Source organism: Ambystoma mexicanum, chromosome 1q (genome assembly GCF_040938575.1).
Source record: "Ambystoma mexicanum isolate Mex_15411 chromosome 1q, UKY_AmexF1_1, whole genome shotgun sequence".
Taxonomy (NCBI): Eukaryota; Metazoa; Chordata; class Amphibia; order Caudata; family Ambystomatidae; genus Ambystoma; species Ambystoma mexicanum.
Genome location: NC_090922.1, coordinates 1,477,862,055 through 1,478,006,233, shown reverse-complemented (window position 1 = coordinate 1,478,006,233; position 144,179 = coordinate 1,477,862,055). Strand labels below are relative to the sequence as shown.

Here is a 144,179-nt window from a genome sequence, read left to right as displayed (position 1 = left end):
ACGCTCACAGACATGCATCGTTGTTATTTTTCACATAGGCTAACTACTGCACCGCAGAAACGCAAGACGCCAGAAGAGCTGGTGTATATGCTTGCAGATGCTTTTTTGCTACTAAAACCATGAAGATGTCATCCTGTAGATGGACTAATGTAGAAGGACCCAAGTCGCCCCTCGCGACCCCCGTGTTATGGACTGTATACCGCCAACCATAGACTAGGCTAAGGTAGGCCGCAGACCAGAGCTCCCATGCCCGGAGCAGCTCAGACTGAGCTGCAATCATGCAGAACAAACCCTGACGGGAGCCCCACAGCCAAGGCCACGAAGTTGCAATCTACACACCGCGCTTCCAGTGCCAAGAATACACCTGCCACTGCTAAACACTCCTCGGAGCAGAAATATAAATCAAATCCCCGTAATTCTGCTTCAGCCACGGTCTCTCAACACATGACCAGGCCGACCTGATACGATGCCAAGCTCCAAAGACCCGAGAAGCTCTGGGGTCTCAAGTCTGGGAACCAGACTGCAACAACGAAGTTACAAGTTGGACACTGGCAGCGATGGGAAAGGGACACTCAACAGCCAGTAGTAAGACCTGTCCATTGTCCGCACATGACACATAGCATACATTGTTGCCAACACCAGGTACATCGCGAGCTGGGAACGGCGATGGTCCCAGGCTTGGGGGCTCGCGGATGAACCAATCAGAATACGAGGGGATAACCATTGACCACACTATAATTCAACCAATCACTAACTTTCCCCATGTAACTATTTTCATGTAGCTATTCTTAGAGACGACCCAAGCGTACCACCTGACCATTTCTCTACCAATAACATTTCCTTCTATACAGGTCTATACTGACCCTACCACTTGGGGAGCCAACCCGAGATAGCGTTAGGTTTAGGGTCTAGTTTTCCCAGGTGACGCCCGTAGTAGCGGCATCCAGTTAGAAAAAGGGCTTCAGAGCCTATCACTGTGAGATGTTCCTTGGGTACCTATGCTTCTAGATCCTGTCCCTGTCTGTTTTGTGCAATAAACAGCAGTAACTCTTTGCTCTTGTGTGTCCATTGGGACGCGGGAGAAGTTGGGGCCTCCCCAACCCCAGAGGTCCATGGACGGCCCTGCCGACCCCTGGGAAATCACCCCGACAAGTTGGAGGCAATGCTGAGATAAATGGTGAGAAAGACCACAGCGAGACTGCTTGTGTCAAGGTGGCCCGGCAACGCGGCCCCCTCTGCCGTTGCCCCCATTGGAAGACTACAGGACCATTGCGGAACTGCGAGTCGACAAGAAAGCGCAATCCGGAGATTGGCCGTTGGGAGCCGACTTCAGAAATTTCCCGCCCGCGGTTGGTGAGTGTCCAGACATGGTCCAGACGAGGGAAGGCGGCGAGCTGATTGGGAGGGGTACCCGCTGCCGAGCGCCACCGGCAGGCGAGAGCCTAATGTGAGTATGGCACACGCAACCAGCAGTGCACAGAGAACACTGGCACGTCCTCGACTAAAGAGGTCACGCTGAGCAGCGGTGCGATCAGTGGGAGGAGGAAGAGACAGGCATACACTGTGCAGGCAATGGGGACAGAAAAAAAGGAGGAGGGGTTAGGAGAATACCGCAGGCGCGCCGAGTAGCGGCCGTGCTGAGAAGGTGGGGCGGCTCAAAAGCACGACACGCCTGGTGCGAGGACGCAGGGGGCCTCGCATGCCACGGGTCGAAGGGGGCCCTAGCTCCGAAACGAGGGGTGTCAAGGGGGCGATAGCGTTGTGAAGAACAGGAGAGCGGTGGTGGCCAGCACGAAAGTACTGTAATAACAATATTGCTTTTCCTTGCAGCGGAAAGTCGGAAGTCCCCAAATTACGGGGCCAGGTAATGGTGGTATATACATCGATATATTTGAAAATGTCCTCGTATTACGGGTTAGGAGCCGATAATGGGTTCCACACATAAAGAACACCACTCCAGCACATCTGAGCAACACTACCACCTCACAGAGACAAAATAGTAAAATACAGTATTGAATGGACCAAAGGGACGGACGAGGAGATAAGGATGCCGTGGCCACCCAACGGTAGTTTTAGAATGGAAGCACAAAATTCACTGTTAGTGTACTACACAACACATACAAGTGGGAAGAAATTGCCAAGCCAAGCCACTTAGAGGTTTTTGACCTCTGGAGGATGTTTCAGGGGTATAGCCCGGGGATGATGAGCATGCAGGAGGTAAAGAAAGAAGAGGTGTGTGAAGGGGAAGGATCTAATGCGCCCACAGCTCCTCCTCTTCCTCCCAGTGACGCAGCACAGAGCACTGAGGAGAGCGAGGGGGAGGCAGAGGTGTCATACCCAATAAAGGAGGTAAAGAAAGAGACTGAGGGTTTGTACCCAATGAGAGAATTGAGAGAAGCAGCATGACCACAGTTAACAGCCGCTGAGGGATACTCAAACCCTGCATACAGCCCACCACCATACGCACCAGAAGACCACTACCAAAAGGGGCTGGGTATAGGGAGTACAGTAGACACCAAACAGACAGAGGTAAGCTCTGGTAGCATAAAAAATACCCAAATAGATTTGGCGAGCATAGGACCAGATGAATGGATAGCAGTACAGGTGTTATTGAAACTTCGGGGGACGGTAACAGGAGAAGAGGAGGAGGTGATAAAGAAGGTAGATAAGGAAGGGGTAGGACACACTCAGAATGAGAGCGAGGTAAGAACCAGGGAAGATGGAAATATGATGAAGGAAGAGGAAGTGGTGTTGGAGGTGAAACTAGCAGAGCTGAGGGAGGCGTGAAGCGTATTGATTAGACAGCTCAAGCAAAAAGAGCAGGAGAGGAAGGTGAAGACGCAAGAAGGAAAGGGATTGCGAGCGGGATTAAACCAGCAAGAGGAAGAGAGAAGGAAAAGGGAAGAGGACAGCATAAGGGGGATTGCAGAAAAAATAGCACGTATGGAGCAACGGGAGATCAGGAGGAATGAAGAGGAACGAGAAGAGAACGACAAGGAGTTGACACTATGGAAGAAGAAGATCATATCAGAGAGCGCATGGAAGTACGAGGAAGGGAGAATAATAGAGAGTATACTGGCAAAAGAGGGTGGTACATGGAACGACAAGGACAGAGACGCAAGGGTGCTAGGACAGGTAAGTGTTGCCATAAGTGACGTGATAATGAACGAACTTCGCAGGGTGAGAACAGTGTTAGAGAATGAAGCAGACCAACGAAGCAATCAAGGGCTAAGAGGAACAAGCCAAGCACCCAGAAGTAAGATAAATGCATGTAGTAGTAAAGAGGTAGCGATACCGCAAGTACTGGGAGACACAGAGGAGACAAGTGAGTACACAGATCTAGATTTGGAAACTGTAACAGTGGGAGGAGCAAGCCCACGCACAACATTTACATTCTCTGATGGCTTTTGTAGTGAGGAGGAGGAGGGATCCTGCGGAGGTCAGAGTGACGGGAGTGGAGAAGGGCTAAGTAAACTATATATCGCACGCTGCGGGTCGTCATGGGAATGTAGGACACAAGAAGGAGAAACAACAGGACGGGAGGGAAAACACTCACAAAGGGAGGGGACACTACGAACAATGACGCCACCAGCACAGCACACGCCATATTTCAACAGACTTAGAGACCTCCCAGGACGCAGAATGGAGGGATCAGCAACCACACACAACAAGGACCAAGCGGCTCAACGGAGAGGCCATAAGGGCATAGGGGACAACACCTTACTGAATTTATCAAAGAATTTTCTGACATGGAAGAAGAGAGTGAACACACATCACCACACAGACGTACGCCAGAGAAGATAACAGAATCGACACAGATGCCATTATTAGAGAGAGGGGGGGCAAGACCACAATACGTCCCATGGAAGCATGCAGACAAGGAGAATATTAAATGCAGACTACCATCTTTAAGCGGAGGGGCGGGAAAATGGATATATGAAATGGAGAAGCGAACTGCAGGGCACAAGTTAGCGGTTGGAGATGTAAAGTGGTTATTAATTTCAATATTGGGTGACGCAGCGGATGACATTTGGAAGAGGGCGGGATTCCCAAGGGTGACCATCAGTGACACTTCACATGATGGGGCATCATTCACAAATTGCAGACACGCATTATGGCAAGCACTGAGGGTACAATACCCAGATACCTCAGACATAGGGGCAATAACATCACGCAAAATGCGTGAGAATGAGGACCCTGTTAATTGCATCCAGGAAATTCAGGAGATGTGGCGCCTGGATACGCGGGAGCCATGGGAGCCATGGGACAAAACATTAGCAATTTTTTACCACATACTGATACAGGGGCTCCCAGAACCAGTCCAGAGGCAGTTAAAAAATCTGTAGGGCTGGAAGCAAAAGCATGGCCAGAAATACAGTTAACAATAGTACACCATTGGAGGTTGTTGCAAGAAAAGATAAAAGAGAAAGAGGAAGATAGGAAGGTAGATGAGGCAAAACTGGTCCAGACGAAACTGTCAAAATATGCCATGGAAGGTGCACTGATAACCAGCCCCACCCCACCGACACCAGCCGCTGCACAGCAGTCACAACCACCAGCAACACTGTCACAGCAAGTACCAATTACAACACAGCAATTGCCACCACCACCCCTATACACAGCACAACACATATACACACCACTGATGGGGGTGGATACACGCCAATGGGCAACGGCTACACCACCAACTACAGAGGGAGGGGTGGGATAACAAGAGGGAGGGGATAAGGTAAAATGGGACACATGCCAGTGGGAGGGTTCCGGGGGTATAACCAATACGGACAGCAGGGATATTTAGACAACACTGGAGGATACCCATGGCAAGCACGAGAGCTGCCAACGTGCTGGACTTGTGGAGTAGTAGGACACGTATCACGCACATGCAGGGCAAGGCCGACACAAGCAGGATGGGGAGAGCAGGGGCAACAGGGTTACAACGTGGGACAAAACTACTACCAACAACCACAGCTACAACAAATGGGCGAAACACACATGCAACAGCAAGAGGGACTGGAACAACAAGTGCCACAACAACCACAATAGCAAACATACGTGACGCCCACCACACAACAAATACTGCACCAACCATCCCAACACCAAGCACAACAACAAATGACGACGGCACAACAACAACACATCCAAACGGTGCAACAGCTCACATAAATACAAGACAATACACAACTACCTTCGGACACGCCAATACCACAGACGCAAATGGGGAAAGTGACGATACCGGGTCACAACCCATACACAGGGAACAGGCAATCACTATACCCCCAATAGGACAGCCCACAGATGTCCTTGTTGTGTCCCATCCTGTCGGTAACACCTAACCCTGCGGAGGAACCACGCATAAAGGTGGCGATAGGTGATAAAATATTTTCTTTCCTAGTTGACATAGGGGGCACTAGATCCTGTATTAGGGAAGGAAAGTTCAACTTGTCAGGCGATGCCATGCACACTCAAGGATTCTCTGGGGCTCGAGGGCTGGTTCCTTATACTGATAACATCTCCTTATCTGTCGGAGATCACGACCTATCCCTGCCACTGCTATACTCAAAACAATCACCAGTAAATATACTAGGGAGAGACATCATGAGCAGATTAAACATGACTATATCCTTCACTGACAAGGGAATAGTATGCTCAACACCAGGCATACACATGCTCACTGCATGACACATACTTCAGGCTTACTGTGGCAAGACAGTGGCAAGGGCAGAACCAGTGGATGGGGACATCTTCCAATACGGAACAGACATGGCAATAGCATGGCTACCGGGAGTTGAGGGCAAGGTGTGGAGGAGGCCGGCAGCATACCTTTTCAGACCGGAAACGCCCACTAATGAGAAAGAAGGAGCAATAATATCAGTGGACATCGAGAGTATTGTGGCAACCACATTGCAGTTCATGCTCAGGAAGGGGAAGGGAAAGCATGGAGGGCAGAAATAGAATTGGCTGAAGGATGCAGGCTGACGCAAGTGTCAGATGAGGAATTGTTCTCAGACAAAGTAGGAGATGAGGAGATGGTGTTCCAGATGAACGTCTATGTTTGGTTTAGAGTGACATACAAGGAAGTAGCACTGAAAATGGCAATGGCTCTAGAGGCGCCCGTCCCCACACAATCAGATTTGTACGAGGAAAACCTAGCAGCTGTGCCTGCATCACTATGGACTACTAGTCCCTATGATGTGAATGTATAAAAAGCATTGGAGGAGTACAAATAAAGCTAAAAAGGGAGAAAAGTGCCCTAGTGGAAAGAGGAGTATTGGTACCTTCAGAATCCCCGTGCAACGCTGCACTATACCCAGTGCACAAGTCAAAGGGAGGGTCTTGGCTTTTCATGCAAGATTTGAGACCTCTTAAACACATTGTGGAGGCAGAGTACCCGATAGCAGCTAATCCAGCCACAATACTGTGCGGAATACCAGCAGAGGCATCCCGGTTCACCGTGATCGACCTAAAAAATGCGTTCTTCTCAATACCACTGCACCCTGTCTCCTAAGACTTAACAAGTTTCACATACCGCAACACAAAATGGAAACACACTAGACTACCCCAAGGGTATTGCGAGTCACCATCCATCTTTAACAGAGTGATACAAATGGACCTAGGGAACATCGACCCGGAGAGCACGGTGCTGCAATATGTGGATGATATCATCATCTGCAGCACCACTGAGGAAAAGTGCAGGAGGGATTCTGTAAAAATGCTCACAGTGCTGGCTGAGAAAGGATACAAGGTTGACAAGGAGAAACTGCAGTACTGTCATGAGCAAGTACTATACATCGGGCAGATCCTTTCACAAAAGGGAAGGAACATTGCACCACAAAGGGCGCAACCAATAAAGAACACACCACAGCCAAAAACGATAAGGGAATTGCAACAATTTCTTGGCCTGTGCAACTATTGCAGAGCATGGGTTTTTGACTACAGAACATACATAGGACCCCTACTAGAGGCTCTCAAAGAGGCACAAAGGGGGCGAGAAAGTTGGGATGGACAAGAGAGATGACTGATGCATTTAATGAACTCAAAGAGGCCATTTCAACGGCACCAGTTCTAGGTACACCTAACTATGATAACGGGTTCCACATATTCTCACATTGAGATGGTGCAATAATGAAGGCAGTGCTAACACAAAAGACAAGCATGGGAAACAAACCAGTGGCATTTTACAGCGGCCATTTAAATCCTGTAATGATGGGACACTTTCCGTGCGAACAACACTTGGCTGAAGCAGCCTTTGCAGTAGAAAAATCATCATCCATTACTATGGGATGCCCCAGCACACTATACGTGAAACACGCCCTCTTCACGATATTAAACAAAGCAAAATCCACACTGACTACTCAGAGAGCAACAGGGTATCAGATTATTCTCTCTAGACCTGAAATGACAATAGTAAAGTGTAGCAATGTCAACCCAGCGCAGTTCATAGCAGAGGAAGTGGCCGAAGGAGAATATGTACATGACTGTACACATGCAATAGAATTTTTCTCATCCACTAGAAAGGTAGAAGAAAATGCCATAGAGGGGGGTGAGGTGTTATACATTGATGGGTCATCAACAATTGACCAAAGTGATGGTGTGAGGATAACTGGAGCTGCTGTAGTACGATTGAGGGAGGATTGGACATACGTTCCGGTCAAATGTGTTAGATTACCCCAACAATACTCAGCACAAGCAGCAGAGTTGGTGGCACTGATCGTAGCTTTAGAAGAAAGCAACGGGAAAAGAGTAACCATATACTCTGATAGCGCATATGTCACCTCAACAGTACATTAGGATTAATAAAGTGACAAAGAAGAGGATTCAGGAGAGCAGATGGTACTCCATTGCAACATGCTCTCCTCCTGGGTGAACTAATAGAAGTAATAACATACCCAGCAGAGGTAGCCCTGGTGAAGTGTCAGGCACACACAAATGGAGACGATCCAATATCAAGAGGTAATGAAACAGCAGGCGCACATGCAAAATATGCTGCGTACTTTGGCTAGACATGGGACCTCCAAGAAAAACAAAAAGATATGGGGAGGGTAAGACAGATGATAATGAAGGATGGGTACACACACATCCCAAAGACACAGATTATGGAACTGCAGGTGGCAGCCCGAATGGCAAAAAAGGACTGTGGGTTAAAACAGGATGCACCATGTCCCCCACAGATGCACTATGGCGACAGAATAATACAGGGAAAGTTGTGATGCCCCTGGCCCTACTAAAACAGCTCTGGCCCAACTACAACACCCAACTCATACAGGGAAAGAAGTAATTGCAGCACGAATAAAAGAATCATGGTTCTGCCCCAAGCTAAACTCACACCTTGCAAATTTCATTAGCAATTGCCTCACACATCAACAATTCACAGCCGGTCACACACTGCAAGTGATCCTAAAGGACCCTTTTTGCACCTACACATTGACTACGTTGACATGATGAACGTATGTCAAGGATACAGATACATGATTGTAGTAGTATGCCCATTTTCAAGGTGGCTTGACGCAGGCCCGTGTTCTCATGCAGATGCATTTAGAGCAGCTAATTTTTTAGTAAGGAAGGTCTTCCCGAGGTGGGGAGTTTGCAAAGTATTGAGGTCAGACAAAGTCCCCACTTTGCCAATGAATTATTTCAGCACGTAACTGCACTTCTGGGGATCAAGCATGAGTTTGCCTGTGCATACCACCCACAAGCCAATGGCATCTGTGAATGCCTCAATGACCTCCTGAAAGAAGCAATAGCAAAAACCCAACAAACAACCAAAAGAGCTATTGCCTTCCTCTGGCTTTGTTCGAATTGAGGAATAAACCGGGTTCGGACCACCACCTCACACCACATGAGGTGGTGACCGGACACCAGATGCACCTTCCCCTCACACCACCATCAAGGGCAATGAGTGACTGTCATGGAGCAAGTACTGTTTTTGGTGAAGAAATGCATGAGTATGTCTCTTCCCTGGTTACTAGAGCCACTTTTATCTCTCAACAGATTCAACGGATGCAGGGCGGATCAAAGAACAAGCAACAGAGGAAACCAGCAATGTTGAACAGATCCAGGGGGACCTCCAAAGGGGGGGGCATGGATAAATTCACCAAATCAGTTCCAAGGGGCGAAATGGGGCACGCATCGTCCCTGCAAGAGGAACCGGAGGCTGACCTGCACCCTAATGCAACGGCCCCTGACCTGACTACACTCATGGAATCTATGGCCAAAAACTTTGCCTCCTTTCACGAGAAGCTGGATGACATCAATGCCAATGTCGCCTCCCTAAAGACACTGGTGGATTAGGCAGGGACCAGAGTTACAGACGCTGAAAACAGGATATCAGCAAATGAGGATGAGATACATGTATTGCAGGACACTGTTGCCTCCTGTCGTGCAATATGAAGAGTGTGCGGGCAAAGTACGATGACCTCAAATCACGCTCCCGCAGAAATAACCTACGCATTATAGGGGTTCCTGAGAATGCCCTTAAGGGGCGCATGGAGGACGCGGTTGAAGCCTTACTTAAAGACTTGCTAGGCAATCCGGCGCTGTCACCGTACTTCACAGTTGAACGCGCTCACCGAGCTTTGTCACCTCGCCCCAAGCCAGGCGATATTCCAAGGCCCATCATAGCCCGGATCCTCAATTATCGGGACAGAGACCTCATCCTTCGCCTGTCGCGGGAGAAGGGAGACCTGCGACTCGAGTCCCACACCATCAGGATCTTCCCGGACTTTTCGATAGCGGTTCAGCAGGAGAGGCGCCAGTTTATTGGAGTCAAGAAGCTGCTTAGAGAACGCAATGTTCCGTACGCCATCCTATTCCCGGCACGCCTCAAAATCACTCACAATGGCAAACTATACTTCTTCACTGTTCCGGACGAGGCGGTAAAATTCATCGAGACACACATGATATGATATGATATGGCATTTGTAACGCGCCTATACACAGGTGTTTCAAGGCGCGAAACATACCACTTTATAATCCAGCGGGGGAGCTCGCCAACGATGATTGACCAAGAATGACATGGCCCGACGCTAACTAATCTATACAGTAAATCCGTGTTTTGGATTGTGTTAATGGCAATAATGTACTGCAACTTCAGCTAATCAGGCTCCCTCCACCATGGACCAGGCCATGGCTTGACCTAGGTGCGGGACACACTGATTCCCCTTGCACACCTGGGAGGTCGATCTGGCCATGAGCCCTAGGTATCTCCTTAGTGTCATCTCACTTGCAACGACCGGCTGGTTCTGGGGGCCTGCCATTGGGTCCGTTTTCCGCAGAACTTCTCTTTGACAAACTCACTGTCATACATGATACTTGAAGTGCCGCCCACACGGCAACAGCAGACCTCACTGCAATTGCAATGCTTATGTTATGTTTGATGTCACTGTTTGTCAGCCCCCGTTGGGCACTTACTGGGGCTTTTCCCTGTTGGGTTTGGCCCTCAGACCTCTCTACTTCAGGGAGTGTCGGTTCAATTGGTGACACCTGCATTGGGGGGGTGGGGGAAATCCACTGCAAGTTGGGGGTGGGCAGTGAGGGTGGAGGGGGGTAATGTTGGGGTTTTGGGACATGTTACAGTAAATGGCAGAGGTGGATTGGCAGACCGCATGACATCGGGGCGCCCGTATTGGAGAGGGCATTGCCCTACAGTTGGGCTACGGCAACAGGGGTGGGATGTACACTACATTTTTGTAATGACTACAACTGTTATACCCGGGTACGCTCTGGTATTGGGGGACTGGTTCAAGGCTCCGAGAATCATGGTGTATGTCAATGGACATGGATGCATAACATTGCTGGAGATGCTGCCCGCGGGCTCCATTGGGGGGAGGCCTCTGCCCTGGTCTCGCATTATGACACTGGTAGTGGGATGTTACTTAGATCATTGAAATGCCGGTGACGGCGATGTCTTGGAATGTGCGGGGCCTGAGCAATTACACCAAGGCTCGCAAAATCATGGCATACGCCAGCAGACATGGCTGTAAAATTCTGCTCCTGCAGGAGACACATTCAACGGGCCCTCTGTCCAAAAGTATAGCGCCAACATGGGGCTCGCACAGATATTTCACCTCATATTCCACATGCCGCCAGAGGGATGCTGACGCTGATTCATAAGTCGCTTAAATTTGTTTTACATAAGAGCTATGTGGACCCCAAGGGGAGATACATTGCGTTGTACTGCGCCATAGCCAACAGGGATTATTTACTGGTGAACACATATGGCCCTAATATTGATTCTCCCGAGTTTGTCAACCGGGTGGCATCCATATTACTAGGGTATGTGGGGGTACAGATCATTTGGGGTGGGGATATGAACTTCATACTTGACACAACGATGGATAGGTCTGGTACGGCCCCTAGGCCCCTGTCTGGCGCAGCGTGTAGACTACTGACCCACAGTGTGACACTTGACATTCACGATGTATGGAGGGCACTCCATCCGCAGATGCGGGAGTTCACTTACTACTCCTCAGTACATGACAGTTCCTCCAGGATCGACATTTTCCTGGTGTCCGGCTCTATGCTGGGTAGGATTGTGGAAATGCGGATACTAGTGCGCACTCTGTCCGATCATTCACCGATTCTGATGGCCCTGGAACTGGGAATACCTGCTCCTCCCATTAATATGTGGCGATTCAAATCGGCCGCTCTACGGGACATTGTGTTTAAGGCAGATATTCTTGCCGATATTCAGTCCTATTTTGAGCACAGTGGGTCGCAGTCCACCACCCTGGGGGCCCGTTGGATGCTTTTAAAGCTTTCATCAGTGGGTCTCCATTTCTAGAGAGTCCGGAGTCCTCAAAACTATAAGAGCCACTCTGTCCTGCACCGAAACTAAACTCCGGGATCTGGAGCGAACCCACCCGGAATCGGTTGACCCGGGTGTTCTCTCCCAGATCAGTGAGGAGCTGAAAATCTTTAACGAACAAGCCACTAGGGAGGTCCAGTTCTTCAGCCGTCCGCAGGCTGCACGGAAATACGGTGAGGGAGATAGGCCCGGCAAAACACTGCCCGTACTGGCGAGGGGCGAGTGGGGCCAATCCCAAATTAATTGTGTTAAGGACAATCAGGGGACAATACAGTGGTCCGACCAGTGTATCCTTGAGGTCTTCACATGCTTCTACTCCGAACTGTACACTCAACCCCCCGAGCACAGTGACTCTCAGATGCGGGAGTTCTTGGAGCAGATACCCACCACCATTATCTCCGATGTAACGAGAGACCAATTAGATTCCCCCATTACATTAGGTGAAATAGTAGAAGCTATATCTAGTCTCCCGACGGGCTCACGGCTGAATTTTATCAGGAGCATGTAGCTATATTCGCCCCCGAAATGCTTGGGGTTTGGAATGAGTCGCTCCAGGTAGGATCCCTTCCCCCAACATTGCACGAGGCCGTCATTACGGTCCTGCTCAAGCCTGGTAAGCCTAGCGACGACTGTGGATCATATCGGCCCCTCTTGCTTATGAACTTATATACTAAAATATTTGCCAAGGTGATCGCTAATCGCTTCTTACCTGTTATGCCATATATGGTGCACGATGACCAATCAGGCTTTGTGCCGGGAGATCCACATAATATTAAACGGCTCCACAACGTCATGTCACGAATCAATCAGGGTACGAGCGCAGTTGTGGTCACGCTGGATGCTCAGAAGGCCTTCGACATGGTGTCCTGGAGGTACATGTGGCTCGTCCTCGAGACTATGGGGGTTGGGCCTAGGATGATTGTATACATCAAGCTGCGGTACACCTCCCCAGTTGCCAGGGTCCGTGTCATTTCGCAAACGTCTGCTCTGTTCCCTCTCTTCAGAGGTACCCGCCAGGGATGTCCGTTCTCCCCAATCCTATTCACCCAGCTATCGAGCCCATGGCGGACTTCATAAGGGAGCACCACTCACACAAAGGGATACGTCTACAGGGTACCCCCGAAATTATCTCACTCTACGCAGACGATGTGCTGCTGTTCGTCAGAGACCCAAATGTCTACCATGACCCAATACTGCGGGACATCACCCGCATTGGCACATATTCTGGTTTCATCATTAATTATACCAAATCCGAACTCTTCCCTCTCACTAGCTCCACAGGACAACCTGCCACAGAATATCTGCTCCGCTGGTTCCCTGATGGGATTAGATACCTGGGCATCCAGGTGTCCCTGACCAAAGATGCCCTCCTAGCTGACAACTACTTGGCCGCGGCAGAACAAGCGGGCACCAAGATAGAGTGCTGGCGCTCTCTTCCGCTATCACTAGCGGGAAGATTATCACTGGTAAAAAATGATACTGCTCCCTAAACTGCTATACATATTTACGAACTTACATATATGGCCTGGCAGGAAGTACTTTGCAGATCTTCACAAGCTGTGCGCTCAGTTTCTGTGGCACTCGGGCGCAGTGCGCAAAAAATGGCTTGGAATGACACTCCCCATGATAAAGGTGGGTTCACTGCCCCTGACTTGATGAAGTACTGGATTGCAGCACAGGCACAGTTTGCCTCCTACTAGTACCACAGGCCCCCTGCTCGCCCCCATGTCAATCTGGAAACCCTTGCTGCATCTGGCACCAATATAATGTCTTTAGTATTACACCATCAATATGAGCCAGACTCCCCCATAGACCCTGTGCACACCACTCTGCTAGCCTGGGGGCGGGTGTTCGCTGCAGAGACCGAGGATCACCCATACTACAAGTGGCTTCCCGCTTGGCGGTTCCCCGGGCTAGAACCCACAAATGACGTGGCCCTGGCACAACACTGGCAGACCCTGGGATACCGAGCCCTAACTGACTTCTACCCAGACGGCCAATTCATAACACCGCAGACTTGGAAACTGGGCCACTCTGGTTCGCCACTAGAACTTTTACAATATTATAGACTTCGTGTGGCGCTTGGCCTGAGTTCCCCAATGAACCTCCTGACTCCCCTGGGATTTCCTATATCGCCAACTCGGGTGGGGCCCAGGGTTTGGTGTCTTCATTATACAAACTCCTCCTCACTGGTACTACATCACAGCCTTCTAGGGCTCGGGACGACTGGGCATCCGAACTGGAGTTAGAACTCACTGACCAACTGTGGGGGAAAATGTGCTCCCACACTAACTGAGTCTCCCTGAACTTCCGATATCGCACCATCCAGTATAAGTTGCTGAACATGTTATATTACACTCCGCGCAGGATCTCCAGGTTTGCCCGCTCTGATCCGCGGCCCTGTCCTCGCTGCGGTGAAGAGGATGCGGGTCATTTGCACATGTTTTGGGACTGCCCGGGGCTGGCTGCATTCTGGGGTGAGATCCTAAAAACACTGTCAGAAATCTGTGATACTACTATTGAACCTGACCCACTGGGAGTGCTGTTTGAGGAGTGGGGGGCTGAGGGAGCCAGAGGTGCAGCCAAATTCCTAAATGTGGGCTGTATAATTGCTAACAATGTGTACTGCAGAACTGGAAATGCTCTTCCCCTCCTACCTTCCGGAAATGGTTGAACTTACTAACTTGGTCACGGAAGTGCGAAGAGGAATACCTATGCACCCTCCCTATCCGCTCTCGTTCCAAAAACATCTGGACTGCCTTTAACAGCTATCTTAACGGGCTAGACGCCCCTTCATTGGCTGACAATTCACTGTGATCTTCTCTGTTGTGTTCCTTGGCTCTGAACGCCCGGTGTTGTCATACCCCCCACTCTGACTTTTTTTTCCGCTTACTATCTATGTGTTCCATTGTAATTTATCGATTGTGCATTGTGTCATTTTTGTTCGCTCTGATGTATATGTATGTCTCTTGCCTCTGCCAACAAAAATAAAAGTAAAAAAAAAAAAAAAGAACAACCAACAGAAAACAGCAACCAACAAGGAACAGGAGCTGACTGAACAGTGGACAGTGAAAGAAGGAGACGAGGTACTCCTTAAAAACTATCGGAGAAAGTGGAACGCCCCTAGATTTACAGGGCCCCACACAGTCCAGAAAGTGGCCACTAGGGCTGTCAAATTGTCCGATAAGGACGTTTGGACACACATCCACGACATCAAGCCCTACAAAGCACAGACCTGCCCCCATCTCTACAGTGACAGGGCCAACGCTTCAGCAACGACAACTAACAACAACAACACAGCATCGGATACCCCAAAAGACACAAACGACCAACCACCCATAGCCCACCCCATGGTTACGAGGTTGCAGACCAAGTATGTCCCCACACCAGAACAATACAATTATTATCGTTAGGAAACTACTGATAGAAACTGGAAACATTTGTTTGACTAAAAAGCACCTGCCAACAGCAAAAGAAGAACATTATCAGAAAGATCTGTAATATACACCACACTGTGTAAATACATGCATGCTCTTTTCTCTTTTATCTCGCACATGCAGGTATTGCGCATTGTTATTGCTATATGAAAATATCTGACAAAAAAACATACGCCACTGCCCAGGGGCAAATGCTACCCACGGACGATATCCCAGAAGCACTGTCACACCAATTTGTATACATTATAAAAAGGCTAAAGTACTTAAGAGAGAAAACACATATATTATAACGCATTTCTCATGCTAATAGTACGTTAGTTTCCACATCATCATGCAGCATTACCTGCCTTGAGAGATAGGACGGTAAGGAAAGCGTGGGAGGAGCTTTATGCATGGGCATTGAACGATCACTTGATACGCAGGGCTTGAATAACAAACACTAATAGAAATAACGCAACTTTTTTAGAGATTTTCAGGCGGGCACCTATATCATCTAAAGTAAAGTAGCTGCAAGACGGCAGCACAGGTAAGATAAAAATGCCAGTGGTACTGGCAACTGTAATAAAGATGTTGGGGATATTCTTCACCACTGGTCTGATAACTGCCGCTGTCTGGCAGGCATACTATGCTTTTCATGTGACCGAAACTCCCGCTACTAACATTTCACCTACCACGGCTGCAGGGAGAACTGTGTCAGGTGGGACAAGTAACACACGACCCAACGTAAAAAGAGGTAAATGTAGTGTTTCTATAGATATACATGTGGTGGACACATATCTTACAGAATTGGCACACGTCTCAAACAACATGTGGTATAAACACATGTTCAAAATTGGTAGGGACACGACAAAGGACAACTGCTATGTGTGCTCACTGATCCCATACGCCATGAGCATCTCAAGAACATTCGTGGCTACTGAAGTACCAGCCGCAACAGCGGAGTGCCTTTTATATTTAGCATTATTTCAAGCACGGGGGTGATTTCAAGGTAAACAGGCAACACTAAGATGGAAGTCAATGTCAACATACCCCTACGAAGACAACTTCATTAAGACACTACCAATGTATGACAATTCTTGGCAGCTGACCGAAGGACTTCAATACATAACCGACAGATCCGACAAAGGAGACACAAAAGAGGTCACATTGAACTACCTAACATGCAAATGGAATGCAAGAGGGGTTGGAGGTGAACCAGGGTGCTGGGAGAGACCACTAATACTAGTGTATGGCAAAGTATACACGAGGAACGGATGGGTGGATGGAGTAATAGGAAGCAAGTTAGTGACATTGGCAAAATCATCAGTGATGACAGAACAAGAGGAAAATGACAAATGCTACAAGGAATGGACAAAGAGTGCGGCGCTGCTAACCTGGTTGGACAAAGAAGAGGAACCAATAACGATAATACCTGTTGCAGCACTTACACTATATTACCAGCATGATGGTGAGGTTGATGTTGGAGTAAACAAAGGATGTAAAAGAACAATAAAGATTCCTGAGGGACGAGCAGAAACAGCCGAACTGATGGACCACTATTGGGCCTGCGGAACAAAAGCTTATAACAGCTTACCACAGTCATGGAATGGGGTATGTACCATGGTATACGTCAACGTACCATCCCAGGTAGTACCGCAAAAACACATCAACCTGGAGAAGTTCCCTAAAATGGACGAAGGAAACAAAACAAAGAAAAGGTCCCTAGAAAAAGCAGAAAGTGCCTCAAGGAATGACACTACTACAGAGAATAAAGTATCCAGAGTAAAAAGACAAGGAGAACCACTGACCGGAAATTACCTGTGGGGAAGGTCAGAAACCACACTGAGTGAGATTCCACCAGCACACAGACTATTTAGCAGAGCGGAAATCTTCTTTTCCTCTGTGATACATCAAGGAGTGCAGGCGTATGCGAATGCAAAATGGCTGCAGATAACAGGATGGGAGCTAATGATGCTGATTAACTCCACCGTTAATGGATTCAATGCAATCAAAGAGGAACTGAGGGCAATAATGATGGTGGCTCTACATAATAGTCATGTGCTAGATCTTCTAACAGCAATGGAAAGAGGTGTTTGCGCAGAAATTGGAAGTTCATGCTGCACGTTCATTCCTGCAAACGACGAGGACAACGGCACCCTATCTGCAGCAGTATCACAGCTGGCCAAGATGCATGCCAAGATGGAAGAAGAAGCAAATAGAGTAAAGAAGGGTTGTAGCTGGTTTTCATATATCTGGTCCTGGATGCCATCATGGCTGTCGGATGGCCTCAAGGTTGTGTCAGGATGCATGATCGTGGGAATGGCTTCACTGATGGGGATAAAGTTATGGATGGCAAGCTCAAAGCGTACTGCCGAGGAAATGATAGGCATGCACGTGCTAATGCCCGCTGAAGACGACAAACATGCAGATATAATCATCAAGGTACGTGAGCGACTGCGGCAACAGATAGTGAAAACAGACTTGTACCCGCCATAGATAAAAGTTAAGAATCCACGAAACCTGAAGAGCTATGTTGGAAAATGGGTTTATTGCAAGCACGGTGGTGGATGTGTGTCTATGTATTGGTCATTTGAAAATCACATGGACCGATATGGATCCTGGGAGGAATAATTAAGATATGGCGAGTAAGGGGAGATAAAAGAGTGGATAATTTTGTGGTTGACAAGTCGACCAGAGGGGGGACGGAAGAGGGGAAATGGGACGATCCCTTTCCCCGATTCCCGTCCAGTCCATGGCCTATGACGTCACGACCTAAGCACCCACCGCGGGATGAGTTCAGCCCTCTGACTGCTGCCACGGATGTCAAGATCCACCGTGGCCACGCCCCGCACACCCAGGCCAGCTGCGCGTCATCCAAAGCACGTGGTGGGACCTCGGGTGGAGCTGAGACTGACCATATGGACCAACTCGATTAGACGTCACCCACCAATATCGCCATTGTTAGAGATGACATGACGACATAGCCAACGGACAAGAACACACGTGCCACCAAGCACCTGGATCAGACACACACCATCCCACACGAAGAACATACTCAGTGCTATGACTTAGAGGACCGCTCATGCTCACAGACATGCATTGTTGTTATTTTTCACATAGGCTAACTACTGCACCGCAGAAACGCAAGATGCAAGAATAGCTCATGTATATGCTTGCAGATGCTTTGTTGCTACTAAAACCATGAAGATGTCACCCTGTAGATGGACTAATGTATAAGGACCCAAGTCGCGCCTCGCGACCCGCGTGTTATGGACTGTATGCCGCCACCCATAGACTAGGACAAGGTAGGCCGCAAACCAGAGTCCCCAGGCCCGGAGCAGCTCAGACGGAGCTGCAAGGTGCTGATCATGCAGAACAAACCCTGACGGGAGCCAGACAGCCAAGGCCACGAAGTTACAATCTACACGCCGTGCTCCCATCCCAACTCCAAGGTTACACCTGCCAATGCGAAACACTCCTCGGAGGAGAAATAGAAATCAAATCCCAGTGATTCTGCTTCAGCCACGGTCGCTCAACTGATACGATGCCAAGCTCCAAGGACAGCTCTGGGGTCTCACGTCTGGGACCCAGACTGCAACAACGAAGTTACAAGTTGGACACCGGCAGCCATGGGAAAGGGACACTCAACAGGCAGTAGTAAGACCTGTCCATTTTGCGCCAGTGACACATAGTCATACATTGTTGCCAACACCAGGTACATCGCGAACGGGGAACAGCGGTGGTCCCAGGCTTGGGGGCTTGCGGATGAACCAATCAGAATACGAAGGGCTAACCACTGACGACACTTTAATTCAACCAATCACTAACTTTCCCCATGTAACTTTTTTCATGTAGCAATTCTTTGGGACGACCCAAGCGTACCACCTGACCCCTTCTCTACCAATAACATTTCCTTCTATATGGGTCTATATTGACCCTACCACTCGGGGAGCCAACCTGAGATAGCGTTAGGTTTAGGGGCTAGTTTTCCCAGGTGACGCCCATAGTAGCGTCATCCGGTTAGAAAAAGGGCCTGCAAGCCCATCACCGTGAGATGTTCCTTGGATACCTATGCTCCGAGAACCAGTCCCTGTCTGTTTTGTGCAATAAACAGCAGTAACTCTTTGCTCTTGTGTGTGCCTCATACTCCTTTGGGAGGAGGAGGAGTTGGGGCCTTCCCAACCCCGGAGGTCCGCGGATGGGCCTGCTGACCCCGGGGAAATCACCCCGACAGCCTGAATGCACTTTGTGATTGGAACGCCCTCGGGGACCGAAGTCCATGTGTGGGAGATTCTAAGAGTTAATTTTTAAGATGCGTGTGTGCATTTTGCCAGGTTAGGACTTAGGTGGGCTGGCTAGGCTTTAATAAGCAGCCGGGATGTCAGGCATGTGGGTGGGTGCTGTTGGTGGTTTAAGACAGAGTGCTAGTGCCGGAGATTCGATGTGTGCCCAGGTAGACTGAAACTTTTCATAGGTTGTCGCTGTATACTAATGGCAGAGTTGTCGAGGTACATCAGGGCTTACAGTTACAGTGGTGATGCAAGCTGTTAGGTGGGAATTGCAGGTTGTAGGTCAAAGGATCAACAACCAAAGGGTCGAATGGTCAAAGGATCGACACCAAAGGACCGAAAACCAAAGGATTGAATTTTTTTATTTATTTTTTTTAAATTTTTTAGGGAGAGGCCCAACCCCCGTTTTTGTGATAAAAAACACTTTTTTTCACTAAACGAAAACCCCCAAAAAAATCGATCCTTTGGCTTTCGATCCTTTGGTGTCGATCCTTTGACCATTCGACCCTTTGGATTCGATCCTTTGACCAGACACCGGAATTGCATAGCCATAGCTGCATTCTGTAGTGCATAGATTGGTGGCTGTGCCTACGGCCTGTGTCCACAGACGTGGTGCCAGGTATACACACCTTAAACTCGGATGGAGTTCATCTTCAATGTCATTTTCCTCAGTCCAACGCGATTGGCTGGTCTCGTCAGTTGTGGTCTCCCTAGATTGAGAGCTTGTTATCCGCCAGCTACCAACCGAAAATGCATCTACGCTCAGTGACTTATTTCTCCGAACTGAAGTTGCCAACAGCACATCAAAGCTCTCGTGCTCTTCTCCCTCTCAATCTCACTAACAAATATTGCAAATTAGCAAGAGCGCCATGAGGCCACACAACTGGCAAGAGTGTGCGGAACACGACCCATTGACTATAACATGTAAAGATGGAGACCACCTTCATTTGAAATTGTGTTATTTATTTTAAATAAATTTCAGGTTTTGATAGAAACACTGCCTGTTTATTGCCCAGAATTGTAGGGTGGGAATGTATACAGGGGACATGAAATGAGTCATGTCGCCCTATTGGGAACCCAGAATTTAAATATGTCCCAAAAAATATCTTTTGCATGAGGACCTAGAAAAAAACAATGAGACAGTTTGGTTCTCTTAACTTGGGTTGTATGGTCAGACTGTGGCAAACAGCAGCAAACCCAGTATTTGAACGCAGATGGGGTGGTTCAGAAGCAAGTCACTCCACCACAAGCCCCTATAAACTACCCATACCTGCCTAGTCTCTGGGTTACTCCAGGTTTTTATGATCTTCTCAAGGTCTCCGGGGAAGAGCGTGGAGTCTCTGGGGAAATCCCCCCACGCCTCGATATGATACAAACACACTGTTTGAGGCCAATAACATCGAGCTGTGGACGGCAAGTAAAGATCTGCGACTGATCTGAAGGCCGGTGCCCAGTTACCAGCATCTCCTGCACTGATGTGAAGAGAGCGACATCCGAGCACACGGAAAATAAAAAAAAGACTCCTCTTTTTCTTTTGTTTGCACGTTCGCTTGTCTCTCAGACTTTTTTCAAATTTAAAGTGGTTGGGTCGGGTGGGTGGGGCATCAGTGACGTCATTCTCCTGGTTTTGCTTTTAGGAATGTAGGCAGGTATGAAACTATCTGGAACATTTTCTTGGGAATAGTTACATGCAACGAGTTCTCCAAGCAACAAGTTAGCGGTAGATCTCTTTCTTCGGCTGGGGCCTCACCCTGGAACAGCCTCCCTGCCTCCCTGAAACCTGAGGAGAATCATCTCCGGTTCCGGAAGCACCTTAAAACATTTTTTTTTTGCTTCTGCTTTTTCTCCTCCTCTCCCCTCTGACCTCCTGGCTGAAACTGTAATTGCACTGGCTACCTGGCCACCCTCTGATCTCGGGCCCAGGTCCCTCCCCCGCTAGTCACACTCCTGCACTGCCATCCAGGCAACCCCTGCACTTGGGGACTGTCTCTATCCCTTCAGCCCCACTTCCAGCACTTGACATCCGATGTCTGCACTTACTCTTGCACTTGCCACCAGCTGGCCGTACCATTTCCTATTGTTTGTTTGTTTGTTTGTTTATTTGGTATACCGCAGAACCAAACCCAAAGGGTAGCTCGGCGCAGACAATACAAAGGATGCTTGAGAACTTGGTTACAAGAAAATACAGTTATGCAGTTCAAATTAGAAGCAAGGTGCATGTACAAGTACGAAAATACAGTTAAAGCTGTTATAAATTGTACAATCCCATGTACTGCACTTTCCCCTTCCCCTTCTCATGCACTTGCGCGATCTGAATGACACCTGGCCTAGTAGGATCATTGTCTTTGTCTGTTCCCCCTCCCTTGCCTCATTGCGTCTTGACACACTTGCGCGTTATAAATGCCATATCAGTTCATAACGTTTTTAGTCCAAAATGTGTGCACACTTTATACTTTGCCAGCAACTTCGTAGGAAACGCTCCTCTCGTGGGTTATTTTTGGGATATTCATGATCAGTCTTCTGAGAGGCAAATGCGTATTTGTCTTGTGCACTTTCTTCAGTTGGGAAAGACCCATTGAATGAAATGTGCATATTGTACTTTATCAGAGTTACACTTCCTGTGACATCCCTTGCCATTGCATATGCTAACGAAGGCCCCTTTGTGTAGGTCGCATTACCAGCCACTGCCTCCAGGAGGCTGGCCAGGTTGGCCCAGAGCCAGATATTGGACAAGCTGAGCCCTTTGAAGATGTATGGAGGCACACGTTCCCGCGTGTTTGCCCTTTGCCCTTTGGAGTTCGGTCACGGGAGGGCACAATCAGTCGTGTGTTTGGCCTTGAACTGTTTGAGGCTCCCGTGGCCAATCTGGCGTCAAGTTATCATATTGTGACAAGATGCAGGAGTCAAAAAAGAAGTGGTGGGCAGATCACGAGAGCGCGCAAATAAATATCGTTGTTAGATTAATTAAGGTATTTATTTATTTAATTTGTAAAGCGCACTAACAACCCAAGGGCATCGAGGCGCTGTAGCAGCTTGTCTTTTTGGATCAAGGCTTTTTATATTACCCTTGGTTAACAGGGTACAAAGAAACTGAACCTGTATACTTTTTTTAATTGTTTTAATGAACTCTTTATGTACTGCAACCTGATGTAAAATACACATACACGCACACGTTGTACTATAGAAAGGAGGTGTGGTGGCTGAGGCTGTGTGCTCGGGATGCTGGGTTGTTTAAGGGGGTGTGTGGCCAGGTGGGGTGGTTGGTATGCTAGGACACACGCACACGTTGTACTATAGAAAGGAGGTGTGGTGGCCGAGGCTGTGCGCTCGGGATGCTGGGTTGTGTGGGGGGGTGTGCGGCCAGGTGGAGTGGTTGGTATGCTAGGTTATGACACACGCACACGTTGTACTATAGAAAGGAGGTGTGGTGGCCGAGGCTGTGCGCTCGGGATGCTGGGTTGTGTGAGGGGGTGTGCGGCCAGGTGGGGTGGTTGGTATGCTAGGTTATGACACACGCACACGTTGTACTATAGAAAGGAGATATGGTGGCTGAGGCTGTGCGCTCGGGATGCTGGGTTGTGTGAGGGGGTGTGCGGCCAGGCGGGGTGGTTGGTATGCTAGGTTATGAAACACGCAGACGTTGTACTATAGAAAGGAGGTGTGATGGCTGAGGCTGTGCGCTCGGGATGCTGGGTTGTGTGAGGGGGTGTGCGGCCAGGTGGGGTGGTTGGTATGCTAGGTTATGAAACACGCAGACGTTGTACTATAGAAAGGATGTGTGATGGCTGAGGCTGTGCGCTCGGGATGCTGGGTTGTGTGAGGGGGTGTGCGGCCAGGTGGGGTGGTTGGTATGCTAGGTTATGACACACGCAGACGTACTATAGAAAGGAGGTGTGGTAGCTGAGGCTGTGCGCTCTGGATGCTGGGTTGTGTGAGGAGGTGTGCGGCCAGGTGGGGTGGTTGGTATGCTAGGTTATGAAACACGCAGACGTTGTACTATAGAAAGGAGGTGTGGTGGCTGAGGCTGTGTGCTCGGGATGCTGGGTTGTGTGAGGGAGTGTGCTGCCTGGTGGGGTGGTTGGTATGCTAGGTTAGGACACACGCAGATGTTGTACTATAGAAAGGAGGTGTGGTGGCTGAGGCTGTGCGCTCGGGATGCTCGGTTATGTAAGGGGGTGTGCGGCCAGGTGGGGTGGTTGGTATGCTAGGTTATGACACACGCACACGTTGTACTATAGAAAGGAGGTGTGGTGGCTGAGGCTGTGCGCTCGGGATGCTGGGTTGTGTGAGGGGGTGTGCGACCAGGTGGGGTGGTTGGTATGCTAGGTTATGACACACGGACACGTGGTACTATAGGAAGGAGGTGTGGTGGCTCAGGCTGTGTGCTCGGGATGCTGGGTTGTGTAAGGGGGTGTGCAGCCAGGTGGGGTGGTTAGTATGCTAGTTTATGACACACGCAGACGTTGTACTATAGAAAGGAGGTGTGGTGGCTGAGGCTGTGGGCTCGGGATGCTGGGTTGTGTAAGGGGGTGTGCGGCCAGGTGGGGTGGTTGGTATGCGAGGTTATGAACACACAGACGTTGTACTATAGAAAGGAGGTGTGGTGGCTGAGGCTGTGCGCTCGGGATGCTGGGTTGTGTAAGGGGGTGTGCGGCCAGGTGGGGTGGTTGGTATGCTAGGTTATGAAGCACACAGACGTTGTACTATAGAAAGGAGGTGTGGTGGCTGAGGCTGTGCGCTCGGGATGCTGGGTTGTGTGTGGGGGTGTGCGGCTAGGTGGGGTGGTTGGTATGCTAGGTTATGACACACGCACACGTTGTACTATAGAAAGGAGGTGTGGTGGCTGAGGCTGTGCGCTCGGGATGCTGGGTTGTGTGAGGGGGTGTGCAGCCATGGGGGTGGTTGGTATGCTAGGTTATGACACACACACGTTGTACTATAGAAAGGAGGTGTGGTGGCTGAGGCTGTGCGCTCGGGATGCTGGGTTGTGTAAGGGGGTGTGCGGCCAGGTGGGGTGGTTGGTATGCTAGGTTATGAAGCACACAGACGTTGTACTATAGAAAGGAGGTGTGGTGGCTGAGGCTGTGCGCTCGGGATGCTGGGTTGTGTGTGGGGGTGTGCGGCTAGGTGGGGTGGTTGGTATGCTAGGTTATGACACACGCAGACATTGTACTATAGAAAGGAGGTGTGGTGGCGGAAGGTTGAGCACTCGGGATGCTGGGTTGTGTGAGGCAGTGTGCGGCCAGGTGGGGTGGTTGGTATGCTAGGTTATGAAACACGCAGACGTTGTACTATAAAAAGGAGGTGTGGTGGCTGAGGCTGTGTGCTCGGGATGCTTGGTTGTGTGAGGGGGTGTGCGGCCAGGTGGGGTGGTTGGTATGCTAGGTTATGACACACGCAGACGTTGTACTATAGAAAGGAGGTGTGGTGGCTGAGGCTGTGTGCTCGGGAAGCTGGGTTGTGTGAGGGGGTGTGCGGCCAGGTGGGGTGGTTGGTATGCTAGGTTATGACACACGCAGATGTTGTACTATAGAAAGGAGGTGTGGTGGCTGAGGCTGTGCGCTGTGGGTTGTGTGAGGGGGTGTGCGGACAGGTGGGGTGGTTGCTATGCTAGGTTATGACACACGCACACGTTGTTCTATAGAAAGGAGGTGTGGTGGCTGAGGCTGTGCACTCGGGATGCTGGGTTGTGTATGGAGTGTGCGGCCAGGTGGGGTGGTTGGTATGCCAGGTTATGACACAGGCAGACGTTGTACTATAGAACGGAGGTGTGGTGGCTGAGGCTGTGTGCTTGGGATGCTGGGTTGTGTAAGGGGGTGTGCGGCCAGGTGGGGTGGTTGGTATGCTAGGTTATGAAACACGCAGACGTTGTACTATAGAAAGGAGGTGTGATGGCTGAGGCTGTGCGCTCGGGATGCTGGGTTGTGTGAGGGGGTGTGCGGCCAGGTGGGGTGGTTGGTATGCTAGGTTATGAAACACGCAGACGTTGTACTATAGAAAGGAGGTGTGATGGCTGAGGCTGTGCGCTCGGGATGCTGGGTTGTGTGAGGGGGTGTGCGGCCAGGTGGGGTGGTTGGTATGCTAGGTTATGACACACGCAGACATTGTACTATAGAAAGGAGGTGTGGTGGCGGAAGGTTGAGCACTCGGGATGCTGGGTTGTGTGAGGCGGTGTGCGGCCAGGTGGGGTGGTTGGTATGCTAGGTTATGAAACACGCAGACGTTGTACTATAAAAAGGAGGTGTGGTGGCTGAGGCTGTGTGCTCGGGATGCTTGGTTGTGTGAGGGGGTGTGCGGCCAGGTGGGGTGGTTGGTATGCTAGGTTATGACACACGCAGATGTTGTACTATAGAAAGGAGGTGTGGTGGCTGAGGCTGTGCGCTCAGGATGCTGGGTTGTGTGAGGGGGTGTGCGGACAGGTGGGGTGGTTGCTATGCTAGGTTATGACACACGCACACGTTGTTCTATAGAAAGGAGGTGTGGTGGCTGAGGCTGTGCACTCGGGATGCTGGGTTGTGTATGGAGTGTGCGGCCAGGTGGGGTGGTTGGTATGCCAGGTTATGACACAGGCAGACGTTGTACTATAGAACAGAGGTGTGGTGGCTGAGGCTGTGTGCTTGGGATGCTGGGTTGTGTAAGGGGGTGTGCGGGCAAGTGGGGTGGTTGGTATGCCAGGTTATGACACACACACACGTAGTACTATAGAAAGGAGGAGTGGTGGCTGAGGCTGTGCGCTCATGATGCTGGGTTGTTTAAGGGCGTGTGCGGTCAGGTGGGGTGGTTTGTATGCTAGGTTATGACACACGCACACGTTGTAATATAGAAAGGAGGAGTGGTGGCTGAGGTTGTGCGCTCGGGATGCTGGGTTGTGTGAGGGGGTGTGCGGCCAGGTGGGGTTGTTGGTATGCTAGGTTATGACACACGCACACGTTGTACTATAGAAAGGAGGAGTGGTGGCTGAGGCTGTGCACTCGGGATGCTGGGTTGTGTGAGGGGGTGTGCAGCCAGGTGGGGTTGTTGGTATGCTAGGTTATGACACACACACACGTTGTACTATAGAAAGGAGGTGTGGTGGCTGAGGCTGTGTGCTCGGGATGCTGGGTTTTGTGAGGGGGTGTGCGGCCATGTGGGGTGATTGGTATGCCAGGTTATGACACACGCAGAAGTTGTATTATAGAAAGGAGGAGTGGTGGCCGAGGCTGTGTGCTCGGGATGCTGGGTTGTGTAAAGGGGTGTGCGGTCAGGTGGGGTTGTTGGTATGCTAGGTTATGAAACACGCACACGTTGTACTATAGAAAGGAGGAGTGGTGGCCGAGGCTGTGCGCTCGGGATGCTGGGTTATGTGAGGGGGTGTGCGGCCAGGTGGGGTGGTTGGTATGCTAGGTTATGACACACGCACACGTTGTACTATAGAAAGGAGGTGTGGTGGCTGAGGCTGTGCGCTCGGGATGCTGGGTTGTGTAAGGGGGTGTGCGACCAGGTGGAGTGGTTGGTATGCTAGGTTATGACACACGCACACGTTGTACTATAGAAAGGAGGTGTGGTGGCCGAGGCTGTGCGCTCGGGAGGCTGGGTTGTGTGAGTGGGTGTGCGCCCAGGTGGGGTGGTTGCTATGCTAGGTTATGACACACGCACATGTTGTACTATAGAAAGGAGGTGTGGGGACCGAGGCTATGCACTCGGGAGGCTGGGTTGTGTGAGTGGGTGTGCGCCCAGGTGGGGTGGTTGGTATGCTAGGTTATGACACACGCACACGTTGTACTATAGAAAGGAGGTGTGGTGGCCGAGGCTGTGCGCTCGGGAGGCTGGGTTGTGTGAGTGGGTGTGCGCCCAGGTGGGGTGGTTGGTATGCCAGGTCATGACACACGCACACGTTGTACTATAGAAAGGAGGTGTGGTGGCTGAGGCTGTGCGCTTGGGATGCTCGGTTGTGTAAGGGGGTGTGCGGCCATGTGGGGTGGTTGGTATGCTAGGTTATGAAACACGCAGACGTTGTATATAGAAAGGAGGTGTGGTGGGTGGCCGAGGCTGTGTGCTCGGGATGCTGGGTTGTGTAAGGGGGTGTGCGGCCAGGTGGGGTGGTTGGTATGCCAGGTTAGGACACACGCAGATGCTGTACTATAGAAAGGAGGTGTGGTGGCTGAGGCTGTGCGCTCGGGATGCTCGGTTATGTAAGGGGGTGTGCGGCCAGGTGGGGTGGTTGGTATGCTAGGTTATGACACACGCACACGTTGTACTATAGAAAGGAGGTGTGGTGGCTGAGGCTGTGCGCTCGGGATGCTGGGTTGTGTGAGGGGGTGTGCGGCCAGGTGGGGTGGTTGGTATGCTAGGTTATGACACACGGACACGTGGTACTATAGGAAGGAGGTGTGGTGGCTCAGGCTGTGTGCTCGGGATGCTGGGTTGTGTAAGGGGGTGTGCAGCCAGGTAGGGTGGTTGGTATGCTAGTTTATGACACACGCAGACGTTGTACTATAGAAAGGAGGTGTGGTGGCTGAGGCTGTGGGCTCGGGATGCTGGGTTGTGTAAGGGGGTGTGCGGACATGTGGGGTGGTTGGTATGCGAGGTTATGAACACACAGACGTTGTACTATAGAAAGGAGGTGTGGTGGCTGAGGCTGTGCGCTCGGGATGCTGGGTTGTGTGAGGGGGTGTGCAGCCATGGGGGTGGTTGGTATGCTAGGTTATGACACACACACATTGTACTATAGAAAGGAGGTGTGGTGGCTGAGGCTGTGCGCTCGGGATGCTGGGTTGTGTAAGGGGGTGTGCGGCCAGGTGGGGTGGTTGGTATGCTAGGTTATGAAGCACGCAGACGTTGTACTATAGAAAGGAGGTGTGGTGGCTGAGGCTGTGCGCTCGGGATGCTGGGTTGTGTGTGGGGGTGTGCGGCTAGGTGGGGTGGTTGGTATGCTAGGTTATGACACACGCAGACATTGTACTATAGAAAGGAGGTGTGGTGGCGGAAGGTTGAGCACTCGGGATGCTGGGTTGTGTGAGGCGGTGTGCGGCCAGGTGGGGTGGTTGGTATGCTAGGTTATGAAACACGCAGACGTTGTACTATAAAAAGGAGGTGTGGTGGCTGAGGCTGTGTGCTCGGGATGCTTGGTTGTGTGAGGGGGTGTGCGGCCAGGTGGGGTGGTTGGTATGCTAGGTTATGACACACGCAGACGTTGTACTATAGAAAGGAGGTGTGGTGGCTGAGGCTGTGTGCTCGGGAAGCTGGGTTGTGTGAGGGGGTGTGCGGCCAGGTGGGGTGGTTGGTATGCTAGGTTATGACACACGCAGATGTTGTACTATAGAAAGGAGGTGTGGTGGCTGAGGCTGTGCGCTCAGGATGCTGGGTTGTGTGAGGGGGTGTGCGGACAGGTGGGGTGGTTGCTATGCTTGGTTATGACACACGCACACGTTGTTCTATAGAAAGGAGGTGTGGTGGCTGAGGCTGTGCACTCGGGATGCTGGGTTGTGTATGGAGTGTGCGGCCAGGTGGGGTGGTTGGTATGCCAGGTTATGACACAGGCAGACGTTGTACTATAGAACAGAGATGTGGTGGCTGAGGCTGTGTGCTTGGGATGCTGGGTTGTGTAAGGGGGTGTGCGGGCAAATGGGGTGGTTGGTATGCCAGGTTATGACACACACACACGTAGTACTATAGAAAGGAGGAGTGGTGGCTGAGGCTGTGCGCTCATGATGCTGGGTTGTTTAAGGGCGTGTGCGGTCAGGTGGGGTGGTTGCACACGTTGTAATATAGAAAGGAGGAGTGGTGGCTGAGGTTGTGCGCTCGGGATGCTGGGTTGTGTGAGGGGGTGTGCGGCCAGGTGGGGTTGTTGGTATGCTAGGTTATGACACACGCACACGTTGTACTATAGAAAGGAGGAGTGGTGGCTGAGGCTGTGCACTCGGGATGCTGGGTTGTGTGAGGGGGTGTGCAGCCAGGTGGGGTTGTTGGTATGCTAGGTTATGACACACACACACGTTGTACTATAGAAAGGAGGTGTGGTGGCTGAGGCTGTGTGCTCGGGATGCTGGGTTTTGTGAGGGGGTGTGCGGCCATGTGGGGTGATTGGTATGCCAGGTTATGACACACGCAGAAGTTGTATTATAGAAAGGAGGAGTGGTGGCCGAGGCTGTGTGCTCGGGATGCTGGGTTGTGTAAAGGGGTGTGCGGTCAGGTGGGGTTGTTGGTATGCTAGGTTATGAAACACGCACACGTTGTACTATAGAAAGGAGGAGTGGTGGCCGAGGCTGTGCGCTCGGGATGCTGGGTTATGTGAGGGGGTGTGCGGCCAGGTGGGGTGGTTGGTATGCTAGGTTATGACACACGCACACGTTGTACTATAGAAAGGAGGTGTGGTGGCTGAGGCTGTGCGCTCGGGATGCTGGGTTGTGTAAGGGGGTGTGCGACCAGGTGGAGTGGTTGGTATGCTAGGTTATGACCTACGCACACGTTGTACTATAGAAAGGAGGTGTGGTGGCCGAGGCTGTGCGCTCGGGAGGCTGGGTTGTGTGAGTGGGTGTGCGCCCAGGTGGGGTGGTTGGTATGCTAGGTTATGACACACGCACATGTTGTACTATAGAAAGGAGGTGTGGGGACCGAGGCTATGCACTCGGGAGGCTGGGTTGTGTGAGTGGGTGTGCGCCCAGGTGGGGTGGTTGGTATGCTAGGTTATGACACACGCACACGTTGTACTATAGAAAGGAGGTGTGGTGGCCGAGGCTGTGCGCTCGGGAGGCTGGGTTGTGTGAGTGGGTGTGCGCCCAGGTGGGGTGGTTGGTATGCCAGGTCATGACACACGCACACGTTGTACTATAGAAAGGAGGTGTGGTGGCTGAGGCTGTGCGCTTGGGATGCTCGGTTGTGTAAGGGGGTGTGCGGCCATGTGGGGTGGTTGGTATGCTAGGTTATGAAACACGCAGACGTTGTATATAGAAAGGAGGTGTGGTGGGTGGCCGAGGCTGTGTGCTCGGGATGCTGGGTTGTGTAAAGGGGTGTGCGGTCAGGTGGGGTTGTTGGTATGCTAGGTTATGAAACACGCACACGTTGTACTATAGAAAGGAGGCTTGGTGGCCGAGGCTGTGCGCTCGGGATGCTGGGTTATGTGAGGGGGTGTGCGGCCAGGTGGGGTGGTTGGTATGCTAGGTTATGACACACGCACACGTTGTACTATAGAAAGGAGGTGTGGTGGCTGAGGCTGTGCGCTCGGGATGCTGGGTTGTGTAAGGGGGTGTGCGACCAGGTGGAGTGGTTGGTATGCTAGGTTATGACACACGCACACGTTTTACTATAGAAAGGAGGTGTGGTGGCCGAGGCTGTGCGCTCGGGAGGCTGGGTTGTGTGAGTGGGTGTGCGCCCAGGTGGGGTGGTTGGTATGCTAGGTTATGACACACGCACATGTTGTACTATAGAAAGGAGGTGTGGGGACCGAGGCTATGCACTCGGGAGGCTGGGTTGTGTGAGTGGGTGTGCGCCCAGGTGGGGTGGTTGGTATGCTAGGTTATGACACACGCACACGTTGTACTATAGAAAGGAGGTGTGGTGGCCGAGGCTGTGCGCTCGGGAGGCTGGGTTGTGTGAGTGGGTGTGCGCCCTGGTGGGGTGGTTGGTATGCCAGGTCATGACACACGCACACGTTGTACTATAGAAAGGAGGTGTGGTGGCTGAGGCTGTGCGCTTGGGATGCTCGGTTGTGTAAGGGGGTGTGCGGCCATGTGGGGTGGTTGGTATGCTAGGTTATGAAACACGCAGACGTTGTATATAGAAAGGAGGTGTGGTGGGTGGCTGAGGCTGTGCGCTTGGGATGCTGGGTTGTGTGAAGGGGTGTGCGGCCAGGTGGGGTGGTTGGTATGCTAGGTTATGAAACAGGCAGACGTTGTACTATAGAAAGGAGGTGTGGTGGCGCTCGGGATGCTGGGTTGTGTGAGGGGATGTGCGGCCATGTGGGGTGGTTGGTATGCTAGGTTATGACACACGCACACGTTGTACTATAGAAAGGAGGTGCGGTGGCTGAGGCTGTGCGCTCGGGATGCTGGGTTGTGTGAGGGGGTGTGCGGCCAGGAGGGGTGGTTGGTATGCTAGGTTATGACACACGAGACGTTGTACTATAGAAAGGAGGTGCGGTGGCTGAGGCTGTGCGCTTGGGATGCTGGGTTGTGTGAGGGGGTGTGCGGCCAGGTGGGGTGGTTGGTATGCTAGGTTATGACACACGCAGACGTTGTACTATAGAAAGGAGGTGTGTTGGCTGAGGCTGTGCGCTCGGGATGCTGGGTTGTGTGAGGGGGTGTGCGGCCAGGTGGGGTGGTTGGTATGCTAGGTTATGACACATGCAGACGTTTTACTATAGAAAGGAGGTGTGGTGGCTGAGGCTGTGCGCTCGGGATGCTGGGTTGTGTAAGGGGGTGTGCGGGCAGGTGGGGTGATTGGTATGCTAGGTTATGACACACGCAGATGTACTATAGAAAGGAGGTGTGGTGGCTGAGGCTGTGCGCTTGGGAGGCTGGGTTGTGTGAGGGGTGTGCGGCCTGGTGGGGTGGTTGGTATGCCAGGTTATGACACACGCAGACGTTGTACTATAGAAAGGAGGTGTGGTGGCTGAGGCTGTGCGCTCGGGATGCTGGGTTGTGTGAGGGGGTGTGCGGCCAGGTGGGGTGGTTGATATGCCAGGTTATGACACACACAGACGTTGTACTATAGAAAGGAGGTGTGGTGGCTGAGGCTGTGCGCTCGGGATGCTGGGTTGTGTGAGGGGGTGTGCGGCCGGGTGGGGTGGTTGGTATGCCAGGTTATGACACACGCACACGTTGTACTATAGAAAGGAGGTGTGGTGGCTGAGGCTGTGCGCTCGGGATGCTGGGTTGTGTGAGGGGGTGTGCGGCCAGGTGGGGTGGTTGGTATGCTAGGTTATGACACACGCACACATTGTACTATGAAAGGAGGTGTGGTGGCTTAGGCTGTGCACTCGGGATGCTGGGTTGTGTAAGGGGGTGTGCGGGCAGGTGGGGTGGTTGGTATGCCAGGTTATGACACACGCAGACATTGTAATATAGAAAGGAGGGGTGGTGGCTGAGGCTGTGCGCTCGGGATGCTGGGTTGTGTAAGGGGGTGTGCAGCCAGGTGGTGTGGTTGGTATGCCAGGTTATGGCACACGCAGACGTTCTACTATAGAAAGGAGGTGTGGTGGCTGAGGCTGTGCGCTCGGGATGCTGGGTTGTGTGAGGGGGTGTGTGGCCAGGTGGGGTGGTTGGTATGCCAGGTTATGACACACGCAGATGTTGTACTATAGAAAGGAGGTGTGGTGGCTGAGGCTGTGCGCTCGGGATGCTGGGTTGTGTTGTGTGAGGGGGTGTGCGGCCAGGTGGTGTGGTTGGTATGCTAGGTTATGACACACGCAGACGTTGTACTATAGAATGGAGGTGTGGTGGCTGAGGCTGTGCGCTCGGGATGCTGGCTTGTGTAAGGGGGTGTGCGGCCAGGAGGGGTGGTTGGTATGCCAGGTTATGACACACACAGACGTTGTACTATAGAACGGAGGTATGGTGGCTGAGGCTGTGCGCTCGGGATGCTGGGTTGTGTAAGGGGGTGTGCGGACAGGTGGGGTGGTTGGTATGCCAGGTTATGACACACGCAGACGTTGTACTATAGAAAGGAGGTGTGGTGGCTGAGGCTGTGCGCTCGGGATGCTGGGTTGTGTGAGGGGGTGTGCGGCCAGGTGGGGTGGTTGGTATGCTAGGTTATGACACACGCACGCGTTGTACTCTGAAATGAGGTGTGGTGGCTGAGGCTGTGCGCTCGGGATGCTGGGTTGTGTGAGGGGGTGTGCGGCCAGGTGGGGTGGTTGGTATGCCAGGTTATGACACACGCAGACATTTTACTATAGAACGGAGGTATGGTGGCTGAGGCTGTGCGCTCGGGATGCTGGGTTGTGTAAGGGGGTGTGCGGGCAGGTGGGGTGGTTGGTATGCCAGGTTATGACACACGCAGACGTTGTACTGTAGAAAGGAGGTGTGGTGGCTCTGGCTGTGCGCTCGGGATGCTGGGTTGTGTGAGGGGGTGTGCGGCCAGGTGGGGTGGTTTGTATGCTAGGTTATGACACACACAGACGTTGTACTATAGAAAGGAGGTGTGGTGGCTGAGTCTGTGCGCTCGGGATGCCGGGTTGTGTGAAGGGGTGTGCGGCCAGGTGGGGTGGTTGGTATGCTAGGTTATGACACATGCAGACGTTGTACTATAGAAAGGAGGTGTGGTGGCTGAGGCTGTGCGCTCGGGATGCTGGGTTGTGTAAGGGGGTGTGCGGGCAGGTGGGGTGATTGGTATGCTAGTTTATGACACACGCAGACGTACTATAGAAAGGAGGTGTGGTGGCTGAGGCTGTGCGCTTGGGATGCTGGGTTGTGTGAGGGGGTGTGTGGCCTGGTGGGGTGGTTGGTATGCCAGGTTATGACACACGCAGACGTTGTACTATAGAAAGGAGGTGTGGTGGCTGAAGCTGTGTGCTCGAGATGCTGGGTTGTGTGAGGGGGTGTGCGGCCAGGAGGGGTGGTTGGTATGCCAGGTTATGACACACACAGACGTTATACTATAGAAAGGAGGTGTGGTGGCTGAGGCTGTGCGCTCTGGATGCTGGGTTGTGTGAGGATGTGTGCGGCCAGGTGGGGTGGTTGGTATGCTAGGTTATGACACACGCACACGTTGTACTATAGAAAGGAGGTGTGGTGGCTGAGGCTGTGCGCTCGGGATGCTGGGTTGTGTGAGTGGGTGTGCGGACAGGTGGGGTGGTTGCTATGCTAGGTTATGACACACGCACATGTTGTTCTATAGAAAGGAGGTGTGGTGGCTGAGGCTGTGCGCTCAGGATGCTGGAATGTGTGAAGGGGTGTGCGGCCAGGTGGGGTGATTGGTATGCTAGGTTATGACACACGCACACATTGTACTATGAAAGGAGGTGTGGTGGCTGAGGCTGTGCGCTCGGGATGCTGGGTTGTGTAAGGGGGTGTGTGGGCAGGTGGGGTGGTTGGTATGCCAGGTTATGACACACGCAGACGTTGTACTATAGAAAGGAGGTATGGTGGCTGAGGCTGTGCGCTCGGGATGCTGGGTTGTGTGAGGGGGTGTGTGTCCAGGTGGAATGGTTGGTATGCTAGGTTATGACACACGCAGACGTTGTAGCTAGGTTATGACACACGCAGACTTTGTACTATAGAAAGGAGGAGTTTGTTTGTTCGTTTATTTATTGTGGTGGCTGAGGCTGTGCGCTTGGGATGCTGGGTTGTGTAAGGGGGTGTGCGGCCAGGTGGGGTGGTGGGTATGCTAGGTTATGACACACGCAGACGTTGTACTATAGAAAGGAGGTGTGGTGGCTGAGGCTGTGCGCTCGGGATGCTGGGTTGTGTAAGGGTGTGTGCGGCCAGGTGGAATGGTTGGTATGCTAGGTTATGACACACGCAGACTTTGTACTATAGAAAGGAGGAGTGGTGGCTGAGGCTGTGCGCTCGGGATGCTGGGTTGTGTAAGGGAGTGTGCGGACAGGTGGGGTGGTTGGTATGCCAGGTTATGACACACGCACACGTTGTACTATGAAATGAGGTGTGGTGGCTGAGGCTGTGCGCTCGGGATGCTGGGTTGTGTAAGGGGGTGTGCGGCCAGGTGGGGTGGTTGGTATGCCAGGTTATGACACACGCAGACATTTTACTATAGAACGGAGGTACGGTGGCTGAGGCTGTGCGCTCGGGATGCTGGGTTGTGTAAGGGGGTGTGCGGGCAGGTGGGGTGGTTGGTATGCCAGGTTATGATACATGCAGACGTTGTACTATAGAAAGGAGGTGTGGTGGCTGAGGCTGTGTGCTCGGGATGCTGGGTTGTGTGAGGGGGTGTGCGGCCAGGTGGGGTGGTTCGTATGCTAGGTTATGACACACGCAGACGTTGTACTATAGAAAGGAGGTGTGGTGGCTGAGGCTGTGCGCTCGGGATGTGTGAGGGGGTGTGCGGCCAGGTGGGGTGGTTGGTATGCTAGGTTATGACACATGCAGACGTTGTACTATAGAAAGGAGGTGTGGTGGCTGAGGCTGTGCCCTCGGGATGCTGGGTTGTGTAAGGGGGTGTGCGGGCAGGTGGGGTGATTGGTATGCTAGGTTATGACACACACAGACGTACTATAGAAAGGAGGTGTGGTGGCTGAGGCTGTGCGCTCGGGATGCTGGGTTGTGTGAGGGGGTGTATGGCCTGGTGGGGTGGTTGGTATTCCAGGTTATGACACACGCAGACGTTGTACTATAGAAAGGAGGTGTGGTGGCTGAGGCTGTGCGCTCGGGATGCTGGGTTGTGTGAGGGGGTGTGCGGCTAGGTGGGGTGGTTGGTATGCTAGGTTATGACACACGCAGACCTTGTACTATAGAAAGGAGGTGTGGTGGCTGAGGCTGTGCACTCGGGATGCTGGGTTGTGTGAGGGGGTGTGCGGCCAGGTGGAATGGTTGGTATGCTAGGTTATGACACACGCAGACGTTGTAGCTAGGTTATGACACACGTAGACGTTGAACTATAGAAAGGAGGAGTTTGTTTGTTCGTTTATTTATTTATTGTGGTGGCTGAGGCTGTGCACTCGGGATGCTGGGTTGTGTAAGGGGGTGTGCGGCCAGGTGGAATGGTTGATATGCTAGGTTATGACACACGCACACGTTGTACTATAGAAAGGAGGTGTGGTGGCTGAGGCTGTGCGCTCGGGATGCTGGGTTGTGTAAGGGGGGGTGCGTCCGGGTGGGTGGTTTTAGGCCACGCGTGAGATGCTCCTTGCTGGCAACGTGTGTATGTGCACAGTCACGGTGACAGAGCATCGGGGAAGTACAGTGCAGAAAAAAGGCATATGCATAAGGCGATATAGTGCACACGGAGGGCGGGGATATGCGCTAGAGAGGAGGTGGAGGGGGTGACACGGAGGGAGGGCAGGTCCCCAGCCGCCGGCCCCCTCCCTCGCGAGATCTGCGCCTCTATAAAGCTGAGTTGGGCCCGCCTCCAGCTCCCGGTGACAGAACCTCCGAGAAGCAGAGACCGCGTGAAGAAGAGCAGCCAGGGGGTGAGTCCGCGAACTTTGGATAGTGCTTCCTGCGTCACTTGCGGCGCTACACATCTCTCGCCCTCCTCAGTGGGCGCCATCTCGGGTCTGCGGGGGATAGGTGCTCGCTTCTGTACATGATGGGTTATTTGTAACGCGCTTAATACCCAGAGGTTTCTCAGCGCGGACCCGGGGATGGAACCTGTGGTGTCGTCTTGCTTCCAAGGCGAGCGCGTTGCCCCTGAGCTATCCTTCCGAAACCACCCGTGGGGCTCCGCGTCGTCTTGCTTCCATGGCACCGCCCGGGAGAGCCGTACCAAGTACCGGGGAGGGGGTGGGGGGTGTATCCTCCGCGGAGGGAGGGCCGCGTGGCTGTAGGGGTTCCATTCATTGCTGTCTGTGAATCGTCTCTTCCACGGGTGGCTCCATCTTCAGGGGGAGAGCTGCGACTCTCCCGGCGCCTTCCCGCAGGTGGTTCAGTCCTGGGCCTTTTCCTTTTCCCGCGCGCTTCTCGGAGCCGGGCTGTGATGAGGATTGGGGGGGAGGGGGGGAGAGAAGGGGCGGTGCAGCAGCAGCCCATCCCCAGGGCAGCAGGCTCAAAGGCTGGCACTAGACTTCTCATGGGCATGGCTGCCACCAGAGAAGTGGCGCGTCAGCTCATGGGGCAGACATGCCATGCTCACCGGGGCATTACGCTCCGAGCCCAAACGATGCACTCTGGGAACTGTAGTATTGGTGTCCGTCACCTGGCTGGGCAGAGCTAGCTGGCTAGAGTGACTTGTAGAAGTAGCCTTCACCTATGCCGCCAGGGTGTCTTATGTATCCGGTTAGCCTGGTATCTCTCACTGTAAGCGACACTCCCTTTAATACCCCCCCCCCCACCCCGCGCATTGCCCTCATGTGTGCTATGGCAACATATGATGCCAACAATGATGAGCGTTGTATTGGGTCTGTGGAAATGGTGGTAGCTACGAGTAGGGCGCATCTCTTCGCTGACATGCACGGGTAAGCGATGCGGGCACATCCTGTCCCCAGGCGCGCACTGCGACGCACCAGTCACCACCGCTGGCCTTTGGGTGACACAGGACCTGAGCCTGGCAGGGGTGCCTGGGGCCTCGCCGGTCCCAGCAGCTGCCCAGCATGGCGTTTTGCTCCCTAGGGTGATGGTGAGTCAGGAACCTTAAACTGCACGATCTCTTCCTTGTCCAACCTTAAGCTGCACTATGCTATAGGAGCCCCCGTCTCTGCCTGGCCAACCTTAAACTACACTACGCTATAGGAGCCACATTCTCTGCCTGGCTCAAGATTAAACTGCACTATGCTTTTGAAGCCCCTTCTCTGCCTGGCCCTGCCTTAAACTGCACTATGCTATAGGAGCCCCCATCTCTGCCTAGCCCAACCTTAAACTACACTACGCTATAGGAGCCACCTTCTCTGACTGGCTCATGAATAAACTGCACTATGCTATAGGAGCCCCCATCTCTGCCTGGCCCAACCTTAAACTACACTACGCTATAGGAGCCACCTTCTCTGCCTGACACAACCTTAAACCGCACTATGCTATAGGAGCCTCCTTCTCTGCCTGGCCCAACCTTAAACTGCACTATGCTATAGGATCCTCCTTCTCTGCCTGGCTCAAGAATAAACTGCACTATGCTATAGGAGGTACCTTCTCTGCCTGGCTCAAGATTAAACTGCACTATGCTATAGGAGCCCCTTCTCTGCCTGACACAACCTTAAACCGCACTAAGCTATAGGAGCCCCCTTCTCTGCCTGGCCCAACCTTAAGCTGCACTATGCTATAGGACCCCCCCTTCTCTGCCTGGCCCAACCTTAAGATGCACTATGCTATAGGGGTGTAACGGTTTGTACCACCGATGTTTATTATCGTTGAATAATGTTGGGGGGGGGGGGGTTGTCTAATCTTAATCAAAAGTCGCGAAGTGGCCCTGGTTTCCGGTGACTAGGCTGAAGTTAGTTTGGCAGCAAGTTGACCAGTGTGGAAGCTTTCTGGGGGTGAGAACGCCCCCCCCCTTGCATTTTAGGAGGCGATATAAGCGTGCAGGCCGCACACGGACCCCCTGCCGAGGGTGTCGCCGTTCGCCCATTGCAATGTAACATAGACTTTCTTGGCTCTGCAGGGGACTCTGCAAGCCATCCCGATCATACACTGACGGTATTACCGTGCGTGATTTTGAGGGTTGCAATACGTGTTACGGGAGGTCCCTTGATATGAAGCGGGGTCCGACTGCTGAGCGTGTGCTATATGTACGGATCGCCGCTAGCGCTCGCAGCCTGAAGAGGACATTTTTATAATCGGCTCATTATCAATTGGTAACTTTCAAACAAAGAGGGAGGGTTGAGGGCTAATCGTGCCTGGATGCGAACCCATGGCTTTCAGATCACGGCAGCAAGCGCCCAACTCGCTGAGCTGCCTTCCCATCCTCGCATGGTATTGCGCGACTTGAGAAGTGGAGGCGGAAGGCCTTGCTTTGAAGGTGTACATGCGTGTAGAGGGGGCCGAAGACGCAAGGACGCCACTCCTATTCACGGAAGGGAGGCCGGTCGCCACTCCTTGCTGGAAGGACGAGCTTATGCATGTCCGCTTCTTGTCTTATTTCAGAATAAGGAGCTCTGCCAACATCACGACTGCTCGCAATACTCTACTCCGCTCCAAGGCTGAATTGTGCCCCTTAAAGTGTGTGTGTGGGGGGGGGGGTAGGTCTGATACATTGTAGCTCTGTTGATTGGGCTTCCAGTGACCTCGGCGCCGTAGCACACGCGATGCAAATGTATCTTTTTTTCCCCCTTCTTTTTCTGGTGTTGTAACCGTCTCGCACAATCCTGCACTCTGTGCTCCCGGGTTCTGGGCACCGCTGGCTCATCCGTAAATTGCTGGGCGCGGCGGGTCGTTAACCAGGAAGCCCCTGCGCTTGAGTAATCGTGCAGCGGGGGTGGTGGGGTGCTGTGCGGGCGCTTCTCAAGGTGTCGGCTTGGAGCTTAGCCAGGGCTGCAATGCCTGCCTCGAGTAAACGACGTCCCTGCGTTAAGGGCCTAACTGTAGAATTTCGAACTGCCCCCCTGTCCGGCCAGCGTGGGCAGGTGGGAGTAGCCCATGATGGCACCAGGGGTCCCATTAGAACAGGGCAACCTTTCAGAGCCATTTACATACGTGCAAACTGCCCCTGGGGAAACATGCATTGCAACTAAACTGCATTATGGCAACCTCGTCCCCATTGCCAATACTGAATACTGCCAACCTCATGGGTTTGCTCTGAGGTATGTTACATAACACAACCGTATTACAATTTTGGTGTACTGGTTCCACAATTGGACTTTGTGCTATAAAAGCAAATTTTTCTTCTAGGACTGACCTGGCTGGGTTTTGGGGTGTGTGGGCAGGGCACTGCTTGTTTCTCATTACTCTTCCAGGTTCGCCCTATGTACAAATCATAGGGTGATTGAACCGGGTTAACGGCCAGTCCGTGGTGGCTGCACGACAAAAGCGTGCATCGGGTACACGAACAGATTGGTAGTTGCTAATTGGCAGACTGGCAGCCGCCAGGCCTTTGCACTCTAAAATCTGTTCCACTCCACTTTAGCAAAGGGCTAGGAGATTTGTTTTGGAGCTTCAAAATCAACAAATCACCATTTCGGATATGTTCACCATGCACAATACAGGAATATCTAGCAATCAAGACTCAGTGAAACATTCATAAAAGAGCCCAATAGCTTAGTACAATTCTTTGGGTGGTGGGTTCGCTCATTTTCAAGCAATATACTCCAGACATTTCCTTTGATGCAGTGCTTTTTCCAGACATGAGCAGGGACCAGCCCACACGTGGATGGTCCACACAAAATATGTACACCGATACTGTACAAAGCACTGTTCCTGCAAGAAGGGTCGTAGGAGCCACCTTCTGGCTGGGGCTTAAACGGGGCAAAAAAAGATCAAGTGAGCCAAATCCTCATCGGGAGCAACACATACCGGACAAGATCGGTTCACCCAGACCATGCTGCCACCATGGCCCTTAGGTGGATGCAGTTAAACCTTGCCCTGGATATGAGCACACGATCTGCAGGGAGTTCTGGCCAGAGCAAATGGCGCTGAACACAAACATTATGGTCATCAGGCCACGATTCTTGGGTTTCGCCACTTTCTCAGTCAAGTCTCAGATTCGTATATACCATCCATCGACTTATCTGTCTCCGGGAGAGTTTACTGCTCACGAGGGAACTAGTGCATGGTATTGATCCCCCTTCAACTGTATCTCCCAGATCCATATTTAACGGGAAGATGACCAGTTCATGCGTTAAATTGGCTTTATCATTCCCCCATAGCCTAAGCCAATGTAATACTGGTTGCAGGGAGGTGGTGTGCAGCCCGGCTCATATATACTCCCAAATGTGGGGCTGAGGTGGGCTACCCCAGCAAGTTCTTTAAAAAAAATGGGTTCTCTGGACTGCACCAACATTCAAGTGACCCCACCAATGCTGCTTTACCCTTGCATACCCGCAGCAATGGGGCAATGGAGCAATGGCTTTAAACTTGGACATAGCCCTTGAGACCACACCCAAGGCCTGCTTGAACTTCAGTACCTGCTTCGGTTTCGTCCAAAAAGACCACATTGAAAAGACCTACCCAACCAAAAGTCAAACGCTAGGTCTTTTCAATTTGGTCTAGAGCTGTGAGGGTGTTCCGCCCCTAACCCCCATTTATTATACTATACAGTACAGTGAGCAGGGGTTGCGGGGAACACCCCCACAGCTGACCCTAAAACAATGAGGGCCTTGTGGCGTTGGTTCCTGGTCACAAAAGTGGAAGGGAACCAGCCCACAGGAACAGCAAGTCCGAGGCAAGAAGTAGGGGAGTGAGGGTGTTTTTTTGAGGGGGGGGGTGTTTGGCCGAGTCTGAAATGTTCAGGGGAGAAAAATCAGTTTCTAGCACTGGCCTTTCCTTTGCATGCTTGTGTATCATTATATATTCAATTTGGAGTATTTTTATTGCAAATAAGCGTGGTAGAAACCAGCAATGATTCGCTTTGAGGGGGCAATCCAAGGGGCAGGCGGAGAGGCGCTGCAATCCAACCTGCTGGGGACCAGTAGTGTTGGGGCAGGTGGGGAGGCACTGCAATCCCAAGTAGTGTTGGGACAGGCGCAGGTCGCTGCAATCCAGACTGCTGACTACCAGGGTGCTGGTGTGATTTGGTAGAGATGGGAACAGATTTTTACAAATGTACAGGATATTAGGGCTCGCAGACATGGAGGTTGTGAAAGAGCTCCCAGATTGAGACTGGGAGAGTGGAAATGGGGGTTTAGAAGGCATTGGGAAACTATATTTGGACGATATTGGCATAGTGGCATTGGAGGACGGACACAATCGGGTGCTGCACCTTAGTGGCGGATAGTCTGTCCTTTAAGTGGGGATGGTAAGTTGAGGGGGTCTCTTGTTGGGGTGCAGCTTAAGTACAAGTGCATCAGTCATGTAGCCCAAAAGAGCTCCCATTCCCTTGTATTCAAGGAACCGTTGCAAAAGAATTGCCTCCGGGTGTCGCTGACCCTCCCAGGCAACCCTTTATCCACATGGCACCTCAAATACAATGGGCTGCCGGCTGTATGATAGGGCTGCGTTAGCCAGTCCTCCTCTTTCTGAATAACGCAACATCACACAGCAGGTTTAGCCGACACACAGCCCGGTTACACTGCTACCTGCAGATGTCGGCATTTTGGATTATAAAAAAGAAAACATTGTTTTTATGCTATGGTTTGAGCTGGAATGCTGACACCTGCAGGCAGCAGTGTAACGGGCAGTGCTCAGCTAAAGGACGGCTTGAGAGGTCGGTATGGCTAGGGCTGGTCTGGGTGAATCGCTGCAGGGCCCCTCTCGTGAGGCGGGTGGCACTCTCAGCTGCAGCATGCAGTACAGCAGGGCCTGCAGAGCAGCCCCTGACATTCAGACTCGAGACTGTCTAGGTGTGATGTGTTGTGCTGTACACAGGGCCTCGGATGGCACCTCAGCATAAGCACCACACGTTTCCGCTGCCCTTGTGACTGAGGCTCGCTTGTGCAAAGTTTGTTTTTCTCCGACTTCTGGACGAGCCGAGGTGTCTTCTGGTGACTGGACCGTCCATGGTGGCCTGCGTTGCTGCTCACTTGCTGGAGCCTTGTCTATCACGACAGGAGGATTCGAGGGTATGTGATACTCTGAAATATGTGCTGTTCAGAGTATTGCGCAATGCATTCAAGATTGGAAAAGGTCTCAGTGCTTGGATTGGTAATGATGGGAGATTTCCAGGAGGTGGGACGTGCTATGGGTATTCGATATCATGGGTTGTCTACGATGCCCAGGGAATTTGAATGACCCATGTTTTAGGGCATGCAGACTCTCATTATGACGCGGTGCAGTGATCATAGATCACTGTGCCCTGCATCTCATACCCGCCTCCCCATCCACTTTTTGGCAGCACACCATGAAGTGACCGCCGTCTGTCTTCAGCAACGTCGGTTCCTCCCTTGTGTGGGTCGATACTGACACTGTAGATGTGTATTTTTTTTTTTACTAATCCCCCCTCTTAACATTATGGTAAGTAGGGGACACCCCCGAGAACTACTGCACCTAAGAGGAACTGGGTCACCCACACTCTGCTTGGCCTCAATAATGGGAGTCAGGATTTTGTGCGCACCAGTCGCAGTAACTGCGGGGGCGCAGTACTAAGTCAAGGTGGCATTTGTATGGGTAGGTACAATACCACAACCCAACCCCAAGGCAGTATTTACTAATCTTCAAATAAAAGTTCTTGATCAGCATGACCAGTAGTTGGTATATGGCAATTCTGTTATGGAAGGTTGTTTTAAGCGCCACCTTCCGCTGGCAGGTGGCTTCTTGGTGCTGCACTCATGGCCGCAGATCAAATGAAAAGGCAAGTCTTCATAAACTGTCAGGATAAATGGACGCCCATGTTTGTGCTGTTCAGAAGTTGTAGCCCTGCAGGAGCCAGGGTTGGAAGGCGTGTGGCATGCGCTCCACTGTGTAATCTGTGATGGCAGGGAGATTGGAAGGGACTGTGATAGGTCTCGGGAGGCAGAGGGGGCTTTTTGAAGGAATCGCCCGGCTGGTGCTGTGGTTGGCCTCTTCAAGCACTCTTATTTATTTAACCCTGACATGTCAAGTCAGCCTCACATGGACCTACAGAGCTGGCCCAAGACATGTGTGGTGGCAGTGTCTGGCTATCAAGGCCCCCCACCCCCCAAAGGCTCAAATGCCAGCCCTTACTATACCAAGTCACAACATTATTTTAAAGTGGGGTTGTGCTGCTTTCTTGGACAATTTAAGTGAGGCTATGGTGTCGCCTCCCAATGCCCTGCTCTAATATAGCCCATCCAAAGCTGCAGGACCATAATTGCAGTGGTCTTCATCTAGCAGAGCTTTAAAGTGTGAGCGATTGACATGTGATGGCCCATTAGAGACCATTGTTTTGGACAAGACTTTCTGTGTTGCAGAGGGTCCATTTTATTCTAAAAGTACACAAACCACCAGTTACTTGCCTAAATCTACACCCTCTTCTGGGCATCTTAAAAGAACCTACAAAGCAGTTCTAACTAGATTCTTTTCAGATTTTCATATTTAACAGTGTTTTGTAGAATGTTACATTTTCATCACCCCATATGTAACGTCTGTATTTGTCAAACATTAAAACTCAAACGGGTAACCTTTTCACACATCCTACATTTTTCAAAGTACATTTTCATAAGGCCATTTTTGCTTTCTGCTGAATTGCATTCTGGTATTTGTAGTCTCCCATTTAAGCGAATAATGCCACCATTTTGTACCCTTTTGCCTAACCTGTTTCTAGAAGGATTTATATATTTTTGTGAATACATTTTTTATTATAGTTTCTGTACTTTTTTAAAGTCGTCTTTATAAAACTGAACTGTTCAAAACCAACAATGGGTGAGGGGAAGCAATGAGAGGGCAAGATAGTCATGTATATATGCCCAGTTGCAATCCTGGATGTTTTCCCTCATTGTGGCAATGTGTTGCTTTTCAGGGCACAAGCAGGGGATGCATGTGGGCGGGCACACTTTTTTCAGAGGACAGACGCTATTCCACTTAACCTGGCTGAAATCCTTGTGGCCAAACACTTCAGCAAATTGTCGTGTTCCAAGTGCAGACACTTAACCGCAAGACCACAAGTGTCATCAAAACACTGTCTTGTATTGGGATTGTGTTTCCTCTGGAATCTTTCACTGTAGATGGTTGGGATTAAAAGATGGGCACCTTTTTATACTTTGCTAGTTACCTTATTGGAAAATCTCCCCTCTCAGGTAATTTTTTTGTTTTTTTATTTTTTAAATGTCTATGCTCGTTTATCTTGGGCACTTTCTTCCGAGACAAACTTGCATAGTTCACTTTAAGATATGTACACTATTGTGCATATATTTGTAGGTGCCCCCGTTTGATTTTCACTATGGGGGCAGAGGTTCCCACACAGAGTAAAGCGTGTGAGCTGAACCCATCGCAGGTCAAAACGCCGCATTCTACGGCACATTTGATGCTCATGTGCTTTCAGGTGTATATTGTGTGTTATCAACATAGTTTTCCTACTGTCTGTATTGTCTATATACTCTCTACAGAAAGGATTAGATCCACATGCCTCAGTATTACATTTGTTAGTTTCATAAATATTGAGTGGACGTGGGGGTGAGGCAGTGCAATGGGATCCATGCACAGCCGAAGACTGGAGCAATGTGTAAGGTGGAGGTAATGGGATCCTGAGGGTGAGGCAGTGCAATGGGATCCATGCACAGCCGAAGACGGGAGCAATGTGTATGCAGCAATCGATAACAAAATGGGGACAGATGGTTGAGAAGGGTTAGGATCAGAGTGGGGCCGAGAGGATGCTTATGGGCAACTGTCTTGACGCAAGAGATAAATCGTGCCCAGATCCGCACTTAGTGGCTGGACTACCGCATAAAACGCAATAAATTGGTGAGGCCCTTATGCCTGTTTCAGCATCCACCTGTCAGGGTACGAGAGGAGAATCTCTTGCTATAGCACAACCTGGAAATGAAGACCCCAAGATCCGAATTGCATATGTTTTCTTGTGCCAAGGCTTCTAGCTAAGATTGTGTAATGGGAGTTGACTTTAGTTTTGGTAATTGGGCTGCACTAAAGCGCTATCTATATGTTAAATGCATTGCAATACAGTGGTGAGGGCATGAGAAACTCAGTGTATAGATGTTTGTTTACCATCCCATTGGCTGCCTATGCTAATCCCTGTGGCCAGTCCCATCCTCTTCGTGCCCCTCCCCATGCACCACCTCATCTCCCTGGTATCCATGAGCTAGCTTGATCAAGCAATTTATGCATCAGTTTGTGCTCCGGGTGTCTGCCAGTGTTATTTTTAAGCAGTCTTGTAATGGCTGAATCTGAGAGTTGTAAATGGGTTACTCATTTCTCAAATGGGTGCTGATCATTCACTGAGACCCTGTATTTGGGGTCTGTGCACAGGTATTGGGAAGGCACTGTTGTATGCCCAGGCACTCGCACCATTCTGTCCCTGCTACCATTAATGGCCATTTAGTACCATTACAGCAGTGCCCAGCAAAGCCTATCCCATGCCTTCACAAAAGCCAAAAGGGTTGCATTGCCAATGCTTGTGAGGGTAACCTGGTACTTCCCTTCTCAGTGATGTTTATTTTTTGTATTTTTTTTTACTTTTAGATCAGGGCTCTGCAACCTTTGGTTGCCCAGACTACGGCCCTCATGATCCCTCACCATTGACTATGCTGGCTAGGGCTGATGGGAGTCTAAGTCCAAAACATCTGGAGAGCCAAAGGTCGCAGACCCCTGCTTTAGATCATGTATTTTAGTGTAGATCAGTTTGTCGTGGCCCTGCTTTGCTGGTACCACGTGAAGAAAGGAACTCGCCAATCTACTGCCTAGTCGCTCACCACCGCCATTGTTTCCATACACACGGCGCACCATTTCTTTTACTAGCCAATGGCTAGCGGCGAGTGCACATTTTGCACCGCCTGAACCGATCTGATAATGAGTGGGAGCCTGGATTTTATTTTACAATGGTTGTCTGTTCTGAGGGACTGTTAGACCGCGGATTTGTGATTTGCAGGGCTGCTTGAACCTCCGCATCGGCGGCTGATAAACCTCTTATGCTTCCGAGAACAAGCCCTCTTTGTCCGCTTCATTCAGCGCAGCTGGCCAGAGAATTCTTGGCCTGCTGGACTTTGTGACGATACGAGCCCTCGAGAAAGTCGCCACATACTGCCGTGCAAGTTCACCCTAGTACTGCCACTTCCGGAGTGTCGAGGTACAGCTTTACACCGACGCCGCGGTCATTTGAAAAGTGTTGGACGAACTCCAAAAGGGGTTCGTTTGTTGCCATAACCCGAATTCTTCCTGTGACCTATTGGGTGCCGCCTGGATAAGAGTTGGGTGTTGCTGCTCATCTGTACCAGCCACTGTGTAGGGCATGGCAAGTACCAGAACTGGTTTGAAGGCCAGATGCCCTTTACTTTTGTCTATGGTGGGAATGGGTGTAGGTCCCACCTGCTATGTAGGCTTGTGTTGCAACACCATGCACGGTGCATGGGTGTGAATTTATTGTTGCAGGGTGGCGTTCAGCAGCCTATAGCCTTACAGGCTCCAGTGTGAAGAATCCGTACACTTTTGAGCAGGAGGAGCGTTTTATCCGTGCTGCTAGTAGTCTGGATGGTCCTGCCGGTGGTAGTGTGGTGGTAGTGTGCCGGCTACTACCATGTCGACCCTCCTGAGCAGCCAATAGTTTTCCAGTTATACACCTAGTGGGCCATAGTTCAATTAATGGCGGCACCGGTCATTGCAAATGTATGACTTGAGCTCTTTTGACTAATGTGCCAAGGATGGGTGCTCTTGGATGCATACCTTTGTGAAATGGTGACTACAAGCGCATGCGTTTGTCGCACAGGTTTTTTTGAGAACTTGCTAAAACCGGAGGAACAGGCAATGCCCATACTTTCCAATGTTTTTTTCTTTAAAAGTGCTCTTTAAAATGTTTGTTTAGTGCCATAGCCACAACATAAGACTTAACACATCACACATGCATATAAAATACATGCATATAAAATAAAAAATTTAAAATTCAAAGGAAGAAAAGTAATAGAGTAAAGAAAAAAGAACCAGGAACAAAATGATCTCTTAAACGAAATGCATCAAAGTACAATATGTAACCAACTGGAAAAATCATAAAGCGTTTAAGTGAGATACCCTGATTTGTTGGTATCTGTCATTCCAACCAAATTCAAGTCTCTCAGAAGGTTGACAACTTCAGCTGTTAGAAAGATTTCATGTCCTGAGGCAAGTCTGTCCCAGAAACACCCCAGTTTAAGAAGCGAACATCCTGCAGGAATCTGTGCAGTCTCTCAATTCTTGAGTCCATGTTCCTGTACATTCTGACAGCAGATGTTTAATTGCCTGCCGCTCTAAATCATCACATTTATTACACATTTAGATGTCTCTCCTATAGAGAATTTCCAAAGTCAGAAGATTTAGCCTAAATCTCATTAAATCCATTCTCATGGATCGGGTGATTTCTCCATCTACAATTCTACATAGATGGAAAAGACCTTGGTTTATCAGTCGGTAAGCGATCGTATTTTAGCTTGCCTCATATTTTTTTCATGGATTCTTTTACTTTATTTGGGTTCTGAACCAACATTTCATTAGTACAGTCAGACTGACTTAAAAGTTAATTAGACTTTGTTCTTAAGCTATTCAAAAAACGGTTGTCTGAGCTATACATTAATACGCCCAGATCCTTGCATTGAGGATGAAGTATTAACCTATATGTAGACATCCATCTCCACTCCCAACCATCCCAACAGAAGTGAGACCCAGCTTATACCTGACCAAGGCTATAGGGACACAATTGGGAAGGTTCAGCGTGCTCTTCCTGAGTTTTGCTTCCATTTTGAAGATTAAGGATTAATGTCCAAACCAAACGGAATAATCGGTACAACCTTACAGACATAAGACTTTACAGGCATGATGGAGAACTTGCAATAAAGTATAAAGATATTCAAGTTTATTATTTTTGTTCTATAGGAGCAGGTGCTTTTTACTAGGACTGGGCTGGCTCTTATCTGTGAGCCTAAATAAGTTATTTTACAATCGGAATAGTCCAAGTATTCATTTGCCAGCTGAAGATTTAACAAATAACTAACTTGGCAGTAATGGTGAGGCAGTGACTGGAAGGTTTGGTGGTTGAATGTAGTGCAGAGGTCAAGCAAGAGGGCAGATTGGCCAGTTTATCGGAAGTCATCCATCTGGTTTCTCAGGTCCTGTAGAGCGTATTATGTGCCGTAACCCGAGCAAAAGTCAGATTGTGGTGGACTAAGGATATTATGCTTCTCGCGATAATCTTGCATTTGGAGATGTGCGGCATGGCCCAAGATTTTTAGTAGGAAAAGGACCGTAGTGGTGATGGCAGGGTCAAATGATTTTGTTTTGGCAAGGGGAGAGCTCATGCTGCTTTGAGTCTGGCAGGGACTGAGCAAGAAGTGAAGGAACAGTGATGGTGTGGGATGTTTTTATCCACGCATACAAGCCCTACCATAAAACTGTGCAGCACTGGCATGGAAAACATCATGATGGCCAGAACTCCCCAGAGAGTGCACAGGGAAAACGAAGAATAGGCTGCCACCCATTTTTGCCTATGTTGTGAGCACAGGAGGGCACTGCCTAAAACAACCATTGGGCTACACACACAGTAGCCTGAAACCATTGGGAATGGCAATGCTGATTGCCAAAAAGCAACTCAGAACTGTGGGGAATTCATTTTCTTTATCCCAAAAATGGTTGCATTACCAGTACTCTCCACTATCAGAAAGCCAGCGTTTTAAAACAACCAGACTTTTGTGTAAAACTGAACAAATGAAACAAAACCAGACCAAGGAAAGACTTGCTAAGAGGTGGAAGAATGTAAAACCATATTCTGAAATGACTTGAAGGAAGTCATTATTTAATGTATAGGTACAAATTGTCAGTTTGATTTGAATGTAGAAAACTGGGAACAAAAAGTGACATTTAGCTGAAACCTGGCTTAGTGAAACTGGATTCTGCCTGACCACTACCCCCGACAGGAGAAACCTGTTCAGCCACTCTTCCCAGGCCTAGCTGCATCCTGCTGCCCCTTGCCAAAAGGAGTTGTCACCTCTCTGATTAGATTAGGGGTGGAGCACCTGGGAACTGGAAGGAACAGAACAATGCAACTCCCTTGACTCAGGCAAATGTTATATTGGGGGCGTCGTAAAGTGGCTTCCTCTTAGGGGAAACTGGGAGGGGCAGTGCCTCTGCTAGCAGCTGAGCTTGGGGGAAGTGGATAAACCAGTTATTCCACCCTGTGATGTGGGAAGCCACACCCCTTTTTGACCAGGGCATAATTTTAAAAAGATATATAATTCTGACAAGTCCGTTCTATGAGTTATCTAAGTAATCATTATTTTTGTGATTTGTCTGTGAACATTTTGAGAGGCGTTAGGACCCTGTGGTGTATTCTGGGGGGTTGCTAGCGGAAAATAGGGTCTCACTCCAAATGTCTGCATGTTAAAAATCTGACACCATCAATTAATGTCCATACTCCTTGCGCACATGTGTGTAATTTTGGGTAAATGTCCGATATTGCAAAACCAGTTAAAAAGCGCAAAATGTCATTTTTGAATGCAAGCCCCCAGGAAGATCAGAGGCGGACAAGCATGGACCATAAGGAATATATAATGTGCACATGTAATTTCAACAAATTGTATATCTGCGAAGGATGTATTTGAATCAAATATAGATTTGTGGGCAAACTGACCAGGGGAGGTTCCTCTGACCCATAACAGACCTCATCATGATGACAATCCATTTCCTTCCCCCAATCATGGGAGAGGGGAGAATTGGGCCAATGACAAGTGGAGAGGGGCAGGCTTAGCTAGGCCCAGGCACACATCCATTTTAAAAACACATAAAAAGAGACTGCTGGGACAGGTAGAGACATTCAATTCCATTTGCTGCGGAGCGTGCTGACCGACGACTTCACATCCAGATATCCAACACTTAGACTTCCAAGCTAAACAGACTACAGAACTTTGAACCAAGAAGGCCCACTGCAAGCAAAAGTATTTGTCAGCAGGCCTCAAAATCATTTGCAAACTATTCCACAGCCGGGCGAGCTGTCTGAATTCTTTTGCCAAGAGCAATTGCCAGAGGGAGAACCAGAGACCCAGACCGCTGTGAGCAGAACCGGTGCCTGATTGACCCGCCGTATCCAGAGGCTAGACCAGCAGGGCAGAGCTGACCCAGACCGCTGTGAGCAGAACCAGTGACCCAGATTGCTGTGAAGTGCCGAGACCAGAACCGGAGTCCAGTCCAAAACCTGACCAGATCCGTGGCGAGGCCCATTCCTGCACAAAATATATTGAGTACCTAGCAGAACTGTGCAGAACCAATCTTAGTTAAAATAATCAATTCCAAACTATTTTAACCTAAGTAGAACTGCCTCCTAGAAATCATGTCATCTGTCATTTTTAAAGCTACATAACTGTAACCTGTCAATTCTGCAGCTGCAAGCTGTCACCTGTCATTTTGAGTTTACTTTAAATCCGAAAAACTACCTTTATTTAATCGTCCGTATCTCTGGAACCGTTTGGGCTAGGAACAAAATTTCCAACAGGCCTGGAACCGACTTCCTACTCCTTATACTTTTCCCGCAATCACGATTAACGCACTCGCGAAATTTACCGCGATTTGCGATTTTGGCTCAATTTCTCCACTTGTCAAAATAGCAGCTCCATTCTTTCTTTTGTTAAAATCCGTTTGCAACTTGGTAATAACTCATAGAGCATTGCTAAAGTGAGCCTGAACTAATACAAACACGCATCTCCCACTCACCCTGAATCTCTAGAGGGAATTAAAATCAGTTGGCATATTTTCCCATCCATTGCCATCACATTTAAAAAGCATTTTGGCCCTGTGTTTCAAACTCCTACCTGTCTCCTCTAAGCTTGCTGGGGGGGGAACTGAATTTCGTATTGTATTTGATTGCATTCCTGAGAACTGTGTGCTCCTCTTTCCATCTCCTTCCATTTCTTACATTGCATAGGGGAGGGGGGTGAATTGCCAGAGAAAGTGATTATCTTATCTTTTGCTAAAATCATATCAAGTATTTCTGTACCGCATTTTATTCTTCATTGCTTTTCCCTTGAAATCATAAAAAAGTATTTTTGCTACTTTATCCATCCTATACTAACTCCTCATTGATTGTAAAGAAGTGTGCTAGTGCCAGATTACCCATTGTTGATCAACATCATATGTCTAAGTGTACTATCAGATATTAATTTATTATAAAGTGTGATACATATATATTTAAATTCTCAAACCTTTTCATTTGCAAAACAAACCTACTTCTTGGCTCAGTGGGGTCAGGAGGATTCTAAGAGGGGGTGTTATACAAGGGTGGTCATCCAGAGTACTGGACTAGACATAAAAATACATTAATAAGGGTTTTCCTCAGCATCGCAGACTAGGCATTGACTTGGCTGTAGTGTTGATTGAATATCGCTTACAGGTGGTGATGGACAGGAGGGCCTCTGCACAGCCCTTGACAGGGTCTGGGCAGATGTCCCCTTTGCATTGTGATGGTTTGAGTCTTGATCACGCAGGCATCTTCCGTGACTGGGTGAGAAGGGTGGGGGGGGCAAGTGGAGGGGTGGTGGCAAATGGTTACATAGTTGGTGCTTGGAGCGAGGCGTATTTCTTTTGAATTTACCCAGGCATGAGCAGATTTTGTTTTGTTTGAGGGTGTCTTGTATGATCCCACATTAAGTTTCCTGTCGAAGGTAGCAGGGGGGTGGTTTGGTATTTGAGTGTGCGTGGTATGGTGAATGGCTCACAGGAGTTGGATGTAGCCTTGGAGATTGTCGTTGGACAGTGGCTTTGGCTTCTTGGATGGCAAGATTATGTTCTTGCAGATGGAGAGGAAGCGAGCTTTGAGTGGTAGGGTGTTCATTCCGCCTCGATGTGCTTTTCTGCAGATGGCCTGAAGGTCCTGGGAGAACCAGGCATTTTTGTAGGAGGGTTTGGCTTTGTGCAGTTTTAAAGGGGCGAGTTTGTTTACAGCTTGTGTGATGGTGTACTTATCGCGAGTGAGATGGGGTTGGGAGTAACATGGAGGCGGTCAATGAAATGAAATATTTTATTTATATCGCGCTCGTACACAAGTGTTTCAGAGCGCGACCAGGCAAAAAGGAAGAGAAAAAACAGAAAAACAGTGATATTACTAGGCCCAGTGACATTTAAGGAAGCGCAAGTGCATGGGAAAGGAAAATGGGGGGTGAGGGGGGGGGGGGGGAGTGCGAAGCAGTGGAGAGAAAAACAAATGGAATAAATAATAAAGGGCTTTAAACCATGGTAGTGCAGCCAGCAAGTGGCAGGTGAAAGTTAGTCAGAAAGGTAGATCTGATAAGTGCAGATGAAACGTGGGAGGGGTACTGTATGGGTACAGATACAGAACCCTAGTGCAGATGGTGGCCTGGAGGCAGTGCAGGAGGGTGTCTGGGTAAGCAGATACATGGGTACATGGGCCCGAAAGAACAGAGGGTGGCCAGGTGCACAATGCCTTGAGAAGACCGATCAACAGGGGAGAAGGGGGGCAGAGGCAAAGTGGATCGTCGGAAGCGAAGATGTTTTTCCTCAAGTTTCAAGGTGGCCGGGAGGCTGTTCCAAAGGAAGGCACCAGCCGAAGACCAGGATCTACCCCAGCTCGTTTTTTTGGAAAATGACTAACCTGGAAGGAGTTAGAAGTAGAGGAGCGAAGGGCTCGAGAGGGGAGGTATTTACGGAGGGATAGTTGGAGGTATATTGGTGAACACTGGGGCTAGGGCAATGGGCGCATTGCTGAACTGTTTGGTAGTAGGGATGGCAAAGGTGGCGATGTGATGGTCAAACCAAGGGCAGGCAGTGTTGGATGGAATGGAGGTGTTGTAGTAATGGTGCCGAGCCAGTCAAGTGTGTGACCAAGCATGTGGGATGGCCCAGGTATGCGTTGAATGCATCCCAGGCTGTTTAAGGCTTTTGAGAGGCAGCATGCGTCTCTGTCAAAGGATGTCTGCAGCCTAAATTAAGGTCACCCATGAGAAGTTGGAGCATGCTTAAGGTCTGAGTTGAGAAGTTGCAGGATGTAGTCTACAAATGAGGATGGGTCCTGGCGGGTGGTATGTGATGTGGAGGGAGTTGGTGATGGTGGCGGAGAGGGCATGTTTGGTAGTGATCACGGGTAGGTGGAGGGTTAGGGATGAGCACTCTGATGGATAGTGACACCTCTGTTGGCTGGGGAAGTCACTACGGAGGATTAAGTATCCTGGCGGGATGGCGTTAGAGCAGGCTGGGCTGGCGGCTGCATGAAGCCAGGTTTGTGATTACAAGGATGTAGAGGTGATGAGATCCTGTACAGCCGGTGCGCGTGCTGTGACTCATCTACCAACTCATCTAGCATCGATGGTGCAATGAGGGTGGTAGGACAGGTAGAGGCGGAACTGGAGATGGGTGTGCCGCGGGCTCGAGGTAGGGAAGGTGTGGTTGAAGGGATGGGCGTGCCACTGGCTTGAGGTAGTTAAGGTGTGGTTGAAGGGGAGTGACGTTGCAGACCGAGGTAGTTTCAGTGGGCATGTGGGAGGGAGTGCTACTGCAGTGTTCGGAGGTACCCTTTCCTGGTGGAACGGGGAAGTACACCGGAAGTGTTGCGTGTATGGACGCAGGCAGTCCGATCTGGTGCTGCCTAGGCACTGGGTCGGCGTTGGGTTGTTTGGTGGTGAGTGCGGTGGTGGTGAGGCATGTGGTGCAGGTATGCAGAGGGATTGAGTTGAGGGAAGGAAGCTGGAACTAGATGGATGTGACTACTGGGAGATGAGTAGCTAAGAAGCATGTTGCTGGAGGAAGTGTAGTGGTTACCATCTCTAGATCGTTAGACGGGCATCACAGGCCTTTTGCAGGGGACTGGCTTCGCCTGCCTCCTCATGATGGCTGCTGTTTGGGGGCGGAGTGGGCAGCCTCCTGCATTGCCAAAGGATGGATATTGCTCCCTGGCCAGTACTTTGCTCTGGAATATATCGTGCAGGCAGCATGGTAGAAGGGCGTGCATATCAGTCCAGCAGCTGGGACATATTCCTCCAAGTGGCCCACCCTGGAGATGGCTTCCATTTGTTCCAAAAAACGCCTGGGATTAGACTAATGGTATGGTCCTGAGTCGAAGGAGCTTGAGTAAACCATAATTGTAGGGGAGTCTGACGCTCTTAGACTTCCGCAGGGGATTTCCTGGTGGCTTTCTCTCCCGCCTGAATCTAAGCCTCGTTTTATAAAACTGGATTCCTAGAAGTGTGTGCCAAGTTACTTCCAACTATTCAACAGATTGTGATCCGTATACCCCGACCGCCCCCCCCCCTAGCCCGCCCCACACAACCTCTCCCTAAAGTCATTTGTATTCTGTATTCGGGCATGGTCTTGGCCATGACGTCTGAGCACTGCACCACAGTCGCGAATTGTGCAAATGTGATTTTACATCACCTCTTTCCACCCGACGACACTTTCAGAGGCATCAGTTTGCTGTGCTTCGTGTTTACACATTGAACTAAACTGTGTAGCTTTTTAGGGAACCTGTGGGTAGAAGGGTCGCTTGCGCAGGTCTCCACGGGAGCAGGTGCCCGCCCGATGGGCTTCGCCTCCAGGCGCCTGGGTTCGCATTTCTCTGGCTGCCTCTGGACTTGCGCAGAGGGGTTCACTCTGAGCCGAGTTGGGGGGGGGATTAACGCTGCGAGCCAAGGATGCCGGCGTGATTGAATTGGTTGAGGGGCAAAACAGCCATGGGTCATTTTTATTTTTCTCGCGTTTGTGGCGGGAGATGGGGAGTGTGGTGAAATCCAGGCTGGCACTGTGTGCACTGCACGTTGGCACAGGTTCCCAGAAGCGTCGGCTGCTCCCACACGTTGACACGCGCCTGCGTTTGCCCTGTGGGGCGTCTTGGACTTGCACGAGTGCAGACACAAGCTTTTCCTAAGTTCTTTGTTAGGGCTGTGTCTGAATGGACCGCTTGGGTGTGGATGCAGACGCTCTGGTGGACGCAGGGCCTCCTGTGCCCAACTTCAAGTAACTTGGTGGCAGGAGTTAACCTGTTGGTTGGGTTTGACCCTCCACGGAAAATGTGCTGGTTTGTGTGACCCGTTTAAAAGTGCGTTTATTTACCTGTTTCTATGTTGGTTTCCAGCCAGCTGGGCCAGCCACACACATTCATTCCATCGTCTCCCATGTCTAGCGCGCCTCTACAAAGGGTTTCTAGGCGCAACAAGACAAGGGAGGGAAGTCGGAGGGAGGACAAGCCAAACTATCTTTTCAGATCGTGCAAGTGCAACAATTCGAACTGCAGGAGGGGGGGGTGGGCAAGAAGTGCCAGGGGGAGGAAGGGCGGAAATGTAATCTGGGCCGCATTGCTCGAAGTGCAGCGCGTCTCTGGTTTAGTGCAAGGAGGCAGTGAACTGTGGGGTTACAGCCCCCGTGCGCGTTAGGCCCGGAGGCAGTGTAGGGGAGACTGATCATGGGGTCTGGCATTCAGTTGGTGCATGAGAGTAAGGTTAGTAGGGGCGGGAGAGGGAGAAGGTCTTCCGGAACTTCGGGAGCTCTGGTTCAAGTTTGAGAGGCAGGGAGGCCATTCTGGAGGGAGGCCCCTGCAGAGAGATCTACCCCCCCCAATTCTCTGCCTGGAGAAGCGTCTGCTTCTCAGGGAGTTGGGAGATGGGCTCGAGCAGTGGTGGAAATGGAAAAAATGTGGTGGGGGATCCCACAAGTGCGGGTGGGAAGGAGTTGGGGGAAGAGGGGGCGTGGTCTAGAGGCGGCGGGGTTGGTAGTGGCCATCCGATCAGATAAATACTTTAAAAAAAAAGTGCCCACAAAGGCAACATTGCCTTTTACCACCGGCCAGGGCTTCCGGCAGGCTCCGAAATTTCAATCTGAGGCGGGGCCCTGTGGGGCCCACTAATCTCCCTCGCCACTACAAGAAAAGGATTTTTTTTTTTCCTGAAGCTCTCGCTCGTGTGCGAAAGCTTCAGGCTCCAGAAAAAAAATGCCTTTCAGCCATAATGGTGGCGCCGCACCTGCGAGGCATCCCTTTAAGCAGGAGATCCCTTTAAGCAGGAGATGCCTGTGGGCCGGTGCCACCATTGTGGAGAGAAACGTGAGGCCGCTGGAAGCTGAGGCCGTTTTCCTGAAGACAAACTGAGTTTCAGTCTTCAGGAAAACTGCCTCAGCGGCCTCACCCCTTCAGCCTTAATGGCTACGCTGCGCTCCCCAGCTGCCGAGGGGAAGCGCCACCATTAAGGCTGAATAGGCGAGGCGCTTTCCCCTGCCAGGCAACCCAATAGAAAATAAATGCAGAGATCAACACCCTCGCCCCTGGGGAGAGGGTGTTGATCACTACAAAAGGCTGCCTGACAGGGGTGCCAGTAGCCCATTGAGCCGGGGCTCTTCAGGGGGGCGTGGCCTAATGGGCCAGCAGGACGCCTGCAGTTAGGCCAGGCCCCCTTGATGAACCCTGGCTCATTTTGTTGTGCCAAAAAAAAAAACGCCTGCGAGGGCAGCATTGCCTTTTACGCGGCACTGGTGTGTAAAGCACAATGCTCGCTACATGTACAACAGATTCCTTTCAGTTGTACATGTAGTGAGCATTGTGCATTACACATCAGTGCCAGAGCTGCGGTAAACGGCAAATGCTGCCGTCGCGGACACTTTTTTTCTTTCTTTTTTCCAGCGCGGTTCATGGGCTTGGGCCTTGACTCTGGCCGGATCCCGAGATCCGGCTACACATCTGGTGCCGGATCTCGGATCTGCCGAGAGCTGGCCCAATGACCAGCACTGAGCTCGAGGGCTTCGCTCCTTTCCCGGCCCTCAAACCCTACCACAATTTCCTACTCCCCACCCCCCACTCCTCCTAAATATAAATCTCAGCATCTCTAGTGCATTGGGTTGCTTTTTCTTTCTGCACACTTTTTTTACATTTTTTTTTGCTTTCAATGTTTAAAATCCATATTGAGACCTGGTGCTAAAGAGGCGTGGGGTGAGGGCCTAAGGAAGGTGCAGGCTCAGGCTGCCTTATAGGGCACTACGCCCATTACCCAAACAAAAAGGCTTGGTGGGCCAGTTTTTTTTGGGTCAAATTGGGGAACTTCACTATGCGGTTAATAGGTTTGACCAGTTTTGTGGAATAAATATTGTTTAAAATGTACAGTTTCACATTTTACCTTCAAACAGCGTCGGACTGACTCCCCACGACGTGCGGAGACCAGTTAATGCCCCAGTCCTACCCTGCCTTGCAACACTAACTTGGCTCGGGAAGCTGCCTTATGCCAGTGAATGCAGCCCATGCGCCAAGCTCTACTTGACTGGTGCCCCCGCCCAGGGTGTTAATAGAAATGAGTGCTGTATTTGTATTTTTTTGTAGAGCGCTCCTGGCCCGGAGGCAGCTGTGCGCATGTCTTGAAGCTCTTAAAGCAGTACAGTTACACGCGTGTATCATTAAATTACAAATTAAATGGGTTACAACAAGAGTAGGCAGGACACAGTATTGAGTGCAAACCATAAACAAAAGGGCGTAGCCGCACTAGTGAGAGGCATGAGAATGCTGACTGTCGATCAAGTTCATGCAGTCAGAGTGTAGATTTTCTCTTGAAAATAGGGAAGGAGGGTTCAAACCTAATGGACAGCGGAAGCGTGTTCCATAGCTTTGCCGCCTGGACATAAAGGCTGGATCCCCCTGAATTCTTTAGCTTGAATCTAGGGATGGCCATAGTGTGGACTTGGGCCGATCTCAGGTGCCTTGTTGTGGTGTGTGGCAGAAGTCTGTTGAAGTGGTATGCAGGGGCGAGATTGGCTCTGGCTTTGTTTTGAGGGCAATTCTGTGCAAAAGTTAGCCAATTAAGGTTGCGTCTTGAGTCAGATGTGTAACTTCTTCGGGATGTTGAGGGCGGCCCTGATGGCGTTATTCTGTGTCGCTTGTAGTTAATGTTTCTGAGGATAGTCCCTAGAGAGTTGCAATGATCAATTTTTGACATAACTAGCGTTCTGGCCAGGGTGATGCGGTTGGGTGTCGTAAGGAATGGCCCACACGCAGTGATTAGCGTGCCGGTATGGGCAGATGCTGCTGCCACGGCCTTAGTCTGAAGCATAATGTATCATCTAGGTAAATGCCAAGATATTGGAGGCTGTGATGGTATTGCCATCCATAATGAAGGATTTGAATGAAGGGTCAAGTTTGTTCAGTCTGGAGTGGGAACAGAGTATTAGTATCGGTTTTCTCATCGTTTAAACAGTCCATGGTGTGCCATCCAGGTTTGGATTACTGGGTAGATTCTATTAAGGGCTTTTGTGTCTGCAGTGTGGTCTCCTGTGATGGGGAATAAGTATCTGGGTGTCATCTGTGTAGTTGGTATACGAGACACCCCTGCAATCAAGAATATCGAAAAGGCTGAAAGACATTATAGAGCGTAGGGGAGACCTGATCCTTGAGGGACCCCACAGAGTACTGGAGAAGGTTCAGCAGAGGCTGAAGGCGAGAAAACTCTCATGGTTCTGTTGGCGAGGAAAGACCTGATCCAAGAGGTAGCAGAGTCTGAGGTGTGCTGCTGTTTTTAGGTGTTGGCACAGTATTTGATGGTTGACAAGATTGAAGGCCGCCGATTGGTCGAGCAGTAGTAGGAGTGCTAGTTTGACCTTGTAACCGGAATACAAGATATAAAACACCAGGGCAATCAAGGCAGTTTCCGTGCCATGTCTGGGGCGGAAGCTAGATTGCGTAAGGCCCAGGAGGTTATTAGTTTCTAGATGTGCTTGAATTTGTAAATGGGCAGCGCAGTCCATAATTTTTAGTAGAAAGGGCACTGTCGTTATGGGTCTGTAATTGGAAGTTTTGCTGGGGTTGAGTGGGTTTTTTGATGAGTGGAATGACCCAAGCATCTTTTTAAATTGTCGGGCCCCCTACCTGTTTTAAAGGAGGCATTGATGAGGTTGTAATGAAAGGTGCGAGGCCATACATAGCCGCTTTAATGCCTGGAGCGGGGCAGGCGTCGCCTTTGTCAATTGGACGGTTTTAGCTTCCTAATGTTTACCACTTCCCAGGTGTCTAAATGTGAGAAGCTGAATGGTTTGATTGAAGATTCGGGACCGCTATTGTTGGGGGTGGGTATCTTGTGATCAGGGTCAGTCAGCAGGTATATTGTTTAATTTTGGTTTGGAGCATCAATATTTTATCCAGGAGAGCCTTCTGGATGTTAGTACACCATGTGGCATCTGTGATAAAATTGTCGGTAGGGGCGTTGGGGGATTCAAGTTAATCTTGAACAATTTTGTTTTCGATTCTGCTAGCGTGATGCGTTCATAGTAATTTTTTTAGCTTGAATGATAGCTTCTTTGTAGTTGCAGGAAGCTGTGGTCAGCGTAGTTTTGTTATTAGGTGTTTGGCAGTTTTTCCAACGTACTTCTGCATTTCTTTTGGTTTTGCACAGTTCTCTCAAATGGGGTATGTACCAGGAATTTAGGTTGGAACGTGGTTTAGATTCACGTAGGTTTACAGTGTTATCTGGTGAAAACACAATTTGTCCAATACCCCTCCTGCCTGGTTCTCGTATTTAAAAGTAGCTGTCATTTTTTATGGGTCTTTTGTTTGCATGCTGGATACTGATTTGCTGGTAGTGCCTCTCAACCTGTGCACCTGTGCATTGGTTAGATGTATAAATAACCAAAAATCAGAAAATGCTATTGTAGACCCTGGCACCTTACATGGTTGGTATCTAGCAGCACTCCAGACTTTGTGCATGGGTATCATTCCTGCAAGGCACACACTTGCCAGTATGCCTCCAAATAACGGGCCTGGTAAGGCCAGATTGTTGCTCTGCGATACCCTCCATCCCCCCAATCATGCTGTTGCTGCAACGGCTGCGGTGTCTCTACAACACACTTCTTCGAGTTCAGCTGTAATTTCATTAACCTTTGTACTGCGAGGGGCCATTTTGTAGTTGGCAGTATACAATGTTTGGCTTGCACTATGCTATTGTGTAGCGCCACCTCCCTTTCTTGGAGTCTTCTTTGTATGTGCTGGAAATCAAAGCCTTATTAGTAATTTCAGTGAATATTTGTAGTGGCATGGCACAATGAACGCTGAGTGTAGTACTATAGAGGGAACGAGATGTCCACACAAATGCCAGGGGTGGCAAGATCCATGACATTTGACCTCGCTGGAAGTGAGCTTGCATGGCTTTTGTGCAGGGTGACTTGGGACGTGACCACCTCAAGGACCCTCTTGTTCCTACCTCTCTGCCCACTGATCTGCGGTCCCTCATTGGGTGTTGCGTCTTTGGCTCCTGACCTTCCGCAAGACTATCGTATCTACGTTCCTGCCTTTCATGTCCCGCTTTCCTTGCATTAAAATGTCCACCTGATGTACTCTTCTAGTACTCTTCTCTTCCACAGCTCACCACATTAGCCTCATCACCTGCCCGGATTAACCTTTGCATTAGTCCAGTCTCTTACTCGGCTGAAACGCCGGTTTTGGCCCTGCTGGTACTCTTGCTACTGGGCGAGCCACCGTCTCGGCGTTTTTTAATCTTGCTCGGCGAGGTGCCCCTCTTTGCTTCCCCTTCGCGCTCTTCCACGTCCACAAAGCCTTCCTGCTGGCGTTCAATCCATTCCTTCCCTTTCTACTGTATGGGCTTGTCAACCTCCACTCTATCCCAACAGTGTTTCTCGCTACTCCCTCCTTTACACTCCTTCTGTTCTCAGTCCCTAACGCGTCCCCGTTCTCCTTATGCTTCTCTCATGCTCCACTGGTCCCCCACATGTTGCACCCCCACATGTTGCAATACTGCACTCCACCGCCTAACCACAGCAGGTTCCCCTCTGCCCACCCCACCTTGCCTCCTTCCTGCTCTATACTGTACTCCATTGTTTATACTGGCCCCGGTCGCTAAGATAAATGGGTCAGGAAGCCTTGCCCCAATACTTATCTGCCCCCAATTTTATAGGGTTATCAGATTGCCCCACCGACTCTTGCAGGTGTCTAGTAAAACATGTATCCTTCAATAAATACCCAAAAAATAGTAAAAAAAACCTTATTAATAAAATCAAATAGTTAGGCGATGGGCTATTATAGTTTCATCATGGGTGTTTTTGCTACGAGTGGGTGTAAACATCTATGTCTGGTAGAAGCTTGACACTGGGATGCCCATGTGTGTAATATCTATGGTTGGGGTTCTAGCTTTGCCGGGCAGCTAAAGATTAGTTACCAGAGCCGTGGGGGAGGAGGTTCATAACCACACCAACTGGTGTAACCTCTGCCGGTACATTCCTACGTGATGCACTTCTCACAGCTGCACTTGTGTGGAATACTAGTGATGAGTGCTTGCTGGTGATAGTAATTGATACATCTGAGCAGTGAACGCAAAGGCACGCTGTTGTGCCATGCCGGTGGCTCACGAGTATTGCCGTAGTGGTCCTGAGACAGCTAGATCCTGTGGTACAAGCCAAACTGGGTAGCTCCATGGTTCGTAATGCGAGTGTGATTCCTCAGCCCAGTAAAAGGCTCTGGTTTATCAGGACGACCCATCCTTCTCAAGTGGAACTTAAGAAACAGGACCAATTCTTGCAAAGCGTATTGAGGATTCTTGAGGCAGGGCCGGCGCATTGAGGATTCTTGAGGCAGGGCCGGCGTGATGAGGTCGAGTCGACCTTTGGTAGAATGCAACTTCTGGGTGGCTTCCCATGAGTACTTGGGCCATAGGTTGTGTGGCAGGGGTGGGTAGCCTAAGTAAGACCAGGTTTCTAAGGTTCACGGTGGTAGACTGCAAAATGATCTACAGACTTCATAATATTCCACCAGCTCTAGAACTACCAGACCAGGGGAAACGTTCATCAACTATGTAAAGGGGGGGTGTGTTTCGTTGATGTGAACAGGAGGTTGAAAGGATCCAGGCAATGGCATCCTGTGCTGGTACACTTGGATCACAGATGCCAGTTATATGTTCTAAGTGAGGTTTGGGTGAACAGGTCTGGAGGATAGTGGGTTTTGATGGGGGCCCGGGGGTGGGGGGACTGGGTGTACTGGGTCTGGTAAGAGGTCTGTTAGTATGCGCAGTGGGATTGTTCTGGGAAGCTTAGGGAATTCCTGGGTACCAGGAGGGAGCGGGGGCGAGTGGGTGGACAGGTTTCCAGTGTACTAGAGAGCCCCTCTAACTTTGAGTTGGTGGGTGACAGGCTGCCTCAGCCCTGATGGCCGGGGTGCAAGGGTGGTAAGGAAGCCGCAAGCCGTTTTAGTGGAGTGCGACATCTGCGCTAGCTGCGTGCGGGAAGCTCTCTTATGTGGTGTGCTATTTATTGGGGGGCAATTGGGGGAGGGGGGAGGTCTGAGAGCAGAACAGCAACTTATTTTGGAGAAAGGCAAGCTTATGGCCGATCCCTGTGGATAAGTAGTGGCACCGGGCAGTAACTGGATTCAAAATTAGACCTACTGCTATTGGACACTAGTTCAAAATGGCAGACCAGTGGTACTTTCCCTGATGGAAAAGAAGCGGGAAGTGGCGCAAAACGTAGCCAGCTTCAGATAAGCCAATATTCACCAATACAGAACTACAGCAGTACTAGGATACAAAATTAACCATCCCTTACCGGAAAGTTGCATCATGCTGGAGCGCCTGGAAAAACTGGTGATGGAGGTGCCCTTTGCCTGAGCCTGTAGCCAACTGCTCTGGGGCTCTGTGCACTGACTCCACCATTCTGAGGGTGGGCATCTGAGGGTAGGGGCAGGAAGAGAAACTAAAGGAGGGAAGACCCTCCCCCCCCCCCCCTCCAAAAAGCGCTTTGGGATGAAAAATGCTAGGCTGAGAACTGCTGCACAGGGGGGGTTGCAGCCCTTTGGGACTGGCTACAGTTCGTTTTCCTTGTGTCCTAGACCTAGCTGGTAGGATGAGATTTAATCGATGAGGTTTGTGCTGTGGCAAATGTCGCGTGAGGCCACCACTCTAAGGTCCCAGGAAAATGGTTGTCGGCAGACTGCATATATTGCCTTCTACTGCTGGCTTCCCATCTTGTAGGTGGCTGAGGTACAAAGCACGTGTTCAAGGGTGTTTGGTAGTTGTATTTTCTTTGTGCTGAGGCCGCAGCTTTGCAGAGTTATGCTTCGATGGTGGGTGGCCAGATGGAAGCTGCACAAACGTTTCCATGGGGGGTTGGGCGCATTCTGCTGCAGAACCTTTATGTCCTTTCTTTCATTTCAGCCCATAATCAGAATGTCGGCAGGCAACGCACAGATTGGGAAACTGGCCCCTGAATTCCAGGCCACTGCTGTCATGCCTGATGGGCAGTTCAAAGAAATCAAGCTTTCGGACTACAGAGGTAAGCGCAGCCGCAGGGCACCAATCATTATCTTATCGTAGGGACTTATTGATTGTCTAAAGTAAACTTTGTAAGAAGCTTTTTGAGCCAGTGTTGGACCTTGCTGAGTGAGCATTGCTTCTAGTTGATGGGAGACTGGGGGCTGGAAGCCTGATGCAGAAGTACTGATCCCTTCCCTCCCCATTGGTTTTCATGCAATGTCCTTTGTAGTATGCAGGGGTCCAAGAGGACCCACTTGTTCGGAGTGCTCACTGCAGTCCAGTGCCTTATTTCTGTCTTGGCTCAGTTTAAGCAGGATGAAGGGGGTGGCCCCCTGTACTTTTGCTGACCTCCCTGCCATGAGTCTCTGGGAGTCAGTCATTAAGACTCTAGGAAATGTGGGCATGGGGGAGGGTTCCTAAAAGTCCTCCCTGCTAGTCATGTGGCTAGCCTGCTAGCTGACTTCCTTTCTCCAACATGGCTGCCACCCGGTGTCGCCATTCTGAAGTTAAGCAACCTTTACACATACGACTCCCTCCTCCGACTTTACAGCACTTGAGATTCGATAGCTGCATGATTTAAACCGTCATTGAACTCGTCTGCAACTGCCATGGTGTCATTTTCACTAGACCACATGATGTAAACTTTCTATGGTGTATTTCCCTTAGATTCTGCCACCATATACTCGTAGAACCGAGTTGGGCCTTGGCTGCTCTGCTACCCCACCTTGGAGAACTGGGTAGACTTGCCAGAAACCCTGCTCAGTGATCTGGATATACCTGGGCCCCCCTGTCCCACATAGAATGTATGTAGAGTCCGTGTAAGGAAGTGTAACGTCCTGCTGTCTCGTTACTGTTGGGCCTTTCTGAAGTGTGGCTACAGAATGTGAGGGGGGGAGGCGGTGCGGGTGAGACGGATAACCTGCAGTACGAGTTTATTACCTAAAGTGGGCAGTCTTGATGCGTGGTGCTGAAGCTGAAACACCTGCTTGGACATCCTTGCCTAAATGATTGGGTTATCTGTTCCCCATCTATGAGAACTTGCATGTACTCTTCTCTGGCACCCGTACTTCAAAGGGTTCTGGGTACTGTTGCAGGTAAACTGGATTAGGCAAATTTCTCAAATCTGCTGTTTGTTTTATTTTTCTATTGCAGAGCCACGACAAATCTGCTCCTTTGCCAACAGGAGGTCTTTGAGATTTCCCACTGCCCCTGCTGGAAGTAGCACTTTGTTCTGTAGTGAACTATGGACCTAGAACTTTATAGCAACTTTCTGATCTCCATTTTTATGGTGGCTACGCTGCAGGAAATATTTAATAGGCCTCTTAACTGATAAGGGGCCTTTTGCTGGAGTGTACACCTTTGAGGAGGTGGGGCTAAGCAACCATTTTAGTTTGCCTCCCTGGGTCTAAAGGTGGCATTAATCTGAAGATAACGGTGGACTTTAGTTTTACCTTTCCTGACTTGCATTCCTACATTAGCAAGATTTGCCAAATGGAAAGGGTGGTCCTTCCATCTTTGGAGGATTGTGCATTGGACTCGACCGCCCCGTTACAGAATGCAGCATCTCGTGTGTGCAGTGGTAGCCACCGCGCTGTCGATGGACGATTAGCTGAAGAGTAGCTCGTGGTGGATGGTTGCTTGTCTGAGCTGAATGTGTGGCGACTGACTCCAGTTTTAGCCAGGCTCGTGATCATGAGATGTGGTTGCAGGTCTACCTTCAGGGTTTGCAGATGCACCCGGGTATGAAGTGGGGAGCTGATGACTCATTGGACCATGGACCTTTTCTAGAGCAAGTCCTCTAAAGGTCACCCCTTCCTTGTCACGGGTAGCGACTGGGACCCAGTATTGGATCTGATTGAGGTAGCGTTGCAAACCAGAGGGCAAATAACCAACCCTGACATGTCTGACGCTGCTGTTGGGTTGGTGGCTGGTGTGTCGCTATGGGTGATGCCCAGCTGTACCTCCCCTGCAACTAAGCTCCCCGCAAGTAACAGCGCCTCGATGCCCAAGGGCTGTCTGTGCGCTATACAAATGTAAAAAATAAACGCTTCAGGATTTTATCAGATCTTACTAGCAAGCGGTTACGCTCAGGCCGGCCCCATCCCACAACTTGACCGTACTCGCGGCTGTAGCAATCGGGCACGCTTGCCGTAGTTTAGACCTCTTGCCTAGTTAGCCTTGACTAGTCTCTGATTTGTCCTCTGTATAGTTTTGGTTTTATTTGTTAAGCGCACAACAGCCCAGAGGCATCGTGGCGCTGGTTACAGCAAGAGAAAACAGACACATACATGCATGATAACATTAGCGTTGTGTAGTTGTCTGGCAGTGAGTGGTAGTGTTTTAGTTGGTTTTGAGATTTTTTTTCTGTGGGCGAGCTTTCTGCTCTTAGAGCAGTGTGTTTATTCCAAGTCTCGGCGCTATGTAACGCAATCCTAAGCCTCCCGCTGTAGCCTTGTTGATTCGTGGTACGGTGAGTTGGTTAGTGTAACAGTCTTGTGGGTCTGGTTGCAGAGGGTCTGTGGAGAGTGTCAGAGGAGGCGGCGCTGTGCGATGGAGGCATTTGTGAGTTGTAGTAAGAATCTTACTGAAGGTGATACGTGCTTTGACAGGGAGCCAGTGAACGGATTGTCTTGCTTGTGAGATGCTTAAGGCTGCTCTCAGTGCATTATTTTGGGTGGCCTGAAGTGTCGGTTTAGTTTTTTTTTTAGAGGTGGCAGCTACGAGAGCGTTCCAGTAGTGAAGTTTTGCGCTTATGGTGGCTCTTGGAATTGAGAGACCGTTTTCTTTGGTTAAGAATGGTTTGATGGCGTTAATTTGGTGCTTAATGCAGGGGCGGATACACTTGCACTGTTTTTACTTTATTTAGTGGCCTTCCTTTTTAACCTTTAAATATTAGGGCTCAGTACCCCAGCACCTTTGGCAGATATTCAATTGATCTGTATGGCTGCCTTAGGCTCTTTCCGCGGTGTACTCGGGATTCGTGCAACGTAAAATGAATGGCGGCGAGCGTTTCTGCATCGTCGACCTGGCCAGAAGTTGGGGGTGCGGAAGGGTGGTCTTGGGCCTCCTCCAGTGATTTACCTCTATAGTCACGACAGACGTGTTTGACGAGGAGGGGCGGATGTGTGCTGTTTGTTATACTGGACGTTGGTGTACAAATCTATTAGCCGGTCAGATAGCACAGCGAGTAGAGCCTGCCGGCGCAGGTTCGAATCCTGAGGTCGATAAATGAGCATGCAATGCATGAGGGTTCGTAGCGCTATATATAAAAATGCACATTTATTATCATTAGAATGTTCTCAAATGGCACAGTATCTCTCTGGCACCTGCACTTAGTAGCGTCCTTGGCATGGCCGAAAACTTTCCCATGTTCTGTGTCGTTTGCCTGCAACTTGGCACAGTAGCCTCTTTGATATGGCAATGCTCACCAACTCTGTGGTGGTTGGCCAGCCATGGCACAGGAGCATCCATGGCCTTACTGTTCTCGTCCTGATCTAGTGCCATGTGGTAAGTGGGCATGTTGACTTTCGAGCATGGCATTGCAGGTCATTCACCATGCCTAGTGCCACGTGTAATGTCCTAAGCTTGCGAATTAGCCAAATGTGTGCACATCAGTTTTCCCAGCACCTTAAAGACACAGCATCTTCACCGGGATCCTCCCCAGCACCCACTTTATTCTCCACTTGTGCAGGCACCTCACCAGAGCAGTGGGTGCCTTGCCAGACTCGCCCAGGGCCATCATCGGCTACAGCATTGTCCTTCAGCTGCACTCATGGGAGCAACACAGGCCTCCCTGGACCACTTCCAGGTCAGATTGCTCAAGGAGCAATTAACCAGGTGTGTGAAACAAAGGGTTCATTGTGCGGACTTAGATAGTAATGTGCATGGAACGTGTGGTGCAGCTGCACCCTCCCCTCACACTTCAGAGGGCTGTTGGGTCTTCGCAGCTGTACAGGGCATGCACCTTATACAGCTGTTGCCACAGCAGCATAACACTAGCGTTGGAACCTGGGCAGCAAGGCCTCCAACCTGTCATACATTTTAATGCAAGAGCATGAGATTGGAAATGGATGTTTGAGGTGGTGAAATGAGGGTGGCTTTTGAAAACCATGTGCGAAGGGCACACTGGTATGTACTAGATTTATATAGCGCCTTTATTCAATTTTATATGGCCTCAACACGCTTGTGGTGGGGAACGCCCTCTGGGTATGGGAGTCCCAGGTATGGGAGCAGTGTCAGAAGGATTAGCATGCAGTGTGCATTTGAGGTGGGCTGGCCGAGCTCCAGTAAGCTACCCATGACGGTCGAGCATGTGGCAGGGTGCTGAGGTGGGCGGGAGAGAGTCTGTGTCCAGCGTGACTGTATGTTGTCGTAGGTCGTCTCTGCATTCTGATGCATGCGGGTGGGTAACTGTACCTGCAGCAGATGTCCACCATTGTGTGCGAATGCATACCTTGAGGCTCAGATGGAGCTTCGTCTTTGGTGTAGCTGTAACCCATCAAAGTGCAAAAGATTGGCCACCCCTATAAACTCCAAGCGCTGAACATGCTTGGCAGTCATTGGTCCCCGGCACACCAGGTGGGATTTAGATTAGTTTACAGCATGGGTCACCCTCTGATGTCTTGTGTAGCCTATTGAAATAAGTGGCTTGGTAAGTATGTCAAAGATGGCAACATTTTTGCAATTGGCCTTTATGAAGGTTCCTAGACGTTGATGCCTGTGTTTGTGGAGTCGCTCTGCGGCCTGATCATCGGCTGGTGCCTGTGGTGGGCCTCTGGTGGTGCTTGGTCTCACTGGTCCTTTTCATGTTTCCTACAGGAAAGTACCTGGTCTTCTTCTTCTACCCCTTGGACTTCACCTTTGTCTGCCCCACGGAGATCATAGCGTTCAGTGACCGCGCAGAGGAGTTCAAGAAGATCAACTGCGAGGTGATAGGCGCCTCTGTGGACTCGCACTTCTGTCACCTGGCCTGGTAAGCCCACCCTGTCCATCGTGCTCTGAATCCGGGCTCGCCTGGTGGGGATTTCTAGATGCCTTGGTGTTGCTGGCCTGCTCGGGCTTGGTCTGTGAGTTCTAATCTCCTTCGTTGTGTTGCGCCTTGATCGTCCTATCCTTTAGATTCTGGAAAGGAGGCTGCCCATCAACCACCGATCCCTTACTGTGGATTGGGCGGGGCTTGCAAGTTGAGGAGCAGAACCGTGTACCTAGAGACCCATAGATTTGAAGAATCCGCCTCCATCATGTTTGGGTGTTGTGGATTCCTTCTAGTATCGGATGCAATCTTCCAAGGTGTTCCATCATTTCTATTTGCTATTCACCTTTTGTCCCAAATGGCAAGTTCTTAAGAGGTGTTTGCATTGATCAAGGAAACTAATTCAACTGCAACAGTATGGGCCGGAGCAGCCCCTACCAGTCCCCCAGCATCACTTGCCTTGGACTCCCATTCCAGGACTAGCCCAACCTGGTCCTCTGTCCACCGCTCATCCTCCCTCTTCTCCTGGCACTTGCCGCCTTGGCCCATCCAGCACCACTCCTTCTATCCCCACCTTGTCGAGCACTTGCACGGTAGGTTTGTCGCGAGGCCAATATAGCAGTAGCGATTCCCATGCCCCCCTCCCCGCCCATCTCTTGTGGCGCCTGGAACACTTGCGCATATGCGCTATACAAATGTCCAATAAAATAAATTAAACATGTGTATCCCTTTCTCTTCCTTGGCCCAGACTAGGGGTGCACGTCCCTCAACCCAGGCCATGGATGTATCCACGGGAGCCAACCCCTTCACCCAATCCTCCCGGCCAGGTGGGTAGGAAGGGGCGCTACACATTAAAAAACAGGAGATTGGCTACACACAGAGCCCTTACCCGATTCCTCCATGATCCACCCAACTGGGATCCATGAAATTCCTTAACACACTGATCTTCAACCTTATTCACCCTCCCCTCCCCCGCCCCCCTGCACTGCAGGAAGCCCACGGTCCATCTTCAACCGGTTTTACTAGTGTTAATGCGGGCCAACAAATTGTCACCATCTTAATGTCCATTGTTGGTTATCCTTAATCTATGTCCACTTGTGTATTGTCCCCGGTGACTATACAACATGGTCCGAATGTCCCTCAACTCGCCCCATTGTATGAAGCTCAGTCCCCTCAAATCTGATGTCTTACTGTCCATTCTTTTGTGATCAAAGGCATTTTTGCTCCTGTGTTTGAAAAATAAATCTATTGCCATTGTTCATGGTGAAGACCATTTGGTGTACATATAAGCACATAAGCATACCTGGAGGTAGGCTCACCTCACCATATAACCACTTCAGCGAACCTATTTACATCTATTACCCAATTGAAATTGGCACTCCACTTTAAGACTGCATCAACTTGGCTTGGATTTGAACCAGCAACACGCAGGACCCAAGAGCGCCCAACCTGTGGAGTGATCTTACCGGTTTACAATACACCGATACTTGGCCAGATCCCTACTGCACAAAATAACTTTATGGAAGAGCAGGCAATGGGCTACAATGTGTCTTCACAGGAGACCACGTAGTGCTTCCGTACATTGCGTCAAGGATCACAGTATCCCCTGGTGACCAAGCTTCACCAACGCTGTGGTTGCTGTGGCTTGAATTTGGCTGCCTAATAGCATCTCCGACTAATGTTGAATTCTCAGTGGTGGTGGCTGCCCACTTTCGACAAACCACCTTCGGAGAAGCAGTGCTCTAAACATGCCTGATCAGTTGGCATTCTGGTGAAGGTATATTTTGCAGCCCAGGTGTTGGCTAGTATTTCCTTGCTGGAATTTGTTGCTCCTCTGGGATAGGCTCAGATCTCTGCAACCGCGCTGAACACACCAAATATATTCGGACCCCTTGTGACTCCCAAACCTATTAGCTATGCCAAATATATGTATTGCGTGAAATAACCAAAGGCAGGTGAAGAGTTGTACTATAGTGAGCCCAAACGCTACTCCTTACTGGAGTAATTAATCCTTGGTTCCTAGCAGGCAGCAGACGTGGAACCTCCTCAGGGCATTAGATTATCACATGGGTCCTTTGTGCAGTGACCTCTGGTGGCGACATGGGACATCTCTTTGCCCCTCCCATAGAGGTGTTGCCGCAGCCTTCTCCTTTTTTTACAATATTGGCAGCTGTAGATCGCAGACCCCTGGTCTGTCTCATGTCCTTTTCCACCTTCTTTGACGAGCACTTTTGTCATTTCCATGTTGGTGCATGTTGCCCCATCCTTTTGCCCTTGTCAGTTTAGGGGGGTTGTAAAGTTCCGTTGCTTGATCTTTCATGTGTGGTTTCCAGCGCCTTCACTCTATCTTCAACCTTGTCTAGCTGGCTAAATTCCTCTGGAACGCCTTACATTCTGAGAATATATCCAAAATATGCTTTTCATAGCCATCTAAAATGTCAGCATTCTTTGGGCGCGACCTTCTACTCAAGCGCTGGAGGGATTGGATGCTACTACTTCTCAATGTGCTCGTTCACTAGGTTGACTTGCTCTAGCTAAGTCAGTATCTTTGCTACTCGCTCCTTGTAAAGATTACTGATTTCCCCCCCCTCCCCCAACCCCTGCCTTTAGCAGCCCACACTTCTGAGATTTTTGAGGGCCTGTGCCGGAGTTGGTTTTTAGGGCCTGTGCCGGAGTTGGTTTTGAGGGCCTGTGCCGGAGTTGCTCTTGATCAGTTAGACACCATTTCTGTTACTTCTGCCACAGTCCACCCTCCAGATAGAGGTTGTAAGGAAGTGGGAGGGGTGCAGGCAGGGAAGGTGTGCATACTAGGTGCACATTGCCGCCTCTGGCTTCCCTGCAAGGTCAGGGGAGCTTGTGCAGCCTGCTACCCCACGGCTGCTCAGCATATTTTCCCAGCTGCTGCCACGCAAGTCCCAGGGATTCACTCGCTGCAGCCAGAGGAAGCGCTACTCCGTTTCTCCTGTTAAGCCTTCCAATGCTCTGTTGCACCTGGCGATTGCGCCTCTTGGCGGTAGTGATTTGCTATATTGGGGAGTCTTGCCAACAAACCTCAGGTCTTATCTCTGCCTCACGTCATTCTAACACTGGTGCATTGTGTCCCAGGGGTGGTGGTGGGGTGGGGGGTGTGTGCTGGTAACCAAGTGGCCCTGGAAATGGGGCTCCTAGTTTTGCACTACATAAACCTTGGTACGCAGTTGGTGTAGTTTAGACTTAACACTTCCTGATCACACCCTTCTCTACCTTTTCATGCCTTTCTTCAGTCTTACCTGGTCTCTGTTAAGCACATTGCCTGCAGTGTCAGGACTTGTGTTAAATATTCATCCTGTCCCCGCTACCTTGTTTTGATACTGGGCTTGGTGAGGATAAGGGCTTAGATCCTCTTGTCCATAACCACCGGGGTTGGGAAGGAGTTTTAATAAACTGTGGAAAATGTATTTGTTTTTGGAGGGGTGTAGAGTCTCACTTTCTCATAAATCGCCTTCTCTTACCATTCAGGACCAACAGCCCGCGGAAGGAAGGTGGGCTGGGCCGCATGAACATCCCACTGGTGGCTGACACCAAGCGCACCATCTCAACAGATTATGGTGTCTTGAAGGAGGATGAAGGCATCGCATTCCGGTAAGGCACACTAGGCCCGAAATTGAGGCGCCTATTTTACACACTGGCTGTGATGCTTGAAGTGCCTTCCTCTCTCCCTGTCTGTGGGATTGCCACCAAGGGGCTAAAGTGCTGTGATCTGTCTGCCTCTTCCTAACAACTGTTGCTCCAATGTTGGGTTGTGCTACATTTTTGGGTAACCTTCCAAGTAGGTTAGTCTGCTTCAGACAAACTGGAGTGGGTAGGGGTGGAGTTCAGTGTATCTGTAGGTTGTACTAGGAATCGTTGTTTAAATCTGCAGGACCTCCCGGCAATGGCCATTCCCAGCAGGAGCTGCAGCCTCTGATGCAGAGTCCAGTCCTAGTTTTGCTGCATGGATCGGACTAGGCACCACCATGCGGCAACCTGCGCACCCACCTGATGGAATGTCTGGGCTTTCAGTCGGGCACCGGCGGCTTCGCCAAAGTTATGGCGGTCTTTGCAGATGCTGCTTTGATGGCAATTGACTAGGAAGGTCTTGATTGAAACTAAAATCGTTTTGAAGGCACATTTCTTCAGTGATTGTATGGCCGATTATTGATCTTTCTCGTGTGAATGACTATCGGTATATCTGCGTAACATTAAATCCTGCACACCGCTCCTTCATCCTACCACCAAGTCTTTAGCGTACTGGTCCACCTATATTCTGGGTGGTCTAAAAGTGATCTCCAGCAGGTCTGTAAGATCCTGCACTTTATGGAGAGAGGATTTGGAAGGGCGAGACAAGGGTTTGGCAATGCCTAACCCCAAGGGAATCTGAGAATTTTTACGGAATATGCAGGGTAATAAGTGTAACAACCAGATGGTACAGGCGAGATGGGGGTGGGGGGAGGGCGGGGAGAAGAGCTGGTCAAAGTGAAAAATGTCTTTCATATTTTTCTGAAGATCTAAGTTTTCACATTTCATGAAGATGGTATAGGAAGTTTAATCTCTGCATGGGGGGGGGGGGCAGGTTCTCGAGTGATTGGGCAAAACCCCTCCAGCTCCGGCCTTTAATCTTGAGTGAGGAGAGCGGAGCTGTTGGAGGAGTATTTCAGTGTTGCGCTTGTTTAGTGCATGGGGACAGAGCTGATGCAGCAATGTACTAGTTTCAGAAGTACCCAGTGGGTTTCACACCCGGAAGCCGCAAAATGCAGTCGGGCTGGTGCAGACCCAGGGGCTGCAACCAGAGCTTTGTTTTGGAAGAGTTGCACCTTGGATACATCGGCTGCAAATGTGCCAATGAGAAGTAACGTTGTTTGCTGGTGGCGGCTCTTGCAAGCATGAGACATTGTCAGGGTAATAGGTTTCGCAGTGTAAGCTGTCGGATAACCGGTCCGTTGATGGGGAGTGGACCTGTGAGCTCAGCGTCTAAATGGACCCCAAGGGCTGAGGACTGGGATGGAGGTACCATCCGTTGAGAAGGAGGCAGAGGCAAGCTTGTTGTGGCAAAAAGGAACCCACAATCAGTTCAGTCGTCATTCGAGTGGCTATCCAATTTTAATCCGGTTAATGATGCTGGTGGCCTCAGAGTGGGTCACAGTGATGGGATGAGTGTTTTTGTATCAGCAAAGTTGTGATGTCAAGAATGTTCAATAGTGGCTTTGTGTAGGTAGTGTAGCAGAATTCTTGATGCAGATTCTTGAAGTGTGCTCCCCAAGGAAGGATTTCACCCAGGCAATGGCATCTGAGGAGTGGGAGCCAGGGTGTTGGCAGAGTATCGTGGTCAACCATGTCAAATGCTGCGGATAGGTCTAGGAGGATGGCAGGATTCCCTGCATCCCGGATGCTGTCCAACAAGGCTGTTTGGGTGCTGTATTGGGAAGCTGTTGGGTTTCTAGGAAGTGTTGGACTTGAATAGGCGATACAGTCCAGTATTTTGAGTAGAAACTGGACAGTTGATGGTCGTTAGTTGGTGTGTAGGAAAGTATTTTTTTTTTTTTTTGGGATTAAAACCGATTTGATGCTGTTGGGGACGATGCAGGTTTTAAAGGAGGCATTCAGTCTGTTTGGGGATACCATGGGCACACACAATTTTGCAGTGTGTGGTGGGCATGAGTCTCCCTTCCTTTGATGGTTCACAGGCCAAGATGGTCTCCAGGGAGTACACCTCAGATGAGATTAGATGAAGGAAAGGAGGCGGGGGGGGGGTAGGGGCTTTGGTAGCTAGTTTAATTTTCTTGGCATTCATTTTGTTAACAAGGTAAGTCCATTGTGTCGTGGGCGTTCTGGGTGGTAGTCACTTTATTTAAAAAAAAAAAATTCGGTCCTGTGTTGAATATTCCAACTCTTGTAAGATGGACAATTCTTTGGAATTGGAGCTAGCCTTTGAAATCCTGGTGTTGAACGAATTGGCCTTGTGGGAGAAGACTGCTTTCTTGTAATTCTTACCTGCTTTAGCAAAGTTGGAGTAGTTGACTTTGGGATTTTTTTGTTTGTTGGTAAGTCGCTCCATTGATCATGGAGCGATAAAAATCAACCAGAGCCTTGGGTGGTTTTGTATCCTCCATCATAAAATGGAGGCTCAGCTCTAGGAATATTCCCTGTGGGCTTCCAAATTGAAGGAGGGTTTGGGTTTAAATGGTTGGTTGTAGCAACACATTATATTAAATCTGCCTGTTGGGTGGAAAGCGTTGATAGTCTTACACCCCACCAGTCCTGAACATGTGCATGTGAATGATGCGTGCTGTGTGCATGTGCTTACCATGCCTCATAAGAATTGGATGAGCATGCTGCATCATGGAACCTGCGACTGCTGTCCCATAATGTGTGGCTCATCAGTGATCTACTGTGGCAATGTGGGCAGGGCTTGTTTGGGTAGCAATGCGGAGTGGCTCATCAGTGATCTACTGTGGCAATGTGGGCAGGGCTTGTTTGGGTAGCAATGCGGAGTGGCTCATCAGTGATCTACTGTGGCAATGTGGGCAGGGCTTGTTTGGGTAGCAATGCGGAGTGGCTCATCAGTGATCTACTGTGGCAATGTGGGCAGGGCTTGTTTGGCTAGCAATGCTGAGTGGCTCATCAGTGATCTACTGTGGCAATGTGGGCAGGGCTTGTTTGGGGTAGCAATGCTGAGTGGCTCATCAGTGATCTACTGTGGCAATGTGGGCAGGGCTTGTTTGGCTAGCAATGCTGAGTGGCTCATCAGTGATCTACTGTGGCAATGTGGGCAGGGCTTGTTTGGCTAGCAATGCTGAGTGGCTCATCAGTGATCTACTGTGGCAATGTGGGCACAGCCTGATTGGGTAGGCATGCTGATCTAGTGTGGCTCCTTTTCTGACGTCACTGGCATATGTAGGTTGTGGCTTCTATGAAAACGTTGTAAAATGCATTGTACTCTTGATGTCTTCGTGTTTCTGTAGCGAACAAACGTATGGCTTTTACCCAGTTGTTCCCGCTAGTGTGAAACAGTTTTAACACATTAACACGGTTCTCGACTCCATTTGCCCGTTCCCATGCCTAAAGGCACCCCTGCTATGCCCAGTCTTGGTGGATGAGCTTCCTCCTGCCACTGTTCTTGCCTTGTTTACGATGCCAGTTGCCCTTCAGGAGCCAGCGGGCACCGAAACCCTTCTCCGCCGTCCGCTGCGAGGCTTAACGTTCATATGAAGGTGCTGTGCGGTCACGTTTCTGGTTCAAGGCACAGCTGGTGAGGCTACTGCTAGTTTTGTCTAGTTTTATCGCAAGGTGCAGTCGTTTCCGAATCTCGCAGAGTTCTTTTGGTCCCATCCGAATCCTTTCCTGTTAGTCTCTCCTCCTGCTCGAAACTTCATTGGTAAATGCAGCTTCGAGGCGGGCGCTCCTGTTGACCTGCTTCAAGGCTTTAGAATGGCAGCCTGCCAGTGGCTGTGCACCGAAGGAATGTTTGTGGGAAATTGACTTTCCTGCAGGGTTTAATGTCAAGAACTGCCGTTTGATCTTGCTAAGCTTCGGTATGCTTGTATAACCGAATGACGAAGCGAGCGCTTGAATGGGGGGGTTGGGGGGGAGGGAGGGGGACTTAATTTCTATGCTTATGATCCCATGATTCTTTTATACCTTCATATTTGAAAGCCGAGGGTTCCATGGACCCCAGGTCTAAGAGGAATTGAGTTGATGTACCCTCTCGTGCAGGCTGAGGTCATGCTCGCTGTGGGACTGACTGGATAGTGAGCTAACTTCATTAAGGACCCTAGTTAAGAGTGGTTGGATTTATTGTGCCCTTTCACACCTTTCGACGCAGGTAGAGCATGACGGTTTCATCTCCGACACAGCATTGGTTCTTGGCCCGCCACCCCCACACTGCGGGAGGCAACTGAGCTGAGGGAAGAGGGCGGAATGCTGGCCTCCGCCCGCCAGTCCAGCTGCTAAGCAGCCAGGCAAAGGGCTGCATCTAGTGCATACTAACGTGTTTGATGCCCAGCCAATTGCTATATGTAATGACCTATATGGGCAGGGTTTAACCCCCAACCCCCCGCCGAGAAGCCAATCCTCCTGCCACCCACTGCACACTTGTGGGACTTTATTTTTTGGGTGGGTAGGCTTTCACTCCTCGGCCCGCCCACTTTCCTTTCGTCTCACTTGCTCACCTATAACCTTCCCTGCAACCCCATCTAGTTCCTCAGCCCCCTCCCCACCACAAAATTCAGCATACGGGCACCACTTACCATGGGCAACCCAGCTTCCTTCTGCCCAGCTGTGCCTGTTTACCAGTGCATGCACCCGTGTGGGTGCAGGGGCATGACTGTTTGTTTCTGAAATTGGTAAGATCCGGCTTAGAGTGGTCTTATATTGTTGATCCTGCTGTGCCTTAGCATTGTTTCTTCTCACAAGCATTGCATGTTCTCCTCTGCGTGGTATTAGATTTGACCGAATAAATTTGGCCAAATGGTACATTTGACCGATATTGGCCTGTACCACCGACCGAATATATTCAAATTGGCTAATACATATCGAACATGGGGAGCGGAGATTGCGGGGTGTCCCCCTGCTCCCCATGTTAGTATATTGGCCTGGGTGGTTGCAGTAGTGTCCCCTGCTTACTCTATTTCGGGGGTGGCGGATGAAAGAAGGACCCTGCGGTGTCGGATATGACCCGCATTAGAGGGACGGATTCAACGCCACAGGGTGAAGCGGATCAGGCGGCGAGTGAGCAGCTAAGTGGGGTAGCGGGGCGATAAGTGGTGCGGTTTTGTCAGTTTGCTGCGGTACGGTCCAACCCGCTGCATTACCACCATTCTAATACCATCCATAAGTTACCCTGTCCACTTGTTGCCACCTTCTCTAACCTGCAAACTGCTCTTGGGTTATGGAATTCTACTGCTAAGAATTCTACCACTAGCCCTCGGTATGACCTTCAGGGCCTGCTTCCCCAAAGACCCTTCCTTGGGCTCCTACCTCCCAATGAAGCTCTTTAACGTTCAGACATTCAAATTTCAGAAGATGTCCAAATGCTGGTTTACGGATGTTTGTCTGCTGACCACTTTCTGGCCACCATTCACAACCGCACAACAGAACACTTGCTACCTAGTCTTCCCACCTGTCATCTAACCCCCCCGCCCCGCCAACACCACCATTCCCATTGATCTGACAATACCCACCTGCAAGCTTCTTATGTCCACCTCCGCGCCCTTAGCTAAATACATTCAAACCAAACTCTACATACCGAGGGACAGATCTTCCTCCCTCCCACCACCCCCTCCTTGGACCAGCTCTGTCCAGCAAGCATTTTAGTCTTGTGCCCTCTACGCTGTATGTGGTGTTCTACTGCTTGCTCCTTCACCCATTACCCAACCTTCTATCCCCCAGATGCCAGTGATGTGAAACACTGGCCCAAGTCCCATCTCTTGCACACTTTGGCACAGCGGTGCCCTTTCCAGCCTTCTATTGTGCTGGTCTCTGCCATTACTATCTCCCTTTCATGATCCACTCCGTACCCAAACTATCCTCCAACCTTGAGGCCACGTTCCTGTCTGCTCAGTCTACCCGCTCAGCGCAACTACCTTATTTCTGACACTAAATCTCCAAAATAAGATCCAGACCGCACTAACCAATTCCCCCTACTCTACCATACCACTTCCTACGTCCCTCAGTCCTGCTACCCCTACAACGTAATCTTCCAACTATTTCTCTACTTTGTGGACTGAGCCTCTTCTTCCAAAAGCACGTAGCCAAGAAAGCCCAACCGGTTGCCCCTCCACCAAATCAAACTCTAGCCCAGTATGACATCTGCACTGTAGGTCAAGCTTCTGTGACGTTCCCCATTTACTGGAGAAATGCCTTCTAGGCACGCATCTGGCCCTCCAAGGCTGTTCACCATATCCTGCTTCATTACAGGTGCTGGCATATTCGAGCAGACCTTTCCTTCCCTGGTGCAAGCTTCACTGGCTGGGCCCTTCCCCAGTCCCCTACAAGACAATGGACTCTGGGTTCCGCAGCACAATCCACAAACTGAACCCTTGTAGCCAACTTCCTAACTATTCCAAACTTTCTAATTTTCCATCTTTGCCTGCCACACTATCCGTAAGTCTCCCACTTGGCCTCTACCATTGCCCTATGTGCAGGGGATCATCTAGCAACCAGATTGGTGTATGATGGTATACAAACTCCACCACTATCCCATCCTACATGGGTCATTCCAGCTCTGGGTATCCATCATTTGGCTTGGAAATCATTGCCAAATCCATGCTTCCCTTGGGTTGAAGTTTCTGCAAAATAATTATAAAAAGGAGACATCCTGGATGTACACATCGCAGAGTAAGTGGGAGGCCGGTGGGGGTAGCCAATGAGGGTGTCATGGGGGGCAGGGGGGAGAAGGGGAGAGCATCTCCTAAATGAAAAGGGTTACGAAAAATGCAAATGGTAAAGAGAAATTAATACTGATGGATCTGCTTTGTTTGCCATCCTCCACCCTGAATTCAGTCTTCACCGTTGGTTCACGTCTTCTAGGACCCACGTACTTTACCCTCCCCGCACCCGGCTCCCAATATCCACTTGTTTAAGTCCTCTTACAGACTAGAGAGCAAGAACAATCCTGCCCGGTTATCTGGGACCACTGCACAAGTTCAGGCTGCGAAGATGAATCATTGTAGCGGAATGTCTGCTTAATCTGTTTGTTCAAACTTTACTTGTCCTATGAAGACCTGCTTACATATAGGCAGATATGATGGGATCTAGTATATTTACCTTTCAGTAAACGGAAATGTTTGCTAAAAATTAACGTGCAACATTGTCATCCAAGGAATGATAATAAAAATGATTCTATATATCTGACTTGGTAAATTCTGATTATTAATGGTAGCTTTTCTTATGGAATTAAAACTTCTAAGTGACATGCATTTCAGGAAAACGAATTGGAAGTGAATGCAAATTTAGACTAGTGGTTTTTATTTTCAGACCACATTAAAACCCTGATTTAGGCTTTTAGTGAAGTCCAATAACTGCTTAGAAAAGGTTGACATGAGGTCGAATAGTTTATTTTGTAATTGTGGCAGTGAGAAATCTAGCTGAATAACATTCTGCATATTGGACATAACTACCAAAGCCTCCCCAAAATATAATCTATTTCTGCCAATGGACTGCCTGTCACAGGGCATCAGTTGACTTGGTGATTTAAGGGCAAACTTTATGAAAATACACACAGCAATTGATCTGGCTCTGTGTCCCCAGATAAACTGCTTTCCCAGGATGCAGTTGCTAATGATTTTAATCTTTAAATGCATTTTGGGGACATGTTTCCTGTGGACAGACTACACCTGGAATTGATTTCTCCGGAACCCCGTAGCTGATTCTGATCTCCCAGCCCCTTGGATCCAGGTACAAAGGGGCCCCAAGCACTGATCCTCTTGGTGGCCCCTTCATCTGCAACTTTAGCTTAGGTTTCCATGGCCAAATTGTGAGTATTGGGCAGATGGCAAGGAAACAAATCCAAACTTCCGGTCATTTCTACTGAAACTACTTATCAAGAATGACCATCCAAATTGTGATTGGCAGGGTTCTTTAGTTTGGGACTTATGAACAGCCCAGAAGTATGCATCTATAACTTACTGCAGTTTACCAGCCTCAAACTGGGTCATCTTTTGTTTACTTTTAAGGTGGTCATGTAAAAAATAAGCAACATGGTTTAATGTTTCACTTGGTATCCTTCAGTACCCATAAGCCTATCGGTATAAATGTGAATTACGCAAAATATTCAATCCGGAACACTATTTTACACTGATGTACATAAGTTCATAAAACCGTACAATAAATTGAAAGATGGGATACGCATTCTTGTAATACTAGCCAAGTAAATGACCGCAAGAGTCACGAAGTAAGGAATAGAGATGGAGCAGAGGAAGAGCCTTCCATAGAGGAGCAAGTAACGAGAATTCATGTTTGCGAGACCAAGCACGTGGACGCGGAACCAGAATGTTTTTGTGAATCTAAGTGAGGGATGAGGTCTAGAATGAAACTAAGGAAGAAAGATATTCAGGCGCGAGACTAAAGAGATTTAAATAGACTGTTCAATTTAAGGCCAGACTGGAGAGCCAGTCAAGATTCGAAAGCAAAGGTCACAAGGAGCTTCAAGAAAGTAGACCAATAGACGAATTAAAGATAGATTTCAAAGGGGCAAGATGAGTAAGCGGGAGCCTAAAGAGCAGAGGAGCAATGGAAGTCTGAGTTTAGAGAAGATGCAAGAAGTCTGGCTTCACATGTCTTAGCGAGCCTTCCGGATGTAATGCAAGTGATGGGCATGTGGGGAAAAAGAGGCGGTGCCTAAGGATAGTCCTGTGCGGCAGATCATCTGGTTCCCAAAAGGCTTGCGCTCCTACTGGCAGATCTTTAAGTGGAGGGAGAACATTCATACATTGCATTGTATAACCCCTACACACTGACTTTCTTTCTTTGCACTTAGGAAACTGTTCCCAGGAAAAGAAACCAGAGCTTTTAACCAAATGGCTGATCAACAGTATGTCCTGAAGTGCTCCATTAATAAGTAGTGGAGTACATTTTCCTAGAGATTAAATGGCCTTTATTTTTACATGTGGGGCCTCGGTATTAATACCATTGGACAGAGTTCAGTGAACACTAAATTGACTGTTATGGTGTTTTGATTATTAGAAACCTGCACCTATGCAATGCATCGCTGCGTCCGCCAGAGCTAATGGGATCTCTTTTAATGTGTGCTTTGAATGAGGTTATCTGATTTTATACTAGTTTACGGATTAGAGGAAGTTGTTGCATCTTTATTTAAATATTCTCATGTATCCGGTTACCTTTCACTACAAGTGGATACATTGTGCATCAGACCATTTTGTTTCAAATGCAAATGTCCGCAGCGTTTGCATATGTGAGTCAATATCCTTTTGGATGAGGACTTGCACTACTTCATCTGCCAGGACAAACTACTGAAAATAAGCCAAATTCCTCCCTTCTTCACCAATGCTCTACTTAACCTTTGATTTCCACTTTCATCCAAGGCCCACTCTATCCTCTTGGGTCTGATATTGCATTACTTGAGTTGCAATGTTTATTTAGATTCACTTTAGTGAGAACTGAATTGAATTCTACCCATGGCTTACTCTTGCTAGTCTACCTTGCATCCTGTAATGCTACCCGAAGCCTTGCGATATCGCCACTCTGCTTTGAGGGCAATAACACAAACCCCTCTACATTGATTTGTGACTACTGTATGTCGAGTTAGTAGGTTCTGTGTACTCCAGCAAATGAGTGTCCTGTACTAAGATGGGCTTTCACCCTCTATAATACCACCAGACTGTCTTTTCCGTGGGCCAATCGACATAATCCCGGGAGGATAGCTCAGTGGCAACGTGCGCGCCTTGGAAGCAAGACGACACAAAGCAACACAGGTTCGATCCCCGGGTCTGCGCTTAGAAACCTCTGGGTGTTTAAGCGCTTTATAACTAAGATGCACAAAAACAATTACGCAACCACAGTGCCTTGATGCCTTGAAGCTGTGTGAGCGCTTTAAGCGCCTTGATGCCCGCGGGCTGTGTGAGCGCTTTAAAAATGTAAAATAAATAAAGTAATCGGACGAATCGTCAAATAAAATGTAATCTGATGTAGAAAATAAACGCCTGTCATCCCAACATTTGCAACATTATCCCAGTCATCTCGCATAACTTTACACTCCTACTCCCATACATCAACAAACAGAGCGAATTCATTAACACCACAAAGACCAACAGAAACTAGGTCAAATAATCAAAACCGATACAGGCTGCATATACATTCCAATATTTACTTTGATCATCTGAAATACACTCCTCGGATAACCAGGTCGCCATATACAATCAATCAACTGTCACCCTTTCCATTTATAACCCATATATCCGAAAACCACCACACTACTTCACCCCCGCCAACAATTTGAACTCAAAATGTTTGTACTGCTGTTATGCAGAAGCAAGTATCCTATGGAACAGTCAGCAACAACATCGTTCTGAAGTTGCGGGCGATCAAATATTACCCCAAGACAAATTAGCAAAGAGGAGTGAAAAGCCAGTGCTCCAGCTGTGTGCATACATGCAGTATATGCCATAAGGAAGATCAGCACTTCATCACCTCTTGATGTCTAGCCCATATTGGGAAGTTGTCAAGGTCCCTGATATTACAGTAATGGCTAGAGGGTTGCGCCTCCTGCTTCGACCTACACTTGCAACCTGGGAGTTTATCAAATCTGTTCCATATCCAACACTGCACATGCGCGGATCATCCAGACCGGAATCAAAAAGAAAACTGGCAGAGGCTCATTGGATTTTCATAAATATGCTTCACTCCCATTCTGTATTCTCAGGAAACCCAGCGATTCGGATGTTCCTCCTAGAAGAGTTCTCCTGTGGCCAACCTCATACTGTAGTTGCAGGAGCAGCCATTTTTAGTACTTTTTCATCCATGAAAACCAAAAGCATCCACCTTCGATGTTGGTTCAAGATACTTCTCTTCCGAATTGAGGTTTAGCCTCACTGGCTGCCAGGTCTGCTGTCACTTTAGGCAGGAGATCAGTAGCTGGTCATCTCTTCCTTCATTTCCAGTATTTTCCTCTCCCTTTGGTCTCTTGGCTGGCGAGACACTCCTATCGAGTTGTAGAAGGTAGACCGACCTTGGGACTCAGAAACTGAACCTTCGAGCTGCCATCTCCGGGATTTGCTACTACTGTACTGCTTGCATGGTCATCTAGTTGCTGCATTTTCTGGTGAGGATCAGAAGAGTTCCCCCGCAGACCTTTGGCCCCACTGTTCTACGAGAGGTGTTGGTGTTCAGACATTGAGTCTGCACTTGATAAGCATTCAAAATTGAACCGATGTTCAACTCTCCCAACTATTCCCCCGCCGCCCTCCATACTCTGGCACATTATTCTTAACACTGCTCACCCCAAGCACCCTTACTTTGGAATGCTGCGCTGCTTTGGTACCCTGCTGTCCAGTATTTTGTTACAAGTAGTATGTTTGAATAAAGACATGTGGCGCATAAATGCACTAGGCACCAGAATGCCACCGTCCATTAAGCCCCATTATACTACACCCGGACTAACATTCTGGGCTGGTAACAGACCAGATGAAGTTTGACAGGAGAATGGGGCGAGCAGGGCGACTGCTGATGGACTGGCTGGGGTTTTGGTTTACAGTGTGCATTTGCTCATTCAGGCTGGCAATGACGTTTTGATTGTAAAACAGATGGTTTGCATTCATTTGAACTACTACCTTCCATAAGTCATGCGCTCAGTGGGATCTGTGAATGCATCGCGGCTGTCTCTTGGCTACAGAAGTCTCAACTTGGGTTTCGGAGTCTATTTTTCCTCCTCAAGAACTCATGTCACTCAGCTGGCCATTATGCCCTCAAGGTGATTACCCCCCACACCCCAACAGACCAGTGTATATGATAGGTTATTCATAATGCGCTTAATACCCAAGAGGTTTCTAAGCGCAGAATCTGGGATCGTGTTGCTCCATGTCGTCTTGCTTCCAAGGCGAGCACGTTGCCCCTGAGCTATCCTCCCGAGACTTGGATTCTGACACCAATGGTTCACCATCTTGCTGTCCGCTTGGAGTTCGTGCTTCACAATGGACTTTCTCCTCTCTGGGTACTGCACCCCCCCTTTGGAAGGTCAGGTGCTCAATGGCAGCACCCATATACTTCTGGATGCCGTACTCTACGGTTTCTCATATCATCTCCGGCAATGTGACTGTTGGTTGCGCTGCATCCTGGGAGTCCTCATCTTTGGAAATGTAAAATGTCTGATCACCTAGCGGTGCTTGAGCGAGGCAAGCTTACTGATCCCCTCCCCCCCTTCATGTAGGGATGCACCATGGATTGGCTCACTGGAATGCCAAATCACCTGACCCTGCTAATTACATGAATGGTCCGATCATGTGGTGGCATCGCGTGTGGCAATCTTATTACCATGGAATCAATTGTCCACCTACAGTAGGGTGTCCAATAATGATTGAGGTTCTCCCTTAAACTATGTATCAAATGCTAAACGTCCGGCATCAACAGGTACACATTGGTGAAGTGCAGGAACTTACTGAAATAATTAGAAACTGGTGATTTTAAATCTTACCTGCTACATCTTGCAGCCTTTTAATTCCACCATTACCACATCCTTCACCAAACAAGTATGTTTCTCCTTTAAGACAGAAAATTGCCTGCCTGGTTCAATAGCCCATCTTTTGCAGAAATAAATGCTCTCCAATTCGCTCCCTATTCATACCAGTCCTTCTGTCGGATTTGCACTGAAACGGACCAGATGTTTCTTAGCTACATCGTTTCACTAACTAATCTGAACCCCATAGGTGATCCCTGCTAATCCAGTATGGGTAAAGACTGTGCCGAGTCCAGGCATGGATCCTCTATACGAGGATGCAGGCACATTCACCCCAGTAAATTGGCTTATTGGCTTCAGGTCAAACCCCCGGATAAGCTTTATATGGAGATTGCCAATATTCTATTAAAGCAGATTAAATGGCACACGTCACCCTCTCAATCCAAGAACCAATATAGGCCGTGCCATCCAGATGCACACGTAATCCTGGCTCCCAGGCATGAATGGCTAACCAGACAACTTGTGCTGTATTCGGTTTTTCCACTTACCAATCGTTTTCTAGCTGTTTTGTACGGAGTAGGTTGAGCCATTAGCTATGGGATGTAGCTCATAACCACAAGTTAGAAAAGTACTTTGCAAATGCAAGTTCTCTAATGCACCTGCTGTGAGAATCTTGGTTTAACCTTCTCTTAACTGTCATCCGTGCTTTCTGGCAAATCCTGGTGTCCCAAGGTTTGCCTCAAGTCTTTCTCCCCAATTACTGTTTTGATCTGCTAAAACATGAGCATCTTAAAGATTTTACGGCAGGAAGTGACCTCTGGGAAAAAATGGAATGTGGAGGTGGGTCCCAACATGGTGGCCATTGGTCTTGGGATGCCTTAGCTCACTGAGCATCAGTGTGACCGGTTAGCAGGTTCTTGGCTTCCCCACCAGTAGCTGAGGCAGCCTTTGGTGCCAGGGGGAGGGTGGGCAATAGGGTCACAGAGAGACTGGAGGGCGCACTGGCCTCCAGGGGAAAGCGGGGGACTGTCGCTCACTCCCTGTCTCCGACACTGCTCCCCACTTGTGTGCCGCCCCTGGTGACGTTTCTAGCCGGTATTCACTTTTGTAAGGGCGTGGAAAATATCTAAATGTTCAAATGAAAGTACCTTGCGGGGCTTGCAAAGTATACGATTCACTTTGCAATGTTTCGGAGTAGACTAGTAGTAACTGCAGCCTGCGTGCTTGCCTGCTATCACACAGGTCAAGTCCTGAAGAAGTGCAGATTCAATGTCTGAAAACTAACACCTGGAGTAGAACAGTGATGCAAAAGGACTGCGAGTGAACTCTACTTATCCTCACCAGAAGGTGCAGGGACTATGACGGCAGTACAGCAGTTTCCAAAAAGTCGCATTTTTAGTTTCTAGAACTGTTCGCCCTGGGGATAGAAGCTCGAAGGCTCGGTTCCTGTGTCCCCAAGATATACCCTCTACAAATGTGACGGACTTGCGCCCAAATTGTCTCCGCCAACCAAGAGACGAAAGGTAGGGGAAAACTGGAAACTGGAAATGCAGGAAGAGATGACCTTCTACGGATGCTGTGGAGATGCATTTGGTGTCCATGGGTGCAAAAGCCATAAACATGGCTGATAAAAACTGCAACTACATTAGGAGGGTGGCCCCAGGAGAACTCTTCTAGGAGGAATAACCAAAAGTCTGGGTTTCCTGAGGTTGCTGAACGTGGTAACCCCAGGTTTGCAGCCTACAATTGGGAGCTCGTGGGTCATTGGGTCCGAATGCCTCCTTGGGACCGAGACCCAGTCACTTGGTGTGGTGACATTTCTAAAGTTACCATTGAAGGAGCAGATTTTATGGAAGGCATGTGAGCTGGGACAGCTCTCCTGGGTGTACCCCAAACATGATTTTTTGGTGACCTGAGCAGGGATGTGCAGGAGAAAACGCGGACCTTTAATAACGTACTCTATGCTGTATCAAGCGGCAACATTAGTCATTGTGGGTGGGCAAGTAGTGCTGAGGCTAATTTGTCAGTTCTGGATCAATAACCCATGGAATAGGGTACTCCCAGGTTGCAAGGTAGATGCAGCAGGAGAAGCGACACTTTAGTTATTACTGTAATATCAGGGACCTTGCCAACTTCCCAATATGGGCTAAGATGGCAAGGAAGTTCTGATCTTCCTTATGGCATACTGCATGTATGCACACAGCTGGGGCACTAATGCACAAGGCGTTTAAGCGTTTGTTTCACTCCTGTTTGCTAATTTTATTTGGGGCAATATTCGATAGACGCACACCTTCAGGAATACTTTGCTGGCGACTCTCATATGATGCTTACTTGCTTATGCCTGACGGAAACCTAAAACGTTTTTACTACTGGGTTAAAATAGTTGGCGAGGGTGAAGTAATGTGGTGGATGGGTTGGGGGATGTCTTGGGCTATAAATGGAAATGACGACACTTGATATATCGATCTGGGGAGAATAGTTCAGATGGTATTCTGCAAGTTAAATATTTGGAATGCATATGCAGTGTATCTGTTCTGATGGGTTGACCTGGTTTGTGGTGTTATCATTTGATCTTGGCTGATGTATGAGTATGACTCAGCAGAGTGAGATGTCTGGGCTGGTGTGAATTGTCACGATGACTGCGTTTATTTGCTGCATGTGTTTACCTGGATTCAATTGCCCACAGGATAGTGGTATTAAGGAGGGCAGAAGCTGATCAGGCAACACGTTTGCTTGTGTACGCAGAACCTTTAATTACTTCGCTACATATAGGAACTTTCAAATAGTCGCAAATCCAGAGGTTTGTATCCCCGCAAAGGCATCAATATTTTCGTCTGGCTTCTTATGAAGGAGTGATGCTAGCAGATTCGCCTGGTATATGAAGGAGTGATGCTAGCAGATTCGTCTGTCTTATGAAGGAGTGATGCTAGCAGATTTGCCTGTCTTATGATGGAGTGATGCTAGCAGATGGAGTGATGCTAGCAGATAGAGGGCCTCATCACAAGATGGGCGGTAACATTGGCGCCGGCGCTTAAGGCCCTACCGCCAAAACACTGGCACTATTAGCGCCGGATCACGTGTTTAGTGGAAGGGTGATTGCCAATTACCCATTGGGCCCATTCGGGAATTCCTCATTCCCCATTGAGCACAAACATGAAAATTTGCGCTATTACCGCTGGCGGATTTCCTGCTGGCGGTAACCTCGCTGAAAATCGGCTATTTTGCCGCAGATTTCCCCCAGCTCAGAGCTGGGGGGGAAATACGCCAAAACCATGATCTGGTGGACCCTTAAATGCGGCGGTAATAGCGCTACTGCTGCATTTAAGGGTTACCGCCAGATTCGTGATGCGGCCCATTGTCTGGTTTGTGAAGGAGTGGTGATGGCAGATTCACCTGGTTTATGAAGGAGTAATGGCAGATATCATCTTTAACATGCTGGCTACTGGGGTCCCCATTTATGGACCATGCACTCCAGGGGGAGGGGTCTTTGAACTATCTTCACGTTTCCTGAATTTAAAAGGGGAAGCTGTCCTCACTGCATGCTTGATTGTAAATTGGATGGTTCAGCTTCTTGTAGATAGTTGGCACAAGTATGGATCTTGGCTGCTTACTACCACCCCCCTCAAGTGTGGTCACTGGATTGCTATAGTAATCTGTGCAAATATGGCCAGACTTGAGGGACATGTGGCTTGGGTACAGGAGGGAGGGCAACAGAAGGAGGCAGAAGCTCGGAGCTTAACCATTTTGATGTTGGCACATGGGGCTTGCACGGAGGGCATGTTTTGCTTCCGAGCATCTTTAGTAGTGCAACATGTTGCGTCAGCCGCACCGTGGTGATAGTACTGACTCTTCTGTACTGTTTGCAGAGGTCTCTTTATCATCGATGAGAAGGGGATCCTCCGCCAGATCACCATCAATGACCTCCCTGTCGGCCGATCTGTGGATGAAACTCTGCGGCTCGTCCAGGCGTTCCAATACACTGACAAATTTGGAGAAGGTAAATGTTCGCCTGCTTCTTGGGCAGATGGCCTGACTTGGTCTGATGTACAGTTTGGATGTGAATGGTTCGGTCTGTCCTATAAGCTCCATCCACCGCACCGCATGAACCCTGGTGTTGCATTTTAGGATCACTCCCAGCCTTTGCACACTTTCTCCAGATCATGGACCTCTTTCACCCATACGCCCCATATGCCACATTAACGGGCACTTCATAGACCTCTCCCTACACCTTAGACTTTAACACCCCAAATTGGCTCTAAATAAGTGTAGTTCCAAAACATTTTTCAGTGACCAATGTCCTTCCTCTCTCATTGCAAGTAGTTTATTTTTATTATTTTTTTCATTAGGAAGTAACATTTTCTGGCCCCTATAAAACACAGCTCCTTGGTTTTATAACATAGTCTGAAACTGATTCATTAATTTAGCTGGACATTAAGCAGGCACCCTCATCCTGAAGTTTTTTTTTAAAATTCCTGTTGACCTCTGGCCCACCAAGGTCTCAAAGATCAGTTTGGCCTCAGTTGATGCGTCTTGCTGTCATTCAGGCTATAGCACTTATTTATTTACGCAAGCAATGTAATTGTGGTCCTTGCACTAGTACATATTGGCAGGCATCAGCAGACGGCTCCATGTCTATTTGTTGTGGGTTATAGGGCTTTGGGGGAAGTGGTACACAACTACTGTTGGTCCTAGAAGTACCTCCCAGTGAAACCGGAGCTGTCCCTTGGCAGCTTCCACCACAATCACCTGAAACCTCTAACGCATTATCGCCCCCTGTATGGTTTCTTGGGGCTATGGGGATCTGTAAAGCAAGAAGGTTGGCTATCTGGCTTAAGTTGGTAGAACTGATGTTGGGGGGTGGGGCTGAGAGGGGAATTAAGAGTGCTGTGCTGCCAGATGGTACAGTTTGCTGAGCATAGGTGTGAATGTTGTCGGTGGCAGCTATGTGTTGTTGTGAAAGGCTATATGGATTTGTTGCAATATAGTGAAGTGCATGCGGTTTGTTGTGCTATAGAGGTATGGTTGTGTTTAGTATTAATGCAGCTAGAGCCTCTAGACAATCACCATTCCTGCAGTCTTGCATTGGGATTTCCTCCGACAATAGAAATGCGCTTCAGTGCAGGTCTTGCAACATAGAGCTGTTGCATAGCAGTTTGACACTATAGATTGTAAATGAAGAACAAAGAATGTAGCATCTGGCAAACACTTAAAAGTGCCACATGATTGGGCGAAAAATGGTCCTGTTGATGCAAGGCAACCATGGAACGGATCAATTTTCCTACCCACTATGGACCCTTCACAATTTCCTACTAATACCTTTTCACTGCTATGTCATCGGTACTAAGTGAAATAGGCGAATTCTGTTTTTGCCCACGATCCTGTTTGAAGGGACTAAACTCCCTTCACATACCTCCCAAGCTCAGGACCAGAGCCCCTTCATTTACGTTAGTCGCCGCAATGGTTGCTCCCTGCGATGCACGCGGGGCCGTCCAGGCTGACTGGTGGCGGAGGAGAGAAATCTGGATGGATCTTGTGTGGAGGGGAATGATTGTGATGGGGGAAGGTATAGGGCGGGCAAGAGCGTGTAAATTGGACTGCATGTCTGTGTGGGAACTGAGACAGCGGGTGAGGTAAGGGGGGACGTGTGAAACCCCCGAATTCTAAGCAAACAAACGATTAGGGGGATCGCCTTCATGGGAGAGGGGGGTTAAGGGATTTGAGTGGGAGAATGTGATAATTCGGGAATTACATGCAATCTGCAAGAAGAGTTAGGGTTTAGCTAATTAAACCATGATCTTGTGCCGCTGGGACATGCAGTCTTTGATTTTAAAACCCACCCACACCACGTTCACGCCTCAGTCTACTTTCCAATGGACATGTCCAGGCTGCAGGAGAAGTCTCCTAGACACTGATGCTTGAAGCAAAGTAACATGGCTGTGCCTCAGATGGCCCCCCCCCTTTAGGAAGTGAATCAGGGAAATTAATCTTATCTGCCTCAAGTGGTTCCTGTATCATCGTCTCGTGTGCTATGAGATCAGGCCCATCGCTAAGCCATGCTGCTTTCAAATATCCAACTTCCCCACCAACTATACCTTTTCCCCATTAAGCCAACTGGGTTCATGATGCAAAGGAAGATGGTCCAGTGATTGGCTGTGCTGGTGACCAGCCTACTGCAATGGTGCCGCTATCATTGAGCCAATCTACTGGCTCCTCGATGCGCATGCAGTGCCGTCACATCCCCACGCGGGCTGTGCTGAAAAAGCTTCATATAAAGGCCTGCGCCCGCATGCTGTTACTTTGCATGGACTTTCGTGGAGGGTCCATGCTGCCTTTTTAAAATCCTTGGGTCGCTTTTATGGGGATGCGGAATGCTCTCCGCAATCCTGGATGAGCTAGGTTACAGAGTCCACCTTTGCCTCCGTGTAAGATCTGACATCACGTCACTTGACTGGAAGCCCATTTCTGATGACTGGATACCCTCCGCAACCTCCAATCACTGCCACCTGTCTAAATACCCAACCCAGCTCCATAATTCAATGTTATGAGCAAATGGGCTTCCAACAAACTGGCCTGCGTGGAAACTGGTTGATACTGGATGCAAGGAATGTGTGCTGTATGTCGTGTTTCTTCTCCCCATTGGTAAGACCATTTAGACTACGATTGGTAAGACCATGTAGACTAAGTTATTCCTCACCCTCTGTTATGTAGCCAGTGCACGTTTCATCAGAGCTGACCAAATGTGGTGGGTCCATTTCTACCCAAGCAGGAGTAGATTTTTGTGATTATAGTAGGTTACCTGCAGCAGCTCTTGTAAGACCCTTATCTGCACTTCAACCTTTTTTTATAAAGCCTTCTTCTGGTGCCTATAACCTATCATGGTTTTCTCCCTTTAGTGTGCCCAGCTGGCTGGAACCCAGGAAGTGACACCATCAAGCCTGACATCGCGAAAAGCAAAGAGTACTTCTCCAAGCAAAAAGCATGATTAATGTGATGTACTGTAACCATGTGACATGTGTCGCGCACTTGCTGTCCTAGATGTGCTGCAACAGTATGTGGGAGCCGAGCGGGTTTGTGGATGGCTGCTAGGCGAAAGCCTAGATCCGTGTCTAGTCTTGATCCTAGTTTAGCCGACAGCTGCTGTAACCATTTTTTGTTTTTGTGCTTGGGCATTGTCGCCTTTTCCTTGTACTGTACATGCTGCAGTAGTTCTACAGCACTGACTCTAATCTGTTGTGTATACAAAGGGAGCTATTTTATAACACTCAAAGTTGATTAAAAAAGAAATAAAAAATCTTGTAGCTCAACATGTCTTTGGATCTTATGTGTAGCGACGGTGTGCTCATGGACTAAATCTACTGGATTACATATGAAATGCATGCTGATCTGCGGCACACCTTAGTCTCCAAGTTCCTATGATCCCAGGCAAAAGAAACAGTAAAATCCCTAATGGCAAGTAAGTGGAACGCCATTGCCTTCTCATTGTCTGGTTAGGTGCAGGTGTATCTGTGGCGCGCTTTGGCTGTAAGTCTTTTGCAATGTCAGTACCGAGAGGGTGTCCTCCTACTGGCTTTTAAAGTTACCCTATCTGGTGCTACTGTACTGGCAATAGTCTCTTCATTAGTATTCATTTGTCTTGTACTTCACAGCCGACACGTGTTTTGATGAAATGTCGTCCTCAAGGCAGCTATATCAGGGTATTTGTACCCCTATTTAGTAGAACGCCCCTTCACACAGCGCCACATTGGCATATTCCCGATGGATGCTGGAGGCAATCTTGTGTCTAGTTACTTGAGGGTGCTATAGGCGTCTTCTAGGTTCAAGCTGCAAGATGTTGGGTAGATTAATGTCTCTAACATAGCCTCTGAGACCTGATGGATGTAAATCGTCCGTCTGGTTAGATCCCGGGCTCTGACAAACCTGTGTGATTTGTTGATCGGCTGTGACGGACAAGACAAACTGACCTACTGATTTCTTTACTAAATTCATGATACTAATGAAGAGGCTGTCCTTGACATTCTCACTGTCACTTCCCTGAACTTAGACTGAAGCTATAGAACATTTGGCTTGTATCCTACAGACCTATGCATCATTTGCCTCAAACCGAACATTGTCTGTGCTGACATGAGTAATGTTCTCGGACTGGATCCAGTAACTGCCTCTGTGGCAGTGTTGGACATCTGTGGACCACCCATGTATCCACCCCATACTGGTAATTGTAGTTGAAAGCAGTAGTGATGGACTCTGCTTCAACTACTGTGGTGGACACTTGTACCCATAGAGCCCCCCCTTTTTCTTCCTGCACTTATCAGACCTACCCTGTCTGCTGCCTTAAACCTAGCACTTGCAAATTGCTGGCTGCACTACCACTGTTTGTTGCCTTTTTTATTTATTGTTATTTATCTGTTTCTCCTTTGCTTCGTATTTTCCACCTCCCCCCCCCCCCCCCCATCATGCACTTTTCCCATCCCCCCTCTCACATGTACTAGCGTGTTCTCAATGTCACTGGGCCTAGTAAGATCGTTGTTTTGTTCTCCCATGTTCCCCTCCCTTGCCGCGCTCTGAAACACTTTTGTACGAGCGCGATAGAAATAAAATATCAATCAACTGGCCCTCTGGTTGAGCCCTCTGGTTGAGCCCTCTGGTTGAGCCCTCTGGTTGAGCCCTCTGGTTGAGCCCTCTGGTTGAGCCCTCTGGTTGAGCCTGCTCCCTGTCCTGGTACCTTGCTGGGATGTCTCTCGCAATGGATTGGGCCTCTTTTTCTTCCTATTGTGCCCCGAAGAATAACTGTTGGGCTCTTGCCTGACTGGGTGGTTTCTGCCATGCCATGGATCCCCTTTGCTATTGGCATTAGAAGACCTTGGTTCCATTTCTGCCCCTGGTCTCCGTTTAGCGTCTGTGTAATAAAGTTGCATCAGCCTTCACTTCCTTCCTTATCTGCCTTGGTTTGAGTATGATATGGCATTTATAAAGTGCCTATACACAAGTGTTTCAAGGTGCGAAGAGGGAAGGCAGTTGAAACAGAGGGTAGACAGACCACAATCCTACTACGCCAGGTGATATTGAGATTGCGCAAGTGTAGGGAGGGGGCAGTGCAGTACATCGGATAACTAAAATAAAGACCAGGTGCAGACATCTGGGGTCAAGTGCTTATGGGGACTGTTTCTGTATTCCTGAGTGCAAGGGTTGCCCGGGGGCAGTGCAGGTGTGCAACTGGCAGGAAGGGGACCTGGGCCCAAGATCAGAGGGTAGCAAGGTAATGAGTGCAGTTTCAGATTCAGCCAGGAGATGAGCAGGGGATAGGAGAGAAAGTAGAAGCAAAGAGGAAGGTGTTGAGGACCTTCCAGAACCTGAGATGGTTCTCCTCGTTTCAGAGACGGGGAGGCTGTTCCAGAGGGAGGCCCCAGCAGAAGATCTACCACCAACTTGCTGCTTGGAGAAGCGACTGGCCCTAAGGGAGTTGGAGGCGGATGAGCAGAGAGCTTGAGGGAAGATATAGAGAGTTGAAGGTATTGAGGTCCCAGGCCAGAGAAGGCCTTGTGGACAATGCAAGGGTTTTGAACTGAATCCTTGCCGCCACTGGGAGCCAATGCAGAGATTTCAGTCCTGGAGAGATACGATCCCTGAGCTTGAGGCCATGGACAAGTCTCGGTCCTGTTTTGGATGAGTTGCAGAGGGCGGAGAGTAGAAGCAGGCAGATTCAGAAAGAGGCAGTATTCCAGCCTATAGAGAACCAGAGCTCTGGAGATGGTGAGCTTCTGGGAGAAGGAGAGTAAAGGAGGAATACCTCTGTGGAGGAGCAGCTGGTCGTGTGACTTCTTGGAGATGTCAGAGGTGGGAGGAGAGAAGGAAAGTGTGGAGTCGAAGATGAGCCCAAGGCTTTTAGCCTCACAGGTGGGAGCAGGAAGAGGGCAATAAGTTGGCCAGAGAGTAGGCAAGGAGGGTGCAGGTGTGCGGATGAGGAGAATCTGTCTTACTGGCATTAAGGCAGAGCTCTTTGGTGGCACACCACTTCTAGATGGCGTACAGAGGCAGATGAGAGGAGGTGGCGAAAGGGAACCTGAAAAGGAGTTCAGTGTCGTCTGCATAGCACTGATTGGGCGGAGAGCGGCAATGTGGTGGGCAAGAAGTGCCAGATATTGGTTGAGCAGCCAGGGAGAGAGGTTGGGCCACTGGGAACACCACAGATGGAGATGGAGGATAGGAAGGACCCAAGTTGGACCTGGGAGCGTCGTTTGGAGACGAAGGTCGGCCAAGCCAGGGCCTGATCAGTGATGCCCGGGTTATTGCGGAGACGGTTGAGCCGGATGACATGGTTAACTGTGTCTAAGGCAGAAGAGGGAACAAGTAAGATGAGGACACTGGGTGTTGGAATAAAGTTTGGAGAGCAGGTCTTCACGGATGTTCAGTTTGTGCTTTTATTTTAGAGGGACTAAGGTGTCATAGTGCTCTCCTGCAATGAGGGCATTGCCATCCATGTAGATGGCTTGGGCAACTCTCTTCTGAAACTCTGGGCGTTGCTAAAAGGCTTGACTTTGCAGAGATCTGCAAGTGGATACCAAGCTGCTTCCTATTTGTCTTTGCAATGAACGATTAATTAAGGCACTGCAGTCTCATCCTTGGAAGTCTTAACTTGTCTAGGTGCTGTTCCTGACTGCTGTCAGGAGTTTGAAGTTCTGTAAGGGAAGTCACCAATTCCCTTACAAAAGGTTCTGTCAAACAATTTATAGAATGGCCTTAACCCCCCTGTTTTGACTAATTCAGGAAAAACCTCCCTTTTCCCAAATTAATTCCTTCTGTAGACCAGTGTTTTCTATTGAAATTGGCAATCTCTGCATTTTGCAAGTGTTGCCACCTTCTGTAGAGCTGCCACACCTGTTGGACGTGTTGCTGATGCCGCCGCATCCTCCATGCGCTCAAAGGAACAGGTAGTTTCGCTTGGTGTAGTCCGAGGACCTATAGGCTCAATCATGCCATTGGAGTAGCTCGAATTGGCAAATGGTTGGGTCCATGTAATGTCCCCTCAAACATATCGCCACACAAAAAAAATTGCCATTTTCTGTGGGGACATTACATGGAACATGCGGGGGACATCCTGTGCTGCCCCTGTACCTATATTCGGTCACCTATGTCACCACAACCTTTTCACAGCAACATTATTTACAGCGACCATATATAGGGATATTACTGGATACCAAATGGTTGAGTCTAGTCTATGCCATATGGGAATGAGTAGAATGTTTAATGGCTAATCTTTTGGATTATGATGCCAAGAAGCCCTTTTAATGACTCGACTTTAGATGCCAGATTTCCCCTCTCTGGGGAAAAACCTGTGACATAAAAGGATTCGTGCCCCCCCCACTCCTCCCATGCTGACTGAGCACTAACTATTGTAGACCATGAAGGGCACGTATGCGGTCAATCGGCTTATGTCTGTCTGCCAAACTCCTGGTAATACAAGCCTGTGTTTCTTTTTCTCCCATCACAAGGTTAGATTCTGATTTCAAGAGGGTCTTTTGCATTAAAATGGCCACCCCAGGACTTTAGGTGAGTAAACTATGCGCCATTGGTCCTTGCTCTGTGACTCCAAAGGCGTCTCAGCATCTTGCTCCATCTAGCTCTCCTAGGCATTCCGACTATAGCATCAGTAACATAGCCACACAAGTGGCTGTTTCCTCCACCCCTTGCTTGCAGCTCAGCCCTACCACCCTGATAATCCTACCCCTCATGCATATCTGAAAAGGCATCAGCTTATCCCCCCGCCTCCCCTGTATACTCGCCTGACAATCCTCTCCCTCTATAGAGACTAAACATATGAAACCAGAGAACTAGGTCTATATGCAATGTTCATCTCCCCTCTTAGCTTGGTGTAGCTAACTGAGGTAATTTATTTTGGTAATAGAGTCCAGAGGGGACAATGGTCCTACCCAGTGAGCTGCCACTGGGAAAAAGGAAACGCGCCCCTAAACCTCCAACCTCATAACATGAGCAGCGTAGCATTCTGTGAACTAAATGCTGGCTTGGTGGTGGGACAGATGGGGGCGGTGGTGCCCAGCGTGTTTGTTCTGATCAGCCAAGTTTGATTCATTATGTGGCGAGGATCTACTGCATGGGAAGGATATGCGTTTATGCAGATATTTTGTGATTGGTTTGAACTCTGGGCACTGCTTTATATGTGGCAATATCCTGTAAAATCTGGATCTTACTGCTACTGTAGTCTATGGAGTACTTAGTCTTCTGCTGTTGCCAGGACCTTCCTCTGAAGAATGAAGCTTTACCAAAACATCTCAAGGGTTGATGTTGCTGCAGTAGATTTCAGGCCTGTCTGATGTGCCCAATCTCTTCGTCTTGACATGGCTGCCGAGTTGGGCAGAAGTCCAGATTTCCAAATTTAAGAATGTTTAATCTGTGAGACCTAATCTCTATAATCCCACTTGTCTAAGTTGAGTGGTTAGGGCGCTAGGAGCAGAGGTCTTCCTCTACCTTTGGCACAGCAATGGGGAGTCTGTTTGCTTCTATGGCACAAACCTTTTCACCTAATGTGTTCTCTGTACATATCAAGGCTTGTTTCTGATTTCCTTGCTACAAATGCCTGTTCTACTTTACCCAGTTCGTTCACCAGTGTGCCAGCTGCCTCTGCTACTGGGATCTGTGTGGAGGCATCTGCCATTGTAATGTGCATAGTCTGTGTGGCCTTTCCAGGGTGCACCCAGGAGACAAAACTGTCCAAAGATCCCCCCATTAGCTCCAGGTGAGTCCAGACCGTGGGTATAACCAGCTTTGGCCACTAAAAGCAGCTCTCACTGAAAGGTAAAGTCACCAAAACCTGTAATATTCTCTGTTCCTATGCCAGGCTCACCCCCAGCTTCACAAGACACCCTGTGTATTTCCCCACCCCCTTGTTCAGGATGGATCTCCAAATCTCAAGGTGTTCCAATCTTGTCCCCAACCCAAAAAGGTCAGGGCTTGTATGCAGACAGTCTTACCCACACCCACCTTTCAACCTAGCTCCTTCTCCCTGGTTCTGGCACCAACACTCCCTCCTCATGGATGCCTCACACCACCTGCTCCCGACTCATTTGGATCAGGGGTCGCAGCAAGATATTCCCTACAGTCCTATCTGCAATGTTCCTAACTGCCCGGTAGTCTGACTGCATATAAGGCCATTTATCTGTATCCTGCCACCATGGCTTGCAACCACTTAATCTCGACAGGGTCCCACCTACTCCACCCCCCCACATAGCAGAAATTGAAGGTTTAATAAACCGTCTGCACAACTCTCCCACCTCGGTTCTTAATGATGTGGAACCCTACATGTGTCATTTTAGCTTGCACCCGAGACCAACACCAATGGCCCTTTTCTTTTGGCTTACCAGAGTCTTGTTAAGCCACTTATCCGGTCTTCTGTTACCACAGCAGCACTGTTTAGGAAGGTCTGTGATTTCCCTGAAGGGTTTATTTCACCTGGGCAAGCAGCACTGCCGCGGCATGGCTCATTGGGTTGCCATCTTTGCTCTGACTAGTATACAGTCTTAACAATGAAGGCAACCCACAATTGGGCAGATAAGCTGTTGGGTCGGATCTAAAGAAGTTCTGAGATGAAGAGCAGTGGCATCTGTGTATAGAGCATTACTGCCCAGTGACTATCCATTTTTTCTTGGTATTGATGGGAAATATAAAAATTGTTTAAGTGATACGAGAAATACAACCGAATGAATCTGGTTCCCTGAAAGTGTGCAGACCTTGCATCCTCTGTGCGATGCTCTCATTTTTCAGCTTTAACTTCTCGCTTCCTAAACTATTGCACTTCTGTGTCTGGTGGGGGGGGGACTTAAACAACCGTGGTTTTAGGCGGGGATGTATCCTGGCGCCCCTAACTTTCCTGCTATACATAGACAAGATGGTCTGCCATGTTAGGCTGAAGTGTCTAAATTCCCCCCCCCATAAATTGGGTTGGGAGGCCTGCCTGATATTACTTTTCGCTGATGCAGTGCGATTGTCCACCTCTATGAAGGGCCTCAACCACCCTGGAGGCTTTTGCAGAGAAATGCTCTGAGCCACAGCTAGAGATGAACATGAAGAAAACTAATGCTGGTGTTTCGGCCAAAATTTACCAAATTTAAAAAATCTAGGATGCCATTTATTGTACCCCCTTGGAATGGGTTGAACAATATTGCTTGGGGTTAAGGTTTAATGGGCAAGGAAATTGGCCCCTAAAGATGGTGAAATCCAGCTTGTCACTCAAAATATGGGTGGGGGGGGGGGGTATCCGAAGTTTTTTTAAAACATGGGCAAGGCCCAATTACACAGCAGTTGGTGTACCTAGCCCAGGCCAGGGCATCAGCAATGTATGGGGCTGCACTTGGGGATACTCGGGTACAAAGATCCTGGGGTGGGTTGAGAGATCCTTCCTGAAAACATTAGGGCTGCCAAAACCATGCCAGAGTGCACCCACTTACCTGGAACTGGGCCTTAGACTGATTGAGAGTGAGATTGTTTACAAACCATTGTTTTATTGGCCGAGACTGTGGTCTGTACCAGAGTTTCGGGTATATTGGGAGGTGACCATACACCACCTGGAGGTGGGGGGGTGGTAGATCCCTGCTGTGTTTCCAGTATGTCAACAATCTTCTGATGAGGTTGGAGCTGGGACACCTATGGCATAATCCCCAGAGGCAAACCACAAAGAAAGCCAAAACAATGGCAGTTTTAATAGAGGTTGAGCTAGTCCATGATTGCATGAAATTGGCCACGGGCACAACCCATCTGTCCAAAAAGCAAACCATGTCAGCCTCCCTACCCCCCTGTCAGTCTGTACATTAAACTTAGATTTGCCCAACTGCACTGATCACCAAGAATTGGGAATTGAAATGGCTTAAGACGTGCCAATAAAGCCCTTTTGCCAATAGCACACAAGTAGGCCAATTTACTACCATGGTGTAATAAACATCGTTTAAAAACAAATGAAGATGACCCATGCATTGAATTTGTATTTTTTTAGTGGTTTTCTTGTATATGTATTTATGGTGAATGAGGTAAGTTGAATAAAAGCTATTTGAGATCAGCATTAATCAATTCAAGAAAAGAGGTTATTCGAATAAACACTAAACAGCTTTGCAAAAAACAGCAAAGGACAGAGCAGAACTTCTGGTGGACAAAAAGGACCAGGAACAGACGGCATCCAACAGCTCTGATCGCTACAATTTACAGAAGCTTCTGCAAAAACATTGGCATATCTTGCAAATGGACACAATAGCGAAAAGAGTTTGGAGAAAGACCCACCATCACTAAATGAAAGACATTGAAAACATGTCTTCAGTTTTCTACAAACGAGGAACAATATGGAACATTACAATCACATCAACTAATGTGGGAAATGTAATGTTTGTCCAGGCACGGATAAGATAATTACACCCCCTACAGGCACAAATAAAAAAAATGAATATTTGATTTGTATTGCGCTTGTACACAGGTGTTTGAGTGCGACAAGGCAAGGTAACCAGGGAGAACAAAAATAACGATCTTACGAGGCCCAGTGACATTGAGAACGTGCAAGTGCAGGGGAAAGTGTGTGGGAGGGGGAGGTGGGTGGTGGAGGTTGGGGAGGAGTAAAAGTGCTGAGCAAGGAGAAAATAAATTAAATCTAAGAGCAACACACTGTGGCAGTCCAGCCAGCAAGTGCTAGGTATAAGGCAATAGATGGGGTGTGCCAGATAAGTGCAGAAAAACTGAGGGGGGGGGGGGCTCTAGGGTTAGATACAGACCCCAGTGCAAGGGATTGGCAGGAAGCAGTGCGGTTGGGTGGCAGGGTGAGCAGGTACCTGGGCCCTGAAGTCAGAGGGTGACCAGGAGCACAAGCTGAGACGGAGCAGATCAGCAGGGGAGAGAAGGCAGGAGCAAAGAGGAAGGTCTTGAGGTGCTTCCGGAACCAGAGATTGTTCTCCTCGTGTTGGAGTGGCAGGGAGGCTGTTCCAGAGGGAGACCCCAGCCGAAGACAAATCTACCCCCAGCTCGTTTCTTAGAAAAATTACTGACCCTGAGGGAGTTAGAGGTGGAGGAGCGAAGAGCTCTGGAGGGAAGGGATTTACGGGGAGAGCTGAAGTTATTTTGGGCCCCGTGCCCCAGAAAGCCTTGTGGACAATACATAGGGGCTTGAAATTAAACCTTGCAGTCACTGGGAGCCAATGGAGAGATATAATCCCAGGGATTGAGGCCAAGGACAAGTCTTGCAGTCCTGTTGTGGATAAGTTGCAAAGGGCGGAGAGTAGAAGCAGGTATATTTAGAAAGAGGCTGTTAACAATAGTCTAATCCAGAGAGAACCAGGGCTCGAGAGGCAGCAAGCTTCTGGGGGGAAGGAGAGGAAAGGTAGAATACCTCTGAGGAGGTGCAGTAGGAAGTTAGATTTTTTTTTTCAGACATCAGAGATGTGGGTAGAGAAGGAAAGCATGGAGTCAAAGATGACCCTGAGTTTCTTAGCCTCACAGGTGGGGTTAGGAGGAGGGCCAAGGGAGGCCGGCCAAAGAGTGACCGGAAAGGAGGGTGAAGGTGTGCCGATGAGGAGGATCTCTGACTAGCTGGCATTCAGACCGAGATCATTGGTGGCACACCAATCCTGAATGGCAGATAGGCAGTCAGAGAGGAGAAGAGGTGGCTGAGGGAAGCCTGAAAATAGTGTCCGCATAGCACTGGACATTAGAGCAGAAAATGGCAATGCGGTGGGCAAGAGTTGCCAGGTATTGGTTGAAAAGCCAGGGAGCGAGGTTAGACCCCTGGGGACCACCACAGGTGGAGAGTGAGATAATGATGGGAAGGACCCAAGTTGGACCTGGGAGGGTCGATCGGAGAGGAAAGCGGTCAGCCATGCCAGAGCCTGATCATTGTTACCCAGGTTATCGCGGAGACGGTTGAGCATGATGGCATGGTGGACCATGTCAAAGGCAGAAGAGTATTATGAGGACAGAGGAGATGTTGGAGGCAAGGCTGGAGAGCAGGTCTTCATGGGTGTTCAGGAGAGCTGTTTCTGTGCTTCTGGCTGCTCTAAAGCAAGACTGTTCTAGTCAACAGACTATTACTCGGCGCATCCTTTAAAAATAACTTTCAATAAGATTAAGAAATGGAACAGTTTGTACTTTGCAAGTGAACCATACATGGATTAAAAACTGGAAATTGATATTTTTCTTAACTCTGGGAGAAATATTTAACCTTAAAGTGAAGCTACTGCTATGTGTAGCGGCCGTAGGTTTCAGGGATAACTAACATGGCATGTTGCCACGAACGGTGATGGTGGAAGGGGGTGAATGGGGGATCGGGGTATGGGATGGAGGGGAAGACATTGGTTGGCTGTGATGCCCTACCTTTGATTCCTTTACCAAATGGGTTAAGGGCAGACTGGCATAGACCAGGAGTGATGAAGCAGATAATAAATGGTAGGGACTCTGGTCAGACTTGAACACGACTCCAGAAAGAAAAACCTGACACTTAAATAGAATCTACACTGACTTTTTAGTGACGGGTTTGTTTATTTTATATAGTGCTCCTAACCCAGGGGTATATGGGCGCTTAAACATCAAGTTACAGGCAAAGGTGAGGAACATTTGTGCAGCATAAGTATGGTTACAAGAAAGTAGATAGTAACACGCAGACATAGTAGAGGATACAAGCATACATTAGGCATATATACATAGTTGGTTATTTATTGAGTAACCAGGTGATGACCTTAGTTCTGAAGGTTTGGAATGTAGGGGTCGATTTGATGTCCAGTGGGATGGTGTTCCACAGTTGCAAAGCTAGAACTGGGAAGCTGGATCCACCTGCTCTTTTAAGGGAGTATTTGGGCACCGTCAGTTGTGTATTGGAGGATCTGGTGGTTCTGGTGTTCTGTCTTAAGGTGAATTTATTGGTTAAGTAGGGCGGGGCTAGGTGGTCGAGAGCTTTGTAGGTGAGGCAGATGGTTTTTAGGTCTCTTTTTTTTTTTTGTTGGATGGAGAGTCATTTGCATGAAATTCTTGTGGCCGAGATATGTTCTCTTCTCGGAATGTTGAGGGCAGCACGGAGTGCATTGTTTTGTAGAACTTGCAGTTTATTGATTACCATTTTGTTGGCACCTACACAAGGATATCCCAAACAGTGGGCAGATTTGCATCTATATACAAAGCAGGTATAATGAACAGTGGTTTTTCACTTTTACTTTACAGTTTAATGTCAGTTTACCACCACAAAATGAACTCAGTTTTTTCACTAAAACAGTAAAGTGCTTAGGATTGACAGAAATGTTACTACTTTAAACGCATTGGTCTTCTATCGGGTGGATCAATGAATCCCTGACTCTGTGATACCCTTCTGCTGACTCACACGCATGACTTTGCTTTCCGGAGCAGGCTGGAGTTTTACAGGTGACACTTTGCAGATCATGTTTAGCTCTGATCATTGAACCTGTCATGCATGCAGGTGATGTATAGTGCAAACCTAACTCTAAGGCAACTGAGCACTGTGCAGTTGAGAGAGTGATACATACTCTGGGTTGTCTTGTCAGTCTATGGTCCTCATTTGTTGATGTGCTCTTTAAAGGGCAGGGTCTTCAGATCTTTTCTAAATCGCAGGAGGGAGGGCGCCAGCTTGATATTAGCAGGAAGGATATCCCAGTGGGGGGGGGGGGAATGGGAGCATATCTAGAGAGCACTTGTTTTCTGGTCTTATTCTTATTGCACTTGGATTCTCGTCTGCCAAAATCATGCTTCTTGCAGTTCGTCTTCCTGAGTTAGGTTTTATTCAATCTGTTTGCTGACGTCTTGGACATTATTCCTTTGTAGGCGAGGCAGGCTGCTTTGAAGGAGTAGTGAGCTTGGAGGTGTAACCTGTTTAATTCAATGATTTGGGGAGATCTGGTCATGTTTCTTGGTGGTGATGCAGGATGGCCAGAGTTGTGGTTGGGACACCTGCCAGGTGGGAATTGCCACCCACTAGGTGGGAGCAACAAGGCCTGGGTGACTGATATGAAGTCTGGCAGGGAAGACGTTCATACATTTTTGCATAAGGGTGACCGCTGGTACCATGCTGTGTAGGTCTAGGGGTGAGTTGGGAGGAGAAGCAACTGAGTTTTTAACCTGTGTATTTGGTGGTGCCACTGAGGAGGATGAACTGTTTTGCATGGTTGAGTGTTATGTGGGAATTTGCCATCCAGGCTTAAAGGGTGAGGCCGTATTTAATTTGGTGACTCATCGGGGGAGTCTCATCTAGCTATAGCTGTGGAATTTGAGGTTTAATTTTGCCATTAGTTTACCAGTGGCCCATGTTGGAGGTTAAAGATGACGGGAGACGAGCATGAATGCTGTGGGACTGAGATCACAGGGCATTGTTTGGATCTGCAGGTGCTCGTTTGGAGAAGCTGGTGTTTGTTGGAAAGGTCAGAGTTGAATTAAGGGGTACTGTGGCTGCGAATCCAATATTGTATACCCAATTTTGATTTGTGGTTGATGGTATTTAATGCAATAGTTTGAGCAGGACCTGGAGGCATGGTTCACCTTTCTCATGAAGATTTCCTTGTCAATGACCTGGATGGTGGTACCGGTGCTGCATCTTGTTTGGAAGCCAGACTGGTATTCTTGAAGTAGGATGTTGGGCAAAACTTCATATAGCTTGAGTGTGACTGTCGGCTCCATCTTCTTGCCAAAGAAGGGTAGATGGGTATCTGAGGAGGAGGGGTAGGTGCTAGGTCATTCAGGTCAATAGTGGGCCTGTTTAGTAGAGGTATGATCTGGTTTAGTGCATATTGGAAGATGCCTTGTATGAGGGGAATGATGGTGTGGGAAGAGGAGTGCAAGTGTTCCCTGTACTTCAGGCTGGAGGTTGGGATGACTGTCCTATTAGGAGGTGGCACAGAGTGATAAGACCGAGTTCTTTCAGTTTTAGGGCCTTGACCGTCTTGGGACATTGGTGCTATGGTATGTTAATGGAGTTATGTGGCTTCTGAGCTTGTTGGTTTTTGCCTGTAAAGAAAATGTTTGCATAACTCTGGGATTCGGGTGCCGTAGAGGATGATATAGCTTGATGGAGTTAAAGTGAGCATGGGGGCTTTTGTTGTGGTTGTGTAGCAATGTGCTTTGGTTGAGGGGATTGTCCTGTGCCTGAGCAGACACTTTAAAGGTAGTGCTCTTCTAAAAGTTGTCTTTCTCTGATCTTTGCAGATGGCACGCTTACTGTTGGTGGTGTGTAGTCTATGCCAAGGTGCCAATGGCTTAGTTTTGTAGTTTCAATGATACCTTGATGTTATCCATATGCAGAGGTTGTGGTGGTTTCAGTTGCCCTCAATGGAAGGATTTGAGTGCTGGAGCTTAATGGGGATGGGCAGTGTTCAGTCCAGTTAAATTGTGTAGGTGGTAAGCAGTTGATGGGTGAGGTATTAGCCTTCCACGTTGAGTGTGCTTTCTTTGGTGAGGGTGGGATCGTTTTGTGATGTGGAGCATAGGGCATCAAGGAGATCAAAGAGGACTTATTTGTTTTCCTTGGTTGCTTTCATTCCTGGCAGATTGAGATCTCATATGTTTAGGTTGATGACATTTGATACAGTGAGGGGTTTGATTTCATCCCAGAAGGCGTTGTTACCCTTGCGGGCAGTGGATCAGATAGAAAGCAGCAGTTGCAGTGTGGAGTGGAAAGTGCCATCATAAGAGCTCTATAGATTTGAGGGGTGAGGGGAATCAAGGAGCGTGCATGCAAGAGCCCCCCTGCCAGACCTCTATGTATGGTTGACATGATGGATGCTGTAGTCGGAAAGGACAAAGATGTGGGAGAAGAGGAAAACAATGTTTCTGTTAAGAGCAGTGTCAATGGTTAGCATGCATGCTGATATTAGCATGCAGAGTGGAGGTACAACAGAGCGAATGAGATTGTTTGCGTGGAGTAGGCTCTGTGGTTGTAAGTGGGATATTGACATTGTATGTGAAGAAGCAACTATTACTTTACAGCAAAGCAATTAATGGGATAGTATCACTTCAGTGCTTATATACTTTAAATGGGAACGAGTTCAACACATTGGTTTGTTTCAACACTGGTATATCCTCAGCAAGTCTGCATGCAGTCAATGGGACATGGTGCTGGCACTTCAGTCATGTGACATACTGTTCAGACTGGCTCTAATCAGCTGACTACTATATTTTGTTACAATGGGAAAGTGCTAGCAGTTATGAGGTTTTATTTACCAATAGTACAGTCCCAAAGCTTCTAATTGGGGTCTAAATGGTGCACGCATCTTGCCTTTACTAACCCTCTATAATGCCTGTATAATTCCACCCTCTCCCTACCATGGAAAATGCTGCCTGCACATTCTGCCACCAACAGCACTCTGTTTGCTGCCTGTTTCCGGGGTGTCCCACCTGTGCTCCTTTTCACCCCCACTATTCCTTTCCCCAAGACGGCCCTACCTAACTTACCTGTTATCGGGACCCTCACACTGATACTGTGTTCAGTCTTTGTTGTATAGTGTACCAGCGCACACTCAGGAGCATTTCTTCAGACAGGCAGTATACGTCTTGTTCTCAGCATCACTACGCCTATTGGAGCTTTTTGGTGCCAGCCCTGCCACCGAAAAGAAGCCCAAACGTACTCCATGTTCCAAGTATGTATGTATGTAATGTTCCAAGAACCTTCGTCTGTGGCCACCCACACCTGTAACACAGAACCTTTCTATAAACCACAATACATCCCCTTCCCTAAAACGTTAAAATGGAAAATGTGAACTAAGCCATGTCCATCTGTTTCATGTTGAACAACATCAAATAAGGCCATCCTTCCCAGAACGGCATTGTTTTATCAAGTAAAGTCTGTGAAGAGCAGATCATTTAATTTCAGTCCGCACAGCTAGGATTCAATTTGTAAACAAATGAACCCACGCAAAGTACTTCAAAAGAAAGCTCTCTTGCTATATGTCAATTACCAAGAAACCATTTTTCTAAGCATATCCCTGTGTGCAGATATTGACCAGAGCTATAAAATGCCTTTAGAAAGCAAATGCAAAGAAAACCGCATCTTGTGAAATCAACATGTAGAAAATGAACACGTGTTAAAAAAGCAAGAAAACTGCACTTTTGAAAGCTAAATGTGAAATCATCCCAATACTCGCACAGAAATAGTGTTATATGTGTGGGGCTGGGGTGGTTTCAATGTATTATACTTATTCCCAAAAAAGACTTGGTTTCTGTGACAGAAAGAGAAAAAGATTTTTTTCTTTTTCTGAAACCAGCACAATGAGTTTGGTAAAGGCAGGCACTTCAGATACCACCCCCGCCCCCCCCCGAGAAAGGAATCCCCTCCTCAAAATATGAAGGGGCCAAAGTGTGGAAACCTAGTCAGACTGGCCGGCATTTCTACAGCAAGGGACAAGGGACCAAGGGAACTAGCCCTGTCACAAAGAAGTGTGAATTCCTTTGACACCTAAGTTTACATTCAGACATTTATTTTAATAATCTGAATAAGCAGTAATGTGAGATTGACAGTTTAAATGTAATTTTTGGACAAGCAAAATAAGACGGTGTGTCTTCTTGGCATGTGGTGAACGTGAATTGCAGAAAAAAGGCATTTCTAGGGAAAGCGTAAAAGGCACAGATATTAAATTCGGAGAAAAGATGCCAGACACTATTATTCTTATGTGTAGCCATTTGTAGAATTTTAGATAAAATGTTTTAGATAAAATGTTTCCTTGTGAAATATGGGATCTCCCTATCTGAGTTGTCTAATGGTGACTATTGTAAATATAAAGTTGTATTCCATAACTCCTTTATGTGTACAATTAGGCTTGTGGGACAAAAGGAGTCATAAAATGCATACACCTAAGGGGAGGTCACTTCCATCAATCCAATCAGCTCAGAAGTAGGTGGCGACATGAATAGCCTGACCTATCCTAGCCAAGAGGTATGTTAAGATTTCCACCCACTCTTTAGTACAGCCACACAAATTTCCATCCTATCTCTTCTACTGCACATGTAAACTGACCTCTAATTATCCAGTGAACTCAGTGTGCCATTTTGCTCCTTTTTTCAAGGTTTCATTTTCATTTTGGCCTCCTATTCTGGGGTGGTAGGTCAAATTTAATTTTTCCTCTTATTTGTGACTCTTTACTACTCCTTTCCACCCACACAGAATTTAGTCAGCAAGGGCTTTGGGGGGTGGGGGGAGATGTTGCAGGGGGAGTATCTAACACAAGTGGTATCTATGAGTGTGTCAAAAAGTGATCTTGCTTCCATTCCTATTTGCATTGAAGTATCTGATGTCAAAGTTAATTAATTGCATTATAACATTTTGCTGTATATTATGACCACACTGGTGATTGCTGCCCTAAATTTGATTTGTTTAATTTTGAATTTGAATTGTAAAACAAAATAATGATTTCATTACACACCGGCCTGGTTCATGGTCCATTGCGACACGAGGGTGTCTATTAAGGGGGTGTGAGACAGGTTGGGTGCCTTCTCAAAGCAGAACCCAAATTCAATAAAGTTAAACGCGTTTCTATTGTGCGCCACATCCCTTGCCAGTGGAAAGAGTCCTGGTCTGGAGTGTGCCATGTTGTAAAATCAGTTACATAACTAAACCAGGGTCGCTAATAACCTATTTGTCCATGCAGGGTACTTTCTCTTCACAAGCTCCTCCTCGAAATCACTCTGACCAACCACCTCTCCACTTGTCTCACTTCTGTACACTTAGTCGACCACCTCATCTATCTATTCTTCCCCTTCATCCAACCATCATACTTTCATTTACTCAAGCTATCAAAGTGAAACATTGTACCATTCCAAACCCTGACTGAATTTGCGAATTCCTCCTTGATCCCCATGGGATCAGTATATCTGGACATTCCCTTGTGCAGTGTGATTCCTTTCTTAATCCTCACCAATCCTCTGGACAAAGAACATTTCCACATGCCTTTCTGGCGTGGAATAGCTCGCTTGACTCCTTAATGCATGGTTTAATATGTTCAGGTAACCTAGAGTCTGTTGTCTAAGACCTTTACCTACAACAGGTACAAAGTGTATTGGGATCGCTACCTCGCATTCACTGTTCATGGTGTTCTCATGCTCCATGCCATCCTGGCCACTGCCTCAACTTCCCATCCATTCCTAACACTGTTATACCCTCCCACCAATCCATTATTTTGTGGAAGATAATTCACAAAAAACGTCCAGTTTATAACAACTTTATGTCCATACTCCATCTGAATTCTACTTCATTAGCCCTTCTATCTGGGAAACCTTCCCTGCGGGCAATCTGGTCCATGAATTTGACTACTTCACTAGTGCACACATTCTTCCCAAATTTGACTTCTATCCATTTAGAAAAATAGTCAAACAAATGTTATACTGAATCTTAACATATGATCCAGTCCCACATTATCCATTCTAGTTTGTTTCAACACTCCAAATAGAGGTGAAATCGGAACACTGTACCTTGCAACTCTATCGGAGTTCTAACCGGGCCAACTTCTTAGTAATCTTTTTTTACAACTACACCAGGCCACCAATATCTCGCTTACTGACCTGTTTAGGTATGTTACACTAGGATGCCCTTGTCCTCAAGGACTCGCGAGGCACCAATTGCTTCCCTGTCCAACAATTAATTCTCCATTTGAAAGCTTTTCTTTGACTTCCCAATATGGTAACTCCTGCCCTAATTGGAATTTCTTGGGCTATGTCAAAATGGAGTAGATTTCATCACGTGTTGCTTCAAATCTTCAACCCACTGTTCTCTCGACACCACATCCAACAATACTGCCTCTACTTCATTTACTCCACTGCCTGACACTGGCAAATGTGGCAGAAAATCAGCTACTATGTTAGCCCCTGGCACATAAATAATAATCCCGCATTCTTACTCCATCTAGCTAGCCTTGGTGGTGCCCAAAGTTTCCACAAACTGTTTGTGATGTGTAGATCACAAATCTTTTCCTATACAAATACTTATGGAAATACTTTACCTCCCAGGCACGTGCCAACTATTCCCTACCAATTACGGAATACCTTGCCTCCGAAGCATTACACTATTTTTCTACTCCTTCCTTAACTTGCGATTGATGCCCCAATCCAGTTCCCCGATTATCCACAGTATATCCAGCAATATTCCCTACTTCATATCCCCCCAGGTTTGTTGTATGGCCTATTCTCCCCTTGATCAACTCCATGGCTCCCACACATTCTTCACTCCAAACAAATTAGCATTATTTAACAACTTTCTGATGGCTCATTTTATACTGGCAAATATTTTTTTTATAAATGTATTGTAATACTCTTGCAGTCCCAAAAATCTGACCTTTATTTTATGGGGTTGGGCATCTTATTACGACCATAGCATCTTCCTTTGCTCTATAGCCCATTCCACTCACCAGATGACCCAAGTACTCCACTTCTTTCTCTGTAAATGTGCACTTACTTGCCAAACTCCATCTTCCATCAACTTGATGTGATGGGGGCCAAAGATTAAAATAAATCTGCTGCTTGAATTCAATGTTCTATCTCTGAATTATTGCCAATGGAAACTTGTCAACTCTTATGTTCTTGTTGATCTCAGATCTGCGCAAATCTGAATTTTTATTTTTTCTTTATAGCCACCACAATGGGACTTACCCATTCTGCAGAGTCCATTATTTCTTCCTTCCAGTCTAGACAATTCATACTCTACCTTTTGCCTCGCGGCAAATGGTTCTGGTCCAGATTTGTTGTGAACTACTTGTCTTGCATCCGGTCTCAGTGTAATCTTGTGGGCATATCCCTTCAGGAGCCCATTCCAGAATTAAATACTTAATTTATGCCACTATGCATGACCTAGGTCCCACCTTACAATGGTCCAGACTTCTTTTTAACATGATTTAGCCTTTCCATCCTAGTGTATTTATGCCCTTTCTTGAAATGTTTGTTTATACCTGCTATCTAATTCAATAGTTGAATTAAACCAGCCCATTTTATCAATGCTTGAGCCTTCTAAACCGGATTGGTTATACATGACTCATGTAAACTTGCCATGAGACCCCAGCTTTTTAATTTTTCCTGCTTGTCCCTTGTAATGTGGTGTGTGGAGTACACCTATCCACCATCACCTGCACTTTCCAATTCTCTCATTTTTTCACAACGGGCATACGTTTTTATTTTTAAATTTCTGGAGTCAAATTGACTTTGTATTACAATCGCTCATTCTTTCTCAGAATCACTTCCTTGTACTACTGATATTCTTTATTTCTTCACAGGACTGCAAAATGTCTGCTAATATTACATGAAGTGCATGTTTTCATTGCTGGACAATACCTTGAGCTTGCATACTGCCATACCTTATCACAACAAACCCATTTATTCTTTACTTTTTCACTCTTGTAGTTTGCATCTGTTTTCTGCAGTCTGGCTTTGTATTCTCTCCTCCTGATCTTCTTTGTCCTTAAATGGTTGATTTGATTCCAAATTCCTCTTTATTACATTCACTCTTGACTGGGAACATTGTTCTGGACCTGTCCCAGATTCATTTTTTTTTCTTGAAGTACTTTTTTCTTTTAATTTCCATGGAACACAAAAAATGAGCTTGTACAATTTTCTTTGCAATTGCTATTGTTGTTTGTAGTGATGGATCTCCACACATCCACAATCTTTCCTGCATGTAGGGACCCTTAGTATGAATTATAATTTGGTCTCAACTCCTGTGTGGTTATCCCTTCTCCGCATCTGCAAGTCAATGCTAAATTCTTCAGATCCAATACATTTTCTTATGTTCTCTCCTTCCCTTTGTGTCCTTCAGTAGCACACATTGGAGGAACATAATGCTTGTCCAGCTGTGTTATTGACCTTTCGTGCTCATCCATATCCCCAGCTTCGATCAGTCTGTGGTGGCAGTTCCCTGTATTTGTGTTGCCCCTCCGGACCAAAAGCATGCTTAAGAAAAGTCAGACGTAATATTTTTGTTCTCCTGCCCTCCAGTTTTCTTTCCACTCTCTCCATTGAATGGAAGGTTGTATTCTGTGGGAAAGTCCATTATTGTTTCATTTTAGTTTGTTGTATATTTGTTTTCTTGTAATTCAGTTTGTTGTGCAAAATGAACTTTTTTTTCCCTGGTTTACATGTTCCTTATTTGACTTTACTGTGTTGTATCGTCTTATTTGTCTTAATATTCACTTTCTCTGTGTGTGGACCTTCAACTGTTACAGCGGTTGGAAAAATGTGTCATTGGTTCCTGCTATCACATTGGAAGGTTCTTTCCTTTAACAATGTTGGCGGCTCCTCACACTGCAAACATGTCTTAATTTCAACTGCGCTGTGTGGCCACCGCAGCAGTGCCTCACGATTTAAATGTATTCTCCTCAGTCTTGCTTCCTTGCCGGGTTCTTAACCGCAACTGCAGAGGTGCTCCAATGAATGTGTGCATCTCGCCAACAATCGCTGCTACTTGGTGTCTGTGCTGCAGGCTCCCTCGTCGCTAAATTGTGGCGTGAGCCAAACTACTGGAAATGAACTTGAACGCACTGCAACTAGGCGTTTATCTTTATGTATCTTTTTCTATGTAATGCCTGTGTTTTGAGGCCGCTCACACTCCCATCATCCAATCCAACTGTTTTATCTTTCCACGTTGTGTGTACAATTCTGGAACACAGAACCCTTGTATAAACCAAAGCACAACAAGCTGCTATCCATTTAATGAGACAATAACCACACTTTGAGGGGATTGGGTCCTCCGACATATTCCATATCTATGACAGGTAATCACCACAGCTGTGCTGCTTCGGAAAGTTTCTGTGTCCTGCGTCGATACGCTGTCCTCGATGGCCTCCATCAAGCCGATGTCATAAGGGGGACGGATGACGCCTGTAGCCTCAGTTCTGTTTTTTCCGAGGAACGTGTTGTCTTCGGAGATCTCAGCGCGCCTCAGTTCTTCTGAGTTACTGTTCTTTTGGTTCTTCGAACGTGTTCATTTGTGAAGATTTCATGATGTCTTCGTCTTCCACCCCGCGGCCGTGCTTTAAGAAGTGTCGGGTCTGCGGGTCCAAGTTGTCGTTGACATACTCGCACACCGCCTGCCTCTGGTGCCTCGGTGATGACCACGACATGGATTGTGTATACTGCCAGTCGCTTACATCGAAGGCCTTGCGGGAGCGTAAGAAGAAGCTTTCTGTTGATAAGGTGACCAAGCCTCGTAAGCCGAGGTCCTCTGGGCTTTCGACTGACGATTCGAGGGGTGACTCTCCACATCGTCGTCGGTCCGGGAGGTCTCGGTCCCTGAGTAGGTCCCGCCATTCCTCTGCCTCTTCGAGGCACTCACGGAAGCGCCGTCATCGCTCGCCTTCCCAGTCCTCGTCTGAGGACGCTGCCCGTCGGCGGGTTGCTTGTCCCACCAAGCATTCGACTCCTGAGGAATGGGCTTCCTTCCGTAAGGAAATGTTAGCGATTTTTGAATCGCAGGGCTCCGGTCCGTCCGCACTTCTGAGAGGAGCCGGCCGTGATCGTACTAGAGACACTGCTCGAACGCCTTCGGGCTAGGGTGGTCAGCACTATTTGCGGGAGAGGTCCCGCTTGGACAAGGGGAATCGTTAGTCATGCCCGTTCCAGGTCCTGGTCCTCGACGCCCTCGAGACAGTCGGTGCCTGTGAAGTCTTCGAAGAAGACATCGTCGCCTTTGGCGCTGAGGTCGTCGAGGGACTCTCCTGAGGCTCCGCATCCGAGGAAGTCATCAACGCCATCGGCGCCCAAGCTGTCGAAGGACATGCTCGGGGCTCGGCCCTCAAGGACTGTTGACGCTGTCGGCGCCTCGCTCGATGCCGATTCCATCAATGCCCTCGACGCCTTTCGAGGCTGTTTTGACGGAGGTACCCCGTGGCACGGTGGAACCCTCTAGAAAGGCTCTGGCCAAGGCTAAAAATGTCTTTATCCCTTATTCTGTGCCCACATTCCAGCCTCTGGATTATATTTATGAGGTGGATGAGGGATCTGAGGAAGGGTTGGTTCCTGATACGGTACCAGATGAGATTTTCTCTGGTCATAGCCAGATGGAAGACCTGCGTCAGTCGTTGCACGCCAGTGGTCTGGACACCACTCCAGAGGTGGAGTTCTGTAGGCCTGAGCATGCTACCCATGCTAGGTCCTCGTACCGGCGCCTTCTGTGGAGGGTCACGGACTACTTGGGGTGGTCTGCGCCACCAGTGGATTTTCTGCAGGATGACCTGACGGATATCCTCGACCATGGTCCACCAACTGACCCGGTACTGCCATTCAATATGGCCATGCACAGAAGGGTGGCAGCGGCTTGGACTGCCCCGGAGAGTCTTCCGCAGTGAGCAAGTCTTTGACGCAAATATACCATCCTGCCAGTTGCGACCCCTGCTACTTGACCACGCACCCCACTCCGGAGAGTTTGGTGGTGCAGGCGGCTGCGGCCCCAGCGAAGCAGGCGTCGTATCCTACCATCCCTCCTGGCAGGGGCGACAAGCGTTTTGATGGCTGGGCGAAGAAAATGTTTTCTTCAGGGGGTATGGCTTTACAGGCAGCCAACTCCATGTGTGCCTTGTCACGTTTCATTCACACTCTGTGGAACTGTATTTCGTTAGCGGCTGATCATATTCCCAAAGGGGAGTAATGGGATGGTTTCCTTGCTATTGTGCAGGATGGCAAGAATGCCATGTGTGAGTCCGTTCAGTCTGGTCTGGACATGGCGGATTGTGTCAGCCGGTCCATGGTGGCGAGCACCGTAATACGCAGGTTTGCATGGTTGCAGAAGTCGGAGTTTGCTCCTGATGTGCAAAGCCGGCTCCTCAACATGCCCTTTGATGGTGAACATCTTTTTGGCAGCAAGGCTGACGAGAGCCTTGAGCGGTTACAGACCTCAAAAGCTGCAGCAAAGTCGTTGAGTGCTGCAGTTCGCCAACCTCCGCCTTTTCATCCTATGGGACAGCAATGGAGGGGAGGTTCCTTTCGATATTACTCCTCCTTTAGTAGATCGAGAGGGGCTGCAAGTCAAAGGGCCACCGTAGGAGTGCCAAAGGTGGAAAACAAGATGCTCGAGGTGCCAAGGCCGCTCGGGCAGTTGCCTCTTTACCCTCAGGCAATGCCGCAGCCGCTTCAGCTCAGTCACGAGGCCATGTCCCATGGTTCGCCGGTTGGGGGAAGGCTGGTGCAGCATCTTGTACAATGGCATGCCATTACTTCAGATGTGTGGGTTCTGGAGATCATAGCCCATGGCTACTGTCTTCCTTTCCGGCAGAGGCCTCACGACAATCCAGGGAATCTCTTGTTAAGGAGTCCGGATCCGCTCCTTGCGCAGGAAATGCAACCCCTGCTGGAGGAAAGCGCATCGAACTGGTGACTGTAGCGGAGAGGAACAAGGGATGCTATTCCCCTTATTTTTTGATTTCGAAGAAAGACAGAGGATTGAGACCCATCATGGACTTGCGCGGTTTGAACAAGCTCCTCAGGAAGGACAAGTTCAAGATGGCTACTCTTTCTCAAGTCCTCCAGGCCCTTCCAACTTCAGAACTGGTTGGTGTAGCTTGACCTCCAGGACGCTTACTTTCATGTGCCGATCCATCCCAAGCACAAGAAGTACCTGAGGTTTACGGTTGGCGACTCACACTTTCAGTTTCGGGTCCTGCCGTTCGGATTGACCTCCGCCCCGAGGGTTTTCACCAAGCTCGTGGTGGTGGTGGTGGTGGCAGGAAATCTCAGGAAAGGGGGGATTCACGTCTACCCCTACCTGGACGATTGGTTGATCAAGGCACGCTCTCCCGAGCAAGTCCTGGATCATCTGTCCATCACCTGCCACTCCCTTTACAAGCTGGCTTCTCCCTCAACTTAGAGGTCCCACTTAACGCCAACTCAGTGGCTCCAGTACATCGGAGCAGTGCTCGACACATCCCTGGGGCAGTGTTTTCCTCCCCAGGTGAGGGCTCATCACATTCAGCAGATGGTACACAAGTTTAAACATGCCCAGAGTCTCCCGGCGTTCAAGTTCTTGAGGTTGCTCGGCCTCATGGCATCCTGCATTCTTCTGGTGCCAGAGGCTCGACTGCGGATGAGATCTTTGCAGTGGGCTCTCAAGATGCAATGGTCACAGTCCTCCGGCAGGATGTTGGGCCCTGTTCAGGTGCCGCCCTCGGTCGCCCAGGACCTTCTGTGGTGGGCCGTCGAAAGCAATCTGATGAAGGGGGCTCCATTTTGGCTTCCCGGCCAGAGGTGACGATCGTGATGGACGCATCCCTCACGGGATGGGGAGCTCATGCCAACGAGCTGACAGTCAGCGGTCGTTGGTCTGCGTCGGAGTCCAGACTCCATATCAATTTGTTGGAGCTGAGGGCTGTCAGGGAAGCCCTGAAGTCTTTTCTGCCGACTGTGCGAGGAAAGAATGTCCTGATTCTGACAGACAACACAGTGGCCATGCACTACCTCAACAAAAAGGGGGGGCAGGGTCACTTCCTCTGTGCAGAGAGGCGATGCAGCTCTGGTTCTGGGCCATCCAGCAGGAAATGTCGATCTCGGCAGTTCATCTGGCCGTAGACAAAAACGAGACAGTGGATGCTCTGAGCAGGCAGAGCATGATCTCTCACGAGTGGGAGCTGGCTCACTAGATTCTCCTGGAGATCTTCGACCTTTGGGGGACCCCACAAGTTGATCTCTTCGCCACCAGTGTCAACCGGAAGTGTGAAAGGTTCTGCTTGCGGTAATTTCCTCCAAGAGGAGCCTTAGGGGACGCGTCCCACTGCTGTATGCGTTTCCTCCAGTCCCCGTCATTCCGCAAGTGTTGCGGAGGCTACGGAGGTTCGGTTCCCGGATGATCATTGCTCCAGCTTGGGCCCGGAGGACGTGGTACATGGACCTTCTCGACTTGTCATTCTGCCCTCCACGCCGTCTTCCCTACCGAGACGATCTGTTCTCACGGGAGGGTGGTCAGGTTCTCCATCCAGAGGCCAAATCCCTCAACCTTCACGCTTGGCTTCTGAACGGTTGAGGTATAAGGATTGGGACATTCCTGAAGACGTGATGGAGGTGTTGCTTTCGGCCAGGCGGCCTGCAACAAAGTCCATGTACCGTTGCCGCTGGAGAAAGATCTGCGACTGGTGCAGGGTAAAGAATGTGGATCCTTTTTCATGTGACATTCCTGTGGTTCTGTCTTTTTTGCTTTCCTTGGCCCTCAAGGGCCTGCAAGTGGGTACCATTAAAGGTTACCTGACGGTGCTGTTTATCTTTAAGCGCTCGTCTGAAGAGTGTTCTTACTTTAAAATTCCTTTAATTTTTCAGTTTCTGAAAGGGTTCACTAATGTGTTCCCACCGTCACCTTTCTAGGTGCCCAGTTGGGATTTGAACTTGGAGCACCCATGAGGAATTTAAGAACCATTTGAGCCTTTACACTCTTGTCCTTTGAGACTGTTAAGTCTTAAAACTGTATTTTTAGTTGCGGTCACTTCCGCTCGCAGAGTGAGTGAGTTGCAGGCACTTTCTGTTAAGCCACCCTTCACTGTATTTCATAAGGACAGGGTTATCCTTCGAGTCTGTCCTTCTTTTCTTCCGAAAGTTGTATCAGAATTTCATTTAAGCCAGAAGGTCATTCTTCCGGCGTTCTATCTTCCTCCGCATCCTGGTAAGAACGAGGAGAGGCTCCATAGGTTGGATCCTAGGAGAGCTTTAAGTTTCTACATTTCACGCATGTCCCGGGTCAGAGTGGACGATCAACTCTTTATTGGTTATGCTGGAAGGCGTTTAGGACAAGCTGTTACTAAGCAGACTTTGTCTAGATGCATTATCTTGACAATTTCTGAATGTTACCGATTGGTGGGTAAGGACCCTCCGGTAGGGTTACGGGCCCATTCTACTAGGGTTATGTCTACCTCTACTGCCCTGCAGAGGGGTGTCCTATTCGTAACATCTGTGAAGCAGCCACTTGGGCTTCGTTCCATATTTTTGTATGTTACTACTCCCTAAATTCTATCTATGGGCAGGGTCTGGCCTTTGGCAAGGCGGTGCTTTACTCTGCAATTTGATTGGGCACTCTTAAATTCTATATTCTAAATTCCCTCCTCCAAACGTTGGTACTGCTTTGGGAGTCTGTCATAGATATGGAATATGTCGGAGGACCCAACCCCCTCGAAGAACAAGTTACTCTTACCTGGTAATGTTGTTTCGATGGGATGGTCTGACGACTTATTCCATATCACTCCCGCCCTGCCTGCCCCGCTACAGAATTTCTTATGCTATTGCAGCTTACGTTTCCACACAGCTTTCTGTGGTCATGGTGGCAGAAGATTAGTGCCACCCGTTCTGGGAAAAAACTACAACTGAGGCTACGGGTGTCGTGCGTCCTACTTATAACATCCGGTGATGTCGGCTCGACGGAGGCCCTCGAGGACAGTGTATCGAAGTCATCGACGCAGGACGCAGATGCCGAAAATGTTCTGAAAGCAGCACAGCTGTGGTGATTACCTGTCATAGATATGGAATACGTCGTCAGACCATCCCATCGAAAGAATGTTACCAGGTAAGAGAGTAACTTGTTCTATTCAGTGAAGCTAAGCAAGTGAAATGAAATGCCAGTGATTTTTGTCACAACTGCTATGTTTCTAATGTGATGTATATCTCAGTCAGTATGATGTATATATGGCAACCCCATTTTTCCAAAAGGATGTATTTTGTAAAGGTCCAGAATGCTAAACCTTAACTGGGATTATTTATTGAACATTAGTTTCTCATTTTGGACAGAAATGACTTCCTAGGGCACATTGCAGATGGCGGAGATCAGCTCTGTGTAGGGTGACTTTACAATAGTGGGTGGATGTATGAAAAAGTACAGCAGTTTGTTTGGTGGTTGCCAGACACAGAAAGGGAGCATAGACAAATATATGCATAGGATGAGAAGTATGGGCCTTGCATCAATAAACCTATTTACAAATGGCACATGAGTACAATGGTGCCTGGAGGAAGAGACTGTGGTCGATTGGTTTGGTCCAGTAAGAGGATTGGGGGCATTAAGTTTTAGATTGTGCCCAAATCATCCCCTGGCACGCTGGCTTTAAATATCTGCCAGAGCAATCTGCTGGGGGGGGCGGGTGGTTAAGAGGTAGGGATGAAGAAGAGGTTTACAGAGATCTAAAAGGAAAGTTGAGATATGTTCTCAGGAAGGGAGTGGGGAGCAAAACCATTGCTGGATTGGTAGAGCAGGAGTAGTGCTTTAAAGAGTGAATTTTGTATGGAGAGCCATCCAGTATGATGGTGTGTGTGAGGCGGTGGGGGGGGGGTGGTCTGGGTAATTTGCACATTTGAATGAGACAGTATCGGTGTTTCTAAGTTGGGCTGCTAGCCTGTTATTGACAAGGCTCAGGTACTTCTATGCAGAACGGCAGCATATTAGATCAGCAAGGATGATGATTGCATAATCTATTGGTGTGCAGGGCTTTAACAAGTTACAAACCGCAAACTATTCCCTAAAAGGGAAGAACATTATTGATCAATATTCTGAAGGACAACATTTATTTTTAATGTGAACATGTTAGATTTCTCAACAAATCTGGCTTCTGTTTATTGGGGCAATGCTATTATACCTAGGATGGGCAGCACTGTTCGTCTCAGCAGAGTCATTTTACTTGTAATGGTACATTATGGCCCTTCTCAAAAGTGCTGCCGTACCTTAATGGTAAAGTGCCAACACGTATCGCCTAGGAATTATATGCATTTGGTGTGACAGTAGCAGCAGTTCTCCACAGAGCTGCTCTAGCCTTAATGGTAAAATGCTGGTACTACTCAATATGGCCGCTTCGCGTCATGTGACGCTGCTGGCATATATCAGCAGGAAGGCTTTAATGTCACTTCTCATTGGGGCTGGTCTACCTCTGTGATGGTCAAGGCACCGCTCGGTGAAACCTTTACACATTTCAGCCTAATTTCAAATGGGCTGGAGTGGGAAATGGGTACATACAAGTGAGGCGTAATGCTTTGATGATTCCATGTCCTCCTGTAGCCCATTCTGCTGCAGTGACGAGGAGCGGGGATCAGATCTATGCCATGCTGGTCTACTGAGAGTTTTTACGGCTGCATGACCTTTTCCTGCAGATGTAAAACTAACGGATCCCCCTGGAATCCTCCTCAGTTTTGCACTTGCTGAAGACAGACTGATTCCATAGGAACCCAAACCCACATGCAAAGCATACTTTGTAGGCAGTATTTATTTCTCCGAAAGACAGCCAGAATAACTAAGGAGTAAACATAACTGCGCCAACTCTCCTCTTCCTAGGTTTGTAGAGCAGGAGTAGTTATTTAAAGAGCCTCCTCCACTCGCTCCTGGTGGCTGCCAGGATCAAATTCAAAATCCTCTGTACCATCCACAAGGCTTTCTGGGGCCTGGGACGAGCTGCTCAAATTAATTTCTTGTTGCTTATTTGCTATGATACTGGAGTTCAACACATGGGAACAAGAATCCATCAAATTATAATTATTTTTATTTTATTTAATGAATTTAGTTGAATTTAATCAACTTTTTTCAATCTAAAACAGCAATTTATCAAAAGGTTTACATATAAAGCACAGTGAATTATAAAACATACAATCATAAAACCCTACAAATCACCCCAAATGTCACACCATCACTTCTAATGCTAATAATTACAAATGCTTTTCTGCAGCACATCAGAAGCTGATTATTCATTTTATTTTTTACCAAACGGATTGAAAACTGATATTTATCAACAACTGGACGATCTCTTATATTAGATTAAGGAAGCAGTCAGGTTTTGAGGGGGATGACAGTGTGTCCATGTATTTATAAGGAATAAAATACCCCCTCCTGTACTTAAGAAGATTATTGCAGGTGACCTTGGAATTCTGTGATACATTAAAAGTACTCAGCCTTCTGCCTTATTTCTCTTTTTGGTCAAAGAATTCCTTACACTTGCAATATCCTTATAATGTATGCTAAGGGGTACTTTTAAGCCCATTTATAATGACACCATTTTGCTTGCCATCATGGCAATCAGGTTGGAAACTTCAGCACCGCCAGGTGTGTTCACACACTGTAGAGATGGGTCCCGTGTTACCACCATGGCATGTTTTGATTTCATGGATTCTAGAGCGGAAATAAATTGCATGTGAGGGAGGGCATATGGCCTTGGCTGCATGTCTTCTTGTGATGTTCATCTTCCTGTCTAATGAGGTACAGGGAGCTTTAGTCCTGGTATAGCACTCTGGCACATAGTGATGACCCTTTATCCTCCCAGTAGGGTATGCATGGCAAATGTCAGACTTCTCTCACAACAGCGGAAAGGCTGGCCGAAAATGTCATGGCTCGTGGGGTCCCTATTTCAACATAACGGTGGGGAGGGGCTTGCTTCTAGTGGAGAACAAGAGTGTGAGGCATACGTGGGGTGCATACCTTATATTGGAGACAAACAAATACAGCCAAGGGGCTAATAGGTGCTGGTTATCATAAGACTGCCAGCCAGCAAGAGAACTGAAACACTTAACATCTGCTGAAAAGCTATTGATCTTTTTTTGTCAGCCAGGAGTTAATTTAGAGAAACTGGAGAAAAAGGTACCGCAGAGGTCTGAGGGAGGGAACAACCTGGAGGAAGCCATCAAATGCAGCTTGTAATATGTGAGCTACAACATGATATTTTAAAGTCCTGAATGAAATGCGTGTATTGCTTTGTCATAAGACTGCTGACAGCCAACATGGGGGCAGTTAGCGGGCCCCCTGAGGCTCAGGGCCCCTTTCTACTGAAAGGTGCTGAAGCTGTCCCCGAGCACCATCACAGGGCAGCTTTTTCAAGAGCCCTGCAATGACTGCCAGGAGTCTAGAGAGCACCTCCTTCTGGGCCAGGCAGGTTTGCTCCTTTATGTAGCTTGAGAACCGTACACGGTGTCTCAATTTTCACAAAATGTGGCTTCGCCCATTTGAAGCCGCTCCTCTGTACAAGACTGGCACAAGTTTGGAGGAGGAATGTGTGGTATTTAAAGGAATAAACCAGTGTTGGGATTATACAATACACACGTGCTGTGCACGCCTTTTATTTTCTGCTCTTTTTGAAGCAAAATCGCCTGAGTTAAATAATAATTCTGCCTGTCGATTTTCCCGCTCTGTGACCATCATTATGAGGCTTCCTCAGAGTCGGGCTGTGGCAAGGTCGGTCTTCCAGCCACAGAGAGACACTGTGTGAGTGTGTGCATGGCTGGCCTGTGCAGGCAGGCCAGTGGCTGCCTTTTTTAAATGAATACAGCCCAGTGGGAGCCAGGGGGGCAGGTGCACCAGGGTGGAGCGGGGGGAAAGGACAAGCACCCCCTCCATCCCCTGGCTCCGCCACTGCTTGTGCTCTCAAGTGTGACATTGTGGCTCTCCTACCTTCGAGAACGATCTGTGATTTGAAGTGCGACATTCACTCAGTGGGTGGAACTGTTGTCCAAACAGGCCCGGCTCCAGCAATTTTTCATCTGGGTGGACCAGGTTTGTCATTAGGCACGTCCAATTTCCATTGGGTGTGTGTAAGAGTACCCTAAACAAAGTACTGGCATTAATGCAGATTTCCAAGATCTGTGATCCAAGCAAAAATACGCCTTCCCGGATGCGGAAAATACATTTTCACAGCTCTATTAAAAAAAAAACAGTATAGTGAAAAAGTGAAAGGAGGAAAATAGTGTTGCCTCATCAATCTACCCATCTTCCCTTGCCATCTGCTCCTCCCATTTCTATTACATATCCTTCACCTTTCACCCCCAGGTCACCTTCCATCAGGTCAGTTCCCTCTGACCACCATTCCCATTTACCTCCAATCCCACCTACCTCAGAAACCCTCACCATATCTTTCCTGGCCTGGTTGGGGAGAATTGAGGGTGATGCGTCCTCCTCTGCGAGGGCTGAGCAGCGAGGCCCCCAGTCTTTGTTCCACCTCACGTGGTGTCCGCTCAACAATGCCACCAAGAACACTGTGGTTACTCCCAGCAGGCTCCGGAGGCGGTGCTTGTGGTCCCGCCATGTTGTAAAAGACGGGCAAACTGAAGCAAGGAATGGGACACTCTGAAGCAAAACATCTTATCTTTTTGTTGCATTTTTGCAGAACATTTCAATTGAGTCGAGTGCACAAGTGAGTGCTAGCATGCAGGAGAGAGAGAGCCAGGGTGCGGGGGTTTGAGGGAGTGGGATCAGGAGCCAGACAGTGCAGGTTGAGGTGTTTCCAGCTTCCTGTTATCACTCCTGGTTCGGCTTGGCAGGGAGGAGGGGCCCTTGCACCCCTGCCATGCCCCTGTGCATCATTGTCTGGTACATACTGGTTAGAATAAGCAATTGTCTAGGATGGCTTTTTGTTTGATATTCTTGTTCAATAATGTGGCCTGATATTTTCATAAAAAGGTGTGTTTTCTTGGCAGGTCCTGAAACATCTAATAAACCATGTGATGCATTTTTGAAATAGCTTAAACTGTGAACTAAGTCACTTCAATCAATGGAGAAACTGTATATAATGTATAAATGCTGTAAATTGAATTGATGCCTAAATGCCTGCAACCTATGTAACCTGTACTGCAACCTGGACTACAACCTATGTAACTTGCACTGCGCCCAGATACCTACAGGTTTGGAACGCCATATAAATGAATAAACAACAACTACAACTTCTGGAGCCACCTGATTTTTGCAGGTAAGCGGCCGTATGATTAAATGATTTGCCAAGATCTCACACTTTGGTTAAGTAGTAAAGCCAGAATTTGATTTTTGATTTTGCATTTTTGAAGCGCTCACGCAGCCCACGGGCATCGAGGCGCTGTTACAAGAATTCTTTTTTTTTGTTGCGTAATTGTTTTGTTTGTCTTAGTTGCGTGTTTATAATGCGCTTCAATACCCAGAGGTTTCTAAGCGCGAACCCGGGGATTGAACCTGTGTTGCTTCGTGTCGTCTTGCTTCCAAGGCGAGCACGTTGCTGCTGAGCTATCCTCCCAGGACGCTCCCAGGAATTTGAGGCTAGATTGAAATTTAGATACTTGACACACATCTTCCAAGATCGAATTGTGCAAATATGTGTTGAAGTTTGGTTTTGAAAACTCAATTGTATACAAGTACTTTAAAAAGTCACATGACCAGCCAACCTGACAATGTATAGATCAAACGTGTTAATGAAAAGAGTAAAGGGGTCTATGGTTTTGTATCCTAAATTGCACGGAGGGGACCACTTGTGTTTGCTATTTTTTTCAAAAGGGCCCATTATGCAACTTCATTTGTTTCCACCAAGTACTGATAAAATAAAGTATAAAACAATGGTGAATATCTCCTTTGATCTTCACTTTTCCACTGCGTATCTGGAAAAGTGTAAATCCCTCCACAACGATTGTGGGAGCCATCCACAATGGTTTCTTTTTGAATCTGCCTGCTTTTACCAGGGTGTGAAAGTCAGGCTGATTCCATAGGAATCCATTGGTGTTCTAACAACATAAAAATACATGCTGATGGATAACCAATCAGATTCGGCAGGGGGACATGTAAGAACAAACAAGTCTGATCTGCTCTCCAACTTAAGCTGACAAATTGTACAAACTCCGGCAGCGCATTACAAGTGGCAATTAATGATTTTAGCGCCATTGATTCCACTCGGCACGATTTGGAAAATGACCGCCCTATGATTGTAGCTTTGTTTTCCTCACCCTGAATGGAAGCCTACAAGCTCCAGCATAGAAAATAATAACTTACATAAAAATGTCATAGGAGACATAGTGAAATTAAATGCATGACCGGTCATTGTTTCACAAAGCTTGTTCTGCATCCCCTTAATTTTCAATCACCCAACAATCCCACCTTATATAATTTAATGAAAGAAGTCGCAGCAATGGTCACTGCCAGTTACTATTTTGCATCTCTAATCACTTCCTGTTGTAAATAATCTGCCTCTGAGAAGCATCAAAAGTATTAGACCTCACTGGGATGCCCTGTGCAGTCCTGGCTGTTTGTGTTTGAGGGGAAAGGGGCAGAGCAGGGGAAAGGGGCAGAGCAGGGGGAAGGGGCAGAGCAGGGGAAAGGGGCAGAGCAGGGGAAAGGGGCAGAGCAGGGGGAAGGAGCAGAGCAGGGGAAGGGGGCAGAGCAGGGGGAAGGGGCAGAGCAGGGGGAAGGGGCAGAGCAGGGGAAAGGGGCAGAGCAGGGGAAAGGGGCAGAGCAGGGGAAAGGGGCAGAGCAAGGGGAAAGGGGCAGAGCAGGGGAAAGGGGCATGGGCATTTGCCCGTTGTCCAAATGCTAAATCCACCTCTGATTTTTAGTTCTTTAGGAAATATTTAATTACTGTGTTTTTTGTTTCAAAAGATGTAGCTTTTATACTTTTCCCACAACATTAAACAAAACGGTCTTCTCTTGTGTTATTGTCCAGGTGTTCACGATTAATCTTTTGAGAAGCAAATGTTTGAGGGAGTGGGATTAATCCTCCCAACCCGCTCCCCTTCCCTTCACTGGTGGGGTCCCATAACCAATTATTTCCATTTCCAGCACTGCCTAAACAATCAGCACCCAGGATTTACATCATATTTACCAAACAAGACCCACAATACACATGATGTATTCTGTTTGCATGCAAACGCTGTTAAGTTACTCACAGTATGCAGTTATCAATTTGTTACTTATCAGTTTGAATCATTGAAAGTTCTCAGTCAGGTTAGGCTTCCATGCAGACAAAGGTACATTCTATATAGTTCGGAACCCCACTGGCAAGTATTCATGAGATGATCTGAAACTGGTCCATACAAGCCATCCTAGCCTTGTCATTTTCAGGTAGGGCCACCGGTGAGGTGCAACGTAATTCCCTAGTCATAGCAAAGCACCCACATCTGGGCATATACACTTTCACTTAGGGAGACAAACTGAAACCAACATGCATTGGCAGAGCCAACAGCTTCGACTTCTGATTAGGCATGGACAGGCATTGCCACAAGGGTATCACCTGGCCATAAGATGGGAACAGCAGGGGGCTGTGAAAGTACCTGGGCAGATGTCATTGCCTGGCAAATGTCTAATACCTAAACACCAGCCAAAACTGCTGGCTTTGCTATTGCTTGTTTTAGACAGGACTCCTGTGCACAAGGAACATATGTATTGACACAGATATTGCTTATACAATCCACTGGTTAAAGACACACATTATGAGATTTCTATCACACCAGGAGCTCAGTTACAGAGGCAATTAAGTAATTAAACACTTAAAAGAATGCTTAGATATAACACTGCCAGGTCCCATAAAGTGCAAAGATTGGTGTTACTTTGTGAAAGAGCTTGCTCAAAGAGTTCCTAAAGGGTACCTTTTGGGGTTGAGGAGCAGGTAGTTTGTAGTAATGCCATAGGTATCTAAATAGCCATGGCTAGTCATTGGGTGGGTAAATGACCAAACATGCCCGCAGGATGTGTTTCTCTTCATATCTTGTCTCCATCCTATCTGTGTTCCCCCGTAAACATTCCAGCTTACACCTAATAGGCAAAACACAAAAATGATGGATGTAAGTCTCTGAATCAAACATAACCTCCAGCATTGCTCTAGTCAGCCTTTCATACCACCGTCGTAAAATCAGCCTTGACCCTGCCACTAATGTGAGTAGCCCGGCCCAAACTGCTAAACCACAAACTCTCAAACGCTTCTCCTACAGAAAATCAGACGACCACATCTCTGCACAGCAAACCGCATGTACTTTACCACACTGCAACAACTCATATCCATGCACAACAGCACATGGGAATTGCTCAGACTCGAAAATCACACTTAAGCTCAGTGAAGGGTGCAAACCGAACTGAAGCTGCCAACAGAACATCATATCTCACTTTTCCTATTCCCACTGAACCCTACTAACCGCTACCACAGCCTCCCTGTTTCACACTGTCCTTTTTTAAGATCTGCCAGAGCGCAAGGGGGCCACTCCGGTGGTGATAGTGTGCAGTACAAGTAACCTTTAATATTAACAAGGCCTAAAAATGCCTATGGTTGTTTGTGTTCCAGTTCAGAGGGTACATGGCCTAGCAGTGCAGACTAAACTGCACCCTTTGGTGGCAGAACCAAGAGTCATTTGCTAATGGCTTGTCCCCTTCTGTAATGGCACAGACTAAAGAATTATGGTATGGAATGTTGCAGAGCAATGCGAGTAGTAATGTTAAATTGAAATCCTTGTATCCATCACTTTTTGATTTTACTACTCTCCCCTCCAGAATTACATTTTTGTCATGCTAATCTTAATTTTTCACTTATACTTAAGTTGTTGATATAGCTTCATAGACCTCGCCCGAGAGCCATATCGGGCATTATGGGCCCTAAAGACTGAGTTAGAGGCCCCAGCGCAGCGAGGGCCTTTAATGAGGTATGAGGGCCCATAACAATGGTACGGCTCGACGTCGAGGTCTATAAAGCTTTTGGAAACCATGGGCAAAAAGAAGAAATTTAATTGAAAAATATTTTTTTATTGATGCATTGTTTTTGGGAGGCCTTGAATATTCCCTATGGAATATTTAAGTTTACAAAAAAGAAAAATAACACAAAAAGCTATTAGAACCCAGGGCAAAGAGAAACAAGTTCATTAAAAAATATAATTTGTACAATTATTATATTGTTTTTCAAAAAAATGAAAAAAGATGCTTAATTATAGTAAGCTACTCTTTTAACTAACAAACTATTAAAGGAAAAAAGACTGTATTCATAAGAAAATGTAATTTTCATATTGGCCACTAGAGGGGGCGAATCACTGGTAATGCACAGCTTTCAGATCTGAAGAAAGCAAAGGGCAATTTGCGGGCTATAATGAAACTGCGAGCTATACCAGTTGCTATAGCCTGCAAATTGGCCAATGGGAAAGGGTTTTTCACTCTCAGGGTTCTAATTCAGCAGAATATATATATTTTTAATATATTTTCAATGCAATTTGTAAAGGCCCTATGACAAATCTTTCAATAGTCAATTCCCCACATGGGGGATCCCTGCCTTGTAAGGCTAGGGTGGTGCTGCTGCTAACAAATATTCCCCCTAGGGGTGGAAACCTGCGTGAGGACCTTGCCATGGGAGAACTTCCCTCTTGGAAGCGAGGACGTATATTCTGGGTCACAACCACCTTATTCTCTTAACCCCAACATCCAGCGTACCAGTACACCACCAGATACACCTTACTGTACTCGATGCTATATTGTAACTTTTTTAGGTCCAGTAGTACTAGGACAAGAATCCCAGAGATTGCCTAGGAAAAACCAGGCTAGTCCTGTGTGCCCAGCAGTCTGTCCCAGAAAAATCCTTGACCAGAATCCCTGATGGTTCCATTCAAAACATTGGTAGTGAGTATCCATAGTATAGGATTGTCACTAGCCTATGTACTGTCCATAGTTATCCCTATCCAAATCAAAACTATCTTCTACCCAGAACTATATTGCTAGAAATCCTTTTTGTCTTGCCTGAACTATCTCTCTTATCCTAGAGACCTTCTGTAATAATATTGTTAAAATCATTTTTGCGCTGATATATTGCATCTGAAGAAAGGCAAGCGTCTCGGCGGGCAAAAACCTGATCGGTGACATCCTGGTCTGGTGGTTGGGCTTTTCTGTAGTTTGTATCTTCATAGTCCATAGGCTTGCATTTTGAATCTTCCTGTGGTTTTATGCCACTGCTCTGCATCGTTCTCCACAGGGATAGTGTTGTAGGCTTGCATTTTGAACTCCCTATTGTTTTGTGTCAGTACACTGCATCTTTTTCCACAGGGATAGTGTTGTAGGCTTGCATTTTGAATCTTCCTGTGGTTTTGTGCCACTGCTCTGCATCGTTCTCCACAGGGATAGTGTTACAGGCCTGCATTTTGAATCTCACTGTGGTTTTGTGCCACTGCTTTGCATTGTTCTCCACATGGATAGTGATGTAGGCTTGCATTTTGAATCTTGCTGTGGTTTAAGGCGACTGTGACGTGCCATGTCACAGCACCTGGGGAATAAATGGGAAGCCCGTGCCGGCAGTGCGGCCACAAAGTCTTAATAAGGCAGTGGTGACCATGTGCCGGGGGGCTTGTACAGGACACAGGTGCAGCCCCCCACACAACACTGGTGACGATGTGGTCTTGGACACAGCGTTTCCTTACCACTTGTTCAATGTGCTGTCGGATTGCTTGCGGCCGCTGCCTGAGCACTCGGCACACCGGCACTTTCTCGCTGGAGCAGAGAGCTGCAGTGTGCAACAAGGGGCCTGTTCAGGAATGTGGAGGCAGTATTTGTATATTCCACATGCTCGGGAGGTTGCAGCTCCTATAGGGAGTGCTGGGGCGCCTTGCTGGGTCCTAGAAACGTTGGGTGACTGGGCCCCCGCCCCTGTTGATTTCTGCTCGGGATATGTGCCTAGCGCTAGTAGGCCCCCCTCCATCTGATCTCGGCCTGGGAAGGCTTGAGGGGCGCGTCTGTCCCAGGACTGCTGTTTTGGTGCTCAGACTACACCAGTCAGTGAAGGTAGCCCTAGGAAGGCTGCTGTGTGCACGCGATGTGTCCCACGGCATTTAGGTGGAGGCTGCATGGACCTTGTGTAGTGTGGAGAATGGTGGATGATGCTGCAGCTGTGTTTGTGGGTGGTAGGGTCTTCGCCGGGGGGGATTCCTTCCCATGGCCCTGTGACAAGAATTTGCTGTGTCAGGGGCCCCTTCATCTCAAGGACCGCGGTGGTCCGGGTGGATTGTCTAGCGATGTCCTTGACGCCATTGGGGAGATGAGGGACAATGCGATGAAGTCCTTCCTGCTGTACTCAGCTGGCCTGGCTGTGCACAACATTTTCAAAACCCTGCGGCCTCCAAGCCTGCTTCACACCTATGGTGAACTTAGACTTTGAAAGGCATGTTATGCGGTCCGCCACACAAAAAGAAGGGGAATCACTGGATGCTTTTTATGGCAGGTTGTGCCATCTGGCCCTCAAATGCACCTGGTCGAATGAGGATGACGAGGTTCTTCTGCAGTGGATCCATAGCTGCTCTTCCACAAATATGAGACGGCAGATCCTGCGTGAGCCAGACATACCGCCGGCCCGCATCATGGAGTTGGGACGTTCACACAAGCTGGCCTATGTTCGAGCGGCTAAAATGGACCCTGCTTTGCAGTTCATTAACCTGGAGGACGCGTACACTTTTAGTAGTCAGCAACCCCAGAGGCCTTTCAGGAAGCAGGCATGGCCCAAGAAGGGGAAACAAGGTACCGGCACTGCCCTGTGTCCCCAATGTGGCTACGATCTTCCCCATGCGAGATATTGCCCTGGCATACAAAACCATTTTGCATGGGTCTGCAGGGCCCCTGCACCATCGACCCACCCGAGGAAGCAAGGCACGCCTCGGCAGCAGTTCCAGAGACCAGCACGGAAGATGGTGCATGCTGGAGCAACGGGCAGGTGGAAAGGTGTCTGCCGAAAAGGAGGAGGATGAGGAGGACATTTTCTTTACCTCTAGTATGCACATACCAACACAGTCCAAACGGCATCGGCCCAAGAGTTTGCTCTAAATATGTGAGACGACATTCCCTGTACTAGTTGACACTGGTGCTTTTGGTGAGTATGGTGGTCGATGATCTATATTGACAGTTAGAAGGATCATTGCGGTTGAAAGACACACAAGTCTGCATTTTCTCATTTGGAAGGGGGAAAATCTGGCCTGCTTAATGAGGGAGCGTTCATTGCCCCAGTTCGGCATTTAAGGGGTGACAGTCAAGACCAGGTTCTTTGTCACCAAAGTGAGCAATGTGAACCTGATAGGCTGTGCGGTGGCAGAGACCCTCCGGATAGTAAACTTTACATTTGGTGTGTACCTGGAAGAAATCCAGTCCGTACTGGAGTAGTTATGAGGTGATCACTGCGATTGGCAAGCTAAAGGGTGATTCCATCTGGCTCCTTATTGGCATCACTGTGCCGCGATGGCGAGTTCCGTTCCACCTGTGTGAAAAAGTGGAGCAGGACAATTGGATGAACTTGGATATCATCGAAGAAATAGAGGGGCCCACCCCGTGGGTCTCCCCCATCATGATTGCTAAGAAGTCCAAACAACCAGACTTTGTCCAAATATGTGTGAATATGTTTCTCCCTAACAGAGCCATCAAGAGCAAGAGACATATAACCCCAACGATTGATGACATTGTCATGTACCTGCAAGGTGCGTTTATTATTCTAAACTTGATTTAAGAAATGGCTACCAACAGTTGGTCCTTGATCCAACATCCCAATATATTACAACTTTCACCACGCACAGGGGCCTGTACAGATACAAACGGCTGAATTTTGGGATTTCTTCAGCTGCAGAGGTATTTCAGAACAACATCATTAGAGCTCCAACAGGCATCAGTGGCGCTATCAACATTAGCAATGACAGACCTGGTGCAAGCACCAGAATAGGCTGGAGAAGGTCCTCAAGAGAATCTAACAGATAGGTTTGCCTCTGCACAGGGACAAATGTAAGTTCTTGAAGAAGAGGATAGAATTCTTTGGGTGTGTGTTTCAGGAGAGAGGGATATCGGTTGATCTGGCAAAAGTGCATGGCAATCAGGAGGCAAGCCCCCTCAGCGAGGCATCCGAGGTGTGTAGCTTCTTGGGAAAGGCCACATACTGTGGTAGGTTTATTAAAAATCTGGCTGCGCTGTCGGAGCCATTTTCGAATCTAACGAAAAAGTGTGTGAATATGGATTCCCCTGGAACAGTAGGCATTCGCGAGCATCAAGTGCTCCCCCAAGGTCAACAACACAATGGCCTTTTTCGATCAAAGGAAAAAGGCAGAGATCATTATAGACGCAAGTCCATTTGGCCTGGGAGCAGTGCTGTCGCAGCCCAACGCCAATGAGGAAGCTCGACCAGAGGTGTTTTGCCAGCGACAGAGCATATGTGCTCTCAGATTGAAAGGGAAGCCCTGGCAGCGCTCTGTGGCTGCAAACACTTTCACCTGTATCTCTTTGGTAAGTCAAACACAGTTGCCATAGAGCAAATGACTATGGTGCTGATCATGGCTGACTCATCCTCCAAACCACTGGCCTGTATCGAGAAGTGGGTGCTCGCTCTTCAGGAGTACACCGTTACGTGGAGCTAGTGTACCATCCATTGAGTGCCAATGTGGCAGTTTACCTATCCAGACACCCCCTTACATTGGGTTAGACCGGAAGCGGTCATGAGGAAGAGGAGACAGAAGAGTTTGCATGGTTACTTGCAGTGGTGTTGACACCCATCTTTATGTCCGGGACGACATAGAGACAGCGTCGGCGGAAGATGAGTGCTTCAGATCATGCAGATGGTGCGCAGGAGAGGCGAGTGGAAGACACTCCTCGAAAAACTGGACAAGTGTACTTGTGAGACCCATCAAGTTGTGGAACAACTCTTTCGGGTTCTGAATGAGCGCACGTATTCTACAGATGGGTTTGTCCTGAGAGGGTCCAATATGGTGATACCAGAGAAGCTGGTCTCAAGGGTGATGGAGCTACTACACAAAGGGCAACAGGGAGCAGCTAAAACCAAAACGCGTCCCTGCATGAAAGTGTACTCCAACATGTTAAGAACAATATGAGAGGGGGTGATATTGGTACAACATTACACCGTATTGAGCAAAAGTGGATTCATACTCTAGACACAGTCCGAAAGGCACTGAACGTTTCAGTGGAATGGAACAATTTGGTCACAAAATAATGATCCCTAAAATGTGTTTGACCGGTCAGAATACAGACTGATGTAATAGTATGGACATGTATTATGTGCTAAACAACCATACCGTATCTATGAGCTATTGATGTGTTTAAATTGAATGTCTACACTTTATAAATATCTCTCCGGCCAAATAGGTTTCCATCCAAAGAATGTTCCCATTCAAAATGCTTGTATGTTCGTTTGAGTCCGAAGATGTGATGATATAATTGTCTGAACTATGACCACAACAATATGCAATATTTGATGTATGTTAGTCTGCGTCCCAAGATGTGATGATGCGATTGTCTGAACCCTGCACACAATAATAAGCAACTCTATCCACCCCCAAAAGAAAGTCTAGGTTTACAAATGGGCCCACATGATGATGGGGTTTGAACTCCCCATTGGCAATCATTTCAATAACAATATGTAAAATGTACGTTTCGGGAATGCATTTGAAATGATTATGTACCCAGAATAAGAATAATGTGTATATAACATCGATATACTGTGTTTAATTGTGGCACTTGCCCACTGACTCAGTCCCTTATATCAGGGAGTCAATGTGAGTATTTTCAATCTGAAGGGGTATGTGACCAGTATTGGACAGTTGTCCTTGCAGGTGTGTCCATTTTCCATAAATTCTTTACCCATTTTTAACCTTTTTTTACTTGTCTATTCAAAGCCATGTTTTTGGTCTGCACAATTGCCCGTGTTTAATCGAGGCAAAAGTGTAAACAAAAATAGATAAGTAATATGATCGCACTATGCAGATATGGCACATAGTCCGTTTAGTTCTTCAGCAGATTGTGTAGTGGAATGGAACTAGTCATGAATGACTGGATGCACATCTTGTGTCCCTTGTTTGTGTCTATGTCCATGCTGAATGGGTTAATGTGTCTTTGATGTCTAGGAAAATATCCAAATATAGTCCTTTGTTTGTTTCGCGCTCGCATAGTCTATTGAGGTATGTGTTATCGTAGTGGAGCGAGTCACAGAGGTGCCGACGGCTGTATTCCCTACGGAAGAGGGCATTATGTTTCTGTTCACGGTAAGCGGCACACACGGCGGGGGCATGTTGCCACTGGTAATCAGAGGCATGCTAAAATAGAGAGTATATCCCTTATGCTAGTGTCCATGGTAAACGGTACACTGGGTGAGCATTGCGCCATGGGCGACATGAGTTGCATTTACATAATGACGGCATGCGTTATTTGGCCGCATGTTGTGATAGTGTCGCGGACATAACGTTGGCAGCCTGTTCACCGCGTGATTCTCATACAGGCATTTCCCTATGTAGGAGTTCTCAGGGAGAATGGGCACGGTGCAGATGCACAGAATCTGTATTATTTCACAGCGCGTGTGCAGTAGTGGTGTATTACACACATTTTGTTAGCCCACATGTAGCCGCATGATATTCTTGTTATGGTGGATACTGGCTTTTTTGAGCATGGGGCCTCTTTTTCTTGTTAAATTTCTCAAATAGTGAAAATATACACGGGAAGGGAATATTCTCTATTAAGGAGTTGTTATTGTGCTTTCTCTGTAGCCTCATGAAATATCACTGACGGATACTTGCTAGGAAGTGAAGGCAATCCCTTTAAGAACAACGTGTGGCTCTGGGGGGCAATTGGCGACATAGCCTCTTGAAGATTTCTACTTTGCACCATGGGTGCTTGTAAGTGATTTTATTGTTTTTACTTAACTGGTTATAGGAATGAGCACTGAGTGTTCAACATATATTCACTTCAGTGGAGGATTGATTTCCGCTGTCCCGTTCACCATCCCTTGAGTTGCAACTTGGGGGTGAGTAGGGCGTGTGTGTCGCTTTTGAAGCCAAGCCTCCGAGCCAGAGGAGCCTGAGAAACTTGGAAAGAAAAACCACAGCGTTTTCCAACACAATAACATTGTATTTATGTTTGCGGTCGCTTCAAAAGCGACCGCAAACATAAATACAACATTTTTAAAGCTGCGGTTTTATTTCTAAGTTTTCCAGGCTCCTCCAGCCCGGAAAACTTAGAAAAAAAAATGCAGCTAGTGCTTATTTTTTTTTTTAAATAAATAGCACTTACCGAGATTCAGCTGAAGCTTTCCTGCTCTGGTCTCGGTCCCCGTCCTACGCGTACAGCACTAATGAAGGGAAAGCCACCCAGCGGTAGCTTTTTTTACTACAGCTGGCTGGCTTTTCCTTCATTAGTGCCGCAAAAGCCAGCACAGGAGGGCATCCATTTCACAAAATGGATGCGCCCATGTGCTTGCTTTTGCGAATTTTGAGCTTGAATAGCTCAAAATTTTACATAGGAAGTTTTAAAAAAGAGAATGCTAGTATTTTTTTTTTATGTTGCCTATCTATTTTTTAAATAAAAATGTTTACTAGACCATGCCTTTAAGACAGTTTACATCAGATCCCCGGTCAATAGACATTTCTTTTGCCAATGAGACATGCAATTGCACAAATGAGATTTGCCATTTTGGTAGTAGTTCACCCACACCCACGTGGGGGAGACATCCAGAGAAAATTGGCTCAAAGGGACCTTTTCTGAATAGACCAACTCGACTCAGTCTATCCATTAGGGATGAATGAGGACTTTTGCTTTTTTCCTTTCTTGTGAAAGGACCTTAGCCATGTTATAACGCACAATATGACACCACATTGATAGAATTTCATCCTTCTTTATATTCTTGAGTATGCAGAACAGTTCAGAGAAAAGTCGTAATGCCATGATAAAGCTAATGTTTAACATCTCTAACCATTACAGCTTGGATGATCTTGTGGTACCATTTTAGTTGTCCGTGTGGAGCAAATCATGCATTTAAGTGCATAATTCTGTATTGTAATTGTATGCTAAAACTAGTATCCAAGAGTATCCAATGGTTATCATGTATACTTCAGAAATCCAGAAAAATTGTCCAGAGAGCAAAACTGTGTTGCTTACAAAATGTATCAGTTTTTATTTAATCATGATACAAAAATTTGAAAAATAGTCAATCAATGACACAATACTTTAAAGAACACATTATTACATATCACAACAGCTTGGGTAAACATTACACATGGCTAGAATTAGTCCATCATCAAAACCATTCATAGTGCAGAATTTAAACCATACAACATTCAAGGTGGCATACATCCAAACAACAATGGCTAAAAATGACAAAATTGATTCATATTCGGGAGTGAGCACAATCCTCGCATCCCGTCTAATTATTTTGATATTTTTTAGAAGTAGAAAAACATACAATAGAAATGATTAAAACAATCTATCATAAGGGCGGATCTAAGAGTGAAAATGTTGTGTAGATCACATCCCTGGGGAACAAAACTCAACCGGTTTCGATGTGGTATGTCTATTGCACAACGTCTTCATCAGGAGATATGGAACGAAAGACTCACACAGTCAGCCAATCACTGACACAATGGCTGGAAGGAATATCTATACTGGAATAAGAGCCCAGCAGGGGCTACAGCTGTTCATGAGCTGTCAAAGCAGAAAAACTGTGCTTGATGGTGCCCATCGTGTGTGAATCCGATGAGATGGCCTACTGGGCGTTGGATATGGTAAAGAAGCTTATATCAGCTTCAGATGCCCAGGCTAGTTGGTACTTTGTGCACGGGCTGAAGAAAGGGGTAGCTATGAAGAAATCAAGCAACCCGCTCGCGAAGCTCGGCGCAGTCACGTACCATGTATACTTCAATTTACCAACATATTGATTCAATGTGACAGAAAGGGTAGGCTTGCTCAATGACCTCGAGTTAGCTCTTATGACACTCAGGATAAGTACATTATGTGTGCCGAGGATATTTTCATCATATTACTCTTCATGCAGATGACTATATTTTTTGTTTCCAGCAATAAAACCCTTTTGTAAGGGGTAACATCTACATTTGTACAGACACACATTTACTCAGGTGGCCACCACTGATTTTCTTCATTCAGATGACCGTTCTTTATTGTTGGTTTTCATAAATTCTGTAAGTGCAATTCAAGCATTTGTGCCAAAATATATTAACTCAGGGGGCCGCCAATGATTGCCCAGTGTTGCCAGCCCATTTTATTATCGTTAATTGTTAATAGTGTTGCGCGATTCACGCAATGACATCATTGCATATCGCCACTTATTACCAGATAATGGCAGCCTTTTTGCAGAAATTATTGGCCGCGGGATGACCGTGATTGCATCTGTTTTTTACAGATCGAAGTGTTGGAGGTGAGGGCACCGCTTAGCAGCTCCTTCTTCCATTTTAAGTAACCTGTTAGGCGTACTTGAACTTAATGGAGATTCCCCTTATATGTAGGTACCTATTACGATCTTTGGTGTCTAAACTTTGTGACTCACTCAGTACCCTGGCGATGACCATTCGCATGAGGTAAGAAGCTATGCATTATTATTATCCTAAAGAGACTATTGGCCTTTTTTCAAACTATGTGGTTAGCACTACCTTTGAAGAGTTATCCCTTTATCCGAAGTATTCACATTATTTATACTTTAGTGGAAGTCTACACTATTATAGTGCCTCATTATTAACAGGGGAAAATGAAAAATTGGGTACTCCCCTATTTTTTGTTGACGGGGTTCAGATCTGTGCACTGGGGAGAATGTTAAGGTACAATAAGGGAATGACAGATTGACCACCCCTCTTTATTAAAACGAAATTCACAAGTGTGGCGGTTAAATAAAGATTCATTTAAAGAAATAACATAAATGTAAGCGCGTAAGTAAGTTGGTGCCAAGAGATATTTCTCTTAAATAAACAGCTGAGGCACTAAAACAAACCAAGCATTTTGCTCAGAAGATGTTTGGTGCCAAATAGAAAAAAGCGTGGTAAATTGGCACAAAAGGGAAAGTGATGACAATAACGCATACACGCTATATGTAACTGTTCTAAAGGGTAAAAATGAAAAGAAAAATCACTCCAATACATTGACATGTACCAGCCAATTAGAAAAAAGAGATAGTAAAAATGAATATCTCTTGTTTCTGAATTAGATATTCACCATACCAAGAGGGTTGTAACGAGTAGAATTGAGCAACCAACCGCCACACGAATCGAAAAAGATGTTGGCTGCAGTCCAGATTGGAATAAGAAACATTGGACTTCCCAAATGTAAGTGAGGGCTAACAAAAGAGATAAGAATAGATTGAATTAAACAAGAATCTAGGAGACAAGATAATAAAAGACATTTGTTGTCATTTTTTGGTTGTAAAATGCTCCTGAAGTTAGGACCAGTCTCATCCATGGGTCTTTTCCTCAGACATCCTAAACAGTAGTGTGAACACCAGGTCAGTGATCAGGTCGGCATGTCTGAACGATATGTGAGACATCACCTTAAGACACCGCCATTTTGGCTCTCCATTGTTTTAACATGTCACTGTAAATTAAACAGCCTTTTTTTATCTGTTATTATATATCAGAAGATCTACCAGTTGGGGATTGAATTCATTTTCTTAAAAAAACTGCCTTGTCCTGAAGATGGCCTAAACACTGAATCGAGTGACAGCACTTGAGATGGTGCAGTACACACGAGAAAGGCTGAAACATATGTCGACCAGCGAGGAAATACGTAGTTGTCATTTCCTATCTCTATTGCAAGACTTAGCATTGTTTTGTTAGAAAGAAAGTGTATTATTTAGATACCCCAAAAAAACAATATACCCAAAAGAATTGGAATGGTATATGTTGAATGAATTTTTTCATGATCTATGAATGTGTTGTACGTGATCACATGTTTTTTCTTTTTCTTTTAATGTGTTTTTTAACAAAAAGTGAAATAAGTAAATAAAATTGTAAATTTCGTATAGAAGGTGTCGGAGTTGATAAAGGTCTATAATCTACCAAATGATTAAGTAGTGTTACGATTTAACTGCCTTGTGTTCATTATTAACAGGACAATTTGGGGAATATTATTAATTGACTATGAATAGTAAATGGTTACTCCACCCTACAATCTATTCACGCTCTGTCATTTTTACATCTTAGGGACACTTGATTGCAGATTGGGATATTAATGAGAGACTGAATGTGAACCTGCCGGGTTGTTCTTAAGGAATGGATATTGGTGAGACATATGTAACCTGTAGGGATATAAAATGCCTTGATATTTGAGTATACATTTACATCATTCATACATTTACCCGCAGTCCTTTCTTTGCTCCGATCAAATGCCAGAACATTGTCACAGGGATAGACTGGGCCTGCTTCGACATTTGGATCGAACCTTTAAGACACAAGGTGATTGATCAAGCCTACTTTATACTATTGAAGTTTACAAAAGTGTTTTTAGCATTAGACTACTTTAAAGATATATTGTCTTTAATTGTCTCTCTATGATTATTTTCAAAACCTGTAAATATTCGACACCCTGTTGAAGAGAACTGTTTCTTGAAACGCATTGCGTTCTGCTGTTTTTGTTTTAAAATTAAATATATTTTGTATGACAATTAATTGGATGTTAAACAAGTTTTTCATTATAAAAATTGGATGACTATTTATTAGATAATATTATCACTAATGTAATTACACATACCTCCATTGAATCATTATATAGTATTATTTGGCTTTATTAGGCCACAGATAGTGTGCATGGGATGGGAGTTTCCCAATATTGGGAACGTTTTCTCCTTTGTATGTTGTTATAGGTTCCATGTGTGTATTGCTCTCCCCCGAAAAGTGCACGAAACAACCATAAATTATTAATACAATTATAGAGCAAATACTTTGAACCATGAACAGACAGACACAATAACTCACAGCCACGCACTCTTAGAAGATAATTAGCTCTTTATGGCTACTTATTCAAAGCTGCAAAGTACATAGGAATAACTCACATAATAATATGAACATAGATCACAGAAGAAGTAAAGAAGTCAAAAAGAAATACATCACCTTGAGCGTAACGGAATTCCTCATCTCGTCCAGAAGCGGCTGGAAGACCCCGGCAACAGCCAGGCCGAGAGCACCACAGCTCACAGGAAGGCTGGATGTAAGCGTCCTTCTCCGGCTGAAGTCTCACCTGACCACCTCCGGGCTTCTGCATATATACACACTCCACAAAGGGGAGTTAATTCTCGAACATTCTGGAAATTGCCCTTGCGCAGTTGAGGAACAGCCATCAGTTGCCAGCTGGGTCAATCGAGAGCTCCCTCCAAGGAACGCAGTGCCTTCCTTCTCTAAAAATGCGCTCCACGGAGAACAATAGCAAGCCATGACAACGTTAGCTTTCCCAGCAGAAATGGCCTTGACCGCATACCAGGTTTGGAAAAGCATGTTTGTCTCAGCACTGTGAATCTAACACTCAGCAAAATGTGTGCAGCCTTTCACTGCGGTATGAAGTAAATATCCAACATGGCTCCGAGCGCTCCCAGAATGCACTGCGCGTGCCCGCGCCATTTTGGATCAAGCATAAATCAAGCATAACAATGTGCCAGGACCTTGTTTTCTCCCCTGCACCTTGACTTCGTCTCTTTACTTAGATCTTTAATAAGATTAACTATTTATAACACCACATGTCTATCTACATTCATTCCTTAGAGAGAGGTGTGCCCTGTGTCTAAGTTTTTCTTCTCCACTGCCGCTACCAAGTGGATGACCTCCTTCCTTGTCAACCGTACATCCAGAGTCTTCTCTGGCAACTCCAATGCACCTCCCACGGCAACTTCCTGTGGTGTACCCGAACGATACTGTGTCTCACCCACCCTCTCTGACCATCTCGATACACTCTACACGTATACTAACTACACTAATGACACTCAGATCCTTATCCACCTTAACGGCAAACACCAACTGGAGATGCTGAAAGTTAACTCCATCTATGAAACCATCCATGTCTGATGGCCATACATCGCCTCTGCCTTAATGATGACGACAAGACAGAGATTGACTCATCCTACCAATCCTTCATCGTTGATGGCCACACCATACAAGTATCTTATACCTTAGGCTTCCATCCAGACGCGACTCCGCCGCCTGTGCCACAAAACGTATCAATGCCAGCAGGCCGCACCTCTCCACTAATAACTGCCTCAACATTGCATGCGCCATCATTGTATCAAAGTTCGACTACTTCAATGCGCTCCTCTGTGGCACCACTGAGAAGAACCTAAATAAAATGCACTCCAGAACAATGTCCTTCATGCTGCCCTTGGCCTCAGCAAACACAACCAAATCTTGCATGCTAGAAAAGAAGCTCTTTGGCTCCCCATCAGATAACGAATCAAATTCAAAATCCTAACTATCACACACCACTGCCTGTCTAACACTGCACCATGCTACTTGTCCTAGCGATTGACCAAACTGGTAAACGCTAGACTAACCCGTTCTGCCTAGTGCAACTGCCTCATCGTCTCCAGGTACAAGTGTGTTAAAGCTGGAGGTTCCGGCTTCTCCGTCACTGCGGCCACACTCTATGCCTTCCGGAAACAACTAAAGACCTTTCTCTTCAAATAACTCTATGCTTTGAACCCTTACCTGTCTTCAAATATTAATAATCTTTACACCTACCTGTAACCAGCGCCTCAAAGCCTAAGTACTTTGTCGCGGTTTATTATGCGGTCACACTCACCTCAGGGAGTTCCTTTCCCCCCAATGAATGTGGTGCATAACAAATCACTATGATTTTTATTCAGGTTGTATTTGGTAAGGCCTCAAACCCGTCTCGCACCCAACCCCAACAAGTAACCGGTGCCACAATGGACTAAGAACCAGGCCGGTGTGTAATCAGAATATATATATTTATTAATTTATTTAAACCAAATTTGACAAATAGACTAACATCAGCCACCAGTGCTGTGGCAACACAAGAACACAAATTACTTCTGCTAAAGCACCAACACAGAGCTAACACTGAGATATGCAGTCACAATTCTTACTTTTTAAATCACCCACCAATACAGAAAAAGAAAAATTCAAGACACACAGTGATTGCTGATTTGGTTATGATACTTTTCTCCCAGTGACCCTCGCCCTCCAAACATCAATTAGACTTAGCCCCTCTGAATTGAAGGCCAGTGGCAGAGAGTGGGAACACAATGGTAAAACTGTTTTAGGATTTTAATAAAATTCACTCATTGGAAAAAGGGGATTCAAGGCTAAATTTGTTTTTCTATTTCTACTTGTTACCACAGATGCAATATGAGGGACAGAAAAGCAATGGGAATTTCATGTTGCCACACCTAAAAAGAATAGGCAGGGCTTTGTGGTTCTGGTCAGAGCACAGTGGGAACAAGGGGGCAATTTCGTTTTGCACCCTGCACACTCATATGGAAACATGGTGTTGGGATCCATTTTTTTGGCAATTCTTTGTCTATGCCAGCGCAAAACACACTAGGAAGAGCTTGTTAGTTTTGAATGCCAACAAACAGATCCCGTGATTTCAACAGGGGATTTCATTGATTTACTTTAATTAAATATGCTAAGGCTCTACATAGACAAACAGGATAGTTTGCTATGGGGAAATACCAACAACAATGCTTGAAAAATGCAGGGCCTACACACTCTATGGCTTTGGGGATAGTTCTACTTACAGGATAGGCCTTGGAATGGGCATCAGGGTACCGCAGGTCACTGCTGGGAAAGCAAGGGGTAAGTCAAGGATTCTCTCCTCTGAATCCTCCAAGGAGTCCCAGTCAGCTTCTATGTCTCCTGGTTCCTGCCTCCACTGCAATATTTAGGCCTCTCTGCTTGAATGTTTCTCACAAGAGTTCAGCAGCAGGTTGCCTCCTGGAATAAGTGGAAAAGCCCAGTTCTAATGCAAACTGGTTTACTTATAGGGCAAATGACATCACCACTTGTCGTGATTCCTGCAAAAGGGATAGGTTGATTTTCTATACCCACCTATGTTCTAATAGGACAAGGGGATGCAGGAGTGAGTTTAGGAAAGCTGTGGGAGGAGAAAGCTTCATCATCCCAATTTGACAGTGGGCTCAGCATGTTTTAAAACTCACAAAATCTCTCAACATGGAGAGTACCCTACATTTTCAAATCTTTACATGTATGAATATATTGTTGAGTACGACATGTTAAGGCAAATCAGAAGAGACTACTCTGACGTCAGCACAGCCTTCCTATGCAGAGATATGGTTTTTCTTAATTGACTCTGGAGCTCTATCATTGGAAACTATGCCACTTCATATTTTTACATGTTAATTATTAACTGCATGCTCACACCAACTTTCCAATCTCTCGGAATAAAGGGAAGGCCCAAATCACATTTTCATTAATAACTTTAGTTATGTTTATCACACCAAAATCATTTTAGCATGGTTCCAAGAGGGTTACTATCACCTTTTAATAAATGTCTGTAATGACCATTGTGGCACATCTGCTGCACTTTTTATGCAACAAAAGGTATTTTTCTATTAATCAAACTGTAGTTTCACAGGCTTCTTTCACTCCAGCCCCCACCCTTGTTCCTCCAAGTTTCATTTCTCCTTACACATGTGACTAGCCAGAGCCTGGCTCGTGTTTGCGTCCGCTTCACCCTTCAAGGCCTGTGAGGCCCTGATAGCAACTCTTAATGGACACTTTTATGGGAATTGTGACCGCAAGGTCACTTTTGCTGCAAGAACAGACATGGGCGTATCAGTCCTTACCGTGGTTTACAGCTATGCAGTGCATTTCTTCTATATTTTTAAGTAATGGCCCTGATTGAAGATGACAACCAGGCATGTCTCTTTAGGGTAGCAGAGGAAAGGCCTTGGAGGTTAAGAAATGACCGGTTCATGTACCCTGCAAATAAATAGCTTTTAAACTCACACCTAATTGCATTATACATGAAATCCTATAAGGCTTTCACAGTTTCAAAATACATGAGTATCACTTCTGGAGTGTCCATATGTATAAGGCAGTTATATGAGAAAACCATGTTCAGACTTTGAAAGTCTAGAGAACATTTTCTCTGCATACTGTCATTTGGATGAGGGAAACAACTAACAGGAACATTGATTATTTCTTGTAATTTATAATGAACTCTGTTTCACTGCAGCTGCTTGGAGCACAATCTGGTATTCGATTGAAGATAATGTCTGCACTGCTGTTTCTTTATGTAAAATTGCTGCTCTCTATGGATTGCGTGAAATGGCATTGTCAGTCTTTCGTTCCCTTGCTGAATGCATTGTGCATATCTTCACACATTTGAATCGGGCCCACTTTATTTCCTTTAGATTTAAGGCCTCATGTCTGACATCACCATTTCTGTGCTGGCCTTATTCTTCTGTGGGCTTTTAAAAATGGATCTGGCCTCTTGATTTCTAGCATTCAGGGGCTATATTTCACCCCACAGCTTAGTGCGCTTCCTCAAATGAAAAATAAATAACTATCATCCACAATGAGCTAAATTCACCGTTCATGTAGTAACAGCAATAACAAACAGGCAAAGACAACTGTGTGGATAAGGCAACCACAGCGTGTACACTGAGGTTGCATTCTCAGACACTATCTGAGAGCAGAACATCAAGATAACGGAGTCTACTGTTTGTGTCATGT

General features: G+C 48.0%; 1 protein-coding gene across 1 annotated transcript; it reads left to right on the top strand.

Annotated features, from left to right (window-relative positions):
• The first annotated feature begins 36,310 nt into the window (after positions 1-36,310).
• On the top strand, positions 36,311-92,407 carry PRDX1 (peroxiredoxin 1). Its single transcript, XM_069642379.1, has 6 exons — positions 36,311-36,570; positions 63,889-64,006; positions 68,806-68,959; positions 72,458-72,580; positions 88,970-89,100; positions 91,997-92,407. The coding sequence occupies exons 2-6, from the start codon at positions 63,901-63,903 to the stop codon at positions 92,083-92,085; spliced, it is 603 nt and encodes a 200-aa protein (XP_069498480.1). The 5' UTR covers positions 36,311-36,570; positions 63,889-63,900; the 3' UTR covers positions 92,086-92,407.
• The last annotated feature ends 51,772 nt before the right edge of the window (positions 92,408-144,179 follow it).

What these genes read in the sequence shown, in the direction of transcription:
- PRDX1 (XM_069642379.1), top strand. Translation starts at nt 63,901, where the DNA reads ATGTCGGCAGGCAACGCACAGATTGGGAAACTGGCCCCTGAATTCCAG. An exon ending in CAAGCTTTCGGACTACAGAG is followed by an intron (nt 64,007 to 68,805) that starts GTAAGCGCAGCC and finishes TGTTTCCTACAG; the next exon opens with GAAAGTACCTGGTCTTCTTC. An exon ending in GATGAAGGCATCGCATTCCG is followed by an intron (nt 72,581 to 88,969) that starts GTAAGGCACACT and finishes TACTGTTTGCAG; the next exon opens with AGGTCTCTTTATCATCGATG.